Here is a 144,179-nt window from a genome sequence, read left to right on the forward strand (position 1 = left end):
TTTAATGTTAATGCCTCTGCCTCTTTACTAAAACTTGACAGTCTAAGTGGCAATACAGAACACAACGTTGTGATGAGATTAAAAATTCAACTAGTGGGCCCGGGTGCAGAGCATCTGTGCCTCTAGTTGGGCCCAGACATCCCCGCCTCATGCCAGCATGCCCGGCTTTCTGGCTGGCCGTCCAGCCACTCCCCCCTGCCACCATCCCCCTGGGCCAGGCCATTCCGCCACCACCAGCCAGGCTAGGCTGGCCCGCCACTGCTTCCTTCATGCGGCCGGGCCAGGGCCCACCACCACCACCATCTCACCCCAGCAGGTGGGCCAGGGCCAGGCCGTCCCACCACCGCCTCCTCCTTTCCCACCTCCTCCTTCTTCGCCCGCTGTCCACCCAACTCTTACAGCTGGCAGGGCTCCGCCCGCTGGCCCTCTGCCTCCGTCTCCCGGCCCCCACCATTATTTATCTCCGCTTCAATGCTGGGACTCTCGTGCACTCTAGAGCATCTGTGATTGCTCCTCTCACCCCCTGCCACAGCCCCCCCTCACCTCAGAGATCTCCCCACCCTCAACTGAGCTGCACTCCTACTGCTCCTCTTCCATCCCATTGCTTTCATCCCCCTCACCCCTCTTGGTCGTGGCTGCAGCATTGCTGCCACCTATTGGCCAAGCTGCAGCCCCAGAGACCTCCCCACCCTCACCCGAGCCCTGCTCCTGCTCCTCCCCACAGGAACAGCAGCAGTAGTTGATCGGGTCATTCCTCGCTGCTGCCACCACCATGGCTGCTTGTTCCCCTGAACAGTTGCATTCCAACTGACCTTAACCATCACAGGCTCCTCCTCCTTATCTGCATGTGGAATCCCCACTGCCCAATCAGGTGCTTCAGCAGTGGTGTGGCTTGCCACATCACCATGCATCCCGCTGGTCCATCTACAGGAATTAATAATACAGATAGATATTCTGAAGGCCAGGCAGCTTTCCCTAATACGGTCAGCTGAGTGAGCACAGGAAAAGGGCAGTGAGTCAAGATGGCAGAAAGAAGGATCCGATGAATTTTGGAAGGGTCTGAGTTCAACAGGAGTGTTTCTACAAAGGGCCATTAGCGCAAATCTCCTTCGGAAGAGAGAGTGTGCGTCCACACACTGACCAGACTTACCTCAAAGTTCATTCAATATCATTGGAAACAGCTCACGCATAAATCGGGTGTTGTCTTATGAATTCTCAATGTATTTCCGGGTTTTTTAAATCCTGGTTTTAAAGTCCTGTACTACCATATTTACCAAAACAGATGACTCTGGATGCAAGATGATGTCTTAAAAGACCAGGAGGCTATTCACACGATGGAGAAAAATTAAGCTAAGGGAGCCCAGCCCGGTTTTCCTCCATCATGAGAATCACCAGGAAGAGGGCTTGTGGGTGAGCCTGGTGGTTCAACGGCGGCTAGCCTGCCAAAGTAGCCTCCCTTTAAAGGAGGTTAGTGGAGCGAGCACTCCACTAATCCCATTTTTAAAAAATCGTGAGTTGTTGTGCAGGGCATCCTGGGATTTCCGGGGGCCGGGTGGCCCCCAATCCCTGCTGCCCCAACCAGCTCCATGACGGAGCCAGTAAGCATGTGGGCGGACAATCCAGCCGCCCAAGAACAGCTCGGCAGTCATCTGCGGGAGAAGTAAGTTAACCCCATCACTCTACAGACCCGTTCATGAGAAGAGCTTGAGAGGTTAAATACAGGTTATACTTGTACATACTCAAATGAAAGAGAACTCTGAATCTAAGACAGGGCTGCTCAACTTCGGGCCTCCTGCAGATGTTGGCCTACAACTCCCATAATCCCTAGCTATTGGTTACTGTGTCTGGGGATCATGGGAGTTGTAGTCCAAAAACAGCTGGGGGGCCTAAGTTGAGCAGGCCTGATCAAAGGCAACCCCTCCCTCCATAATTAACAGGCAGAAACTAGGGGGAAACCCCGACTTAGATTTGGTATGTCAAGCTTTGAAGACATTGAGGCGATTTTCACAATCAGTGAGACTCACCTGAATGGGGTTTGCAGGGAGACCGGGTTTAGCCCGCTCTCCCCGCAGACGATCATTCCTGCAGCCCTGGGCTGCAGCCCATGACTGCCGGCTCTGTCACAGAGCTGGCAGGGGCTGTAGGGATCAGGGGCCACGTGAGCATGCAGGGCATTCTGGAGAGATCCCCAGGGCCGGGAGGCTTGTTTCAGCCTCCCGGCAGAGGTTTCCTCATGTGTTGCTATGGCACGAAGTCGCAGGGCGGCAAGACATGATCAAATGGATGGGGTTAGCAGACCACTAACCTCATCTAAGGGGAGGGGGGATTAGGAGGGTTTAGCCACTGAGGGCGGCTCTGCCATGGAGGACGTGCCGCGGCGCCGCGGCAACCCTCACTTCCGGCTACCATGCGACTTTCCCCCACATACAGAGTGGCTGCATTCTGCCACTCTGTATGCGGGGGAAGTCGCATGGAAGCCGGAAGTGAGGGTTGCATCACTTCCGGCTTCCATGCGACTTCCCCCGCATACAGAGTGGCAGAATGCAGCCACTCTGTATGTGGGGGAAAGTCGCATGGTAGCCGGAAGTGAGGGTTGCCGCGGCGCGTCCTCCATGGCAGAGCCGCTCTCAGTGGCTGCTGGGAGGCGGCGGCGGCTCCTGGGGGAGCCGCCGGGCGGAGAGGCGCCGAAGTGGAGGCCGGCTTCTTCTTCAACTTCATTATTGGCACTGGGCAGCAGTAATTTATTTTCAAAACTGTGAGTCAAAGCTGGCGGCATTGCAGAGGGACAAGGGGCAGCAGGGAAGTATCCTGCTGCCCCAATTATTACATTAAATACGCGCGCTGGACGGGGGCAAGTGGCGGGGGGGTAAGTAAATCTTCCCCGCCCTTAAAGGAACCCCCCCACCCGGACCCGGACCAGCCAGATCCGAACCGGTCTGGAAAGTCCGGAGGCCTTTACAATGGCTTCCAGACCGGTTCGGACACACCCCTAGAATATAGGGACATAGGAAGCTGCCATATACTGAGTCAGACTATTGGTCTATATAGCTCAGTATTGTTATTTTCACAGACTGGCAGCAGCTTCTCCAAAGTTGCAGGCAGGAATCTCTCTCAGCCCTATCTTGGAGATGGTGCCAGGGAGGGAACTTGGAACTTTCTGCTCTTCCCAGAGCGGATCCATCCCCCGAGGGGAATATCTTCCAGTGCTCACACTTCTAGTCTCCCATTCATATGCAACCAGGGTAGATCCTGCTTAGCTAAGGGGACAAGTCATGCTTGCTAACACAAGACCAGCAGTCCTCTTTACTGGTGCTCCGGGGGGCAGGGTGTGCACAGTGGTGCTTCCCTTTGCCCAGCCCCCAAAGCTGATTGGAGAGCTGTGACCAGGTGTGGAAGCACCAGAGCAAAACCATCGCTTGTCTGGGTGGGAGATCCGCCAGCCCTAGGAGGGTTCCATGATCGTCTGTGGGGAGAGCATTTCCAGCCCATTCTCTCCACAGAACCCCTTATTGACTATTTCATTTATATGCCATTTCTCTGGTGCAGCACAGCAATCCACTGCCTTGTGGTAGTGAGCATGAATTGTCCCCTTTGCTAAGCACGGTAGGCCTTAGTTTGCATTTAGATGGGTGACTGCATGTGTGCACTCTCTGCTGTAAGCTATTCCCCCTAGAGGATGGGGCTATATGTCGCAAATCTGTCAGTCTAGCCAGATGAAGTGCAACAGAGGCAGAAGTAGAACAGCAAAATTTAACAGGAATAAATTCTCCAAACCAGGTTCAGTCCGAGTCAATCCAATTAATCCAAGAGAGTCCAAAACAAAATCCACAGGCAAGGTCAACACAGTCCAGGGTCCAAAAACGGTCAAGGTAATACATGAACACAGCCGATTAGCTCACAGGAAACTGTTGTTGCTATCAGCAGGGTAGCTATATTACAGGAGTCTTAAATACCCCCAGTGCTGTTAATTAAGAGTTGCTGAGTCAGCAGCTTTGCCTGTTGTTCTATGCATGTGGCTCCTTAACTCTTGCTGTCTCTTGCAGCAACACCTCTCCACAGCTGAGACCAGTTGCGCCTCCTCCACAAGAGCTGTCTCACCTGGCTCTAACTCATCTTCGACTGCCTGTGCATCAGACCCACTCTCCTTTGCAACTTCGGGTCCTTGCCCACCCTCCTCTGCTGTCAGCTCTGTCTCCGCCACCAACTCCTCCTCAGAGTCTTCCAGCATGCCCATGACACTATAGCTCAGTGGTAGAGCATCTGCTTTCATGCAGGAGGTCCCAGGTTCACTGCCTGGCAGCATCTCCAGTTAGGGATGGGAAACCTTGGAGAGCCACTGCCTGAAACCTTGGAGGATGGCTGCCAGTCAGCAGAGACAGTACTGAGCTAGATGGACCAACGGTCTGACTTAGTATAAGGCAGCTTCCTCTGTAAGAATGTTCAAATGAGTATGCTTATACTGAATCAGACTGACCTGTCCCATGGACAAAATCCCATCAGGTCTGGCCCAGTGTCTGGCACTCCTCCCCCTCCTCCTCCTCCTCCTCCTCCTCTGTCTGATCCTGCCCAGCTTGTTTAAAGTTCTGTCATATCAGGGAGTACAGCGAGTTTATGCAATAAAGGACATTTAAGGGGTGAAGAACACTATCATCTCCCTTTTAACCCCATCCCGATAATGTGGGGGTTTTAAATACAACTCTTTTATTCGACTCAAAAAGCAACACGGCCATCCAACTCTTGATCCTGAATTGCCTTTTCAACAACGCAAATCATTTTTGTCCCTTCTCATACCAGAAGTTATATTTAGGTACAGCTGGCAAGCGTTCAGTGTATGACGAATGGGTTGCTGGTTCTTTTGCTTGAGTGCTCATTGACTATTTCGCATGAGGAGCTGAGTCCCCCTCCTTGTGCGGAGGAAGAGTAGATGGACAAGATTACACAGAAATGCCTAGACCAGCACAGCCTCGATGATCGCTGCAATTTGATGGGCCAACGACAAAAACACTGTCCATTTGTCATGTGGTGTTAGTCAATATTGCAAATCAATAGGGAAGTAAATGGCATCTTGGGGGTCTAGTAGAATTAAGCAGAAAGTTTAAAGTGACTTTAAAATGATGTGGCAGACAAAACCAAACCATCTCCCATGTTATAACTGGATGGAATTGTTGAAGATGGAGATCCAGTCCATTGAACTTTTGCACCAACTATCCTAATGACCCCCAGGTCACCGTACCTGTCTCTGCTTGCCTCTACTCTATGACCCCTACTTTGACTCCTCAGGTACTTCCTGTATTTATTTATATATTCAATTTTTATACTGCCCTTCCAAAATTGGCTCAGGGCTCAGTAAGTTGGCTCAGTAAGTGGCTCAGTAATTGGCTCAGTAAGTCAGTCCTCTTCCTTTCCTCTTAGAGAGAAGATGGAATTGTCTCTTTCCCCCCCCCAATTCATTGAGCCCTTTCTCACGTACAGTGAGAAGGGCTTGAGGGCAGGCGGCGGGGAAGGCGGGTTAAGCCTACCTTCCTCACAGACAATCGATATGGCGTTGCTGGGCGTGTTCCCCGCGCACCCAGACGATTCCCCGCTGGCTCAGGCAGCAGGGAGGGCCAGGGGCCGAGATTAGTTGTCCCAACAGAGTGCCCATAATGCACTGCACGAGTGCACCATGAGGATCCCCCCTCCCCGAGCTCTCCGCTGTCTCCCAGCTGCAGCTGCAAGCAGCCACAGCTGACACACAAACACAAAAATGAGGTTAAGAGAGCGCTTGCATTTTAAAGGGGGGCTCTACAAGCAGGTTTGCCACTGTGGTGCCACTGGGATCGGATGCAATCCCAGAGGTTCACAGGCCTGTGCAAAACCAGAGTGGGCGTCAGTGTCTCCTCTAACAGGGATTCCCAGATGTCATTGACTATAACTCCCAGAATCCCCAGCTGTGATGGCTTTTGCTTGGGGATTGTGGGAGTTGTAATCAACAACTTTGGAGAATCCCTGTTAGAGAGGACACTGGTGGGCTTCCTTAGCCTGGTTTGCACGTGTGTGTGTGAATAGCCTCACTATGTAACCTTCAGATAGAATTCGGTCTTTCCTATCCAATGTTCTTCACCAATAAACCAATTTAGTTTAGACTCTGATCTCCATCCGTGTTCCTGAAATAGCTGCCACAACTAAACTCTGCACTCTGTAACTAGAGTGGTAGTGACTAAATCATCACATTTGCTAAATCATCACAAACCCCAACAGGAACTGGTGACCAAAAAAAAAAGCGCATCAGAAACAGCACATCAGAAAGGAGATCAAGAACTAAGTTTTATACATCCAGAAGATATGAATGTGCTCCAATGGATCAATGAATATGTTCCAGTCAATATGCTCCAGTCTTAAAATGCTGGGAATATGGTCCATCTGCATTTCCAGTTGCTAAGTTGCTGTGTTTTCAGTGGCCCAGTAAATCATTGCCACTGTTTTCCCTTGGTGGAGATGATGAGCACTCCAGTTTTGGAAATGCAAAGTTACTAAAGGAGCTGCCATTCTTCAGATTTCAGATTTTTTTCCCCTTGGTCTCTAAAAACCTATGAGGGATGTAGTCCCTAATTCCCTTGTTACCACATTTCCCCGGGCGAACTGATGAATTTTATGCCACACTTATTCTTGCAGATAAGGAATCTTTTATCTCCCATAAGGTTGCTGAATTCTGTCCGGCTGCTGTTAAGATCTGCCAGCAGTTAACCTCTGGCTTTCTTTCCTAGATGCTGCTATAAAACGGCCATTGTGTTGGTGTGTGTACTAGGGAAGCTCAAGCAGGTTTGATGTCGAACAAGTTTGACATCGAACCTGTTCGGTTCAATGGTCCAATATCAAACTGAACCCCCCTGGTTCAGTTGGGTAACTGACCAAAACCAACCCCCCATCTGTTCGGGGAAGTTCTCAATTATTAAAAAAAAATTATACTCATTCCCTCTGGGGGGCTTCTTCGAGGTTGCAGTGGGGTCTCCACAGTTCCCTCCCCCCCAGCCTCCATTATGTTAGAAATTACCCAGTCCTGGGGGTCTTTGGCCCATTCTGGGCCTGCCCTGTGTGGCGGCGGGCATTTTGGAGGCCTCAATGGGCCTCTGCGTGGTCTGAGTCACAATGCTGCAGACCCCATCCCCCCCCGCCCACCTGACTACAGCTAAACACGCCTTTTCTCCTGGCCCACCCCTGCCACCATCCCCCTCTCCCTGAATACCCCCTTAGGGCAGAGGGAGGCCTATCTGTGGGTACTTTGCAAAGTGCCAGGCAGTGCACGCTGTTGGTGCTAAATAAATGGTGGAGAGACCCCCAACCTGAAAGATCTTTGGGTCTGAGATCATTTATCCTGGTAAGGTTTCCGTCCCTCTCATATTGTTGTAAGTAAAATACAGCTCAGGAGGCAAAGTGTGTCATAGGAACATAGGAAGCTGCCTTACATTGAGTCAGACCCTTGGTCCATCTAGCTCAGTATTGTCTACCCAGACTGGCAGCAGGTTCTCCAAGGTTGCAGGCAGGAATCTCTCTCAGCCCAGTCTTGGAGATGCTGCCAGGGAGGGAACTTGGAACCTAGATGTTCTTCCCAGAGTGGCTCCATCCCCTAAGGGGAATATCTTGAAGTGCTCACATATCAAGTCTCCCTTTCATAAGCAACCAGGGTAGACCCTGCTTAGCTAAGGGGACAAGTCATGCTTGCTACAACAAGACCAGCGATCCTCCCGTGTTCTCTCCAGCTTTCCAAAACCTGTCAGGGCTATTCAATAAAAGGTCTCTGCATTACATTTCTTGTCAAGTTTGGTCTTGGTTAATGATCTGTAAACCTTCTCTGATCGATGACATGAGCACAATATGTGCCTAGAAGAAGCACAAGGAAGTGAGAGGTTGTGAAATAGACTGGTGATAGAAATCCACTGTTCTGTGTCATTTCATAGCTAGGCGTTCTAGTTTTGATTTCCCACACTGAGGAGAGAACAGAAAGAACTCATCTCACGTTCACAGCAAGCTGAAGGCCTTGCTAAAACATCTGTGACAAACTGAGTTGGTTTATTATTTCGAAGAACTTTTGGACAATAAATGGAGCTAATTATTTTGGCTTCTGTTGATGGGGGAAGCTGTCCTTTTGCATTAGCAGGTCTTGGCTACATCCCGTGCAGAAGATTTAATGCAGGTGTCCTTCAGGTGACATAATCCGACCTTATGCGGTTGTTTATGTCTGTTTTATATATGTAAGATATACAACCAAGAGGCATTTATAGACAAGGGACTCATCAGAGCTGGTATGGACAGAACTAAAAAGGATTGATCCATATTTTTTTCTTCCCTATAAAGTCCCCACTTCATCTGTAGATTGCCAGAGAGGAATAATGGGATGTCGGGATTGTGGGATTGCTTTTGAAGAATAGAATTGCAGCTCCGGCTTCTGCTGACCATTTACCTCTTGCACAATGATACATTCTGAGGTCATTCACACAGTTAAAAACTATGTTCTACCCTGGTTTGGGAGCTGTGTATGCTCCCAATTTTCGGTTGTGTGGGCGCAAGGTAGGAGGAAAACCTGGTTATGTCTTTGCACAGCCCGAGATGGCAGGTAAGCCCAGGGACGATCTTGAACTTTGCCCAACAGCAGCAAGGAATAAAAACAAAACCAGAGAAGGATCTACAAAATTCCTACTGTGGCTGGAGATGCTGGCTTCCTGACATCTCCATTTGACAGCTGCCAAAGTGCTTGTAGCTTGCCAAAACCATAGCTGCTTCTGATGGTCCCAGAAGACCAAGAAGATGATGTACCACCATACCAACTGCAAGATATACGCTGCCGGGGCAATTTTGAAAGACTGGCAGAGCTATTAATGGATTGTTGACACTCCTCCTTGGCACTAATCTGAATGTGATTTGGTTGAGGAGAATGGAAGGTAACCTACCTAAGAGTGGCTTTTGATGGTCCACCAGGGTGTGATATTTGCTTCCTCTCCCTCCGCTGGTTTGGAACACCTGAAGCAGAGATGCCTCCAAAATTCTGTTCATGCAAATATCTCCTTAGATGATGTGATTTTGGGAAGTATCCGGGTTAATTTGCTCCTGAGTAGTCCTGTGTAACTCCTGATTAGTGATATTGTCTAGTTCTGTATGCTGCTGCTTAGTGCATGTTTGCTACCCTAAAATCCTTGAAGAGAGATTGCATAGATAAATAACAACTAATAAATCAAAGAATAATTTAGGGGTCCCTTGAAGGTCATCTAGTCCAGCCCTCTGCTCGATGCAGGAAATTCAGACCTAGAGCATATCTGGCATCTGTCCTCTCCTTAAATGCATGTATCCTATTGCCTGTTCCTGCTTTTCATTGGCCTTAAATAGCTGGTGTTGGCAGTAAGTACATTTCAGTGAAATGCAAAACTCCCTTTGGGAATGATTGACAAAGGAGTTTGCCCAGTCAGCCATTTGGCCAATAATATGTGCTTTACAGGATCAAAGAGGATGCATTTCAGCTCTGCTCTTGAGGCAGGAACTAATCAGTGCTGGCAAAAGTCAATGAGAGAAGTCTTTTGAAATGCTGCCCCTCCATCAGAGAACATCCTGGCAAGGGTCTTAGTTGATATGCTGGCAAAATCCAACAATGTCTCTGGGTAAGAAGCATAGGTATTCATATCCCTTCCTTGTTAATTCTATACTCAAAGAATGATGGCCAATGGACTGAGAGGCAATGTCGTGTAGTAGTTAGAGTAGTGGTTCCCAACCTGTGGTTCAAGGTCCACTGGTGTTACACTTTAAATACCAGTTGCAGGGGAGTAGCATTAGGAGACAGGGCATGCCCTCAGCTCTTGACTGTGGGCTTCCCAGAGGCATCTGGTGGGCCACCATGTAAAACAGGATGCTGGACTAGCTAGGCCATGGGCCTGATACAACAGGGCTGTTCTTATGTTCTTAGCATCCCCGACTAAAAGTGTTCTGTGTCAGAATGCTTTGTAATGAAAGTCCCAATCCAGCTGCAATCACAGATCACAACTGTTGGCCTCAGGCGGATATCATCACTTGCACCCAACTAGCTAGAACATAAGAACAGCCCTGCTGGATCAGGCCCAAGTCCTATCTAGTCCAGCAACCTGTTTCACACAGTAGCCCACCAGATGCCTCTGGGAAGCCCAGAAATCACAAGGAAATTTCGCAAGGAGATTCTGCCTTGAAAAACACTGTAGAAGCGCACAGGAAAATTACAATTTGCAGGTGCAACCTTGGATGGATGGATAAGAACGCCTTTGAATCTACTAAAAAGTCATCTCCAATTAATTTCTCTTTGAGTGCTTCTAAAACTTTCAGATGAAGGGCATCATCTCCCCAAGATTCCTCCAGCTGTGACATAAACTTGGACCATTTCTGGACCAAAAATTATGCTTCTTCGCTGCAAATCAAAATTTCCATATGCAGAAGTACCTTGTTTAGTCTATGGATTTGGTTATTTGATAAACCTTCTGGGATGTCTATAATTCGAGCACAGCCCTCTCTAGCTTAAATGATCCTTGATCTAAGCCCAAAGTTGGCTGATTCTTCTCCCCAGTGGTGAAGTAAAGTTTCTGCAGAGAAAGAGAGAAAATCTTGGTGTTGTTGCTGAAATATCTTTATTAGAAGTATATATTTTAAAAAAAACACAACTATATGCACAAAAACATATAAATACAGATGTATAAACACCTTGCAGGGAAATAATCATTGAACTTTATATTAGTGGATTTAATAAACACAAGAGATAACCCAAATCAACTATATACACTATATACATATAAAAACAGGCCTCCAAAATGGTGGTCAAAATGTCAAAACCTTGTGATTCAAAACTGGTTTGTTTCATTCTGAGCTGGAAACAGGCTCTTTATTTGAAGGGCATTCTGTTTTGAGTTCAAAACACGTGAGATGGCCCATTTCGAGTCATATGTTTCGCCATCAAAATGTTCTGCACATCCCTAGTGCATATCCATTTATGCCCACTGATATCATTTTAGACTTTCATGTTTTGCTTTTATATTCTACAAGAATATGTATGAACTAGTATTTTTAAGCCCGTTATAATAACGGGCGCTAGCTTCCCCCCCCCCCTTTAAGCGTTCTTCCTTTCTATTGCTTTTTTTTTTGTCCCTGTATCTTTTCCTTTCTCTCCTTTCCTTCCTTTTCTTGTTCTCCTTTTCCTTCTATCTTTTTTTTGTTTGTTTTTTTTGAACAATTACAGTCATCTTCACAAATAGTAAATAATTAAGCAGAGCATTAATAAAATATATATGGAATATAACGTATTCCACATGCCATTAGAGTAGATAACCTTGCTATTTCTTCCTCAGCACGCTTGAGGCAAAGAGGGACAAACAGAAATGATTACACAAAAGTCAATGGATCCTTACACTGGGGTGAGACAGAAATCAAGTCGTCAATGTAGTCATTATCACAGGGAAAGAATCAAGCAGTGTTTAATTTCTAAAATGAGACACACAAACTTGTTTGCAAGCTCTGTCCCCCAACCCCAGATCCAATATCCTTTCTTTCCAAGCTTGAGGCCAACTTCACACTAAGCCTTAAAGGTCTAAGTCTTAAAAAAAATCTTGGCAACCATACTGGTACACACCTTTTTGGAAAAGAGTCTGGTTTTAGGGAAGTGAGATAGCAAGCAATAGTGCGAGCAGCAATACATTTCTTGTTCTGCCTGTCCTTCGCCCCGGCCGTGTCCGTCGGGTGAAGGACTGCTCAATTTCAGCTTTAAACGACTTAAATGCAGAGAAACAGAGGAGGTCGCAAGCAGAGCTCCTCTCTCTTGCAGAGCCTCTGGCCGTACTGTCAGTTTGGACGCAAAGGACGCCTATTTACGGCCATAGTGTCAGTTTGGGCAGAGCCGTTCCAAAGAGAGGAGCTCTGCCTGCAAGCTCCTCTGTTTCTCTGCAGTTTTGATGTTTTGCGCCCGACGGACATGGTCGGGGTAAGGAGGGCTCGGCAGTTGGGAGGGAGGGAGGGAGGGCGGGGGGGCGGGCAACGGCATTGTTGGGGGGGAAATGGCTGCCCGTGGGGCCGTGCAAGGACCACCTGATATTGGTCCGGAATGGCCGTGGGTGGGTCTGGGGCAGTGATGGAGGGCGGGCGGGCAGACAGTGATCTGGCCGTAATGGCTGCGGCGGCAGGAGGTCGAGTGTTTGGTGGCTGGGGCAGTGATGGTGGGTGGGTGGGCAGACAGCGATCCGGCCGCATGTCGGGCCGGGGATAGGGGCGAAATGGCCGCTGGTGGGCCCAGAACGGTGTTGGAGGGCGGGCGGGCGACGGCAGGAGGTCGAGTGTGTGGTGGCTTTGGAACACTGGCGTTGGGGGTCCGGACTCCCTTGGGCTGTTCTGGGCCTGCGCTTCGCGCAGGCCCAGAACAGCCCAGAGAGGCAGGGACGCAGATCCCCAACGTTCCAAAGCCACAGCCACTCACTTAGCCTTTTATTATATAGGATGAACTTGGATAGTTTAATCTGGATACAATTTATAAATGTGGCCACCAGGAGATGTCTTCAGCCAGCTCCCCCTTCGTTGGCTTCAAGCTAGGAGTTGTTGGTGTACAGCTCCCTTTTTTACTCCCCTTTGGGCTCACATAATTTGCCTTGGTAATGGGCGGGGGGGGCAACCTCACAGAGAGGTGGGTATTTGTCTTGTACCCACCCCACCCCAGCCCTGGGACTGAGTTTGGCACAGTTTGTCTTATCTTGGTTTGTCTTGGCAGGTTTGTTTTGGCACTGGGGTGGTGGGGGTGGTTATTCTTCACCCAGACATCCCACACATTAATCTCTCTGATGGCTCATGGCTGATGCCCGAGACCGCCACGTTGCTGGGGGCCATGTTGGAGATGTGGAGGGAAGGCTCTGGACAATGCAGAGTACCAAGAGCCAAGGACAGATGGTTATGTGGGTTTCACTTGGCTCCCACTGGAAGTGGCTGGTGGACTGCTGTGGCCAATGGACTGGTTTGCACTGCCCAGACGTTATCCCAGTAGCATAGTTGTGGCTGTTTGGAAAGGCATCCTAGGAAAGGATGGAGGACCGGAACAGGAAGGGATGGGAGACTGGTGGTGGCCTTGGCATTGGTATGGTCATGGGTGATGCCTGAGAGCTTGTTGGAAGGCACACTGTCACCAATGGGGCTGGCCTGGCCAGAGAACTGGGTGGTGGTGCCGTTCCCATGCCTTGGGCTTGTCGAATGGCCATGTCCCTCATTGGCCACTTTGCCGTGCGGCTCACTGGTGGCATGGCATGAGAGGGAGACATTGGAGCTGTGTCTTGTCGGTGCCTTGGTCATGAGCAACCTTTGCTTGGTCTCGGCACACATCCTCCATCTTCTTGCCTGTGATTTCAAGAAGGCCGGCTTGAGCAGCCCCTGAGCCACTCCATTCTCCTACCACTTACCTCCTCAGCTGAGTCTTAACCTTTCCCAAAAGGACTGGAAAAGCATCTCCCCCCGCCAGATGTTTGTGGTGCTGTGAGATGATGGGCTTTCCAGCAGGCGCTTTGGAAGCATTTTCAGAATTTTCTGTCTCTGGAGGGAAAGAGATTTCTTCTGCTTCCCCACAGAGGCCTTCTTCTCCTCATCAGCGGCCATCTGTCATGGCTCAGACTTCTGACTCAGAAGAGTCAGAGCAGGACGACTTACCAGCTAGTGAGGGCTTAGAGGCACAGCTGCAGGATTTGGCAGAGAAACCAGACTCTGGAGCTGAGGATTCACAACAGCTGCCAGACATGATCTCTGATGGGGAAGAGCCTGGGATTTCACCTGTCTTGAGACGATGTCTCAAGAGGCAGGCTCAGTGGGAGTCACACAGGTGTAGGAGATCCCAAGAAAGAAAGCCAAAGTTCTGACCCAGGGAAGCCTGATTGGCTGCTGGTTCTCTTGAGCCATATATATTCAACAGTCTTTCATTGCTCTGATGCTGTTTGCAACTTCATTGGCTGCAGATAGTGTGCTCTTGAATTTCAACCATTTCTGTGTCCCAGTTTGTCTTGTCTGTACTTTCTTGCATCATTCCTTGTTCTGTGTTCTTTGCTTGTTTCATTCCTTGTTTGTCTTTTCCTTCCACTTATTACTCAGTTAGTGTTAGAGGTGGGTACCTAGTTTCAGTTCAGGGGACTTAATCCATTGACTTTGTGAGCCTTTTATTTTGTGAGCCTTTTATTTTCCTTCATTTGGTTTCACTGCTGTTTTCTGGTTACTCTCAGGGGGAGTGCTAAAGGGAGCTGTAAAATCTTGTTTGGTTAGCCGAGCTAACAGATTCATGACACCATCTCCAGAGGTTGATCCAAGGAGTTCCCTCCAGCCTCCAAAGACTCTTTTCCTGGGGGGGGGGGAGGATATATCCTTTTACTTCTGCTTCCAATGTTTTGAAGCAGGAGTATGAAGGAATCAAACGGGGTTGCCCCTTTTGCAAACCCAGTGGCAAGAGGCTGCCTCCTTTGGAAACTGTTGCATGTGCTGGCTGGGGAGGAGGTGGTGGTGGATGGTCCTTCAGCATCCCTACATTAGAGAGATAGAGAGCGAGAGAGCGCAATGACTAGTGAATTAGAAGTCCCTTGATTGCACAAAGACTGAGCAAGCTCAAACTTTAATCAGGATGATATGTCCTGATGCGGGGATGGCATTTAACCATGGATGATTGCTGGAAATGAAAGAATACCCAAAGACTGCTATTGGGAGAATTTCTATGGAGCCTAGATCTGTACCTGGAACTGTTCTTTGTGGGGTGTTTTCCCTAATCCCAAGGCAGAGATGCTCAGGAAGTGGCATTCCCCCAAGCCCAAGGCAGGCTTTCATGGCTGAGTCCTCTCAGTGAAAGGTTCTAGATGGGCTGGATAAGGCCGTTTGTGGGATGATACTTCCCCTTCAATGGTGAACACCCACCTTTGATGTTTTCAGATGGTAGGATTTCCATTCTGGATCCCAGATGTATGGAGACCACAGTAAGGATGTCTTTCAGCTGGGGAGCCATGCCAGTGCTGGTGCCCTTGCCTTGTGGAGGCAGAGCTTCATTCTGCTGGAAGTCTAGAGGCCGATGGCTTGGCCTGTGTGGCTGCCTATCAGAGGGAACCACCACTGAAAGAGGAGGGAGGAGGAGGACCAAGACTCAGATCAGGATCTGATCCAGAGACAGCCTTGCCATGTGATAAGGGGAGGTGGTTGATTGGGGCCCCCAGGGATGGCAGTGGAGAGGGAAAGGGGCAGGTCCAGGTCTGACCTCTTAGGGGGCTCAATCAGGCTTGAGGGGAGGGGGAGCAGGAATTCTCCTAAGCGAGTTCCCAAAAATTCTACCAGGAGTGAGCAGCTCCTCCACACAGCAGTGCATTCTGGGATGCATCTCATGAAGCATGCTCCATTCCCATGGCATTTCCCAATCTCCTTCTCAAAGAGCCCCTGGAGAGAGTCCGATGCACCTCAGGGTTCTCAAGGACACAGGTAGTCTTAGGCAGAAGGATGCCCATTTTCCCCAAACCACTTTTTGAGGCACAGTGGATGTTGCTTGTCCTGGCACTCCTTGGATGAGCTGGTGTGGCTGGATGGAGCAGGTGCGTTGCTGCATTCTGCCTCCACCCAGTTGACAAGGAGGAGCACCTTCTTCCTTGGCATTGCTGGTAGTGGCAGGACAGCCCTGCCCCCCTGCAGCTGAGGTCTTTCTTTTTCTGCTGGGGATCTGGGGGCTCAAGATCCCTGCCTGTTGACCTTCCACACAGCCTGGAATTCTGGCAGGATTTCAACTTGCCTTGCAGGCTTCAGCCGGACAATTTGAAAGTTTGGCACTCCGTGGATGTGTGCATGCTCATAGATTTAGCCCATGGGGCTGGTAGTTGGCAGGCTGGAAGCAAGAGGTCCAAATAGAGGCCCTGAGAGATGGTGGGGGAAGGTGACCACTGCACCGGTCATCTGAAGCTCCTGCTGGGGCTTGCCCACCTTTATTTGCAAATAGAAATAGTAAGCTTTGTAACTGATGACATGTAATTAATAATATGAAACTCATTATAAGAGCTGTGACAAGATTATCATCAATGATTTAGTTGAAAACCAGGGGCATAACTATAATAGGGCAAGGGGAGACACTTGTCTGGGGGCCCACTGCCTTGGCCAGAGGCAAGTCACATAACCAGCTCCTCCAGCTGCGCACCCGCCCGGGCTTCCTTCAGTTGTATTCATCCTCCGAAATTGATGTGAGTGTTAAGACCTGGAGCTACCAGAACAGCATGTCTTTCTCTAGGACCATTGAATGACTTGCATCATCCACAATTTACAAGACCTTTTTAAAAATAATTTAGGATGATGTTCTATTGTGACACATAAGTTTACTATGCTTTTTGTTACCACTGTTCAGCCTCATTTAAGATTTCTTTACTTCATGAGCTGAGCTTCGGGGGGGGTACATTTTAAAATCTTGTCTCTGGGCCCACTCCAACCTTGCTACACCCCTGTTGAAAACCTCAGGCCAAATAAATTTTGGAACCCCACTAGCTCCTCCTCTGCCTTCCAGATCGCTGTCAAAGATCAGGTCAGTTTTCAGAAATTCAGAGTGTTAACTGCTAAAAAACTGGGAGGAGATGTCTTGAACATCTCTTTTCCAAACCAGTAATAGTAGTTGTGGGGAGTGTTTCCTCTCCTGCCACTTGCCTCTTCAGCCACAATAAAGGAACCCTTCCATTTCCATGATGAGGCTTAGCATGATAGACTTTTTAAAATGAAGTGAATATCAGAGAACGGAGGTTGAGAAAAGGCCCGCCACATCAAATCATGCTTAATGAGGATGAAGGACGCTGGTGTCCAGCCCGTTCCTCAAGTGCACTCCAGCTCACTCTCCATCACTCCTCATGTCGGCCCCGCTGTGCGGAAGAAAACCCTCTAGACTCCGTGTGGAAGACCAGTGCAAGTGGTGGTGTGAGTACCAAATCCACAAGATGGTTTATTTCCCCTCTCCATTCCATTGTCTTCTGCTAACGTCAGTGAGAAAATCGGTATTGCACTCCTCATTTACACTGATTCTCATTCGTTAGAGGGACTAGCTGGCAGAATAATTCCCATACTTTCCACATAAAACAGTGGTTTCATTATTTCAGGGCACCTTGGGATACACTGAGTGGAAGGGACATCGTTTGTTTGTTTGTTTGTTTGTTTGTTTGTTTGTTTAACATATTTTTATACCTCCCAAAACTGACCTCTCGGGGCGGTTTACAACAAAAACAAAAGTTAAAACATTAGTTAAAACAAATAAATGACAAATTAAAACATTGCTTAAAATAAATAACAACAAAAAGTTAAAACGTTATAAGAATTTAAAACCTTAAAGCAATATTTTAAAATGAAGTTTTTATCTAGCTATCTTTCCATTTATGGATTTCTTTGCATTTTTACCCCATTTTTCCTCCCAGGAGCCCAGAGTGGTAGACACAGTTATGTTTATCCTCACAACCACACACCCTGTGAGGTCGGTTAGGCTGAGAGAGAAGTGACTGGTCCAGAATCAGCTCGTGAGCTTCATGGCCAACCAAGGATTTGAACCCATATCTCCCCGGTTGATGGCCAACACTCTAACCACTATACTAAGCCCCTCTCTTTCCTCTCTCCCTCCCACAATATAGAATGATGGGGCTTGTAGTGCAACAACATTTGGGGCTCCAGAAGTTACGAACCACTTCAGCCCTTGTGGTTAGGGATGATGGGATTTGTAGTGGAAAAGAATAGGGGGGACTCAAAGTTTGGGAATGCCTGTTCTAGCAGGTCCTGAGCAACTGGATGTCAAGCTGAGATTCATGTGATGATCCAACTCATGCATTTCCTCATGCTGATGCAAACAATTGATAAATGTTCTGCTCCGTGGCCGTCTGGCAATGAAAAGGCAAAGTAAGTGATCCTTCACAAGTTTAATGCTGGTTGCGAATCTCTTCTCCCACCGCCCCCTTTTGGAGGAAATTAGATGTGGACTAATTGAAAATAAGCAAATCACTTTCAAAGGGGTTTTATTTAACAGACCGAGCATGAATCATGCATTGGGCTTCACATGACAAAACTATAGATGGGGCAAGGGGAAATTTAAGCAGCCATAAAAGAGGAAATGAAGAGACACAATTAATGAATGCCTGTAATAAAAAGGGGAAAATGTAACGATGGTCAAAGGTGTAGTTTAAAAAACAACTTGGAAAATCTCACAACTTAGGTGAATTTATGTTTTTTCACTTACAACACTCAGTGTATGTCCACAGATTATGCTTGGGCTCCTGTGCAGTTATGCCGAAGCGTGCATGAATTTTTCATTCAAAGCATTTAATTTTTAAAAACAGATTATTAATTTTAGGTGAGAATGAATATATATTTCTAAAAATAACACAGTTATTTGCAATTCCCTGATATTAAAAAACCTTGAGTGTTAATCTGTTACTGCAACACTCACCACTAAGAATGTTGTGGCACCCTGAAGGCTAGCAGATTTATTGTGACTTACATTTTGTTTCATGACCCCTGCTAAGTGGGCAAAGAGGCCCCTTTTAATGTGATGATTCTCTTTATTTAGCAGGGGGAGAGTAACTGGCCCTATCCACCCCCAGCACAGTACCTCCAGTGACTGTTGCTGGTGTCTTTTTAGATTGTGAGCCCTTTGGGGACAGGGAGCCATCTTATTTATTTGTTATTTCTCTGTGTAAACTGCCATGAGCCATTTTTGGAAGGATGGTATAGAAATCGAATAGATGATGATGATGATGATGATGATGATGACGATGATGCGTAGAGCTGGGATTTCACAATAAATTGTGGTGCTGAAGGCAAGCCTCTAAGTGCCACTTTCCCTCACAATCCTGGTGGCCATCCCCCTTTCAAAACTGATAGGAACACAGGAAGCTTCCATATACTGAGTCAGACCATTGGTTTATCTAGCTCTGTATTGTCTTCACAGACTGGCAGCAGCTTCTCCGAGGTTGCAGGCAGGAATCTCTCTCAGCCCTATCTTGGAGATGCTGCCAGGGAGGGAACTTGGAGCTTTCTGCTCTTACCAGAGCAGCTCCATCCTTAGGAGAATATCTTCCAGTGCTCACACATCAAGTCTCCCATTCATATGCAACCAGGGTGGACCATGCTTAGCAAAGGGGACAATTCATGCTTGCTACCACAAGACCAGAAACCTAATGGCGCAGTGAGGAAGTAACTTGCCTAGGGAGCAAGAGGTTGCTGGTTCGAATCCCCGCTGGTATATTTCCCTGACTATGGGAAACACCTATATTGGGCAGCAGCGATATAGGAAAGTGCTGAAAGGCATCATCTCATATTGCGTGGGAGATGGCAAAGGTAAACCCCTCCTGCATTCTACCAAAGACAACCACAGGGCTCTATAGTCGCCAAGAGTCAACACAGACTCGACAGCCCAACTTTAGTTTTACCACAAGACCAGCACTCCTCACCTAGACCAGTTCTCCTCCCCCAAGATCGGGCTATCAGATTCCTCCAATGTCAGATGGGTCCCAAAGAGACTTCTTCCTCCCTCCCTTCCTATTCCCAAAGGGACCCTGGTCCCTCCCTTCCTCTTTATCCCAAAGGGACCCTGATTCCTCCCTCCCTTCCCACTCCCAAAAAGATCGGTCCCAAAGAGATTGGTTCCTCCCTCCCTTCCTACTGCAGATCAGTCCCAAAGAGCTGTCATATAGGTCACAAAGAGACTGATTCCTCCCTGTCAGATCGGTCCCAAAGAGCTGCTCTGAGGGCAGCAGCTGCTGGCGCCCCAAAACTCTGCCCCCTGAGGCAACCACCTCACCTTGCCTTATGAAAAGACTGCCCCTAGTTTAGAGTTGTATTGGATATAAAATGAGCATTTTGAAATTTGATTGGAAGGAAACCGGAAGCCAGTGTGCATCTTTAAATCTTGGGGGTGGGGGGAAGGAGGGAATAAATCTTGAAAAACAGGATGAACCTCTGGAATCTGCCTCTCTGCCTGCAGTCAGCTCTGTTTGGCTTCTGAACAACTTCCTCTGTGTATAGACCCTTTTGTTCGAGGGGCAGCATATGGGAGTCTCCCTGGAACATTACTTCTGGCATCTGCACTGGATGCCACATTCTGCTTCTTCTCTATGTGCCTAACAGGGATTTTGTACAAGCAGGATCTCTTCTAGGAGGCCATTCTCACAAGCAGCTATGGCACATTAACGTAGTAGCAAATGTAGCATTTGCTATGGGCCGAGTGTTTTCGAGGGCCCCGCACACCCAGCTTCCAACTGGGAATTAAAGTTAAAACTTTACCTGTTTTATTTGGTCCATATTAGATAAAATATCCCTTTTCTGCTAAATGTGCCTTTTAAGAGAAGGCCCAGCACAGCATTTGTCCAGTGGCTGTTGCTGGTGCCTACCACATTGTTCTTTCTAGAGGGTGGGCCCTTTGGAGGCAGAGAAGCATCAATCCACTCTTTATTTTTCTATGTCAACCACTTTGAGAATTTTGTTTGAAAAATGGTGTATAAATGTTCACTGTTGTTGTAGTAAGTGTGAGTGTGTGGCTTGGTCTCCTATACTCCAAAATATAGCAAATGACAAAATTGATTTACTTCACTATGCAAGTAAATAATCTATGTTTTAATAATTATGTGCATTTTTAAAAAAATTTAGGGCCCCTTTATAACATAGGCCACAGTCCCCACTCTAGCTTAATCCGGCCCTGACAAGCAGCAGAAACTGAGCGAAGGGAGCCCAGCCCAGTTTCTGCTGCTCGCATTGAGCAACGGGGGCCACACAGCTCCTGGCGGCCACTCAGCGGCAAGTCCACCTAAATACCCTCCCTCTTAAATGAGGTTAACGGAGTGAGCTCTCTGTTAACCCAATTTTTGGGGTCATGTGTCCACTGCAGCTGCTCGCAGCCAGGGCAGACACACTCGGGGAGGGGGATCCCAGGACTGCACCGCGCACGTGTGGTGTATTACAGGGTCTACGGGGGCATTGCGTGGCAGTGCTTCCCTTCACCTGACTCCTGAAGCTACCAGGTGAGCCGCAGCCGGACACGGGAATGTGATTCACCTGCCCGAGGAGGTGTGAGTGCTTGTTTGCATGGAGAGCGGGTCAAGTCTGCATTCAGGCTGCATTCTCTGTAACCAGAGTTGAGGGAGGAAGCTCCTCCCTCTCTCCAGCTGTGATTGGTTGTTGAGGCTGTTCTTCATGCCAGAAGGAAGCCCACACAGCCAATTCCTCCTCCACTCTGCAGTCTCCCAGACTGCAGTTCAGTTCCTGTCCATTTCATCAAAACAGTAAGCATGGGAGGGGGTGGAACCGCAGGTCCATTGGGCCCTTGGTTCTGTGTTACGTGCAAATGGGTTACGTGATTCTTCTTACTGTCTCAGCCCCTTGCTCTTTTCAGTGGTCCATTAAACCTAGGGGAGATGCTGTCTCCTTTTTAAGAGTCGTCAGCAAACTCTAAGGAATGTAGAAATGGCATCACATACTGTTTAGTGGTGTTCTAGTGGAAGATAACATAACTCAATTCTAGCAGTAGCCCTATTCAGACATACTCACACATGTCTGTACACTGGTACATATGTTTGTGTGAATGTCTGTACAGGCATTCATTTTAAAAGTGAACCTGGGTACAGGTTTGTATATGCCTCAGATGCATGGTACAGATAGGAAAGGTACTCTTGTCCATGTGTTGAATGTAATGAGTGAACTGGATGTGTGTACACTACACACAGATTGTAGGTGTGTTGAACATAATGAGGCTGTTCTCACAAGCAGCCCAGACCGGGCTTGGCTGCCCATATTCATTCATTCATTCATTCATCCGATTTCCATACTGCCCTTCCAAAAATGGCTCAGGGTTTTTCCCACAGAGAAATAACAAACAAATAAACAAACAAAGATGGAACCCTGCAGTGCATTGTGGGATTTCCGAGGGCCAGGACAATGTGTCCCAGCCCCCACACCTCTGCACTCCCTGGGGCAGCAGAGGACCATCTGGACGTGTGATGCCCATATAAATCAGTGATGTATGTACATATAAATGTATGTTCATGTGTACATAGAGGCTGTGCCATCAATTTGGTGTCAACTCCTGACGACCACAGAGCCATGTGGTTTTCTTGGTAGAATACAGGAGTGGTTTACCATTGCCTTTATACATCAGCAATCTGTGTACGTTGGCTGGAAAATTAAAATTATTAAGGAGGCAAATTACTCAAAGTAGTCCCATTGAAGTTAAAAAGTTCACCACTGTATACAGGTATTCCATCTATCTTCACTCCCCTCCCTTGCACCTGAAATCACTTCCAAAGCATCATTTCTGTAGCAATTGTCTGCTTAACTGGGACACTCTTCCGTTTTTACTGATGCTCAGTTGTGCTCTTCTTCCTTTGTTATTTCCATTAAAACAGCCTTTAGCAGGTCTGAGAATGCTGAGATTCCTGCAACTCTTAGGCGGAGGGATCATTTGCAGGTGGGGTCGGTCGGGATTGGAACGGACTATCTTTCTCTGTCCTCCCAGGTGAATTCTATGGCTAAAGGGCTGAAATATATATCCGAAAAATCCATTTCGATTTCCATCTTTTAAATAAGTAATAAACTTCTATTCCCCTGGGCACATTGCTTCCATGCAGGGCAGGGATTACATGCATCACATCCAAAGCTGGGATGGAAATAAACTTTTAAATGGGATATGCTAAGAATAAAGGGATGAGAACAATGGGGAGGGGGAACGGGTCTTTACAGTATCCACAGTATCTTCTGTGGATTGGCACTACTCTTGCTGTGTGAGTGGACCATGCCGTTAGATCTGGTGAATATTCATCTTCCCCAAATTCTATTTAAGACCATTATTTCTCCTGAATGCTGCTTCTTCCTCATAGGAACATAGGAAGCTGCCATATACTGAGTCAGAACATGGGTCCATCTAGCTCAGTGTTGTCTACCCAGACTGGCAGCGGCTTCTCCAAGGTTGCAGGCAGGAATCTCTCTCAGCCCTATCTTGGAGATGCTGCCAGGGAGGGAACTTGGAACCTTCTGCTCTTCCCAGAGCGGCTCCATCTCCTGAGGGGAATATCTCATGGTGCTCACACATCAAGTCTCCCATTCATATGCAACCAGAGCATACCCTGCTTAGCTAAGGGGACAAGTCATGCTTGCCACCACAAGACAACCAATCCAGAATGGGATAATGTCATACCTAATCAGAGATGGCTGTGTTGTGGCATCACTAATGACAGGTAAGGGCAATGAATGAGATACTACATGTGTGAGCACTGCAAGATACCCCTTAGGAGATGGGGTTGCTCTAGGAAGAACATCTGCAGGCTTGCGTGCAGAAGGTCCCAAGTTCCCTCCCTGGCTGCATCTCCAAGATAGGGCTGAGAGAGATTCCTGCCTGCAACCAGTCTGGGTAGACAATACTGAGCTAGATGGACCAATGGTTACCAACTCGGTAAAAGCTTGCTATGTTCCTGTGATGTAGCAATGCTATATTGATTTAGAGTTTATCCTGCATTTCATGGTGCAGCAGATAGACCAAATCCTCCCAGTGCAGCTGCATGGAAATGAATTAATTAAACCCCTCCAAATAATGCCTCTGCCTCTCTTAGAGGTGATCCTTCTATGTATTCCACGTGGCCTGTGCTCTGGCTCATTAACATTGCAGCTCAGCTTCCCACTCCGCTCTGTTCTACAGGGCACGGCTGATGTTGGCAGAAAAAACCTAGCGAATCGTACAGGCGCCCCAAAGATCGGGTGATCACCAGATGATGCAGGCTGAGTGCAGGGGGGGGGGGAGCTTGGCTGCAGTTTGTCTGAGGACAGAGTTGTGCCGCAGAGGACTCCGATCCGAGGAAACGGCAGGGTTCCAGCACCCTCCAGGCTTGACGGTGGGCTTGCCGTCCTCTCAGTGGAGAGCAGAAAACTTTCAGCAGCTTCTAGCCTGCAGATTCACAGCCTCTTATTCATGTGTCCTGAAACACAGTTCATGATCGTACTGTGGAAACATCTCAAAGCTCTGATGGACCAGAACTCTGGTTTGCAAAGTATGAGCTGACTGGTATAAGTATAAGGACATGTAAATGGTTACTCAAAGGGACATAGTCCTGTAGCCATCAGCCCTCCTTGCATTTGTCTTGATTTGAGGATGTTGTAGGGATGTGTGAATCGATTAGAATTCAAATCAATTCAGCTCAAATCTAGGCAATTGGAGTGAGTAGAATTCAAATCGAATCACCTCTAAAATGGTAATTTGATTAGAATTTGAAGCAGCCAGGTTCAAATTCAAATTGATTTGAATCAATTTGACAGCCATTTGGCACATTTTTAAACCATTCAGGCACCCTGGCTGGTTAAAAAAGGCACCAAAACAAGATCGGATCGATTCAAAATCGAATTGATCCTGTTTCGAACCTCTTAGATTCAGATTCAAATCGAATCTCAAAATTCTGTTTGTGAACATCCCTAAGATGTAGCAGAACTGGAAGAACCACTCTTTCAAGTTTGTTTTACTATTGCAGAAGACAGATTCATGCCCCAGATTCATCTGCCCTGTAAGATTTTGACTGGTCCTTTGTGTGCTCAGATTTACAGTTGTTAGATCCCCATAGTAAGTAGGTAAGTAAGTAAATTTATTACAGTCCTTAGACCAGCTTAATTAGGCCCCCATATGTTCTTGCTGTCCAATAAAATCATGGGTTCCCCAGAAAGGTCTAGTCAAAGCAGAGGTGCAGCATGGTTGGAGTGGGCCCTAGAACAAAAAGTGAAGGTGGGCCCTAAGAACTTAGGAAACCTAGGAAGATGGATCATTGGTACATCTAGCTCAGTATTGTCTATGCAGACTGGCAGCAGCATCTTCAAGGTTACAGGCTGGAGTCTCTCTCAACCCTATCTTGGAGATGCTGCCAGGGAGGGAACCCTAACCAGCCATAACTCAGTGAAAGAGCAACTGCTTGCTTGCATGCTAATTGAGCAAAGTGGCACCTTTTAAACATGGCGGTTCTCTTTATTGAGCAGGGGGAGAGCAACTGGACCTATCCATCCCCAACACAGCATCCCTCCAGTGGCTGTTGCTGGGGCTGTCCGATGTTTCTTTTTTAGATTGTAAGCCCTTTGGGGACAGGGAGCCATCTTCCTTCCTTCCTTCCTTCCTTCCTTTGTAAACCGCTTTGGGAACTTTTGTTGAAAAGCGATTGATGAATATTCATCATATTCATCATAGTTATGCAGAACATCCTGGGTTCACATCTTGGCAAGTAGGGCTGGGAGAGAATCCTGCCTGTAAAATTAGAGAGCAGCTGCCAGTCTGTGCAGACAGGACTGAGCTAGATGGACCAAGGGTCTGACTCAGTATATGGCAGCTTCCGATGTTCCTATGAACTGCAGAAGATTCATTAAGCCCAGATGTAGCCAACATGGTCCATTAGGACCTTCAAAGGGGTTGCATCCTGATCCCATTGAACTTGCACCACCAATCAGTTTTGACTCTAAAGTAATTTTAGGGGAGTCCTCTGGCAAAACCAAGATATATCACGCCAACTGAAGATCATGGTGGTGTGCTATTTGGGGGTTTCATCTTTCCCGTTGTGTGAAATAGATGATCAAAGGGTTCTTTGAAAGAGAGAAAGACAAGTCCCATGATGGAAGGGTCTCATCTTTTCACTGATAGATACTATAGATGTATTGATCAATATCCCAGCCTTTGCTTTTCTCCCCTTAGACCCTTGGAAGGTTGAGGTCATGCATTACATGGAATTATTTATGGATCCCATGTCAGTGATGGGCCGTTCTTCTGAAGATTGCTCTAAAAGCAATGGGGAGGTTCCAGCCCCGGCTGTCTGACATGATGCTATACCTCACCCGCTTTCCTTTGAGTGTATTAGCATCCAGAGGGAGATCAGAGACACCAATCCGGCAACTCTGTGCATGTCGGCAATAAGTCAGTAATTAACTATGAATGCTCTTTATCTGCGAATAGTAAGCAGCTGGTGAAAGGAGACTGATGAGTGGAGGAAACAAATAGGTGGAAACATTGGGCAAGATACAGAAGAACATAGGAAGCTGCCATATACTGAGTCAGACCATGGGTCCATCTAGCTCAGCATTGTCTGCCCAGACTGGTAGCAGCTTCTCCAAAGTTGCAGGCAGGAATCTCTCTCAGCCCGATCTTAGAGATGCTGTCAGGGAGGGAACTTGGAACCTAGATGCTCTTCCCAGAGCGGCCCCATCCCCTAAGGGGAATATCTATCTTAGAGCAGAATATCTATCTGCTCTAAGGCATACCCATGGCTAATCCCGTGTGTTGCAGCTCTCGCAAGAGTTCGCAAGCAGAAGCACTATGGTGATTGGGCAGAGGGATTCCATATGCAGATTGGGAGGAGGAGCCTGTGGCACCCTGGTGATTAGGCAGTGGGGATTCCATATGCAGAAAGGGAGGAGGATCCTTTGATGGTTAAGGGCAGTTGGAATGCAACTGTTCCTGGCTGGAAGATGTTCTTGTTTGTAGAGAGAAGAATCTCTCTCAATATAAAAGGACTAGTATGTGTAAGCCCGTTGTAATAACGGGCTCTAGTGGGGGGGGTTGCCCGCTGCCGCCTCACCCGCTGATCCTGCTCCTCCTGGCCATTTTGCCGTCGCGGCGGCCGCCGCCATCGGGGCCAGTTGCCCCGCCGCGGCCACCCCCACCTCGGCCCGCACTCCTTGGCCCGCCACCTTTGGCCGAGGCCGCGGCTCTGCCGCCGCCTCAGCCGCACTCTCCGCCCGCCACTTCTGCTCCTCCTGGTCTCACTGTGGCGGCGGCGGCCGCCATCGGGGCCAGTTGCTCCGCCGCGGCCACCGCCACCTCGGCCCGCACTCCTCTTCTCCGGCGGCCTGGTCCAACATGGCCGCCCGTCTCTGGGCGGCCGTATCTTTTTGGGCCGATCTGCGCATGCGCTCCGCGCATGCCCAGAACGGCCCAAAAAGACACGGGCACACGGGATCACGGTCTAGGCTTTTATTATATAGGATAGTGGGCAGGGGTTTGCGAAGAGAGGTGTCATGAGGGAGGGAAGTAAGATGCCACTGTGCAAATCAGATGAGGAAATGAGATGAACAAGATATGTTAACTTGAGGTGGGGGGAGAAAAGGGGGAGGGGAGGGGAAGAATGAAAGAAGGAAGGGCAAGGGATGGGCCCGAGCCTGTCAGCGGTCTGAGGGGAATGAGTGGCCATGATGACACCTATTGGCAGCAAGGAAGGGCCCAGTCAACCCAGCTTGTAATGAGTCAGACCCTTGGTCCATCTAGATCAGTATTGTCTACCCAGACTGGCGGAGGGTCTCCAAGGTTTCAGGCAGGAGTCTCTCCCAGCTGCCTGGGATAGGCTTGGGGGCATTATTCTTCAGTGGTCCTGTTCATTCCTACCTGAATGACCATATCCAGCAGCTGGTTGGGGGAGGGCATTACTTCACCCCATAGGAATTATTTCCTGGTGTGCCATAACCACAAGGCTCTATTTTATCTTGTTTAAACATCTGTGTGAATCCACTGGCTGGGGATTTGACTTGGGGTGTTAGTACTTTGACAACACCCAGTTTTGTTCCTGCTTTTCATCAAATTCAGATGTAGCTCTGAAAGTGCTCAACCCTTGTCTGAGATCAGTAATGAACTGGTTGAAAACCAATAATATGAAGCTGAATCCAGAAGCCAAATGCAGAAAAGCGCTGATTCTACTACAAGGCCATATTTTTACAAAACCCTTAAATATTATAGATAATGGCCTCCTTCACACAATCATTCTAATCTAGATTTAATGTGGGTTACCAGTACATTAGTATTGTGTGATTGTGTCACACAACATTAGTGTGATTGTGTGAATCCACGCCAAGGTGATTTTATGGCCCAAGACTTTTATGCCTTGGCATGGGTTCACACAAACATGCTAATATAGGTAACCCACATTAATACTAGATTCAAATGGTTATGTGAAGCAGGCTGGTGTCTGAAACATGCAAAATATTTCAGTAACAAAATGTGTGGACATTGCTTCTGATTCTGTAACCAGTGTATTCTGCACATTTCAGACACTATCTAAAATATTTCAGGGATTAGGGATGTGCACAAATTTTGTGAGCCGATTTGAAATCAAATCAGTTCGAAACAAGGTGGATTCAACTTGGATTCAAAACAATTCAACCCTGTTTGGGTGCCTTCTTTAGCCTATCAGCGTGCCCGAATGGTTTTAAAAGCGCCAAAACTATTGTTGAATCAATTTGAATTTGAATTGGGTCAATTCGATTTGGATTTGAATCGAATTACCATTTCTAGGGGTGATCTGATTTGAATTTGAATTGCTCAGATTGCTCAGATTTGAGTTGAATTGATTCGCACATCTCTAGTAAAAATATAACATTATAGTAGGAGGCGTTCTCTTGCTAGTGGGTATATCTAATATCAGCTAGACAATTTGCTTATGGCTACAGTCATTGAAAAAGTGATAACATACCTGACTCCAATACCCTCGGAATCTCCCTACTGTAACGGATCCTACATGGGGATTAGTTTGAAAACTGTTAGGAAACTACAGTTATTGCAGCTAGATTTCTGACCGAGGAGCAGGCATATAGAATATATCTTGTCAATCCGGTAATATGAGACGACAAAATAAAAACTCCTTCCTTAGCCTCAGTATTCCTGAACATATAATTTCGGCAGCGATGCATTCTTGGAAGAAGTGGTCTTTACCGATCGATTAGTTCTGGTGCCAGACTGTCTGAGGCTTTTGTGTGTCTAGGTTATAGCTGTCAGGGTTAATGTATGTGCCTGAAAGAGGAAATGCACTGAGATTCATAATTAGTTAAGGATAAGTGAAGTTTGTCAGGGAAGAGGCAACTTGTTACTGTAATGTATTAGTGGGTGGAATTCCTTCCCCCCGCCTTTTGCAGGCAGAATTGGAAGCAGCCTCTTGCTCCCTCTTGTGGTCATGCTACAAGATGCAGGAAAAGGTGGGATGTGGTCAAAGCACCTTCTCAAACCAGCCTAAAACATTCCTCAGAGTATTTCAGCCTAGAGTGGAACTTGGAATCCAAACATTTCATGGTGTTTAGGCCTTGTGTTTTCAAGAGGAAAGTGGCAGTGGGGGTCCAAAGCCAGATCAGGAGAGCTGGTCTTTTGGTAGCAAGCATGACTTGTCCCCATAGCTAAGCAGGATCTGCCCTGGTTGCATATGAATGGGAGACTTGATGTATGAGCACTGCAAGATATTCCCCTCAGGGGATGAAGCCGCTCTGGGAAGAGCAGAAGGTTTCAAGTTCCCTCCCTGGCTTCTCCAAGATAGGGCTGAGAGAGATTCCTGCCTGCAACCTTGAAGAAGCCACTGCCAGTCTGTGAAGACAATACTGAGCTAGATAGACCAATGGTGAAGACAATAGACCAAGCTAGATAGACCAATCAATACTGAGCTAGATAGACCAATGACTCAGTATATGGCAGTTTCCTATGTTCCTATGACCGTGGTTTGGGAGAAGGGAGATTTCCCCGATCCCCCTCCCTTGCAACCCAAATCAAAATTGCCCCGGAGGTTTGTCTAGAGAAGCACGAAGGGGGTCACTTTCAGTGGCATGACAGCACATAAGGGAAAAGGTTAAAACCTCTACAAATAATGTAGTCCCAGTAACTGGCCTGTTTCACACAATTGTTTCAGTCTAGGTTGAATGTGGGTTACCAGCATTGGCTTGAATGTGTGAACCCACCCCAAGGTGGTTTCTGGCCTGAAATGAATCTGAGATTCCTCCCTTGGCATGGGTTCACACAGCTTTCGGAGAGGAGAGAGCTGGCCTTGTGGTAGCAAGCATAAATTGTCCCCTTTGCTAAGCAGGGTCCATCCTGGTTTGCTTTTGAATGGGAGACAAGAAGTGTGAGCCTTGTAAGATATTCCCTTCAGGGGATGGGGCTGCTCTGGGAAGAGCAGAAGGTTCCAAGTTCTCTCCCTGGCAGCATCTCCAAGATAGGACAAGATTTTTGATAGGATAAGATTTTTTTTATTGAACCAACAGCTGAGAGAGACTCCTGCCTGTAACCTTGGAGAAGATGCTGCCAGTTTGGATAGACAATATTGAGCTAGATGGATCAATGATCTGACTCAGTATATGGCAGCCTCTTATGTTCTTAATCATGTGAATGTCAGTAACCCACATTTAACCTGGATTCATATGATTGTGTGAAGAAGCCCATTATGTTCTTATAGTTAATGTCTGGAATTCTCTGCCATATAATGTCTGGAATTCTCTGTGGGTTTGGTGATGACCACCAGCTTGGATGGCTTTAGAAAGGGCTTAACTGACTGCACGGAGGACAGGGCTATCAATGGCCACTTACTAGTCTCAATTACCATAGGCTACCTCCAGACTCAGAGGCAGGATGCCTCTGAAGATCGGTTGCAGGGGAGCAACAGCAGGAGAGAGGGCATGCCTTCATCTCCTGGTTGTGCGGCTTCCCAAGGTATCTGGTGCATCACTGTGTGAAACAGGGTACAGGGCTAGATAGGTCTTGGGTCTGATCCTTCAGGGCTGTTCTTATGTCCTTATATTCAGATGGTCTGCCCTTGAGGCTGTTTTTTGAAAAAGAAAAATAGAAGCAACCAGACTCTTTGAGCATAATGTGGGGACAGGAAGCCATTTTACTAACTTACTTACTTACCTACTTACTTATATTTATGTAAACCACTTTGGGACTTTTTGTTGAAAAGCAGTATATAAATATTGGTTGTATTCGTCATGTTGTTGTTTGAGCTCACCAGATTTTGGCCCCCAATTATTTGCATTATATAAATGAAAGCACAAGAGAAGTCAAACTGCATGATGCCTGAGCCACTTGCATTTGGGTGATAGCTAGCAGTTTTGAGTCCTCATCACTGGGCTCCAGACGTCTTTTATTTAAAGCTGAGTGTTAGGCTTGTGAATGCCTGTTACCCAAATGTGGATTAACAAAGGAGCTGGTCTTGTGGTAGCAAGCATGAACTGTCCCCTTTGCTAAGCAGGGTCCACCCTGGTTTGCATTTGAATGGGAGAATAACATGTGAGCTCTGTAAGATATTCCCCTTAGGAGGTGGGCCGCTCTGGGAAGATCACCTGCATGCTTGCATGTAACAGAGTACAAGTTCCCTCCCTGGCAGCATCTCCAAGACAGGGCTGAGAGAGAATCCTGCCTGCAACCTTGGAGAAGCCGCTGCCAGTCTTTGTAGATGATACTGAGCTAGATGGACCTATGGTCTGACTCAGTATATGGCAGCTTCCTATGTTCCCAACAGATTTCTCACACACAAGCCTTCCCAACATGTGTCTCCTCAAATTGTCTGTTTTGATGGAATGCTCAACATTTTTTAGCTCTTGAGTGATGGAGAAGTCACAGTAAATGGACTGCAGTCCTGTCATCTCCCTGGACTATTGAATTTAGGTTCCTTGGGTGGACGTTGGGGAACTGAGCAGTTGTTTTTTTTAAATGGTGGGGATTGTGGCATGAAACTGTACAAAACTTGCACAACATTCCAGATGATGTTTGGGGTGCTTATTTATTTATTTATTTTACATATTTTTATACCGCCCAAAACTTACATCTCTGGGCAGTTTACAAGAAGATAAAAACAACATTAAAACATTAGTTAAAAAGAAAAACAAGAAATTTAAAACACAATAATTTTAAAATAAAATAAAATAAATATTCTAAAACAACATTAAAAAAATAAATAGTATCAGTTAAAAGCCTGGGTAAACAGATGTGTCTTTAAAGACTTTTTAAAAATTGTCAGAGATGGGGAGGCTCTTATTTCACTAGGGAGTGCATTCCAAAGCCTCGGGGCAGCAACGGAGAAGGCTTGTCCCTAAGTAGCCACCAGACGAGCCGGTGGCAAATGTATATGACATTTGGCAGGGCTAGGAGGAAAAGGAACTCACTCATTCTGGTTTCTAGGCCTCAGCTTGTGCAGACCTGGCGAAGGCAGTGGAACAGTGTGGCATTTGCCCCAGAGGAAAATGTAACTTTGGGAAAAGAATACTGGCATGCGGTTTCAGCCTTTTAACAGCAGAGGTCGGGTTTGCATCACAAATATAAAGCCCTGTGCCTGGATTTCTCTGGGGCAAACAACTAGGTTGAGCAAACACAGAGGACATCATTTCTCAATGTGTGGGATGTGTGCTCTAGGAGTACACAAGACACAGGCAGGGGCACGGGATGTGGGGGGGCAGAAGCCCAAAACGAAGGATGGAGAGGACTCTGTCTGCTTGCCTGGATTGCTGGCCTTTGTTACTCATTATTGCCTAGAATTAGTCTTCCCTTCCCTCCCACCTTTCTCCCTCGCTCCCACCCTCCTTTTTTGCTCTACCTGTCTCTCCCTTCCCTCTTCTCCCATTGGGGTGTGCACGGAACCGGCTGGTCCGGTCCGGTCCAAGTCTGAACTGGACCTGAACCAGACCAGGCCAGTTTGGTCCAGCACCCCCTTGAACCGCCCCCCTGGTCTGGTCTGGGGGCGGGGTTTGCAATTTAAATATATATATTTTTACATTTTTACACTTACCCCCTCCAGGGGAGTTGTTCGAGGCGGCGGGGGTGTTGTCCGCTGAGGTTTCCCCTCCCCCACTGGCCTCCATTATGCCATAATTGCACCGTTCAGCCACGTTTGGCTGCTCATCAGCAGATGTGCTCTAACACCTGGAACTTGGGGACCAAGTCCGGTCTTCCAAGGTCAAGGGGAGGCCTCCAAATGTCCGGGACCAGGGGCCTATGGAGGCCACATCGTGCCAAACCTCCATTTTAAAAAAAAGTCATTCCCGCAGCCAAGGGATAGCTGCCGGGGGCGCGGAGCAGTCCTTCTCCCCTCTCCCAACCTCCCCGGGTGGCGGCGGGGGCTGGAGCAATGCTGGGCCCATCCATCACGGGCTTGTGGCGATCTCTCAAATGTGCAGTCGCGCCTCACTTGGCCCGTCTGCTGGCCCAAACAGACGGGCCCAGCATCGCTCAAGCCACCGCCAGGGGAAGCGAGTTGAGGGGAGAAGGACTGCTCCCTTCCCCCCTGTAGCCTCCTCTCGGCCATGGTAATGATTGTTTTAAACGGAGGTTTTTGGGGGGGTCTCGCACTGGGGGGACCCTCATGGCTGGATGGTCCGGGCATCCAAATTACCTAGTTGCACCCCTGCTCGTGGGACTTCCCCCCCTTGGCGCAGTGGCTATTTTGGAGTCTGTCGCGCTTCCGCAATTGGCATCCTGGGTCATCCATATGGCATAAGGGAGGCCACTAGGGCAAGGGGGAACCTGCATGGAAACCCCCCCCACACACACACACACACACGCCACCTCAAACAACTCCCCTGGAGGGCGTAAGTGTAATTAAAAACATTAATTTAAAAAAAATGTGACACCCCTCCCCCTGGGAAGGTTCGCTGTTGAACCTGTTTGCACATCCCTGTCTCCCGTCTCTCTCCCATCCCCTTCCTCCTCTCAAAATGATGGCCAAAAAATTGGCCTAAGAACAGCCTTGCTGGATCACTTTTTATAACCCAGGAATGGCACTTGAATCAGGCCTCCTAGCCTTGAGCAACATTTATTTTATTATTATTATTATTTTATTACTATTTTTATTTTATTTATCATATTTATATACCAGCCCGTACAAGATCTCTGGGTGGTTTGCAAATTAAAACACAACAACCCTTAAAACTTTAAATCATAGAAAACAAATTAAAATCTACTTCTCCTTGTCATCTTCATCATCAGGGTTATGCTTACCCCCTCCAGGGGAGTTGTTCGAAGTGGGGTGTGGGGGGGGTTCTGTACAGGTTTGGGTGCACCTTTGGGTGCCCAGAATGTGTGGGCACCTTTGGGTGCCCGGAATGTTTAAGGACTGGCTGTAAGGATTCTGTGCATGCCTACTTAGAAGCAACCACTGTTTATTTGAATCAGATCTCCTCTCAAATAAGTTTGTAAAGAATTGCAGTCTTAATTAAAAACCTGTGCATTTTGTTTTTTGTTCTGTTGCTGCTGTTAATATGTCAAGGAGAATAGTCAAGCAAAGATATTTTCCCCAACTACTATTGGTACATATCCAGAGCAAATACAAGTCAACTGGAAAATGCATCTGTTAATTTGCATAATATGAAAATTATTTGCAAGCCAATTTAAATAATATGCAAATAAGGGTACCCAGATTTGGAGAGCCGGAATATGGCAACTCCTCCTGTATGCTACCAAAAGAAAACGACAGGGCTCTCTGGGAGCCAGGAGTCGAAATCGACTTGACGGCACACTTTACCTTTAGGAATGGATTAGGGTTATTGTGCTTAATAGATGGGAATTCAGTCCGGGCAGGGGGGCTCTTTAAATGATTGGGTGAGATCCGATTCATAATTCCAGGAATGATTTTGTCTGCCAGATTTTGGAAAACTGTGAAAATATCCCAAAGTTTGCATTAAACTAGCATGTTGTGAGGCTCCCAATATTTTGAAGTCCATTTGCATCATAGGTGTGGATGTGTTTAACATCTCCAAGAAAAACATCCTGGCTATATTTTCAGCCATGATTTTGCCTGCCAGATTTCAGAAAATGGCAAATGTGCCCACAACTTTGTACATCAAGTTCAGCATGTTGCAGCATTCTTACAGTTTTGAAAGTACACTTCGCTCAATAGATGTAAAAGGTATTAACAACATCAGGTTTTTAAAAAACAATCTCCTTTTTATCCACATCTCTTGTATATTGCCAGTTGCGGGTGTTTTTTCCAGGCTGATTTCTGAAAACTACAAACCAGCTTTGTGCACCAAGATCAGCATCTTGTGAGGCTGATATTGTGTGTGTCTGTGTGTGTGTGTGTGTGTGTGTGTGTGTGTGTCTGTGTCTGTGTCTGTGTCTGTGTCTGTGTGTCTGTGTGTGTCTGTGGTTGGGTGGGTTAAAATTGGTGGCTATGTTTAATGGAGGAAAGTTCAGTATAATGCGGGGAAAATGCCTGAAATGTCTAGGGAGGATCTGCACCCAACTCCTCCTATAATTTCTTCCAGATTTTTGGAATTGCTAAATTACCCCAGCTTTGTGCACAAAAATCAACATGCTAGAAAGCTCCCCCAAATTTTTGAACCTGCACTTCCCTTGTAGGCGAGGTTGTGCTTAACAACACTGAAAAATCTCCCATCTATTTTCCATTTTCAGTTATAATTTTCCCCCCAGTCAGGTTACTGAAAATTGCAAAGACACCCCTAACCTTTGGTACCAAGATCAGCACGTTGCAAGGACGATGATAGGGTGGGATATGGGTCAGAATATTCAGTGGAGGGTTGTTCAGTAAAATGAGAGGGGCATTCCTCAAATTCTTAGAGAAGAATTTACGGACAGGCTGGGTTGACTCATATTTATTGTGGGGCTCTGTAGTTCCTCTCAGTGGCCAAGGGTATACGCAAGCATCTGTAGTTTCACAGTGAAGATACTTTTTTTCCCCAGGAAAAGGCTTGTCTTTATATAAGAACATTTTAAATACAGATATCTTTGTAAATATACACTCTCCATAGACAAGAAAACAACATTTTAAAATTCCATTCCTCAGTCGCAAACGTGCTTATATGAAAATAACATCTTAAAAAACATAACAATTAGCACGGAAAAGAAAGAATCAATAGAAAGACTATTGTTCCAGTGAAAGGACATAATCCAGTGGGAAGTTCTCCTATGAATGGGTGCTCCACCAGAGAGATTGCAGAAAATACTACCCCTTCCATTGACGGAAGCATGGGCAGGGCACAGGTTGCACTTATTTCATGGCATCATTTTCCTCTTTGACAGGAAGAAGGGGAAAGGAATCAGAAAGGTGGCATGGGTATCTTCCATGCATGTTTATGTTTCAAAGGTCAATACACTCATCTCCATTTAAACAGAGACTTGGACAAGGTAGGCAAGGCTGGACCGACCTTCCCCCAGACGATGGACTCTGTTTTCTTCCCCTCACTGCCACACGATCCACACTGCTCCCGGCAGCACAGGTCATTGGAGACTGGGGAAATGAGTCCTGACCACCAGGAATTTCATAGTACCCAATGCAATTAGGTGGTACATTGGCTATTTCCCTGTTAATTGTGTGCTTGGGCTGCATGCCTGGGGGTGGAGGGCACGCTCATGCCCTCTTCCCCCAGTAAAAGGCCAGGCTTCAAACTGGAGCTTGTGGCTGAGGCAGCGCCAGGTTCAGGCTCGATCCCAGCACTGCACATGAGCAACCCAACCCCAGGATGGGCCGCCCTAGTCTGGGTTGGGCTGCTCATGAGAATAGCCTTACTGTCGACTTGACCTGAGTCGACTTCATGCTGAGACTATTGTGCAATATGCGGTAGTACAGATTGGCCTTTTGCCTCACTTGGACTTCAATGGCAGATTCAGAATTGAAGGCCACTGTTCATAATTTGTACAGAAATGAAACATAAAGCATGAGAGAGCCTAAAGCAGGCCTGCTCAACTTAGGCCCCCCAGCTGTTTTTGGACTACAACTTCCATAAGCCCCAGCCACAGGGGCCAATAGCCAAGGATTATGGGAGTTGTAGGCCAACATCTGCAGGAGGGCCGAAGTTGAGCAGGCCTGACCTAAAGGAAGAGAGCTGGCCTGGTGGTAGCCAGCATGACTTGTCCCCTTAGCTAAGCAGGGTCTGCCCTGGTTGCATATGAATGGGAGACTTGATATGTGAGCACTATAAGATATTCCCCTTAAGGGATGGAGCCGCTCTGGGAAGAGCATCTGAGGCTCCAAACTCCCTCCCTGGCAGCATCTCCAAGATAGGGCTGAGAGAGATTCCTGCCTGCAACCTTGGAGAACGTGTTGCCAGGCTGTGAAGACCATGCTGAGCTAGATGTACCTATGGTCTGATTCAGTATATGGCAGCATCCTTTGTTCCATGGGGGATGGGATTTGCCAAGCCAGCAATAGAATGTGCTATCAATTGCTGATTCCATGCCCTGCATGACATCCCATGTATTTTATTTAATTGATGACACTTATACCCCCATCTCCCTCCAATGAGCTCAGAGCGGCTCGCATATGGTTCTCAGGCAATGCCCAGCATGTCAAGGAATATGGCTCGCTAGCTCAGCCTTCCAGCCAGTAGGGCTAACCAAGAACTGCCACGTTGCTAAGCCCAAATCTTCAGTTTAGGCAGGCAGTTCTTCAAAACCCAGGAGAGAAATGTAAATATGATGGCCATGACAGAAATGGTTGGCAGTGGCTTCTATTTTTTATAAAGTAGGAAATCCTGTGGCATGTAGAACAATTCCATGTATCATTTATTTACAAAGGGCAGCTTTGCTTGACTGCCATCAAGTGTGCTGCCTGGTGAAATGTCGGGGAAATGTTGGGAAACAGGAGCACGTGCTCAAGATGGGCCAATCATGTAAACCTGCCCACGTCCGGTTCCCAAGCCATCTGCCCAACATTCTATCAACTTTTCCCACCCACTTGTAACCAAGTGTGGTGAAATGAGGGTGACTCTATGCTTTCCTGGTGTCTACTCTCAGTCGAGAGATTGCTCTGATTCCAAATCTAGGAGCACACCACTCCTTCAAGGTAGGCTGCCATCAGTTGGAGACTGATCGAAAGCACCAAGATTTGAAGTTAAGTGGAGAAAATCAGTGGAATGTTAGGTGGGTGGCTCTGATCTGGGCAGGTTCTCACCTGCTGGAGGCATGCATTCCTAGTTCCTGACATTTCTCTGGACAGCAGATTTGCCGGCAGTCATGTGAAACCACCCTGAGAAAATCATGAAAGCTGTGCTGAAAGTTCTCATTTAGAGACCTTCTGGCTCTCAAGTTTTGGCAGGACCATTTGTGCTCAGTCCAAAAAAGTGGTAAACCATAACGAGAGGCTATTTTTCTGACTTGGTGGGCCAATTTCTGTTTGTGTTTGTGTAGCTGCCTTATCAAATCGTACAAAGGACATCTGATTCTAACGCCCCCGTCCTAATTGCTGCACTAACACACACCCATTGTTCCCTGCAATTCTGCCCTGAACCATCTTAATGAATTGCAATTCCATGGACATATCAGGTGTATAATGAAGGTTTGTTTGGGTTTGGTTTTTTTTTAACCAGGAAAGAGATATGAACATTTGGATAGTAGTGTTTTAAAGTTTACATTTACATTCTAACATAAATAGGCTGACTATTAAAAAATTAGCCTCAGTCGACTCAAGGGCTAACGAGGTTGCCCACTACCCTTTAGGGTTGCCAACTGACCAGACCCTGCCCTACTCCTGTGCCTTTGGGAGAAGCTTGATCTGTAAAAAATCAGTGGGGAAGTCAGCATGGAGACAAGCATCATCACTTGTAAATTTATCACTTGCAAATGATCAGGGTATGGCTAAAGGTATAGGAGCAGCAGGCTGGTAAAAGAAAGAAGTTGGCCATCCTATTACCATTGCACATTGTGGCAGTTCCTTGGCAGCTAGTGAGGCCCAAAAGGCCAATGTCCAAGCTTTGCTTCTGTGGTTCCTGAGAAAGCGGTGGCTTGGACGTATGTGCGGGGAGAACTCAACAGGACTGAGTTTCCACCTCGTTCAAGCAACCAATGTGGTTTTATAACATTGGGCAAGGCTCAGTCTGTGCAAGGCTTACTACACAGAAACAAGATGATCAGTTCAGCAGTCAGGGAGGATTCTGTTCGGCTCTGAACATCCTTCTGAAATGTCCGCTCTTGGCCATGGATGGCAGTGATGGAAGAGACAGGCTTTCATGGCCCATTAGAACAAAGTCCTCATTGCTTCCAGGTGTTTAACATTACCGGGCTTGTTCACAGTGGCAGAACTTTTCCAGTGGACCGGAACCTCCCAAGTCATGATTCTATCACTATGGAGCAGATTGAAGAAGTACCCTTCAAGTTCTTCTGCAGAGTCAGGACTGGATGTACCATCACAATCGCTTTTGCAGAGTAATCATTCGTCCCTTAGAATCCAAGGGAAAGGCTGCTTGAAATCTGGGACGGTATCAGGTCTGGTCCTTTGTTTGTTTCATATTCTGGGGTTACTTGGGGGTTTAAGTGCCTAGGGCAAAAAAGCAAAGAAACGCAGGGATCAGATAACGGAAAGCAAAGGATCGCCAAAAGCAAGATTCAGATCACCAGCTGATTTTGTGGTAGCAAGCACAAGATGCTAAGTAGGGTCTACCTTGGTTTACATTTGGATGGGTGAGAGACACATGTGTGTCAACACATATGAGTGCTGTCAGGTATCCCCCCCAGGGGATGGTGCTGTGGGCAGGGGCAGGGCACCTGCTTTGCATGCAGAAGGTCCCATTTTCCCAGGCAGCATCTCCAGGTAGAGCTGGGAAAGATTCCTGCCTGAAACCTTGGAGAGCTGCTGCCATTCAGTGTAGACAATACTGAGCTAGAGCGACCAAGCGTCTGACTCAGTAGAAGCAACTTCCTGTATTACTATCACCAAGGACCCAAGCTGTATATGAGGAAGAAGATCAGTGATCATCTTTCCTTGATGTTCTAGGAATGAGAGGAGCCTCCTTCAGCAGGAAGAGCTCTTTGCCAAAAGGGAAGCAATCAGAAATCAGAAATCCTGGAGCCTTGCCAGGGGGTGGACAAAACGACCCCTGCTGCAACATTTATCCCAAGCATTGTTTCCTGCTGTACAAGTAGTGGGGGCAGCTCACCCCCACCCCCATTTACGAGCATCCCCTTACACCAAGATTTCTTAACAAAAAATGAGAATAGAAAAAGAGACAGGAAGAAAGGCAGGAAAAGCAGGAGAGAGAAAGAAAAGGCTCTAATATCCTTTTTACAACGAAGGTGAATATTTATATACCACTTTTCAACAGAAGCTCCCAAAGTGGTTTACATAGCTGGCTAGATAGAGAGATAGATACAGTAGATAGAAAAATGGTTCCCTGTCTCCAAAGGGCTCACAATCTCAAAAAGAAACACAAGGCAGGCACCAGCAACAGCCACTGGAGGGATGCTGTGCTGGGGCTGGATAGGGCCAGTTGCTCTCCCCCTGCTCAATGAAGAGAATCACCACTTTTAAAAAGGTGCCTCTTTGCTCAGTTAGCAGGGGAAACGCTTTTTGTAAAAGGTTATGTAGCTTGAAAGGAAACAGTATTCATCTTGCTAATTGAGCAAAGAGGCAGCTTTTAAAAGTGGTGATTCTCTTTATTTAGCAGCGGGAGAGCAACTGTCCCTATCCAGCCCCAGCACAGCATCCCTCCAGTGGCTGTTGCTGGTGTCTGCCTTGTGTTTCTTTTAGATTGTGAGTCTTCTGGGGACAGGCGACTCTCTCTCACTCTCTCTCTCTCTCTCTCTCTCTCTCTCTCTCTCTCTCTCTCTCTCTATATATATATATATATATAAAATCTGTGTAAACCGCTTTGGAAATTCTAGTTGAAAAGCGGTTTATAAATATTCGTTGTATTGTATTGTATTGTATTTTTCCCCATTTATTTTTATCCTATATTTCTTTGTAACAACCTACTTTCATATTCAGTTCCATAGGCCCAGCTGCATAAATGCTTGGCTTTGCTGTAGTTTTTTAGTTAGCACTGCTCCAAAAGTCTCCCCTTTTATGCAGAGGCACTTTTACCCCTGTACTTTGGGGCCCAAGTCCAGGGCCTCCATACCCATTGGGGGGCCCCAGATTGTCTTTAGTCTGTCCTGGCTGATGCAGCAATGGCAACTGGGCACTCCGGTCAACCAAGTGTGATTGTGACCTGCATCAGGTGCTTTAAAGACAGAGGAAGGAGTGGGGAAAGAAATATGTGGGATGCAATTCCAGAGAAAAAGGAAGTGTGTTATGTCACGTATTGAAACGTTAGGTCCAGGTGCACCTCTGTTTCCATTATGAAGTGTGTTCAAAAGGTTGCAATTCCAGAGAAAAAGGAAGTGTGTTAAGTTGGGTTAGAAACATTGAAATGTTTCTGCTCATGCATCTTTGCATCAATATAGCTGTTTTATATTCTTACATTCTTATGAGCTCAGTTGCTGTTTCTGCCCTGGAATTTTGCTGCCTTGTTCATAGGCAGCAACATGTGGGGGAAGGTGGGTGATTTTTCTGGGCGGGAAAGAAGGGCCTTGCTGGTGGTGGCACCTCCTCTTGGTAGCTGGCCCACAACAGTTGCCACCCAACAGTGCTACATGAAGATGATGTAGAGGGGAATTGTGGAGAGAGAGAAAGGTGGCCACTAACTGGCAAGAGAAAGGCCAGGGCTATAAATCAGCACCACAAGGGAATAGGCAGCACAATAATATGAGTTGGGGAGAGTGGTCTCCCCATCTCCCCCACACAACACACTCCTTCCTCTGTCCCGGCCAACTTAAAACTGAAAGTTCTTGGAGAATGTCCAACTCAGGCCTAACCAGGTTGAGTTGGAAGTGCTCAAGCTCAGCTTCTGTTGCTGATGTCTATGCCTTAAGATTATTTACCATGCAGAGACCTTACCGGATGTGGGGGCGGAGGTGCCTTTTTCTGCTTGAAGTGAGGGGAAGGAACTGGCTTCAAGGCTGCTGCCTGTAATAGAAGAACCACATTTCCCTGATCAAAATCATCATCATAATCACCACCACTATTATCATCATCATCATCAGCTTTATGTGTTAGCCATCCCATAACAAATTGTTCACTGGGCAGCTCACAACACAGCATTAAAACACAAATCACAACAGACCAACAGGAGAGAAAAATAGAATACAAAGCAATTTTAAATCTTTTTTTTTTAATTCAAATTTAAAAATCAAAATTTAAAAGGCCTGAGTGAACAAAAAGGTCTTTACTTCATGTCTAAGAGAATGAGCATAGCATAGTGGTTAGAGTATTGGACTAGGACCGGGAAGACCCGAGTTTGAATCCCCATTCAACCATGAAACTCACTGGGAGACTCTGGGCCAGTCATGTATCTCTCAGCCTAACCTACTTCACAGGGTTGCTGTGAGGATAAAAATAACCATGTACACCGCTCTGAGCTCCTCAGAGGAAGAGTGGGATATAAGTGTAAAACAAATAAAATAAAATAAAGAAAGTGAAAAAGCCAGGCAAAACCTCACCAGGGAGGCTATTCCATAAATGAGGTGCCACCACCGAAAAGGCCCTCTCCCTTGTAGCCACCTGCCTCATCTCGTTTGGCAGCGGCACTCAGAACAGGGCCTCCAAAGAAGATCTTAAGGTCTGAGTTGAGACATCAGGAGCAAGGTGCTTTCTCAGGAAACCCTATCCCAAGTTATTTAGGGCTTTAAAGGTTAAAACTAGCTCTCTGAATTGGGCCCAGAAATGGACTGGGAGCCAGTCTCAGGTTCTGTCATTCAGTGGTCCCCTCCAGAGAAAGGCGACCATGGATTGCATCTCATTATACTGACCACCTGTTCTAAACAAAAGCTCTGATGTGGAACCAGCAAGCTAGCTATGGCTGCACTCCTAGGCCCGCCTACGAGGGAGTAAGTCCCGTTGAGAGTCAGTCCCGCTGAATGGCCCATCGCTTCTGAAAGAATGGGAGCACAGAGTAGACAGCACACAACTTCCAGATTTGATCGCATTCATCTAGAAAGGAGAAAAACCTCCCAGAAGAACAAATGTCTAAAAGCTCACTTACTTGGTTGCCCGGCACAGGAGATAAAGCCGCCTTGGCTGTCGGAACTGGAGGTGGGGGAATATTTGGCTTGGGGATGGGCTGGAGGAAAAGAAAACAGGGGAAAAGCTTGCCTAGCTGCATCTGTATAGAATGGTCAAATCGGGGTCATTTTGGCACCCTGACTGCCAAAACCGTGAGGCTCCCCGAAACCTACTTCTGGGGGCCTCCTGCTGCACCGGACCTCTTCCACTTTTAAAAAAATTTCAGCCGCCACATGGCCAAGGGGTAGCTACAGGAGGGTCAACTGAGCAGTCCTTCACCCCTCCCCAGCACTGGCAGCCAGAGCGATGCTGGGCCTGTCCGTTAGACCCAGCACCTCTTGTTAACTGTGAGGTGCAACTGCGCAGGTGCGCCTCGCAGTTAGCAAGAAACCCTGTGTCAGTCAATCAGTCTTTATTGTTACAGTCACTGACCAGAACCAGAAATCAGCAAATAAAAATTTAAAATAAGTTAAGACACAATGTATCAATAACAATAAAATAGATATTATAAATTAGATTAAAACAATAAAATTCCCTTATTAATCATCCGCCGACGAGTATTAATGGCAGCAGCACAGTATCTAGCAACTCTAGATGTAACAGCAGACTCCGCGTCGGAGAGCAACAAAGAGCAATAATATTGATCCTGTCGACCTGGAAATTTACATAATAGAGGTGTGATAAAAAGTTCACGAATATCCTTATAAAACAAGCAAAATAGTAAAACGTGTTCAGTGGTTTCAACCTGGTCCAGCCCACAAGGGCAAAGCCTCTCTGAAAATGGAACTCCTTTATAGCGACCTTCAAGTACTGCTGAAGGTAAACTGTGACAGCGAGCTAAAGTAAAAGCTTTTCTATACCTCGGGATTTCTAGCCTAATGAAATAACTCATTGCAGAAACTATATATCTACGCTCCTCTGCAATATAAAAGTTAGACACCTTACTGAGATCATTTTGCCGCTCAGAATCTAAAACTCGCTGTCTAATCAGTGACTTTGGATGGTCACTGGACAAGATTGTAGCAGAGAGGCCGAATGTAGCTATTTTAGCCTCAGTATTCTGAGACCATCTAGATCGATGGTCATCTTGTAAAATCAAAGGGGCTAGGCCAACTGGCTGGTAAATTAATCTAAGCCAGTAGCATAATATGGTAATCCAAACATTTGCTTCAACCTTAATCAGGCCTGCCTCCAGATGGATGACAGTATTGGAAACAGATCTTGGAACACAAAGTGCAGTTCTCAAAAATTTTGACTGCACACGTTCTAGGGTCTCCATATTTGGAAAAAGGCCCAGCTGTGCTGAACGGACAGGCACAGCATCACTCGGGCTGCCGCTGATGGGGGGGGAAGGATTGCTTGGCCGACCCCACCCCCAGCAGCCACCCCTCAGCTGCACGGTGGCTGAAATTAAAAACAAGAGAGGTTGGGTGGGGCAGACGTGGGGTGGCTGCAGGAGCCCCCCCAGCCATTTGGAGGGGCCCACTGGACCTTGGAGGCCATGGACTGGGTCCCCAAAGTGCAGGGGTTAGAGCACCTCTGGGTCAAATTAAGACTTAACATCGTCATTTTGAAAACGTTACATTTGAAGGGAAATTTGGGATTCGTCCAAAGAGTGAAACATTTGCGAATTTTCAAGGAAAGATGCTCAACACCTGAGTGAAATTTCTCAGGGAATTTCTGCAGAGCCCTTACAAAATATGCTTCAGTATCAAGCAGCAGGCCACTGAGGAAGCCACACTTTGCCAAGGAGATCAAGTCTGAGGCAAGAAGTCAAGGTGCTTTCAGTTCTTCACTCATGCCCAAAGACTGACTTGGGTCTGAAACCATTTGCTGTGCTCCTTGTCTTGCTGTGCTCCTGGTCAGGGGTGTGTGTGATATGGTCCAATCCCTCCCACATCTTATTTCTATGAGCCTTCAAACTGCCGCCACCCCCATCCACCCGTAAGCCTCCTTTCCTCTCCTCCCCACCCACCCATTAGCTGCCTGTGCTCAAATACAAGCTGGAGAAGAACCCAGGAGGTTTTAATGTTCCTCTTGCATTTGAGGGTGAGATTACAAACTTCTGGATTTCGTTATCTGAATCTGGGGTTTTTACACTAGTAGCTTCTCTTGTGCTTCTCAGCGCACAAAGGCTGAATGTGTGAAATAATCGGTTGCCCAGGAAACAAGAAACTTGAAGTTCCCGCAAATCTCCAGCCATTGTGACTGGAGATGATGAAAGTTATGGTCTGGGGGACCAAGCCTGGAAACCCCTGGACTAAAAGGACCTTTTGCCCAGCCCAAAGGACTCCTCTGCTGTCCTTTGCTCGGGCTCTGATTCTTAACAACCTTATTTATAGCACCAAACAACAAATTGTTCTCTGGGTGGATCACAGGACAATAATAAACCTACAATTAAAAGTGCATTAAAATCCTACCGTTCTGGCATTTTGATAAAAGGCCGGCGTGTGGCTAGATTCATCTGGGATATTCTAAGGGAAAATAAGAAGCAACATTGGATTTGTGTTACTGGGAATGGAAACATTGGGGTAGTTTCCTGCAGAGAAGGTGAAAGGAGGACGTTTTTGATTTTGTCTTGTTTTTTTCACGTGACTGAAGCCTTAATTTTTGTAATAGGGGAATTTTAAATGCAGTTTCATTAGCAGCTACAGGAGAACCTCCATATTCACATTCTCCACTTCTGTTCCAGGTTCCGTTCTCCGCTGCTACCCCAGATATGGAAACCACAGGTACATAAGCATCGGAGCAATAGGATTGCAGGGGTTAGGTTCCAGGAGGTTGGGAAAAATGTTCCAAAAAATGGAAAAATTGTCCTTAAAATATGAGGAGGGGAGTGGCCTACCATGATCCATGGGTCCCCAGCAGCACAGCAACGCCCCCCAATAGCAAAAAATAGGCTGGAATAATGGCCAAAAAATGTGGGGGGTTTGCCTTTTTTTTCTGCAAAAGGAGCCATTTTGAGGCTCCCAATCTCAAAATGGCAGCAAGAAATGACCTCAGAGGTCATTTCTGGCCACCCAGACCCACGGATACATGAAAATTATACCCTTAGTTGCCAATTTTGTTCTTGTATACCAAGGACGGGTGCCAATTCCCTGACCACGGATACGCGGAACCACGGGTATGAAGTCCGTGATTAACAAGGTTCTCCGGCATATACTTTGCTGTCAGAATGATCACCCTATATTTTATCTGTTTTCTTAGATGTTACTGTTGTTATGAATATTGTCTTAGGCGATAAAGGAGCAGATGCCCCCTAATTGGGGGTCCTTGGGCAAAGACCTGTGTTGGGGACCCCAGTGGTGCACAGGCTTCAACAGCCATGGTGTGCATTGCCCCTTCCCCCTTGATGGGAAAGTACTGGGTATTATTGGGGGACCAGCAGGCATGCCAGATGTACCTACAAGTTCCCCACACTCCCCTCCATGGTGTCCAGTGCCTGATCTGGCCAATCCCGGATGCCAGCTCTAGTGAGAGATATTCAATTCCATTCTACTTACAACACGAGTGGGTGGCTTGCTTGTTTGGGGTGGGGGTGCAGGGAGGAGAGATCTCTTTGTGTTGACCTGAGAAGAGGAAACAATGATAAAATTATTTAAAGATGTTTTTTTAAAGCAACAGCAACGCTTGCCCACTGTACTTCGCAGAGACTGAGAAAACACATGATCCAAATGTCCCCCGCATTTCTGCCACCCCATTTCCAGGTGGATTTTGGCAACTGGAGAGGGGACATAAGATATTCTGCTAAAGATCTGGGTAAGTATTCCTCTGTGCTTACGGGTGGCTGGTGGAAACCATTCTTCTACACTAGCTAGCATGATGGTCTAGAATGTTGGACTAGGACTGGGGAGAATTGAGCCATGGAACTAACTGGGTGATTCTAGGGTCAATTCTCTCTCAGCTTAACCTACCTCACAGGGTTGTTGTGAGGATAAACATAATCATGCACATTGCTCTTGGCTACTTGGAGGAAGAATGGGATATAAATATAATAAATAATTTTTTTAAAAAAAATCACTTTTTCCTCTCCTGTTGCATGTAGCAATGGAGGCAGAGGTAGTTTTTCTTGGTGGGCAGTCCCCAATGGCCAACAAGGTTCCTATTCCAGAATACACCAGAAAAGATGTAATATCATGATATAGCATCATTCTGTGAGTGCAACTGGTGGGGGGAGGGGGGAGTGTGGCCACCATTTCCCCCATATTCTAGGCAGTGGGGAGGGAATCATGGCAGCCAATGAGAAGCAGCCACCAAGAAAAGCTCTACCAAGGCTTCTATCATCATTACTACCAAAGAGATAGCACATAAATTTAAAATTTATGTGCAGATTTAAAATGGGGGAAAGGACATCTGCCAGCCTGCCAGCAAGGACCACAGTGGTATGCTGCTTCGTGAGTGTGGGAATGAGGTGTGCCTTCATTTAGAAAAAAAATTGTGCTTCCCCCAAGTATCAAAACTTTGAGGTACACTGTTCTAAAATCATCCAGAAGAGGGCACTGAAAATGGAGTTCTGCATAGACTATGAGGCTGTTCTCACGCACAGCCTAGTCCAGGCTAGGGAAGCCCAGCCTGAGTTAGGCTGCACATGAGAATTGCCAAGATCGGGCCTGATGGGGCTTAGCCCGAGATGGGCACCTAGAGCACTCATCTCCTGGGGAAATCCCCCAATGCACCATGCTCACCATGCATTGTGGGATACCCAAAGTCTAGGACATGTCATCCCAACCTCTGGAGCTCCGTGCTGCCTGGTGCCACAGAAGATCATCAGGGAGCACAATTTGTGCTCCCAGCAACATTCCATGGCTCATCTGGGTGGAAGGTAAGATTTGTGCAGCCCTCTCCCCACACCCGCCCGGTTGTGTGAATGGCCCCTATGGGTTTGAACCCAGAGTGTCTACTGAGATTGAATACTGAGTAATGTCTCAGACTAATTGACCTTCTTGCAGATGTGTCAGGATTGTGATAGCCAGTGCTTTGCCATTCAAACAGTGTCTGGTTTCTCACCTCTGGAGGACCAGGCACAGGATCCATATGTGGTCTTCTCTTCTGTTCTTGCCCAGAGAAAGCAGGATTGGGAGCTCCAGCTACAGACTTGCGAGCGCTGCCAGAAAACCATTATAAACATTCAAAATCAGTTTCGATAAATATTCTTTACCAAAAATGTTCAGCAACTGGAATGGTCAAAGTCTGTGCCAAGCTCCTCCCCCTTCACTTAATCCCGACGCAGATGCCAATCCTGCCATGGAGTTCATAACTGATCTGGCAGTCAGACACTTTGAGAAAGTGTTGCTGAGAATTATTGACTTAAAGGCTTCACCTTGGGCTTAATTTCTTTAAAAGCTGGTAACGGAACATGACAGTGATTCCAATCGCTATGATGGCAGCAACCACCAGCACAGCAACGATGATGATGATATCTGCAAAATAGAAGAAAGGGAGATCAAGAATTCCGGGCTCATTCAAGAGGAGCCATATGGAAAACGAAAGACAATGCCTGGAAACTAGGCTGCTTCGTTCCTCTGTATTCCTTGTGTGTGGTACAGTGTGATTTGGTGGAGAGCTAGTCTTGTGGGGTCAAGAATGAATTGTCTCCTTTGCTAAGCAGAATCTGCCTTGGTTTACATTTGGATAGGAGACTACAAGGCTGTTCACATGCGCGGCCAAGAGCAAGCTAAGGTACCCAATCAATCAATTTTATTACAGCCATAGGCCATACAGAAAACATACAAGAAAGGTTAAAACAAGATTAAGAACACAATGTGCCAGCAGTAATATAATACGTAATAAACAGGATAAAACAGTAAGCTACTATAAATTAGACCGTAGACAAGATCTTAATCTGATAGCGACATAAAAGAATTTCGCCACCCCCTTAGTAACCTCATTATTTTGATCTGCAAGACAGAAATTCAAATAAAAGGGGTTGGCTCTTCCTGGTGGCTAAGGTACCCAAGCCCGCTCTTGACTGCGCATGTGTATCACCGGGAGGCAAGCAGTGGCAAACAAGTTTAGTGAGCCCACCGCTTAGTCAGGGTTAAGGGTTTGAGAGCACCTTTAACCTGGGCTGAGTTCTCAGGCATTGATGCCACGCATGGGGGAATCCCCACAATGCACTTATGTGGTGCATTATGGGAGATTGGGGGCTGAGATAATGCATCCCAGCCCCCAAACCTCCATGCTGCTGGGGAAAGCTGGTGTCTGTGTGAGCATGCAATCTGCACACCCAGCATGGACCCAAGGATCGTCTGCGGGAGAGGTAAGTGTTAGGAGCCTTCCTCCCCGCATCCTCAAGCCCTTCTCACTGATTGTGAGGAAGTGCTCTACATGTGAGCACTGTGTGATATTCCCCGTAGGCCAAGCCTGCTCAACTCCCCCCCCCAGTTGTTTTTGGACTACAACTCCTAATCCTCAGCGAATAGCCAATAGCCAGGGATTGTGACAGTTGTAGGCCAGCATCTGCCAGAAGGCCGAAGTTGAGCAGCCTTGCCTTAGGGGGATGGGGCCGTAGCTCAGTGGAAGAGCGTCTTCAGTGGAAGAGCATCTTCTATAGGCTGAAGGCTCCAGGTTCCATCACGGGCATCTCCAGGTATTGCTGGGAGAGACCCATGCCTGAAAGTTGGGAAAGCCACTGACAGTCAGTGTAGACAATACTGAGCTAGATGGACCAATGGTCTAGCTCAGTATAAGACAACTTCCAATATTCCTATGACCCTGAGGTAAATTACATACATGTTACATAGCTGAAAAGGGGAAATGGTCCGGAGACTGAATCCGGACAAGACGGAGGTAATGTCGGTCAATAGGAGATCCAGTTGGGATGAGGTGATTCTACCTGTTCTAGATAGGGTTGCACTTCCCTTGAAGGAGCAAGTACGCAGCTTGGGGGTACTGCTGGACCCGGCTCTGCTTTTGGAAGCTCAGGTGGAGGCGGTGGCCAGGGGTGCCTTTGCACGGCTTTGGCTAGTGCGCCAGTTGCGTCCCTTTCTTGAGAAGGCAGATCTGGCCACAGTTACCCATGCCTTGGTCACGTCACAGCTGGATTACTGTAACACGCTCTACGTGGGGCTGCCCTTGAAGAATATCCGGAAACTGAAGCTTGTACAAAATGCAGCGGCTAGGGTTCTGTCTGGAGCTGCCTTGTGTGATTATATCACACCTATATTGAAAGAGCTGCACTGGTTACCAGTGTATTTCCAGGTCCAATTCAAGGTGCTGGTGACCTTTAAAGCCCTGAATGGTTTGGGCCCAGGGTACCTGAGGGACCGCCTGCTCCCAAGGGTTGCTGCCCGCTTGACGAGTTCATCTGAGGGGGCTCTGCTCCGGGTGTTGATGTTACGGGCATATGTATGTACCCCAACCTTAGACTTAAAGGTACCAACTCAGAAGTATGTGGAATTCAGGCCTATGTCTGATTTTATTTTATATTAAGAGTTCAACTAATGCTTGGGCTCAGGGTGAATTGACATACTAGATCTCAACTGCTCTGTGAAGGAGGAGGCAATCCAGCATTGTATTGTGAAATGGGTAGTCAAAGCCAGGCCGAACTATCCAAATGCTAAAATGTGACTCACTACCAGATAATGTCTGCGGAAGAGGCCAGAGGCTGATCTCCCCTCTCCTGTTGCAAGAAGTCAGCGTTAATCCTTGTCAATGATTAACTCAATTGCTCTCTATAGAGATTCAACATAGGTAGATGCATACAAAGAAAACACCTATAGACTATAATTCTTACTTTACTAACACTTTAACACCTTTTGGGGTCAGACTGACAAATCGAGGAAGATACCATTTGTAGCTCAGAGATGCAGATTTGCTTTGGGCAATGCCCCCCCCCTTCCTAAGGGCACAGTTTACAGAAGATGGGATTCAGATCTCTCTGGACTGGCCAATATCCTGAATAATTAAAAGACATTATCCGTAAGGTAGCAGCAAGTTGTCACCTTTTGGGGCCCAGGAAAAGATGAGATTTGAATAGATCAAAGGAAAATACAACTATAAAGAATGAGGCTACTGGACAGAGAGTTAGCATCTTGTGCCTACATGCAAGATCTGCTCACAAGCAATCCCAGAGTTTGCTGCTAAGCCACGGGGCAACAAGCAGGAACTCTGTCCATGGACAGGAGCTGTCTGTGATTTCTACTGCGCAGTGAGAAGTCAAGACTTCCCCAGCCATGGTGCTCTGACTCTCAGCCATGATCTGAACAAACCGCAAAAGCTCCTTTCTCCAACCAAAGGCCTTCAGCTGAAGAGATCCACCGCTCTCAAGTCTCTCTGATCCTGGTAATATGCTGCCCTTACAAGCCCTGAATCCCGTCCTCCCTTCCCCTTCTTCTGCTCCCTTCCCCTCGTCCCTCTACTAATTCCTGATCCCCCCCCAAACCATGCCAGTCCTCAGCCTTCCTTACCCCCCCCCCCTTTCTGTCTATATCTGAATTATATTAGGCTTTAGGAAGATTTAATACACACACATATGTTAGTCAGGAACACTGGGTGAATATTGGTGCTGGCTAGGGTTGAAATAAATACTGTTGGTAATGTTGATAGGATGTTCTGCTTAAATACTGTTAGTAATACTGATAGGATGTTCTGCTTCCTGCTCAGCTTGATTGATGTTGTTATTCTTTTATACTCAATAAAGCCCATTGAATCCTTTTAGGATTGATTGGATCTCCTTTCTTCCTTGCATCCAGATCCTACATGGTCACTATATAAAAGAACTTGGTCACTTGGTGACACTATGGGACAGGCCTAATTTTATATGCTAGCTAATGAGCATATTTAGTATATAAACCAGGCCTGGACCGTAACATCAACAATGAGGGAGATTCGGTTGAATCTAGATATAATGTGGGTTACCAACATTGTGTGAATCCATGCCATCGCCAAGGTGAGTTTATGGCCCAAGACTTTTATGCCTTGACATGGGTTCACACAAACATGCTAATGTTGGTAACCCACATTAAATCTAGATTCAAATGATTATGTGAAGCAGGCCAGTGTCTGAAACATGCAAAATATTTCAGTAACAAAATGTGTGGACATCGCTTCTGACTCTGTAACCAGTGTATTTTGCACATTTCAGACACTAGCTAAAATATTTCAGGGATTAGGGATGTGCCCAAATCAAATTTTGTGTGTTTATCCGTGTACAGTTTTTATGTTTGTAGTTTATATATTTTGAATCAGATTTGTTGTCATACTTTCAGCTTAATACTTTCAACTGTCATTTTAATTATGTTTTTTTTTTTTTTTTTGCAAACCACCTTGGGATTGTTTTTAATGAAAGGCGGTATATACATTTAACAGTAAATAAATGGTAACTCACATCTATAGGCTGTGGGATCATCACAGTTTGGTGGTGCCCATCCTTCTTCACACTGGCATTGCAGTTCATGGTCACACACCTGCAAAAGCACCAATATAGCATTACTATACTTTTGAGTGAACAATGCATTCCAAACATTGCGATCCTATCAAGGCACTAAGGTTGCAACACGGGTCAGCATAGCAAAAATATCTTTTCCAGAAGCAACAGAAAGAGGAGGTGGTGTGGGGAAAGCACAATAGTAATAGGAGCAGAAGAGCCAGAAGCCCCATCAGAGAAGTGTAGTGGTCCATTGAGATAAAGATTTGGAGAAGACTTCTCAATTACTTTTCAGGGAAAGGTTTTTAAAGCATCACTATTTCTAATAAATACATGCAGGTAGCCACCTAGTGGCACAGTGGGAAACTGACTTGATTAGCAAGCCAGAGGTTGCTGGTTCGAATCCCCGCTGGTATATTTCCCAGACTGTGGGAAACACCTATATCAGGCAGCAGCAATATAGGAAAGATGCTGAAAGGCATCATCTCATACTGTGTGGGAGGCGGCAATGGTCAACCCCTGCTGTATTCTACCAAAAGACAACCACAGGGTTCTGTGGTCGCCAGGAGTCGACACCAGCTCAATGGCACACTGTACCTTTACTTCTAATGATGAATGAAGCCCACCCAAAATCAAACAATGGACATTAATATCCCCTTGACTGTCATGAATAATAATAAATCCGTAAATCTCACCGCATGTCCTTTGCATTGAGCAGAACAGTTAGTTGACCTGTAGGCTCTCTCAATCTCCACACATTGCCCTCCGCTGCAGACCTGGAAGCCATCAAGAGAATATTGTGATCTTTAACATGATTGTGCTTTGATGTTCTCCCCTCGGCAGTACTTTTTGGCAGGTATAATAAAACACCTCAAGCCAATAGGATCTGTCCTTGCGGTGAAGGAATGCTTGAGATGATACAACTTGTTTTTTTGTACTGCTCCTTCTATAAAGACTCACGTGCCAGCTTGACTACACCCTTACTATTGAATAGGCCAGGTAGGGATGGGTTTTACTACACACGTTTTCTCCTCTCTGTGTAGATAATATTGCCGGAAAGGTAGCCAACTTTTGCTCCACAGCCATGAAAATCAGACAACAAAGGACTGCCAACAAGATGTAATTTGATCTTGCTACCATTATTAGACTTAATTTGAATTGCTGTACCTATTGCATTGCATTGTATTATGTTGTTGGGTGAGGGGTGTTTGGCTTTGACTTTTGTGTTTCTGATCACTGATTGTAAATAAAGCTCTTCTTCTAACATGACTGTGCATCATTCTCTTTGACAGGATGCTAAATGAACTGCCAAGTAAGCTAGTTGGTGATGGTGTCATGGCCAGATACTCTGCAGTATCCCTGACTGCAGAGCCTCCTGTCCATTTCATCTGAATGCAGAAAGAAGAGCAGGGTGGGGAGCAGAACCACAGGTCCATTGGACCTGTGGTTCCGTGTTATGTCTGAACTTGGCCATTGTGTTTTGAGAGCAATCATCCCAATGACTGCATGCACTCCAGTTATTGCATATAGAGTGAGACAGAGATGTTCCTTCACTAACCATATTTTCTCCACATTTTGTTCCATTGTAAATCATTCCACCATCCTCCTGGCCATCGTTTGAAAAACTGCCTCTACATGTATCAAAAGTCACTAGGTTTCCAGTCGAAGGCATTCGGGATCCACCAGCACAATATAACTTGCCACACTTTAGATCTCTGGAAAGGAAAGAACTCGATCATCTCTAATCTAAACAAACAGAAGGTTGGTTCTCACAGTCCTAATCAGGGTAGAAGGAGGAGCTGGACAGAGTAGGAGAGCCAGGTGCACACCTGACTAGTGGGCATGTAAGCCCAAATAACAAGATATGAGGCAGGGAGAGTGATCATGTTGGAGGCAGGAGCTTGGTAGGGCGGGCGTGGTCAACCCACATGCTCTCCCCAGCATTTTATTGAGGGTGGATGAAAAGTCATCCTACCCAACTCTCAGCTCCTACCCGATCCCTCTCCTCTGCCTTGTTTGTGTTTACACACCTTGTTGTTTGTATTTATATGACTGTCAATTGGGATCAGGTCTGGCTCTCCTATCCTGTGTAGGATAGCGAGAACAAGCTTAGGAACTCATAAGACCGTTATGGGTTTCACTTTCAATCACTGGGAACCATCTCACACACATCATATTAACTATCATCCAGAATCCAGCAAGAACTTCTGTGGCTTACTTTTGTCCACATGGGATGAAGGTCCCATTACTCTTCTTGCAGTGTCCATAGTAAACCCCATTCTTGTTTATATCAAAACAAGAATCTTTAGCCACTTTGGCATCTGTGAAAAAAGGAAGATAGAAACATGCATACGTAAAATGAAAATAGTATGCCAAGAGCAGCCATTTAAGGTATCCTGTAGCCGCTTGAAAACTACTTGCAAACTCTTTCAAGAGCTGCCACACATGGGATTAGTGGAGGGTACACCTTAGAGAGAGAGAGAGATAAAGAAAGATGGCATGAATTGAGCACAGAGCACCAGGTTACCAGGGGCCCTGAAACAGCACCCTGCTCTGGGCCCTCCATCTCTTCCAGCTTATTGGTCATTGTGAGTCCTCCCACTTTCCTCCTCAGCAAATGAAGGGGTTCTTTGGCAGCAGCTCCTCCCCCTCCCACCCTCAGAAGGTAGGAGAGCACGGAACTGCTAGTGAACTCCACCTTCATTTCCTGATGGGCACAAAGTATGGGAAGAAGAGATGCCATCTGGACCCTTGGTGGCAGCAGGACCCCCTTGCTCTGTTAAGGCAGCATCAGACGTCTGCATGACTCAAGCACATGAAGCAGTCCCTTCCAGCTCTACAGGTGTGTAACTTTAGAATCCCACTACCTGGTCCAAAGAGAGACGTGCATTGGGCCTCCAAGGAAGGACACTTGCCCATGTAGCAGTAACCCTGGTTGTTATTGCATGGGTATCCGTTCACGCGGAAGCGATCGGCTGGACACTGGTGCGAGAGGCCTGTGCAGAGTTCTGGCAGGTCACAGCCGTGCTTAGGAGGTCGGCATACTGCTCCTGCTCTCCTAAGCTGTTGGGCAGAGTGAAAAGGCTTCAATTCTCTCATTGTTTATCACATTCAGTTGCAGAAAGGTGGTGATGGTTCCAATCCACTGAAAAGACTCCTCTTGCTCTGACATGTAGACTACCAGCTAAGAAAAGGCCCTTCCCCACTGACCCATCAGTCTCCAGTAACTGGGTAATCCCAACCTTACCAATCTTGAATAAACCAAGACTGGTTGTGTGGTCCGAATTTTCTTTATTCTAACATGTTTCCTTGCAATAAACTGTGATCTGTAACCAAGATTCAAAGAGGTCATTCACATGACTGGGCTGGCAGTGGAGGGAGGCCTTGTGATACTCATATTCTTTCCAGACAACCAATTTCTTCTCTGGGGAGCTCAAAGCATGTTCCCAGATGATCAGTGCTGTGTCCCAGGCTGTGTCCCAGAGCCCACAATGCACCATGCGACACGTGTGATGCACTGGGGGATTTGCCCAGGAGATGGCCGCTGTAGGCGCACTTGTCTCTATGTGTGGCAGGACTGAAAGCAGTCCATGCTCATACATGAGCAGCAAGCCCGGGCTAAGAGAGTGCTCGCTCCTTTAGCCTTGGCTAACAGCCAGGCTAAAAAGCCAGGCTAGGCAACACTGACCCACCAAGATCGAGCCCAATCCCACGGTTCTCACCTGCAGCCTAACCCAGTCTGGGCGTCCTTAGCCTGGGTTAGGCTGCGCATGAGAATGGCCTCAAAGTAAATTACAGATCATTGTTTATTTTTATTATTTATTGTTTTACATTGAATTCTAGATGTATTTTAAAGGTCTGTTTTTAAACTTTTGCAGGCATCGCGAAGGAGAGCATATGCTCTTTAGGTTCAGGGACATCACATGGGGCGAGGCTTGAATCACAGTTTTGGGTGAGATCTAAACCAGCCCTCATAAATAGGGGCCAAATATGAAGAGTGATTTACAAGGGACGGGGACCAAAAAACATGATCTGTTCCTAATAAATAGGGGTGCTTGGAACACATATGACATATGGGTGTTGGAAATACAGGAATGTTCCTCTTTGCATCTGTAAAGTGTTTGAGGGTATGGAGCAGGTCTGCTCAACTCAGTGCCCCCCCCCCCAGCTGTTTATGAACTACAACTCCCATATTCCCCAGTCACAATGGACAATAGCCAGGGATTATGGGAATTGTAGGCCAACATCTGCAGGAGGGCCAAAGTTGAGCAGCCCTTATATGGAGGCTCTTAATCCCTTTCAGCCTGAATGTCCGGGTTAACAGTAAGGTGATGACAGATCCCACCACAGGATGCAAAGCCTCACCTGGCAGTTCTCACAGCACTGCCCAAACCCGCATTTAGCACCTGGCTTCAGCTTGCACGTTGCAGCTTGACAGCATTTGTCCGTACATTCCTGAAAAGCAAGAACAGCTCTGTATTATCAGTGCAGCATTACAGGCCTTTCTGCCTGTTCTCTTCCACTTAGTAATGGACATGCAGAGAAAGGACGCACTGGTACAGCAAGAGAACAGCCTGATTGAACTTTCCAACTAACAGCAGCAGGGACACATAAGTTTCCAACATACTCCCCTTCTCCAGCAAGTCCTTTGGGCCACCCTAAAATATGCCCCTGAGGATCGTGTGGCCCTCAGGAACATATTTTTGGGTGTCACACAGGATTTCCTGGGGGCAAGTATGGATGGCAAAAGTTCTCCTTCCCCAGTTCATTGGTGCATATATTTGTTTGTTTGTTTGTTTGTTTTTATGTGCCACCTGATAATATGAGTATCTCTACACATAGGCTGGATGAGGGAGAATAAACTGAAGCTGAATCCAGATAAGACAGGGGGACTTATTGTGTGGGTTCAGAACTCTAGAGACAATTTTGATTTGCCTGTTCTAGATGGGGTCACACTTCCCCAAAAGGAACAGATTCGCAGTCTGGGAGTACTTTTGGATTCACACCTCTCCCTAGTTTCTCAGGTTGAGGCGGTGGCCAGGGATGCTTTCTATCAGCTCTGGCTGATATGCCAGCTGTGCCCATTTCTTGAGATCAACAACCTCAAAACAGTGGTACATCTGTTGGTAACCTCCAGACTTGACTTTTGTAATGCGCTCTATATGGGGCTGCCTTTGTACATAGTCTAGAAACTTCAGTTGGTTCAGAATGCGGCAGCCAGGTTGGTCTCTGGGTTATCTCGGGGAGACCATGTTACTCCTTTACTGATGGAGTTACACTGGCTGCCAATAGCTTTCCAGACAAAATATAAAGTGCTAGTTATAACTTACAAAGCACTAAATGGCTTAGGCCCTGGGTATTTTAGAGAGCATCTTCTTCATTACAAGCCTTACCGCCCATTGAGATCATCTCCAGTTACCACCAACTCGTTTGGTGGCTACACAGAGATGGGCCTTCTCGGTCACTGCCCCAAGATTGTGGAATGCGCTCCCTGTTCTATAAGAACTTGCACTAAAAATAGTTTTAAAATTTTTAAGTCTGCTGACTGATGTATCAGAAGCTCAGCTTTGGCCAATCAATCTAACATTCACTAAACACTGCAGCCATATGAAACCGTTATCTCTCGGAATTAAGATTTCGAGACATGGATGTTATAATGTTGTAATCAAGTTTGCAAATGTGAATTAGGATGCAGCAATGCAAATGCACATTTGCATTAATCTAAGATTATACATGTTTATGCCATTCAATAATCAAAATAGCGTATTTACCCATATAGGAGATGACCCCTTAAAAAACAGGTCACACCTGTATTTACCCAAAAGGAACAACACTCAGAATTTAAGAGAACCCCCAATTTCTAACATCAAAGAACTTGGAGGCAAAACTAGTCTTGGATTCAGGGAAATACAGTATAACTTAAAAAGCTAGAAGAACAGTAAGACTGCACCTCTTGGTAGTGCCTTTTAATAGCATGGTTAATGAGATACCTCAGGAGGGCCACAGTCACACTCTTCTCCCTCCTCCACAAAGTCATTCCCGCAGACTGGGGTTGCAACAATGTCTTTCGTCAGTGGCATGTTAGTTATGCATGCCGGAGTGCGGTCCAGAATGTATTTCTGAAAATCCTGGAGGCTGCAGGAGCTGAATTCCCGGGGAGGGTTATAGCTGTGAAAGCAAACCAATATGCAGTCAATTACACCAGCCATGCAAAGAAGCCAAGATGCACGAAATGGAACTTGCAAGGAAATGAATGTGTCAGGACTGAATCAATCTAATTCATGCCATCCGAATTGTGTTAAGGAAAGCTAGCTTGAAGCCCTGCAGGATTTGTTCCCCTTGTTTTGGCTAAACCTTTCTGGAGTCTCTCTTTCTGTCTCTCTCTCACACCCTTCGCATCCCATTCCCAACCAGGTCCCCAATACCATACCATACATGAGATTAAAGAGACCCTGGATGCTGCTATTTTTATTTTTCCCATGAGAATAGTATGTTGGGTGCAGGGATGTCATTAAGGAGTGGCACATGGAACATGGGGCCCCAGTGAATTGCCCAGGGCCCCAAATCCCATCGGATCTCATCTTCCTCCTCCACAGCACCTTCCAGAAAGGAAGTGCAGCAGTGGAAACACTGGAATAGAGCATGGGAGAGAGTTCCTGGCCTCACCTACTTCTCTTCTGCTTCCACCTTCAGAGGCGCTGTACTATACTGTAATTAAAAAATCTATGTAATGATTCTTGGGGGTTATGATTGAATTTAATTATCAGAAGTGGGGCTGTGAGCCTGAGCCCAGGATCTTCTAAGCACCTAGGAACTCCCTGGTTGAATGAGGGGCAGAATCCAGAGTGACAGCACATCCTGCTGACCAACTCCCATGAAAGCTGCACACATTACATGTAAAGCAAAATCCAAAATGGCAACACGTTGGTTTCTCTAGTTTCAGCCCAAAGATTCAGAGCCTATCAATAGGAATCCATGGGCAGCCTGTGAGTTAACAGTTGATGTCTACAAGGCTCATCAATGTGATAGCACATTGATAGCATTTAGTACTAAAATGGGGTAGGTTTTTTTTTAAAAAAGGAAAGGGAAGCATCAATTCTACACTCATCAGACTAGGGCTGCATTCACATAATAAAGGACCAGAGTTGGAGGGAACCACGGTTTTCCTTACCGTTATGTCCAAACCCAGCCAACTCTGGTCTCATCCGTAGTGCAATCCAAGGTCACACTGATGAGGCTCCAGTTTGAACCCTCGAATTGCAGTGAGGTTTAGCAGCTTCAAGCCTCCTCCCGGCACTGGAAGCTGCATTCTGACAAACTGGAGTTGAGGGAGGAAGCTCCTCCCTCACTCCCTGATTGGCTGTGTGGGCTATCCTTCAAGCACAAAGAAAGCCCACACAGCCAGCTCCCCTGACTGACTGACTGCAGAGAGGATGGTCTCTTGAACGTCTGACTGTGAACAGAAGTGCAGGGGGAGGGGGCATGGAACCATGGGCCCAATGGGTCCAATTCCATGCAAATTCAGCCTAGGGGTCTTAAACCATGGCCCTGAAGCTATTGTTGGACAACAATTCCCATCGTCCCCAGTCACAATGTCCAGTAGCCAGAGATGATGGGAGCTATAGGCCAACATCTGCAGGAAGGAAAGCCACATTTTGAGATCCTTGATATAAGAACATAAGAACAGCCCTGCTGGATCAAGCCAAAGCCTATCTAGTCTGGCATCCTGTTTCACACAGTGGCCCACCAGATATAGACTATAGAATCAGGGTAATGCTGATGGTTATCTAAGGACTATTTTAAAGCAACTACAAAGATAATTTTGCACTGAGAAAAAGTTTCAAGCTTTTGCTCTTAAACCACTTCATTGGGCAAAGCATGATTCCAGGCAATCAAAGCAGAATGAAGTAAGTTGAAGAAGGGTCCAAGGAATACTTAAAATAGATACAGGGAGAAAATTGGTAACTACAAAAGCTCAACCAAGTGAATGAATTTCATAATGAAAAATAAAATGACAGTAATGAAGTGAACAATGTCCACCAAGCCAGATAGTGAGACTTAAGCAAGAACTGAAAAGAACCCACAGAATGTCAACAATTTGCAGAAGTGGGTTTCTCAAAAGATCAGAAAAGTTGCACCAGAAACCTCGGCCCTTGCTTGTTGACATTCTCAAGCAAAACCTGCTACTTGAAATACCAAAGAAACAATTTCAGGACACTAAACGGTGCATGACACACAACTGCAATTTAATTGTGTCAGGAAAGGTAACATAGCATTCGCAAAAACCAGGCTTTCTGGCCTCATCAGCATTGCATAAAACGTGACGCAAGGAATGCTAGGGTCTTTGCAGAAGAGTACACACATTTATCAACAGGTTCTGTGTTCCAAGAAGACAAAGTCTGGCGCAAAGAGCCTTACTCAATGAGTCTGTGCACACAAGCAGCCCAACCCAGGCTAGGGGGTTGTGTGCAGTGCTGGGATCAAGGCCAATCCTGGTGCGTCCTCCACCGCAAACCTGACTTTTAACCCCGGCCCTTAACTGGGCTTACAAGGTACGAGTGCACCCTCAACCCCAGGGCCAGGGTCATGTGTGTGCTCGGGCTGCATGTAACCCGAGCGCACACAGAGTCAAGCACCTAGAGTGCCCAACTCACAGCGGATTCCCCCAATGCACTGTATTCACTGTGCAGTGCATTATGGGATACCTGGAGCCGGGACTCATTTTCCCAGTCTCCAGCGACCTACACTACTGGAAAGATCATGGATCGTGTAGGCCAGGGCTGCTCACTGTGCAGTGCATTATGGGATACCTGGAGGCTAGGACTCGTTTTCCCAGCCTCCAGTGGCCTACGCTACCGGAAGGAGCATGGATCGTGTAGGCCAGGGCTGCTCTTGCAGATGCTGGCCTACAACTCCCATAATCCCTGGTTATTGTGGCTGGGGATTGGTGTAGGCTCATGACGGTGTACCGAAGAGGAGAATATAGACCATCTGGGGTAAGGTAGGTCCAACCCTCCTTTCTCCCCTGCCCACCTTTCCCAACACTGCCATGGTCATGTGAACAACCTTAATATCTGTGAAGGGTTTTTGTGAGGTCTGACTCAGTATATGGCAGCTTCCTATGTTCCTATGCCCCTTCACCCTTCATTAATACTGATCTTCTGTTTCTAATCACAGCTTCCTACGCTGCAATGCACTTTTTTTGTTAAAGGGAAATGTTCAGCTATCTCCTTCATAATATAGCCCAGAAACTTAAGGAATTAGAACTCAAATTAAGAGAAGTCCAGCACCCTCCACAGACATGTTGTAAAAGGGAAGACATACTCATGTACACTGTCCAAAGAAGATCCGGAAATCCCACCTCCCAGTGCCTCACCCACTTCCCCTCACATGCTGCTCACGGTTACAGAGTCTCTCCAAAGAGGTGGATGCCGTGAACATAATGAAATACACTTTTATAATTGGCAGCCTGGGGCGCTCCAGGGTGCCAATCACGGAAGCACCTGCCATGACACTTATTGCATTGATTTCTTCAGTTGAATGTCATAACCATGAGCAGAGCAGAAAGGGGAGTGAGTGGTGCACCAAGGATGGGACTTCTAGACCCACTCAGGACAGCATACATTTGAAGAGGCTGTTTTATGACAGCCATTCGCTACCGAATTCAATTTAAAGTCCTGGTTCTTACCTTCAAAGCCTTGTGGGGCTTGGCACTTGTAAAATATCTATTTTAGTTTGCAATTTTTAATATAATTTTTGATTGTAATTTTAAATGTTACTTTATTTACATGTCATTGTACACCTCCCAGAGTCTTTGGAGTGGGCAGTATATTAAATGCTTCTAATAATAATAATGAAAAATAAATATCATGCATCTTCTGCAAAGCCACTGTGGTCGCAGCGAAAAACCAGCTGGAAGACCATTTCCCTAAGTGAGGCTATTCTCTTGTCTGTACGGACAGGTGGTTGGGTGGGGAAACAGATTACTCCTACCTTCCCCCCAGACCATCCTTAAGAGTCTCATGGGCATATTGTCACATGCCCACATAATCTGTGCTGCTTCATGCAGCATGGATTAGCGGAGGCCAGAAGTTGTTTCCCCAGCCCCCAGGAGTCCCACTCGTCGTGTGTCCCGCACAACGAGCATGGTGCCTTAGGGGATTCCCCTGGGAGTAAGGCTCTAGGTGCCCAAGCATTTCCACAACCCCATTAGGACTTTCAGGTTACAGTCCAAAACAGCTTTTCCCCTTTACCAACATTGACTTGCTTATTATTTTTTATGTCACTCTGCCTCCAAGCGGTTCAGGGGCATACAGGTTTCTCCTTCTTTTAATTCTCACAACAGTCCTGTGAGGTAGGTTAGGCTATGAGGCCATGGCTACCCAGGTCTCCCTCATCCCCATCATGAATGAAAATCCCAACCTGCACCTCTTCAGTCCTCATCCTCATGCCAGCCACTCCTCTGCCTCCACCCCATCCCTCTCCTCCCAGGTGCCATCAATCACTTCCCCACCTGCTAAAATAAATTGCACTTTAATTTTACCCCCAAGCAGAGTGGAGAAGAGGACATGTGACAGGAAGGAGCCCAGTAGGAGGCACAGTGTCAACAACCTCTCCCACTGCATCACCGCAATTAAAGGTAACAGTAAATACAATTAACAGTGAGATTGCAATCTTAGCAAATGTAAGAATAGTTTCTGTTTCGCTTATGTCAAGTTACCTGGCAGTATATTAACATATTTTATATCTAACTTGGCCATTAAATTGGTTTTCTAGAAATACCATAACAGGGACTAGTTTCTGCAAGCATCAAGTTAAGCATGTAATTGGGCCTCAGGATAAGCAGAACACTCTGCTGCAGCTTACAGAGGAGCTGCATAGTTAATTCCAAATTTCTTAAAATCAGTAACCCTGAAAAGCAATCACAGGATTTGGCAACTCTTTCAGCATGTACAGTAGCCTCACCTGAGATGTGCTGCCATGATGCAAGATTTGACACTGCATGTACACCCCTCAGTATCATGATTCATGCCAAAGTTATGACCCATTTCATGGGCCATAGTAGCACCAATTGCAATTGCGTTGGTGTTGTGATCCTGCAGAAAGGAAACCAGTGGATTGGTTGTCAATTTAGCTAGGAAACAGAAAGTGATGGTCCCATTAAACAGCTGACATTTCTCAGAAAACATTCATAGAGTCATAAGAACATAGGAACCTGCCTTATATTGAGTCAGACCATTTGTCCATCTAGCTCAGTATTGTCTACACAGACTGGCAGTGGCATCTCCAAGGCTGCAGGCAGGAATCTCTCTCAGCCCTATCTTGGAGATGCCAGGGAGGAAACTTGGAACCTTCTACATGCAAGCATGCAGACGCTCTTCCCAGAGCGGCCCCATCCCCTAAGAGGAATATCTTACTGTACTTACATGTAGTCTCCCATTCACATGCAAACCAGGGTGGACCCTGCTTAGCAAAGGGGAGAATTCATGCTTGCTACCACAAGACCACCTCTCCTGTCCAGCTCTCTTATCTGTATGCAACAGCATCATCTTTATTTCATAGAACTTTTTCCCCACTGACCTTCCATGAGGAAACTCATTAGAGCAGTGTTTCTCAACATTTTTGGAGTCATGCTTTCTTTGTGCACAGTTTCCCGGACTAGCAGTTAGTAAAAGGGTCTCCCGCACCCCCAGACTCCCCCCAAAACAAATTCAGAACTCATTTCTAGGCAGGCAGCCCTCACTGCTGGGATAACACTCATTTAGTTTCCTTGAAATGAACGTTATCCCAGCAGTGAGGGCTGCCTGCCTAGAAATGAGATCTGGAGAGCTCCTAGCAACAGTGGCACTCACCGGCTCAAAATTGTGTTTTGGGGGGATTAATTCCTCATGGACCAGCACGGACCGGCACTCAACTCCTCATGGACCGGCTCTGGTCCATGGACCAGTGGCTGAGAAACACTGCATTACAGCATACAAAGGACTCCTAACAAGAAACTGACCAAGCCCAGCTTGACTTAATTGCTGCATCAGGGCTTTTTCCAAAGGAAAATTTAGATCTGCACAATGATATGTGCAGAGTGAAATTTGCTCACTTAGCATGTGCCACTACAACACACACCTACACATTTTCCTTGTCGGTGAACAGAGTCACATCCCATGACTTTGTTGACCAGAGTCACATCCCATGACAGTAAGAAGTGGCAAAAAAATCCTCAGAACGGGGAATCTGACAGCACTCTTGCAGAATAGTGGGTGATATACATTGAGTAGCAGTGGAGTCTGTGGAAAGCATCTTTGGCAGGGGAAAGAGAAATGGGTACATTTGATGAGGTTCCAGGTTCTAGAGAAGCCTAGTCTACTCACTTGATTTTCCTCATTATCATTAGTCACTTTTTATGTCCTCTAACATCATGCCACTTTTGCAAGACTTCAGTTTTTGAACTGCACGAATGTATTTTTAGAACTGCACATTTGCTCAAAGAACCGCAAGGTTTGTGCCTGGTTGCACATTTTTAGAAGGCCTGTGCTGCATCATGGGCCTTCAGATCATGTTCTGGGATCTTGGCCAGCACAATTCTTAACTAGCACCACTTCCCTAGAGCACCTTGGCTATTATAATGTTGTGAGGAGATTAAGAATTAGCTGTGGGATGCTCACTTCTACCTGTCATCTACATACAAAAACAACAGCTCCCAGGTTCCATGAGAGAAGGGAGCCATGGCAGTCTAATCTGTTTAGCTTCACAAGAGAATACTTCTAAGCCTTCTTTGTCTCTGTCTCAGACCTCTTTCCTCTTAATGCTACCAAATACTCAATTCCAAAATCACAGCCAACCTGAACAACTCCCAAGGAGTGGGCATGGTTGCACATAGTTCCAACGTATGCCAATCCTGCTGTCGTTCCAGTGAAATCAATACCCCTGTAAGAAAGATGGGAGAAAAACCAAGTGTGGGTTTTCTTGCAAAAAAATAAATAAAAATCTATGATATCTGTGATTGCTATAGACAAACAGAGCCACTAACTCTACTTGGTGGTCTATATATATTGCAGTTGTGATGTCTCTCAGAATCAAGCTACCCACATGCAAACTTTATGGTAAATCAGGGAACCCTCCTCAGTGATAACTGCAGGGAGCAAATGAGAAATGGTGCAGACTTGTGGGGTGTCTGGGTTTAATTTGATTGGTGATGTGGTTTTGCCTGCTACCTGCAGGAGCTGGGATGAGAGGCAGAAAGTGGAGGTATAGAAGCAGCAGCTCTCTTTTAGTGTGGATGTAAGGGCGAAGCACCCTGCCCACCCTCCCACTGGGTTTACCTGAAAGCAGCCTAGACTATGGCTGGTCACCCTTAATGGGATCCAAGAGGGAATTTTCTCTTCCTGTTCTGATTGGCCACTGAGCAGGAGTGTTTCTGCTTTCTTCAGGTGGTCTGCTCTGTGCAACCCAGAACTGGTCTCCTGAGGGCTGCTCAACCCTCGGGGACCTACTTTTGGGTCACATCAGGGGGAGTGGGGGATAACTGAAAATCACCCCCTCCCCAGCATGAGCACGTCAGAAGTGGGGGCTGCTAGCAGTGTGTGCCTGGGTTTCTTCACCAAACATATGCACCATACTGTACGTCATTTCTACAAACGTCATTTCTAATGCAATGTGTTTGAGATGTATGTGCTTGGGGAAAGAGGATGCATGCAGTAATACCATAAGGAAAAGGACATTTCTGATATCTGAGCATATCTGACCATGTTCAGAGTGCTTTCTCTTCACTGCTGGGCAACTGCAACCTGTCACAGACTTTGAAGCAGGGTTTTCTGTCAGGAGAGACAGAAGGGCTCCCTCCCTGCTGGCTTAATCCCCCACCCTTCTTTGTCTAGAAATTAAGCACTGCATTTCCATAGGATCATAGGAAGCTGCCTTCTACTGAGTCAGGCCTTTGGTCCATCTAGCTCAGTATTGTCTACACAGACTCGGCTTCTCCAAGCTTGCAGGCAGAAGTCTCTCTCAGCCCTATCTGGAGATGCCAGGGAGGGAACGTGGAACATTCTGCATGCAAGTGCTCTTTCCAGAGCAGCCCCATCCCCTAAGGGGGATATCTTACAGTGTTCACCCATGTAGACTCCCATTCAAATGCAAATCAGGGTGGACCCTGCTTAGCAAAGGGGACACTTTATGCTAGCTACCACAAGACCAGCTCTCCTCCTTCTGCCAAACTTTATCCCAGTGCTGCTCACCTGGATGCACCTGTTCCCTTTCACTGCTGCAATACATACGTGAGTAACTGGGCATTATCATTCTTTTTCCGCTTCAGCAGGTCAGCCTGCCTCCACTTTGAGAACCGATCTAAGGTGACGCCTGCCGCTTCGTTCACTTCAATCTTATCCCCATCTGACCAAACTTCGAGGCCGATCAATGCTATGTGAATGTTTATAGGTTTGTAAACCTGCAGGGAAGGCAAACTGTCATCAGACAACCCAAAAGAGCTTGAGAAACATTCCCAGCAAACACTCACAGTTGATAATGGACTTTTCACCTTAAGCGCAAATAAATCCGCACTAGGGGTGTGCTCAAACTGTTTGATCCCGAACTGTTTTGCCTCAGAACAGGCCGGTTCGACAACTCAATCACGAATCAGACTGGAGGCAGTCCAGTCCACGATCGAACCAAACCGAGCCTGGTCAGTGGTGGGCCGGTTTGGGATCGTGGGGCTATGCTTGTAAAAGGGAATCTGGTGATGAATCCTTGCAACATCTTCTATAGGGCGGTTGTGGGGAGGCAAGAGGGCACTTTTAAAAGTAGATTACAGTTCTTACTGACCCAGCTGCTGCCGCCACCACTCCAAACACATGATGCTCCCTCCAGCAATTTGCTTGCAAGGTGGCATGGTTCCGGCTTCTGTGGATGTGGTCCTGTCTGGTCAAATGGACAAGACCTGCCTGTCGATTGAACCAAACCGGTTCACGGAGCAGTGGTTCGGTTCGTATTTGGTCTGAATTCAAACCGAACCACAAATTTTGATTCGTGCATACCCCTAATCGGCACACTTTTTAAAATACGGATGTTGGAACCAAACGATACATGACATGAGAGATCTGTAAAGAATCTTCCAAGGTATTTCTTTATTTAAAAATAGACATGGAGAAAGGAATTGTGTTGGGACTAATCTATTCCTCCAATCTCATTGACCTCCAAAGCTACTACTGGTTGTGGAGTAGATGATATAAGACTATATAAATGTGAAACGGGCAAAAAGTATAGGGCTTCCAGTAGACTACACAGCGCTACATATTAGCTCAGCATAAGGCAACTTCTTTTATTCAGTACTGCAGTATAAAGTTTATGTAAGAGTGGAAAGCAATATCTGCTTTTCTTTTTTGTAAACCTGGAATGTTGAACCCTTCATTGATTTACTTTTAATAGAGAATGTTCGTTATTAAAGATTTGGCCTTTGGGTAACTTGGTCAGTGTAATTTCATCTGGCTCTTGGCAGCTCTTCCAAATTTTAATCGAATTATAGGTTTGTTTGGCTTTTTAAAGCGGCACATCTGCCTGCCAACTGAACAAAGGCTCGACTTTCATAATGGTGATTCTCTTCTCTTTAGCAGGGAGAGAGCAACTGACCCTGTTAATAAACCGTAGCACAACATCCCTCCAGTGTCTACTGCTGGTGTGAGGAACGAGAGCTGGTCTTGTGGCAGCAAGCATGAATTGTCCCCTCTGCTAAGCAGGGTCTGTCCTGATTTGTATTTGAAAGGGAGACTACATGTGTGAGCACGGTAAGATATTCCCCTCAGGGGATGGAGCCACTCTGGGAAGAGCAGAAGGTTCCAAGTTCCCCAGAGGCGTAACTAGGGAAAACGGTGCCCAGGGCAAGCACTGAAATGGCGCCCCCCTGCGCCCCCCGCCCCCCCCAACATACTAAATTATACGTAGGTTTTTCCTCACAAGCGCCCGCCGCCGCCGCCAAGCCAGGCCACTGACTGGCTGCCAGGCGCCAGCAAAGCAATGGGGGGGCGCAGGGGGCACGGAAGGGACCGCTCGTGGGGGAGGGGGCACCGACGCGCTCCCTTGACTGCTGCAGCGCAGCTGCACTGAGCAGGAAACATTTGTATTTTTAAAAAAAAAAATTAAAAAAAAATTTTAGTCATGGTGGCGCCCCCCACGTGACCAGAAAAGATGGCGCCCGGGGCACGTGCCCCCCTGTCCCCCGTATAGTTACGCCTCTGAAGTTCCCTCCCTGGCAACATTTCCAAGATAGGGCTGAGAGAGATTCCTGCCTGAAACCTTGGAGAAGCCGCTGCCAGTCTGTGAAGACAATACTGAGCTATATGGACCAAAGGACTGACTCAGTATATGGCAGCTTGCTATGTTCCTATGTTCCTACCTTGCCTTTCTCTTTAGTTTGCAAGTGCTTTGTGGAGAGGGACCTATCATCTTCTTACTCTTTTACTTTGTAAACTGGTTTGAGGACTTTTTCATTGAAAAGTGGTATATCAACAATAGTAACAATAACAGTAATGTTGTTATTGTCTACAGTTTTACTCAAAAGAGAAATGAGATCAGGTTGTAAGGACCAGAGACCATCCACACTGTAATAATTCACGTTTCTTTGAGATATTTCATAGAATGTGCAAAATGTGTATTTGAACACTTGCAATCAATGCTCTGTCAGATCCTAGATGCTCCAAAACTGGTCTGACTAATCTCCAAAACTGGTCTGACTAATCACTGTAGATGGTGGATTCGGAGCACTCACTCAGGGATCCCTTTATGTTACAAAATAAATGTATGATCCCTGGATCACTTTCTAGAAAAGTTTTCAACAGTGTGGCCCCTGAGGATACAAAGAGCCCTTTCCCACAGTTGAGTGAAAGGGCTTGAGGGCAGGTGGTGGGGCAGACAGCAGAAGCTCACATTCCCCACAGATGACCCACGTGGAGATGCTGGGTGAGCGAATTGTGCAGCTGGCGCTGAACACAAAGTCAATTTAATGAGATTAAGGGAATGTTAAGGAAGCTTGTTTAAGAGCCCGGCTTCTGAGCTGGGTTTGCCACCAACTTGGCTTCTCTGGGAGCTGCATGGCTCCAGGCAGTTCCCATAGGCTGCCAAGGCCAGTCTGAGCTGCCCTAGCTTGGTCTTGGCTGCTCATAAGAGCAGCCTCAAACTTTACTAACAACATGAGAAAGAAATATTTTACTTGTTTGTTTGTTTAATTTATGTATCACCTGACTCCAAAGGCTCCAGGCGGCAAATTACTCAAAAGAATCCCATTGAAGTTAGAAGTATGATGTTTAACTTGTACAAAAGCAGGCACAAGTTCCAAATCACTAGTTTTTATATGGAGTCATTTCTTTGTCGTTCCATCACAGTAAAACCTTGTGTTCTTTTCTCCCCAGAATCTTTGGCGCAATATCTTACCACATTGATGAAATTGACGATTTCAAATACTCTTGACCTTACACCAGTCATATTGCGACTGTACTTCCGAAACTGCAAAAAAAAATAATTTTTTTAAAAGCCTGACTGCATTAAGCATGACTAGGAAACAGTGGAGAGAGGGAAACAGTCTATGGTGGGAAGGGAAGCCAACTAACAGAAACAATTCGGCAATGTGAAAAAACCAATGGACCATCAGGAGAGAAGCTTAATATGCCTAAGAAATCAGGTCAGATTTGTCATATTGGATTCTAATCAGCTCATGGTCTGATCAATATACCTTTTATAAATAGGATTGTAATGCAATTATGAAAGCTTTGTCATCAGTCCCACCAATATCAGCTGCAGCATCCCAACATCATAGGATTCTGGAGATGGGAGGAACCTTGTAGGTCTCCTGGTCCAACTCCCTGCTCAGTACAGGATGTATTGTTGTCCTAAATTTATCCCATCTCTGCATCCCAGGACAACTGAACATATGTGAAACGGATATAAATGTAGCGTGTTAACAAGTTCTGTATCCCATGAACATGCAGGCAAAAGATGGCAAGATAAGGTGAATTCCTTATTCAGTTCCTAGTCTTCAGTTAATAACTTAACTAGATATCACGGACTGCTTCATATGGAAACTTATTGTGCCAGCTGATCCTCCTTATCATGCAAAACCCCCGAGTGACTCAAGGAGTACAGTAAAAAATGCATAGTGAACTTAGATTTTCGCCTAAACAACTTGTTTATATTTTTGCAAAGAAGCATTTCTTCTAAGAGTGTGGCTATATATGGAAGTGGAATAGCACTGGGCATAAAGAAGGAAGTAACTAACGCTTGAACTGACCTCAGTATAAGAGCAATTTCCTTTAAACTTATTTGCACATATTTTGGCTGTGCAGAGAGAGCTTTGATTCATAGCGTGTTTTTGAGATTATGAAACCATCTTGTGTCTTTTTTAAAAATGCCCACTCACAGCCTCTGGAATTATTTTGAGGGTGAATTTGCTTTGGCAAAAGTCATGCTTGAGGTCTGTGTCCTGATGGTCCCATAGGCAAGGACTAAAAATCTCCTCTACCCATTGTGTGTGTGTACAGATTGTGGAGTTGAGCAATGCATTTAAAAAATCTTCCATGATTCTGTTGATTTTTTAATTGAATTTTGCACAGAGCATTGTAAGTGTGCACTTTGGTGCAACTTTCACATTCTTCAGTTCATCTAAACTCCCTCCCCACTGCATGGGCACATTGATAAAACACTGCACAAATAGAATCTTGAGGTCATTGTATAGTTGTACAGTTAACTGCTTCACTGCCTCCTACACACTCCTCCTCCTCCCCTCTTTCCAGTTTATTCTCCGCCGTTGGGCTTCCGCTCAACATGCATAAGGCTGAGGCTGTCTGGAATGGTAACGTGTGCAGCTTGATGTCAGCATAAAGCCTCCGCTTGCTTTTCCTGCCCTGCTGACTTTGTGGTTAGACTGACACCACTCATCTTAACTGTCAAGGAGAGGGGAAGAAAGACGGGAGCAAAAAAGAACCCTGTGACAAACGCAGACCTCCATCACCTTGAAGAGAGAGCATCACTCCGCAACATCTAACAGACCCTCCCTTCACCAATTCCCTTATCTTATCTGACACAGTAGATTAGAATTAAAATTAGAATACTCTTTGAACTACGGACAGGTGTGAGACCCAGAGTCCTGGGCCCAGCTCACCCCCTCCCTTATGGCTTTAAAGCTAGAGGGGGAAAGCCTGGCTAGTGTTCAACCCTTTCCCATCTGCAAATGGGTGTTCAGTGGGACAAGCTGTAGAGATTAACGCTCCCTCAGCCAAAGACCTGCCTACTGATAGGCTAAGGTAAAACTCAGTGCTAGTCAGTCAGTAAATGCTCTTTGTATTTTCTTTTGAATTCCTGTGTGCCTTTCTTTACTTCCATTTTCAACCTACCTTACCCCAAATCCATATTCTGTGTGCAACCCTTGTTTCTTAATAAAGTTCATATACTTAGTAGTGGCTTCAGTCTGATTTAACAGGTTCTGGAGGCTTACTTGCAAAACTCTTCCCCATGTGCCTCATAAGGTCATTCGCTACTGTTGAGTTGTTTTCAGAATAAAATCTTGTTTTCTAGAGCTGGGTTGTGTGGACTGTGGCTGTGCAGTGCCTATAAGTCCCCAGCCAGACAGTTCTAGCTGGTTGAAGCCATCTAAGCCTGGTCAGTGGCTTTAGATCCATCTTCAACAGGTGGCAGCCTACCTTGAAGGAGTGGCGTGCTCCTAGATGTGGGATCAGAGCAATCTCTCTAATGCGGGTAGATCCCTGGAAAGCATAGAGTCACCCCCACTTCATCACAAGCCCCAAATAACAAAAGAGTTGCAGAGGGAGCTAACAATCACTCTCCGCTGTTGGCTGCTGGCAGTGAGAATGTGCATGCACATCTGTGTTTGTCTGCCACATTCTGTAAACAGCCCTGCCTGGTCAGAGCCCCCAACCCCAGCAAGGCTGTGTCTGGGTGGGTAAAGGGCACATGTGGGGTTTGGGGGATTGCCCCGAATTGCCACCCCCTCAGGATGGCCCTGCGCGTACCCCTGTGCAGTGGTACCACAAATAATTTGATACACAATTTTGCAATATAATAAGTTCAAGTTTTGCTTTTTTGAAGTGTTTTATCAATGCATGCAAGTGTACATGTGCATCAGTGATACACCATAGATAAATAAGCTTGACACAATCGTGTCACATGTACACATTGATAAAACTGTAAAAATAGACAGGCAAAGATCAGATTAACTTACAATGATCCAAGGTCATCTACAGGGGGATAGAAAGGGGTTGGTTTCTTCCTCTCGTTTTTTGACCAATTAATCAAGCCAATCCAAGATTCAAAAAATTGAACTGGTCCTCCCAATTCAATATAATGGGAGGACCAATTCAATATAATGGTCATTCCATTATATTGCATTGAAGAATTTGGACACAGCAGGAGCAGAAACGAAGGGTGCAAAGCCAATTCTCCACGGAGAATCTAGGGGTTGGTTTCTTTCCCTCAGTTTCTGTCCCTACAGTATTTGGGCTCCAATTCAGATGCTGCAATGGCAAAGACATAGGGTTGGGCAGGTCAACCTATAGAAGGCCTAGAGAGATCTCTATCCTTATAAATGTGAGTCAGCGAAGAATTCAGGGGCCTCTAAAGGTTGCTTCTTCTTTGAGGAAAGCTTTAATAAGTTCTCGAAGCTTATTTCTGAATCTGGCTTGGGGAAACTTCCCCAGTATCACTAGTAGGGATGTGCAGAACTGGTTCAAATAGAACTGGCCTGGTTTGACCAGTTTGGACTCAAGCTGGACTGAGTCCCTACAAAGCGGTGCTAGTCCAAGTTCAAGTTGAACCAGCCCCAGTTCTAATGGAACCGGTTTAGCGGTTCGAGGGGACATGCTTGTAAAGGGGCTTCCAGTCAGGATTCCCCTTTACAAGCATGCCAAATTGAACTGGTTCGGCCCAGTCCAACCGACCCAAGTGCAGGTTCAACTCGAATTGAACAGACCAGTTCAAATTCAGCTCGAATTCGAACTGAACCACTAGAATCAGTTCCGTGCACACCCCTAATCACTAGAAATGTCCTGTAATTCTGATGGCTTTTAAAAATAACAGGAAAATGCATAGAAGTTAGGTCTATCTTCAATGGCTATTACCCCCGGTAACTAAATTGAGCCTCCTTAAATGGGAGTAGTATATCTTTGAATGCCAGCTGTTGGACAAAAACAAGGGATTACCTTCAGCCATATGCCCTGCTTCTCAACTTTCCAGAAACCTCTACTGAGTGCTGTTGGAAGCAGTATGCTAGGCTAGATGGAACTTAAGACTGCACTAGCAGAATAAGGATCTAGTAGCTTCTTAATAAAGTACAGTAAAAATAAAGCTGTAAATCATTTAAAAGGAAAAGCATTCATCTGTAGACTTACCACTGTGTTGTCTACAGCTACGTAAAGTTCAACATACTTTTTGGCCTTCAGGTATGCCTGTTTCTAAAACAACAAAATAATGCATAGCTTGTTCAAACATTTGTTGACAGGAATCTGGATCATAAGATATTCTAAAGGCTGTGCTTTTTCCACTTAGTCAAAGCATGTGTATAATAGGACATTGCTTAGGCTACAGCTTGCTAAAGGTTCTGAATTTAAAGAACATATAAGATTTCATTTCTTAGCAGTGAAAAAATAGTAGTTTTAGTTTTTATTTTGCATCTGCTATGGAGATTTTGCACGGGAAGTAGTTTTGTTGAGTCACTTCCTCCATATACAAAACTGCATCATGCTTGTGGATTCCAAATTGTGCCCAACTTCAAAACACTGAAATGCAAATTCTGGAGATCTGAACTTCCCCTGCATATTTGGGGGATAACCATATATATTCCCAAGTGGGGATTTTCACTCATTTTAAACCAGCAGAGTTTATTCACACAAACCACAAGGGCAGGCTCAATGATCAAGTGGGATTTTGGAATACCTACCCTGTAGGTATTCTTTTTTAGAGCAGGATATAATGATCCTGCCCTTGTGGTGAAGGCACAATTGAATCAATACAACATGTTGTGCAATATTGCCCTTTCTACAAGGATTCCTGGGATAGATTTATAACACCTTTATTAATGGATTCCCTGGGTAGATTTTTTTAAAATGGGGGGGTAAACATAACACATAACATACAGTTGTTTATAACAGAACAACAAGCATTATGAGCAATTCTCTGGGTAGAGGTGATGAATTCGACAGTTCATTACTCTTAACAGATAAGAAGGCAGGCAATTATGTAGCAAACTTTTGTGCGACAGCAGTTAAAACCTGGCAACGGCTAACTGGCCAGAGCAATTTACGTCTTAGTTAAGATCAGTGTTGAATTAAGATTAGAGCTGCCAAAGCATTCTATATGTGTTAACCAGTCGTTTTAGTTTTAATTTGCGTTTTCTATCTGAGCATTGTAACTGTTTAAATATTTGATCCTTGATGCTTAAAAAAGATATGATGATAACCTAAAAGATCTCTGAAACAAGGGTGCTTTAGGGTGGGGAACCAGAATGTTTTCTGAAAAATAAAACCTTAAATCTACTTTTTTTGAGGCTGCTTCCACTGTTGCTTCTGTGTTATCCCTTTTAATTCTTCCTCCTGGCACATGTGAACCCAGTCAGTGAGGAACCACATAGTAAATGCCGTGACCCTATGCAGCCAATCAGATTTGGCTACGAGATGACATTCCTGGTGAATGACCAAGGATGGGGATTTCCCTCCCCTACTGGACGAATGGCCAGCCCTCATAGCTCAGTTACAGCCAGGGCAGGGCCAGAAGGGATCAAGAAAGCAGCTGCTGGTAGGGGTGCACACAATACCACCTGGCCCAGTTCCGTTTGAGTTTGAACCGAACTCAAACCGCACTGGGCCAGTTTGGTTTTGGCCCATTCTGAACCACCACCCACCCCTGGTTTGGTTTGGTTTGGTGGGGTTTGATGAACATTTAAAAAAAAAAATCTTTTTTAACTTACCCCCTCTGGGGTGCTTCTTCAAGGTGACAGGGGGGATCCACAGAGATCCCCCCCACCGCCAACCTTCCTTTTCCTAAAAATCACCCGGTTCGGGCATCTTCTGCCCTTTCCAGGCCTATTCCCTGGTGCGGTGGCCATTTTGGAGGCCGCCGCACCAGCTCAGTGGGACCCAGTTTGCACACTGAACACACCAATATTCACACCGAACACACCAGTTTGCACACCAAACACACCAGTTTGCACACCCCCAGCTGCTAGTACCAAAGCAGTTATGACTCATTTTTCACTCCTCCAGTTCCTCCATGCTACTGGCTCATGGGAACATAGCAGAGAGCTGGCTTTGTGGTAGTGAGCATGAATTGTCCCCTTTGCTAAGCAAGGTCCACCTGGGTTTGCATTTGGATGGGAGACTATTTGAGCACTGCAAGATATTCCCCTTAGTGGAGGGGCCATAGCTCTGTGGGAGAGCATCTGCTTTGCATGCAGAAGGTCCCAGGTTCACTCCCTGGCAGCTCGGAAAGGCTCCTACCTGTGATCCGGTCAGCCACTGCCAGTCTATGTTGAGAATATTGAACAAGATGGACCAATGGTCTGACTCAGTATGAGTGTTCTTGTGTTTCTGTGTTCCTATGGCAGGAAGGACTTCTGACATTTGGCCCTCATAGGATGTCATTGTTGTCATTGTGCTTGCATGTGAAGAGGACCAATCAACTGACATCCAAGCATTGTGGCTTCTCTTGGTTGCCTCCTGAGAGACTGCTTGTGTTAGTGCTTGTGTTAGATGTTGTAGAAGCAATGTTCTGCCTAAAATGTTATTTCTATTTCAGACTATTCCTATAATCAACACTTTAACTTGTTTTAAGCAACGACAGAAGGATATAACTAAGTTTGTTTGGCAAGGGAAAAGACCAAGAATTAATTTTAAGAATTTAACAGATGCAAAGGAAAGAGGTGGTCTTACTTTACTTAACCTTTACTTAAGGTTGTATTTTGATGCTGTTTGTTTGACATGGCTAAAAGAATGGATAACATTAAGAAACCCTAGAATACTTGATTTGGAAGGATTTGATAGAAGGTTTGGATGGCATTCATATCTGTGGTATGAAAAAAGTAAAATACATAAAGATTTTTTGAACCACTAAGTGAGAAGGAGTTTAATGAGGGTGTGGCTAAAATATAAAAATTGGTTGGAACCTAAAACTCCACTATGGGTATCCCCGATTGAAGCTTTATCTCGTAAAGAAGTAAATATGCAAATACATTGGGGTACCTATAGGGATTTGTTACATTTTCAGGGAAAGGATTGTAAGTTAAAAAGTTTAACTGAAATACAAAATTTGGTTAGAGATTCGTTTCAGTATCATCAGTTAAATGAGATATACAAGAAAGTTTTTAAAGTTGGATTTGAGGATCAGATTTCGAGCTTTGAGAAGGAATTATGTGAAAATGATGAAAAATTAGTTTCTAAAATGTATAAACTGTTACTTCTGGAGGAGACAAGAGAGGAAGTGGTTAAAATGACCATGATAAAGTGGGCTCAAGATGTGGGTCGTAACATAGAAATGGCAGCCTGGGAAAAACTATGGAAAACTGATTTGAAATTTACTGCGTGTTATGCTTTAAAAGAAAATTATTACAAAATGATGTATAGATGGTATCTGACACCAAAAAAATTGGCATTAATGTATAAAAATGTTTCAAACAAATGTTGGAAGTGTGGACATTCTGAAAGAACTTTTTTTCATATGTGATGGACCTGTGGGAAGGCTAAAGCCTATTGGGATATGATATATAATCAGTTAAAGAAAATATTTAAAATGACATTTCCTAAGAAGCCAGAATCCTTACTGCTGGGAATAACACAAGTAGAGTTTTCTACAACGAATTTAACATTTTTTATGTACGCTTCTACGGCGGCCAGAATAATATATGCACAGAAATGGAAGAGTAATGAACTGCCTTCAAAAGAAGACTGGCTGATAAAAATGTTGGAATACGCGGAGATGGCAGAACTTACAACACTAATAAGAGACCAAAATTTGGAATGTTTTAAAGAAGATTGGAAACCATTCTTGTTGTATCTAAAGAACTATTTTCCTACTATGGACTTTACAGCAGGGTTTGAAATTTAGTAAAAAAACTGCAGGTTGGGTAGATTAGCTGTGTTTGTAAAGGTTTAAATTTATGCTTTGAACTATTATTATAGCAAGGGTAAACTTTATAGTTGATGATTCACGAAGATATGTGTGTGGGAAGTCCACTTTTGTGTATTTGTAATGAATGACAATATTACTATTGTTGAAATCAATAAAAATTGAATTTGGGAAAAAAAGATGTTGTAGAAGCAATGCTGCTGATCAAAGTTGCTCAAAAATTATGTACCTCGAAATAAAAGCACTCCCATTTGCAAGCCTGGACAGCACTTAATACTTTGCATAATTTTGACATCCTACGAAAATAATGTGTTGGAGGCCAACTCTGCAAAACTGCTATTGAAAGGTTCACGTAATGTGTACAGGCATGTATTTGATATCTATATTTGCATGTGCTAAACTCAAATCATGGGCTGGATTCAAAGAATGATGAGTGGTGGAAAAATACTAACAACTGCTAGTGCTATTCTTATGCAAGAGATTGCATAAGAGTTTATAATCGGGCTACAATAGGTAGGTTCTGTATCCATTTGCACAATTCTGCATGTGCTCTTCCATCAGCTCTTCTGCAAGGTGAACAGCACCATCTCTAGGTCAAGTTCACTTTCTTTTTTCACTGTTCCTGTGTAAGATTCTAGTGGTAACTGGAATGCAGCACTTCCGTGAGTGGAAGACACCTTCTGCTTGTGGAAGGGTAGCTTTGGAGCCATCCCACTGAGTGAGTTTTACGTTCCAAATGCAAATGAAATATGAAATGTTCAGCAAGGAGAACCCAAATGGTAACTATTGCAGGATCCATACCTAACCTAACGTCTCACCCACACTCCTCTCTCAGAAAATGGTGGCACCAACAGAAAAAAATTGAAGGGGGCACAGAAGGAACGAAGTGTATTTCTGAGTGGGTGAGCTGTGTCCCACATGTTACTATATTTATCTAAACCCAAGACTTCCAAGTTCTTTGATGCTATTTATAGGGGGGAGGGGTTTGTCATAAATTCAAAGTTCTCTTTCTTTTGGATAAATATAGGTACAACCTGTATTTAACCTGTATTTTTAAGGGAATCATCTTAAATTCAGAGTTGTCTTCCATTTGGGTAAATACAGTAGATTTCAGAAACAGAAATGGGGGGACAGGTGGGAGAGTAATTGCTTGACTGGGGCAGGGGGGGCTTGCCCGCTTCTGGAGCCACCTTGCTCTTAGATAAAAAAAATACCTGAGTAAAGCATTTTTAGTGGATCAATCATCTGCTTTTTAACTGACTACTTACTCAATTAGTTTACATTTCAATAAACTTGCAATTGTTTCACTTGGTGAATGAATGAACCAAACCATTCTCCACATTTGAGGATGAAACTTACTTCTGCACTTGTGCTCATCCTGGACAATTTTTTGATGGGGTCTCCGGATTCCCAAGTGGTATTAGTTACTCCGCATATCTTGGGACCCTCATCTTGGGACCCAAGATCTTCATATTTGAAGACTGCATGTTCCTCACTGTCTGAGAGTTTCAAGGGTTCAATAAGATATCTCTCACCATCACTCATGAAGTACCCTCTGTTAAAAAAAAAAGTTAAGTTGAATTTTATTGGTCCAGCCATGACCTTGATCTTGATCTCCCTGTGTAAAACTTGGATTGGCATTTTGGAGCATTTTGGGTGGCGTGGAAGATAAGCAAAATGCAAAGTGAATTTCACTTGGGGAAATTCTCCCCAAAGAGAAATATCTGCACATTTTAAAGGGCAGCCAAATAAGCAAGGTTCTGCATGTCCTCAAGACTGGGACGGAAATTTCAATCATATCAGGGTTCTTTCCAAATCAAAACATGTGACAGGTTTTTTTTAAGGGAAGCTAAATGTGTTTTTATGCAACGTGTTAAATTTCTATACTGAATCAAACCATTGGTCCATCTAGTTCAGTACTGTCTACACCAGTGGTTCCCAACCTGGGTTCCTCCAGATGTTGCTGAACTACAACTCCCAGCATCCCCAGCCACAATGGGGCTGGGGATGCTGGGAGTTGTAGTTCAGCAACATCTGGAGGAACCCAGGTTGGGAACCACTGGTCTACGCTGACTGGAGGTTTCAGGCAGGAGTCTTTCTCAGCCCTACCAGGAGATGCTGCCTTTGATTAGCCGTAAATTGGTTTTTGCTGTTGTTCTGCTGTTTTCAATTATTTGAAATTTTTTACAACTGCTTTAATTTGGATTTAATTCTGTTTTTATAGTTTATTTTGTAAACCGCCACGAGACATTGGCATATGGTGGTATCGAAAGGTAATAAATAAATAAATAAATTATGAGAGAGTGGGCATTGGACCAGAAAATCCTTTGATTTAATTCAAAAGAGTTATTCTTATGTAGAATGGCTTCACTGTCCTCATCCAGAATAGATATTACCATCTGGGTGGGTGGTTATGGGATGGTGGAAAGGAAGGTAGTAGACATGTTTGTACTAAAAAAGAAAAATACATTTGAAAAATCTTTTTCCCCATGCGAAATAAGGGCAAAACAGGGGCCAGGTAGCTGAAAACAGGGACAGCTGCAACATCTGCAATAGCAGAAGACATCATACATCCTTATTAGCATGACTGGGTCTATTCATTTTGTGTCAAGGATGACTTTTTCTTCTTCATACTAATACTGGTTTCCTGAGATTCACAGTTTGCTTTATTGGTTTGTTTTGTTTTGTTTTATTTAGAATGGGTTTCTAACCATTGTGGTTGTGGAGATATGCCTGAAAAAACATTGGACAATTTTGAGGAAAGGCCTCCATGCCCAGGGGTGGAATGCGCATCTTCCTTGCCTGGGAACCTGTCCCACCCTTATGGCTTCTAGCCATGTTCCCAATCTCTACACACCTTCCTTCTGAACTTCCCCATACCAATCCACCTACACATAAAGGTGCCAAGTTGACAGCTTTTTCATTACCCCCACAGGGCTGATCCAAATGCCATGGACAAATCAGAGTGAGCACATCTTTTTTTTACATTCAGAATTGAAATTAGAACCAATATTGGGCCAGATTCACTGAACTCATCTCCCGCAACTTCTAGGTCAGTCCTATGATCTGGGACAGTGTCAAGGCAAGGCTTTAGGTGGCTAGGATATTATTTACACGTGTGCAGGAATATCAAGTGCATATTCTTCAAGCATTCCTGCATGGTAGGGACACTGTTCTGTTGACCAGGAAAAGCAAAAGGCATTTTATACTATGACTGGCCACTCCAAAGGCCACAGAGGCAGATGTTGTAGATCAGGCATTCTCAACATTGCGTCCCCAGATGTTATAGGCCTTCAACTCCCATAATCCCCAACCAAAGTTCACTGGGGCTGGGGATTATGGGTGTTGAAGTCCAAGAACACCTGAGGACCCAACATTGAGAATCCCTGTTGTAGATCACGATTCCCTCCTCTTCATACAAAGAGATCTGGGAGCAGAGTAGAAATATATATAGGGAAGTGGGAAGGGAGTGTGGAGGACTGTGGGTTAGTAGGTGTAGGCATGAGTAAAATATCCCAGGCTGACCCCAGCTTAACATGGAAATGACCCAAGATCTCCCCCCACCAAAAAAAAAAAAATCCATTCTGAACCTGAAAATATCTCTAAATCTGAAGTCTGGGAAAATGGCCGAAATCCATTCTCATCCCCTTACATTTCTCCTGCTTAATGTAATTAAGCTGCAGTTCCTCCATTACATTCCAGAGGAAAACACTGGACTGCTGAAGGGACAAAAAACAAAACAAAAACACAACCCAAAGGCAGGGATGGGTCAGATCCTACCCAGTTCCAAACCAAGGGCATGTTGGAGTAAAAATATATCAGAGTGGCTCAGGTTAAACGAAGCCATTTCTCAGTATTGGCAGGGTGGATGGGAATAGTTTGCCTTAATAAGAGTTTGCCTTAATCCAATAGAAGGCCATTGTCTGTCTTACCTCAAGCCATGGCATGCACTGATGCTTGCAGAAGAGCTATTATCATTTTGGATGTAACCTTCATAATAGCAGTGGTCCTGTATGGAGACAGAGGTGTACAATATAATTGGACTGCAGGTTGAGAAGTACCATGCAATTCTATACCACGACAACAATTCAGTGACACTGGAAGAGAGGATCAAGTCCAGCCCAGAGTATTTTCGTGTCTGAAGTAAAAAGATCTAAATGTATTTAGTATTTCTTTTGTGTTTTGCTAGTCGAATAACCGTAACAATAAAGATTTAATTTGAATTTAGTATTTCTTTTCTCTTAGAGTGCTGTAACTACCAGCATCAAATTGAATCTACATATATATGCTGATAGCAATCTTATCCCATCTTAACAATATTTGGATCAACATGATTACATAGATGAAGATCATGTGGATTTCTTAAAGGAGGAATTGCTGACCTCTATAATGGTTAAAATAGAGAAGAAACATTGTACATTTCTTGCATAACGCACAGAAAGACAGGAAACTTTTTGTCCCATGGAAATTCCAATCATGCAGTAAGTGCTAATTCACAGACAGTGCCAGTTAGAGCTCTTTGCTTACCATGTTTTATCCAGCTTAATTTTTAGTCAGGTTATTTCTCAGTGCATTTTGCTTTATCCTTTTGGTGAGAAATGTCATCAATAAATTGCCCTGTGTACTTTATGCAGTGCTTAAGAAAACACATCCAAGGCCTTCTTTGCACATGGCCTGCATATGCAACATGCACAAGCAACGTATATCAAATGTATATGTGGTGTGCATGTTCAGGTTGCAGAGGATCTCCCCATGTGAGCCCTGGTTGACCCCTGGTCTGCCCTGGTTGCATTTGAATGGGAGACCACATGTGATCACTAAGATATTTCCCTCAAGGAATGGAGCTGCTCTGGGAAGAGGATCTGGGTTCCAAGTTCCCTCCTTGGCAGCATTTCCAAGATAGGGCTGAGAGAGATTCCTGCCTGCAACCTTAGAGAAGCTGCTGCCAATCTGTTCAGACAATCCTGAGCTAGATAGACCAATGGTCTGACTCAGTATATGGCAGCTTCCTATGTTCCTAAGTTCAAGTATTATTGGAGAGTCCCTCCATTGATTGATTGATTAAGTGTCGTCAAGTCGGTGTTGACTCTTAGCAACCACATAGTACTCTTGTACACTATGTGGTCATAGAGTACTATTTTTAGAGCACGCTTGGATTGTTTTAGAGAAACTAATTGTGAAAATCCCTATTAGGACATTGAAGAGGGGCTCAGAACAGAGAGCTCCTTTGCCATGCTGGGAAATTAGGAACTGCTGCGGTCAGATCTTAATTAGAGAAAAGGAACTTGACACAGGGACCGCCTTTGTTCTTATAAGAGAGCAACTGATTTTCACGGTCCAAGGAAGCCATCTAGAATAATCTGCAAAACATCTGCTGCAGGGGATGCATGCTGGGGCCCAGCATTATGAAATGAATATCTTGTTTGGTAAAGCCACATGACTGAAGCCTCAGTATTTAGGCTCACATAGCTCCACACACTGTCCTCTAGGAATTCTAGCAGCAAGTCAAGGGTGATGCTTTTCAGCTCCGGAGCAGGACTAACAGTGATTTTGACAAGAACGTTTTGTCCCAGATAGACCGACAGGGCTGGCCCATCTGTACAGGTGACCTGGTCACCTAGAATACCAAGTTGTAATGGCTGCTGTCACCCACACTGGTTCCCTTCACTGACGAGGCAGTGTGGCAGTGGAGGTGGAGGCAGAGGGTTCTGGGAAAGGAGGAGGAGGGGGCATTTGGCTGGGCCCAGGCTGGGCCATGGTGAACATGTGCCCCAGATAAGGCAATGGCAGCCCTGTGTGCCTGTGTGTGCCAGCTGACTGTTTTCTCCCCTCTGGCACTCACACACAAGTAAGCCATGCACCCAGTGGTAGCAGTGTGCATGAACAGTTTGGTGCTGAACCGGTTCGCCTTGAACCGGACCAGTTTGGAGGTTTGAGGACAGACCGAACCAGGGGCGGTTTGGTCCATGATCAAACCGAACCAAGCCCGGTTCGGGCAGACCAGTTCGATGCCAAACAGGCAGCAGTGAGAGTGGTATTAAAAGGGTCTGCTTATCCCCAAGCGCACTGCCCGTGCCACCGCTTGCCCCACCCCCCACCCCGGCACAACCCATAGCTAAAGTGGGTCTGCTCGTCCCTCCTTTACCAAGCCACCTGCTCGTTCTGACTCTGCTAGTTGTTATAGCTTGTTTATCTGCAATATTGTTCAGTCCTGTGATTGCAGAAGTTCTGTGAAAGAATGACTGTTAACCAGTTTCCCGCTACAGTTTTTGCAGCAGATGGCAAAGCAGAACTCTGCTAAGGCTCCCTTGTTTAAAGATTGCTACCGATAGGCTTTAATAAAGGAAGTGGGTTTCCCCCCAGACACTTACATGGTTTTCTCTTTAATGTTCTATGTACAGTATGATCTAAGATGCAAGCTACATACTCCAGCAACAACATCTAAAGTACATTGTTGATATCTGTTGGTTTATACTAGAGCTGCACAACTTTGGCCCTCTTGACTATTGGTTACTGTGGCTGTGGGTGATTGATTGATTGATTGATTGTATTTGTAAGCCACCTAACCTAAATCTCAAGGCAGTGTACACAACTTAAAACAATACATAACACTCAAAAACAATTTTAAAATCATAAATTTAAAAAATAGTTTTCACACACACACACCATTTTAGCAAAAGGCCTGAGAAAACAGTTGTGTGTCCAGTGCTTTTTTGAAGACAGCCAGAGATGGAGAAGCAGAATAGAATAGAATAGAATAGAATAGAATAGAATAGAATCAATTTTTGATTGTGTGAATGACCTCAATGTCTTTTTGGCTAAATGACAACATCGAGCTATTCTCCCTGTCAAAAAGCCTTCTGGTTTGAGAAGCCAGGTCTTGGACAACCTACAATACTCCATACATGGACACACCCCTTTGATGAAGATGCTCAAAACATTACCGTCATCTGAGGGCTTGTTGTGATTTCTCTGCCTTCGTGGGAGTATTGGGTCTCGGTGTATTCATTGGAAAAAAGATCCCTGGAAAGAAAGCAATTGGTTTGTTATTCAAGCTGGAAATGGAGCTGTGCCAAAGATAATTGCATAACAAGATGACAGCCATATTTTCCCAATGACGTTCTGTCTGAGTATTTTTAGCAACAGAGTAAGGACATCAAAGGAGAGTGAGGGGCATTTTAGCTCTTGAAGGTAAACACTGAGCAAAAGGAGAGAGAAAAAACCAAGTTAATGAAGCTATTCCCACGATTGCCCAAAAGTGGGCTAAGGGAGCCCAGCCCGCTTTGGGGGGATCATGGGCTGCAACGGGAGCTGTGCGGCTCCTGGCAGCTAGCCATGCTAAATCCCCCTCCCCTTAAACAAGGTTAATGGAGTGATAGCTCCGTTTTTGTGCTCGTGTGTCACTGTGGTGTGTGGTGACACACAAGTCAACCCCTGACCAGGAGAATGCAAGCATGTTGTGAACCGCCCTGAGCCGTATCGGAAGGGCGGTATATAAATCTAATAAATAAATTAATAATAATAAATAAGCAGCCTCCTGGGCTCGGGGGTCTCTCCAGGATGCCCCGCATGCTCACATGGGGCATCCTGGAAATCTGGAGGCTGCATGGCTCCCGATCGCCACAGCCCCCACCGTCTCCACGACGGAGCTGGCGGTCTTGTGAGCGGCCGATCCAGCCACACAGCTATGAGCAGCTGCTTGTCTGTGGAGAGAGCTAAGCCCGCTCTCCCAGAGTGGCTCTTCTCCTTCTCCAGAACATAGGAAGCTGCCATATACTCAGTCAGACCATTGGTCTATCTTCTCCAAGGTTGCAGGCAGGAGTCTCAGCTTTCTCTTGGAGAAGCCGCCAGGGAGGGAACTTGGAACCTTGTGCTCTTCCCAGAGCAACTCCATCTCCTGCGGGGAATATCTTACAGGGCTGCTCACACTTCTAGTCTCCCATTCATAAGCAACCAGGGCAGATCTTGCTTAGCTAAGGGGACAAGTCATGCTTGCTACCACAGGACCAGCTCTCCTCCTATTATGTTCCATTAGGTGTGAATGCAGCCAGTGAGTCAGTCAATTGGTCTATCTAACTCACTATTACACTGTCTGGCAGTGCCTTTCCAGGGTTTCAGGTGTGTTCTTTCCCAGCCCTACCTGGAAATGTCATGGGTTGAACCAGGAACCTTCTAAAGGCAGAGCAGATGCTTTACCACTGAGTTCATATTTGCTCCAATTTGCCCTAATGGAAACTCAGACAGATTTCTGCAGGTCGTACCTGCATTCAGATGTCTGTATATACATACATGGTTACATGGGAATGATTGTAACTGCCTTCATTCTAAAATAGAACCTAGATACAGACTCCTTGAAATGCAGGTTGCAGACTGGAAGTATTCTGCTGTACTACTTGTGTTCATCATAACTTGTGAGTAACTTCAATTCTTCAATTCAGATCTGTACTGGAGTGCACTCTGTACACACATTGCACAGGAGTTAAACATAACATGTGAATAGTCTTTGGAGGATTCTCCTTTAGCAGCAGCAAAGCAAATTAAGTTCAGTGGCTAGATGGAGAAATCAGGCAATGCCTAACTTGTCCTTTTAAATTCAGTGGGACTACTTTGAGCACTTTTCCTCATCATGTCTGCCAGTGATGGGTGGCTTATCTGAACCCATGAAATCATTTCAAGCCGTGCCTTCTGTCCAGTACTGAAAGGGAGCTATGTGGGGGAAATGTAAATCTTGGCCAGCCCAGTAAGTAAAGATGCAAAAACCTGTTGGGCTGGTTAGTTATTACCCAGATATTGGCCAAGTGGCTATTCTATTTAGGATTATCTTTGCTTTTATCCTGGCTTTCAGTTCATGCTGGCCACTGCTAACCCGCAAGAAAATAATAATTGTATCCTAATAAAGGATTAATTGGGGAAAGTCTGGCATCATTGTTGGTAATTTCCCCCTCATGCCTTGTCCATATAATGTGGCAATTTTGCTACAAGGTAAAAAGGCCTCTTGGAAAGGGCATGCCATGCAGACAATATGGAGAACTTGGTTAGAGTGTTGTGTTGGAGAGCCATGATAGTACATGAACCAGCTGGGGTGAACATCTGATCATCAGGCCTGCATGGCCAAATTTGAAATGGCATTTTAAAAGCTTTAAAAAGTTTTAAACTTAAAAACACAAGAATGGTTGTTTGTTTGTTGTTGTTATAATTAATTAATTAATTAATTAATTATATTTTTGCACCACCCCAAACTTCCATCTCTGGGCAGTTTACAGCAAAATAAAACAAATTAGAACAGAAATTAACATCTCAAAACAATTTAAAACAACAAGTCTAGTTTAAAAGCTTGGATGAATAAATGTGCCTTTCAAGATTTAACAGTGGGGGGAGTCAGAGATGGGGAGATGATCAGAGATGGGGAGGCTCTTATTTCAGCAGAGAGCACATTCCAGAGTCTCGGGGTGGCAACAGAAAAGGTCCATCCCTGCGTAGCTACCAGATGAGCTGGTGGCAACTGCAGATGAACTTTTCTGGATGATCTAAATGGCTGATGGGATGCATAGTGGAGAAGACCAGGGGGTGAGCCAGTGGCCTTGACTCTGTTGGCCTATCTCCCCTGCCAGACTGTGGGTGAGTTTGATAACAACTCCCCCCTGCCCGCCTTCTTGCTGGCTGGAAAAAAAGCCTCAACATCGGCTTGTCTCAGTATTGCAGCCTGGCTGGAGTTTCTGTTCCCTCTCTTTTGAGTGCTGATAACTAACATCTGCCAGCATTCATGGTACCAGCTTGCCCCAGGTATCTCTTGTGAGAGAAGTGGCACAGGGGCTATTTAAGGAAAAGCTGTGCCAGCTGGCACAGCTGGAAGCCGGTTGGCCTGTAGGCATCCCCCAAAGCCAGCCGCCAAAGGAAGCTAGCCTTTGGGGCTGGGCTTTTGGGGTGGGACTGAGGTCTGGGGGTTAGAAGTTGCTGGACTTTTATTTTTATTGGGTTGTGCCGGGCCTTTTTGCAGGTATGTGTTTGGGCTCTCAGGTTGGTTTCACAGCCACTATCCATCCCTGCAGGGTGGTGTACACTGTTTCCTCTAAGGCGTGAACATGTGTGCGCTCACAAGTTTTTTTTATGTCCGCTCAGTTAGTTTTAGATCCTGCTCAGGTCAAATCAGGAAGGCCCCATTCTGAATGCACGTGCGCACATGCTGTCTTGATACTGCCTCCCAGGACAAAACTCATTCCGCACAGAGATGAGAAAAATTAAAGGGACCACTGGGGGTGTACCTATTAGGATGGTCCATCCCAAAAGGACCCTGCTGGACCCAGTAGGATTCCAAAAAGTCTTGGAGGGTTTCAAACTTGATGCAGCCAGTGATTCTGTCAATGCCCTAGTGGGAACCTGGAGTAGGGAACTCACCAGGGCAGTAGACATGATTGCTCCTAAGCGTCCCTTCCAACCTGCTTCTAAAATGGCCCCCTGGTATCCTGAGGAGTTGCAGGGGCTGAAGCAGCTGGGTAGGTGAGTGGAATGCAAGTGGAAGAGAACTCGGCTCGAATCTGACAGGATGCAGCATAGGACCCATTGGAAGGCTAATGTGGTAACGGTGTGTGCAGCAAAAAAAAGAATGTGGTCTGCGCACATTGCATCCGCAGGTTCGTATTCAGCAGAGCTATCCCGGGTTGTGAGGAGTTTAATTTCTGCTCCTTCTGCTTTAAACCATTCCCCGGAAACGTTCTGCTGTGACGCTTTTAATGGGTTCTTTGCAGAGAAAATCTCCTGTATTTGGGCCAACTTGGACTCCACTACTTTTGTGAGGTCTATGAAGGGGTTCCCTCTTGCAGTATTAGATTGGATCCATTTCAGTCTGTGACTCCCGAGGATGTGGACAAGGTGCTTGGGGCGGTGCAGCCTACCACTTGTTCTCTGGATCCGTGCTTGACTTGGCTGCTTCTATCTAGCAGGGAGGCCTAGTTAATATCTAGCAGGCCTAGTTAATATAATAAATGCATTGCTGAGGGAGGGTAGAGTGCCTCCTTGTTTGATGGAGGCAATGGTTAGACCGCTTCTTAAGAATCCTTCCCTGGACCCCCTAGTGATGGATAGTTATAGGTCAATTCCAATCTCCCCTTGGTTGGGCAAGGTGATTGAGAGGGTGGTGCTAACCAGCTCTGGGCGGTTTTGGAGCACATGGACAAATAAATGAGGTTAACGGAGTGCTTGCTCCGTTAACCTTGTTTAAGGGTTAGGGGGATTTAGGCAGGCTAACCGCCTTGGAACAACTGGACTGGCCCGTGAGCCCAGTGGTTCCGACGAGCACCAGAAAGCAGGCTAGGCTACCTTAGCCTTAGCTCCCTTATCCTGCTTTCTGGTGATCCTCAGAATAGCCTCAGTTTATCCCTCATTTTATTCCTATAAAATGTCACAGATGTCACAGCAATGGGAATGGAAATTTTCTGGAATGGGGTAGAGGCTTCAGATGGGCACCTTTCCATGCAAAAACCTCACAGAAGGAAATGGTTAAACCTCTCTCCCCTTCACCGTGGCCTGCAATGGGGAGGAGCTGCAAGGCGTGGGGATTCGCCCACGCATTTAAAAACATCTAAGCTCCAAGAACCTCTGTACAGGTAAGGGATCATTAATCTGTGTTCAGTGATCCTGAACCTGCAGTATTGCTTAAGCATAAAGAATCACATCACCCCTTTGTAAGCATCTGAACCATCAGCTGGCCAGTGACCCACCAATGGACGATGGTCTACCTTCTGTCCATATCTGGGTAGAAAAAAGCAATGTGTGGGCAGGATGTTACCTCTAACTGGGCAAAGAGTCACCTTTCAAATTGGTGATTATCTTGATATTAAGTCAGGGAGAGCATTTCTCCCTGTTCTGCCCCGGCACAGCATCCCTCCAGTGGCTGTTGCTGATATCTACTGTGTGTTTCTTTAAAAACTGTGAGCTCTTTGAGGACAGGAAACCATCTTATTATTACCACTCTTTGTCTGTGTGGACCGCCTGGCAAAGCTTTTATTGAAAAGAGTTATGTAAATAATAGTAGTACTGCATAATAGTAGCATTACAATAGTACCTAAGAGCATAAGAAAAGCCCTGCTGGATCTGGCCATGGCCCATCTAGTCCAAGCCTGCCTTAAGCAGTGGCCAACCATTGGCACTCAGGAAGCCTGCAAATGGGGGCAAGAGGGAAACCACCCCCTCCCTTGGTGCTCTCTAGCACCTGGCGTAGTACTAATAATTGTAGATGATATCTACAATTTCCATTATACAACTCCAACTTCCAAAATTCCAGTTTCCAAAAAGCCCTACCCCAGGGATTCTCAATGTTGGGTCCCCAGATGTTTTTGGACTTTATAATCCCCAACCCAAGGCCACTGGGGCTGGGGGTTATGGGAGGGGGTCCAATAACATCTGGGGATGCAACGTTGAGAATCCCTGCCCTACCCCCTTCCTTCCTTCCTTCCTCCCGTCCTTCCTTCCACTGGCCGCATTTACATGTAACGCAGAACTGTGGGTCCCATTGCTCTTCCATCCTAATTGAGACATTCAGGAGATCAGTCTCTCTGCAGTCAGTGAGACTGCAGAGAGGCAGAGGAGCTGGCTGTGTGGGCTTCCTTCTTTACTGAAGAATAGCCCGCGCAGCCAATCACACCGGAGTTGAGGGAAGAGCTCCCTCCCTCAACTCTGGTTCCAGAGAAAGTAGCCAGCAGTTCTAAATTTTGACATACTGCAGACTGCCTGGAACCTCGGGTTGCCACGATGAAACTCACTTCAACCCAAGGGTTCTGAATGGAGTTCCAATTCTGAACCCCCAGTTTTGTCGCCGTGCCAGACTCCAGTTCTCTGCATTCAGACATAACGTATGCAGAACCACAGGCCTATTTGACTGTGCTTCCACATGATGTGTGAATACAGCTGCTCTCTCTTCTGCCTACCAGGTGCCCTCAAGTCAGCTAACCATAACACTAAAATCACAACACACAGCTAACAACAACAACAAAATCACATCTCTACAGCAATCCAATTTACAAACAACAACAAAGTCAATTAGCCCTATTCAGAGATTATGTTGTACAAGTGTACAGATGTCTGCACGCTCAGATATGTTTTTATGTGAATGACGGTACCTGTGTTCATTTTAGAGGTGAGCCTGGGTACAGGTCCCCCAAATGCATGGTACACATAGGAAGTGTACTGCCGTACCTGTGTTTGGTATAACATGTGAACAACTGTACTTATTGGTTTTTGAATAACTTTTGTAGTTATTCAAAATACTGGCGTGAAAGCAAACCCCACCAGAAAAATGCCCCCCTCACACACATGCAGAATCTTGTTTAGTTCCTCTGAACTTGGGGGAGGGGGACAGCAGAAGGGGGACCTCTGAGGTGATTTAGTAGCAGGCAAGTTATGGTGTCTCGGCCTGCTCAGTTCTCTCAGGACAGTTGCTCTCACAAGCTTCCCCATGTGGTGGGGAAGTAGTCAGTTCTACTGATTCAGCAGCAGGCATGTGATGCTTTCTTCACATGCCTCCCTTCTCTCCTAATTTTCTCTCAAAGGACAGTGATAAATTAAACTGCAAAAATTATTATTATTATTATTATTAATAGGAGGAGGAGGAGGAAAAGAAAAGAGAGTGGGGCTATTGTATTTAAAGAGCCTTTGTTACAGTTCCCTTTATACCTCACACTGTAGCAGTGGTATTGACACAGGTCAAAAGAGCAACTCACTTTTTAAAAACCTATTTCTTTTTCTTTCTTTCTTTGTTTAAAACAAACAAAAGCAATAATGGAAACAATATAGCATATAACACTAGTGTATAGATTCAGCACTATTAATTACTAACACAATTCAGCACTATTAATATCAAAAAGGGAACACACAATATCAATACCATAAATATTTCACATAATAAACATCATCTTTAACTGTCCTGGCCTAGTATAAGTGGATAAATCTGAGAAAATAAAACTGAGAAAAGCGTTCCACCTTAAACTAACTTATTTTACACTCAGAAATGGAAATTGATCACCCTGAAAGATGCTTTAATTTGTAATGATCATTTGTTCTGTATTAAGGTGTGCTTCTTTTTTAACCACCCCCCTTTTCCTGGTGGTCTTCTTTATTTCCAATTAGTGACCATTTTAAATTTTGCTAAATATTAATAATAACACCGTTAATTCATTCTGCAAATCTGAAGCTTTAAATTCTCTTCAGTCATTAACTAGAACTATATCCAGTGTAACATCACTTCATTCAAATATATATATATATATATATATATATATATATATATATATATATATATATATAACCACAATTTATCCAACATAGGGATGTCTTCAAAAGGTCTCTGTGGGACAGTAATAATACCTTTCTGTACTATTGTGACCTTACTGTAGAAGAACACTGTTTTTAAGAGATTCACGCATATATCTAGTCCTTCACACTTGATGTTCAACACACATACAGTCTGTGTACAATGTATGTACATAAAAAACCTTATTTTCCAACAGTCCTCTGGAAACATTGCTACATTGCAACATAATTCCATGGAACTTATGGGAAATGAAAATGGCGACGTGAAGCCACCTTGAAGAGAGGTGCTGAAACCCACTCCTGCGCCAAAGAAAAAAATCCCTCTGAAAAAAGTAACCTTCTGGGAAGTCAATTTCAGGACAAATTTTGTCCACTGCTTGGACAAAATTTCTCCCAGTATCTCCAGCCAAAGGTCATGATGCTGGGATCTTGGATGCCCTGTTACAGGGAACACTCACTGCTCCCCACCCCCTGACTCTTATCAATCAAGGATGCAAGAGGAGTCCAGCAGACACAAAGTACAATGACGTCATATCACATATTATTTATACTCATTGTTAAAGGAAAGCAAGTAAAAACAAAAATGGATGGGCTTCATCTCAGTGTCTCTCACAATGTCTAATTTATCTCTGACTGATGCTTCCCAATGACCACATAACAACTGAGGCAAGGGGAAATTAACACATGAATGAGCTGAACCATTTTCTATATATCTTGATAGCAAACATGACAGAACCAGTGGTCTGACTTACTGGTTTTTTTCTAGATGAAGAACCACCTTCTTTCCATTCACTTTGATTTCATACTGTACAGCATCTTCATATTTGGCCTATATTGAAAGTGTAAGAGGGTGGATGAGTCATTATTGATTGCATATGCGGGGAGGAGGGGGGAAGCCCACCAGCAAAAAAAAGTATAAAACTAATAAAACAGAAACCCAAACAAGTTTCAGTTAAAATCAAAATTTCAAATTACGTTCAAATGTTAAAAGTTAAAACCCACCAGATATAGTTACAACTAAAATGTTAAAACACCCCTTTAAATAGATGGGTCTTCAAGAATTTCTTAAAGACCCTGAGAGAGCGAGAGAGAGAGCATGGCGGAGGTCTTCTGGGAGGGTGTTCCAAAGTTAAGGGGCCACCGCAGAAAAGACCCTGAGGCTATTCTCGCGATCGGCCAAAATCGGGCTAAGGGAGCCTAGCCTGATTTTGGCAGAATGTGAGAACCACCAGGATTGCAGGTGAGCCCGGTTTCTCCAAAGTGAGTAACCCACTAACTTACCCCTCCCCTTAGACAAGGTCAGCGGAGCAAGTGCTCCACTGACCCTGTCTTTTTGATCATGTATTGCTGCGGCGCGGCTCCGCACCGTGGTAACACATGGGGATTCCCCTGCCGGGAGGCTGAAACAAACCTCCCGGCCATGGGAGTCTCTCTGGGATGCCCCACACGCTCACTTGGGGCATCCTTGAACTTCCAGGGGCTGTTTGGCCCCCAATCCCCGCTGCCCCCACCAGCTCCATGACAGAACTGGCAGTCGTGTGGGTGGCCGATCCAGCCGCCTAGGGCTGCAGCCTAGATCTATTCAAGACTGGAGTTGGAACCTGAGCAGCTTTGGGAACAATATGAAATTAATCCTTTCAAGCTGGCACCTGAACCCTGCACCTAATTTCACACTCAGGAAACAACTACATCACAGAGAGTTTGGCAAAGAACCTCTGTTTATAGGTACACAGTCCTCTTGGTGGTGGCCCAAAGGCCTGATGGGAAATATTTGGAAGTCAGTGATTTATAAAAATCAGGCCCTATGTGCACCTTGACGCTGCAAGAGAGGAAAAAGTAGCCCGTCTTACCTTTCGATGGGGGTTCTGGCTTCCTCCCACATCTCTTTTGTGCAGTGAATGAATTTTCCGCAGATACACCACTTCATAATCCTTTGCCTGAGGCAGAGCATTTGTTGAGCTCTCTTCATGAGGAGAAGGGGGGGGGAAGAGTATTATTTGCTTTGATATGTAGCTCCACATTTTCCAGACACTACCATGCCTAATTTAATTGCCAATCAATTGGCAATCCAGCATGACTTCTATGTTCTACTGAAATGAAGTATGCATAATTACACATTGACGTTCACCCAAGACTTGTGCAAATTTTGCTTGCTGAAAATGCTGATTTAATGGTTTTTCATATCTGCGGGCTACTGGCTGCTAACACCCACCCTTGATGGAGACTGGAGGATACAGATTGGCAGTTTGAATGAAGCCTGTAAAAGGGGGGGGGGTTGTACATTTCAAGCCTATGGTGGTTTACTCAGAAGTAAACAGTGACAGTTAAGTGGTTGGAGCCAATCCTCTATAATAAGATCCCTCGGTATGAGTCCGTATCTTAAAAGGCTGGTGTCTGCGTCCATGTCTCCCTTGGCTGTTCTGGGCATGCGCTTTGCTCATGCCCAGAACAGGCCGAGGGAGACACGACCGCCAGCACCAGGCGGCCCTGTTGGCCGGTTGTTCTCCCAGCTGCAGAAAGGCTGCCGGGAAGGGAAAGACGGCGGGGGCGGGCAGCACTCTGGGCGGCGGGGGCAGCACTCTCCGCCCGTCCAGGAGGGCAGAAGCGGTGATAGCACACCCGGCCCAGCCGCAGGGAGGCAATGGCGGCACCGGCGGCGACCATGGCACCAGGTGGCCATGTTGGGTCCCGGTCCGGACCTCCATTCCTGGAAGCGGTGGCGACTGGGGCCAATGCTGGCGACAGGGCCCGATGGCGGCAGCCGCGGCGGGGCAACGGGCAAGTGATGGCGACAGCGAGTGGGGCCCATGGCAGCGGCAGCCGCGGCGGGCCGACAGTTGGTGATTGCAGGGCCGGCCCAGCAGCGGACGGCCAGCCCACAGTGGACCCCAATACCAGGGGCAGAAGGTGGGAATGCGGGGAGCGGGGGCAGTCTGGCAGCCGGCCACAACGACGGACAAGCAGCAGCAGCGGCCACGGCAGGCCACATGGCGTGGCAGGCCCACCACGGCTGGCATCGGACCCAGTCGCCGCTGCCTCCTGCTGCTGCTTCGCCGCCACTTCCAAACAGAGGAGGAGCAGCAGGCCATAAGAAAAAAAAATTAGAAATGCAGAGGGGGGGAAGGGCAAGGGGAGGGGGAGGGGGCAGAAGGGGTGGGGGAAGGGCAAGAGGGAGGGGGAAGGGCAAGAGGGAGGGGGAAGGGGCCAGCCCGGGCGAGGGAATAGGAGAAACGGCAGTGGCGGGACCGGCCCAAAAGCCCAAAACAAAAGTTTGCACTAAGCACAAAGATCTCACAACCATGTCTGCACAACCCTACTAGCGCCCGTTATTTTAACAGGCTTAAAAATGCTAGTTATTATATGTGCCACAATAGAACATCATCCTAAATTATTTTTTAAAGGTTTTGTATTGTGGATGATGCAAGTCATTTAATGGTACTAGAGAAAGACATGCTGTTCCGGTAGCTCCAGGTCTTAACAATCACATCAGTTTCAGAGAATGAATACAACTGAAGGAAGCCCGGACGGGTGCGCGGCTGGTGACTTGCCTCTGGGAGGCCCCCCAAGGCAGTGGGCCCCCAGACAACTGTCTCCCCTTGACCTATTATAGTTACCCCCTGAAAAAGCCCTCCCTTGATTCCACCAAATTTGATAACTATCGGCCTGTTTCTAACCTTCCCTTTTAAAAGCAAGGTGATAGAGCATGTGATGTCTATGCAGCTGCCAAGGATCTTGGATGATACATATTATCTAGACCCCTTTCAATCTGGCTTTCACCCTGGGTTTGAGACTGAAACTGCCTTGGTCACCCTGTTGGATGAACTATGCCGGGAACTAGACAGGGGATTGTGTCCCTGTTGGTTCTGCTGGACCCCTCAGTGGCGTTCGAAACCATCGACCCGGTATCTTTCTGGACCACCTCTCAGGTACAGAAATTGGGGGTAGAGCATTGGAGTGGTTCTGGTCCTTTCTTGGGGGAAGTGTCATGTCTCAGATGTCTGACTCAGAAGAGTCAGAGCAGGACAACTTACCAGCTAGTGAGGGCTTAGAGGCACAGCCACAGCATTTGGCAGAGAAACCAGACTCTGGAGCTGAGGATTCGCAACAGCTGCCAGACATGATCTCTGATGGGGAAGAGCCTGGGATTTCACCTGTCTTGAGACGACATCTCAAGAGGCAGGCTCAGTGGGAGTCATGCAGGTGTAGGAGATCCCAAGAAAGAAAGCCAAAGTTCTGACTCAGGGAAGCCTGATTGGCTGCTGGTTCTCTTGAGCCATATATATTCAACAGTCTCTCATTGCTCTGATGCTGTTTGCAACTTTGTTGGCTGCAGATAGTGTGCTCCTGAATTTCAACCATTTCTGTGTCCCAGTTCGCCTTGTCTGTACTTTCTTGCATTGTTCCCTTAATTCCTTGTTCTGTGTTCTTCACTTGTTTCATTCCTTGTTTGTCTTTTCCTTCCACTTATTACTCAGTTAGTGTTGGGGGGGGGTACCTAGTTTCAGTTCAGGGGACTTAATCCATTGACTATGTTCTTTGTGAGCCTTTTATTTTCCTTCATTTGGTTTTGTTACTGCTTTCTGTTTACTCTCAGGGGGAGTGCTGAAGGGGGTTGTAAAATCCTGTTGGGTTAGCTGAGCTAACAGATTCACGACAGGAAGGTTCCAGAAGGTGGTGATGGGGAACAACTGCTCAATTCCTTGGCCTCGGGCCTATGGGGTCCCACAAGGTTCAGTATGGTCCCTCATGCTGTTTAACATCTACATGAAACTGCTGGGAGAGGTCATCAGGAGGTTTGGGCTGAAGTGTCAGCAAGGCACAGATATCACTCAGCTCTACCTTTCCCTGACATCAGATCCTAGGGAAGCAGTGGATGTCCTTAACCAGGGGCTGGAGGTGGTGATGGGCTGGAGGCAGGCTAGCAAACTGAGGTTGAATCCAGACAAGACAGAGGTGCTGTTGGTCAGTATGAAAGCCAATTGGGATAGGGTGATTCAACCAGCTCTTGGTGAGTTTGTACTCCCCTTGAAAGAGCAAGTATGCAGCTAGGGGGGTGTTGCTGGACCTGGCTCTGCTTTTGGATGCTCAGGTAGAGGCGGTAGCCAGGAGTGCCTTTGCACAACTTCGGCTAGTGTGCCAGCTGTGGCCCTTTCTCGAGAAGGCAGATCTGGCCACGGTTACCCATGCCTTAGTCACAATGAGGCTGGATTACTGCAATGCGCTCTATGTGAGACTGCCCTTGAAAAATATTCGGAAGCTTCAGTCAGTGCAGAATGCAACTGCCAGGGTTCTCTCTGGAACTGCTCGCTCAGAGCATATTACAGCTATTCTGAAAGAGCTGCCCCGGTTGCCAATTTGTTTCCAGATCCAATTCAGGGTGCTGGTTATTACCTTTAAAGCCCTTAGTGGCTTGGGCCCTGGGTAAATATCTGAAGGACTACCTGCTTCCAAGGGTTTCTGCCCACCCCAAAAAATCTTCAGGGGGGGGGGGCTTTGCTCCATGTGCCAACATTGAGAGAGGCTAGATTGTTGTGCACATGAAGCTTACCTCTATGGAAGGCAGAGCCGAAAACATAGCAGAGAAGGTTGGCTCTTGATCTCAGCTCCACTATGCGACATTTTATTTTAAAGTTGGGCTATAAATTAATAAAATCACTGTATGCCTACATAATTGTCAGTAGGGATATGAGAATTGATTTGGGTACAAAACGGTTTGTACCCAAATCTACCTCTTTGGGGCAATTTTTGGACAAAACAAATCGCCCCTGTGCTAGCTGGCCAGTGTCGGGTCCAAAACAAATTGCCCAGATTTTGGACCTCAAAAATTTGTAGATTCAGACCTCCATTTTGTGGTGATCTCTCTTGATGTCTCCATTTTGCATCAGGAATGTTTTAAAATATAATCCCGCCCTCCCAAGCTTCAGATTGGTGACTTAGAGTGTGCAACAATTGGTTGGCGATTCTCCCCTGGTTCCAGATTGGCTCATTTCCATTCAAATCTTGTGTTGACAGGGGTGACTGGCCCCGTAATGGCTAGGGGAAGGGTCAAAGAAGGGACAAGGGTGGGGGTTGTTCAAAGGAGGGATTTTCAAACGTACTCAAGAAGGCAGCCACCCACCACTCTGCCTTTCTGCCTTGTGGGAGAAGAGAGAGAAAGAGAGAGAGAGCCAGAGGAGCTTTGCTTTGCCTTGCCTGTGTGCTGCCTGGAGGGGATTCTCTGCTTTTTGTTCCTGCTTTCCTGACTGAGGAAAAGAGAAGAGAATTTTTTTTCTACCCCTTTCCTGCTGCTGAGAAAATCACTGCCTGCGCCTGCTGTCTGTGCAAATCGATTTGGGTACAAAACGATTTGTACCTGAATCTACCTGTTTTGGGAGATTTGTGGACAAAACAAATCGCCCCTGTGCTAGCTGGCCAGATTCAGACCCAAAACAAATTGGGGGTTATTCAATTTGGGTACAAATCGAATCAAAAAAGTCTATTTGTGCACATCCCTAATTGTCAGCACCTGATCTATTTCTCAATTCCTGCACGGCCCATTAAGTGTAAATTTGAAGTCTTCTTGGCAGAGGATGGCTCACTTTTATGACCTGCAGCAAAGTGCCTTTTACAATGTGTTCACAAAATAAACGTTGAGCAATGCAAGTATCTTTTGCAATTGTTATATCTAAACATTATGTTGCTTTTCTTGGCAGTCCCCTGGTTTAAAAGCACAACATCCTCCCTCCAGCTTTTTCTGCAAACGGACCCTGTGGAAAAGAAATCCAAAGGAATAATCTAGGAACATAGGAGCCTTATAATGAGTCAGACCCTTGGTCCATCTAGCTCAATATTGTCTATAGCCAGGGATTCTCCATGCTGGGTCCTCAGGTGTTCTTGGACTTCAACTCCCATAATCCCCAGCTGCAGTGGCCTTTGGTTGGGGATTATGGGAGTTGAAGTCCAATAACATCTGGGGACCCAGCACTGAGAATCATTGGTATAGAGGTACCTTCTTAGGAGAATGATAGTCACCTGAGGGGAATCAGTGCTCGCAGGTAGCCACCCATCCAAATGCAAACTAGGGTGGTATGAGTGTGGATTCTATGATAGCATATTAGAGTGGATTCATGGTGTCTCATTGAAAATCTCATTTGCTATCATAGAATCCTATACCTCAGAAACAAGAGAACCCTGTACCCCATGGGTTAGAAACCCATGGGGGTGGTTGGCACCCTATGTGCACTACACCACCACTCGCTCTGGGCCACCCCAGCACCCCCCAGGTGCACTTATGGGGCTGCTGAAAGCTCCATTATAACTTATTATGAGGAAAAACCTTAAAGATGCGTAAACTTCAACAATTAACCAAAAATCAGCCCGCTGCCCAAATCCTTTGAAAAAATTCAGGTAGCTTCCTTGCCCCTACCCAGCACTACCACCAACCCCACACTGCTCTAGGCCACCCCTTTGCCCCTGACGTGAAGCTATACATTTGCTGACACCTCCTTGCTTCTTTATGGAGAAAAACCTTAGATGCGTAAACTTCAAAAATCCCTTAATAATCACCCCTTTGCCCAATTCCTTTCAAATAATTCTGATAGCTTCCTTGCCCACCCTAGGAACTACCACCCACCATAGTTCCCCGTGGTTGGGGATTATGGGAGTTGAAGTCCAATAACATCTGGTGACCCAACGTTGAGAATCGCTGGTCTACACTGACTGGCAGCAGCTCTCCAAGGTTTCTGGCAGGAGGCTCTACCAGTCCTACCTGGAAGTGCCAGAGATTGAACCTGGGACCTTCGGCATGCAAAGCAGATGCTCTGCCACTGATCTACATTTTTACTACAGAATACTGTGTAAGAATAACTTTCAGCCGCTTGGAGTGATGTGCTGATATACATAGCTCTCATGCACCAGTGCCGTGAGAGAACAGCCTAACAGAACTTCCCAACTAACTGCACCGATGAAAGAGGGAAGGGCAATCTTTAATACCACCCCCTTTCCCAGGAGGCCCTCTGTGCCACCCAGCAATATATCCCGGTGGGTTGTGGGATTTGTAGCCAACAACATCTGGGAATCCCCCTTGTAGTGCACACTGCATGCAGAGGTGCACCTAGGTAATTTTGGAGCCTGAACCTAAAGGCCATTTGAGCCCCACCCCACCCCGCTGCAAGTTAAGTATGATTCCCCCTGCACACATGTGCATGCATGCATGCACACACACAAATACACACACACACACACACACACACACACACACACACACACAGGCTATTTCCACAATCAATGGAAAGAGGGCTAAGGCGAGCCCGGTGCTCCCAAAGAAGCTAGCCCACCTAAAACACCCTCCCCTTACATGAGGTTAACGGAGCAAGCACTCAGTTAACCTCATCTTGTTGCTTGTGTGTCACTGCGGTGCACGGTGACACATGAGTGGACCCCCGACACACAAATAGAACTATTTGCAAGCAGCCTCCCAGCCTCAGGGGTCTTTAAAGGATGCCCCGCGCACTTGTGCAGGGCATCCTGGAACTTCCAGGGGCCGGCCAACCTCCGGTCCCCACCACCCCTGCCGGCTTCATGACAGAGTCAGCAGTCATGTGGGCGGCTGATCCGGCTGCCCAGGGCTCTGGGTAGGATCGTCTGCACTCCCCGCAGACTCAGACGGATTGTGGGAAGAGCTTCACAGTATTTTTATTTTTAACCTGTGGGTTCTTGAGGGCACAAACAGCGACTGAACTCACAAGACTGTAAGGATATAAAACAGCTATATTTATGCAAAGATGCATTAGCAGAAACATTTCTATGTTTCTAACCCAACTTAACACACTTCCTTTTTCTCTGGAATTGCAACCTTTTGAACACACTTCTTCATAATGGAGAACAGAGGTGCACCTAGGTAATGTTGGAGCCTGGACCTAACATTTCAATACACAACTTACAACAACAACAACTATTTATATACCGCTTTTCAACAACAAAAAGTTTCCAAAGCAGTGCATAGAGAAATAATAAATAAATAAGATGGATTCTTGTCCCCGAAGGGCTCACAATCTAAAAAGAAACATAAGATAGACACCAGCAACAGTCACTGGAGGGATGCTGTGCTGGGGGTGGATAGGGCCAGTTACTCTCCCCCTGCTAAGTAAAGAGAATCACCATGTTAAAAGGTGCCTCTTTGCCAAGTTAGCAGGAGCTAACACACTTCCTTTTTCTCTGGAACTGCAACCTTTTTTCACTGAAATTGCATTTCATATATTTCTTTCCCCACTCCCCCCCCCTCTGTCTCTAAAGCACCCGATGCAGGTCACAATCACACTTGGTTGCCCAGTGTGGTTGCCTGGCATGTCTGGTTGCCATTGCTGCACAACCCCAAACAGACTAAAGATGATTTTGGGGGACCCCAAGAGGTATGGAGGCCATGGATCTTGGCCCCAAAGTCCAGGGGTAAGTGCATCTTTGACTGCATGGTAGTAGTTGGAGAATTCCTCAGCCAGACTGATCTTCCACCTCTCACAGCTTCCTTGGCAGCATTTAAAACACTTATGAACATTCTATGACATCACAGAAGTCACTATGCTCATGGCAACAGCACCCACACTCACACACTAAATAAATAAATAAATAAATAAATAAATAAATAATTGGCACTGAGCATTTGGCATACAGCGAATGTTGCCTTACTGCTCCACTTTCCCATAACACTTTTACAGACAACTTTCTTATTTCCCTGGGGATCTTAGTAGAGGTAAAGGTTACTAGTTTAGGGGAAAGGCAATCTCTCGCCCTCAGTTTTGGTTGAAGATGGGCTTGGCAGAGAATAGGCTGAGTGAGGGTTGAGTTATGGGTGAATAAGGGATGGTTAATAAATGAGTTAAGCTCATTTGGATGAGTTGGTTGCAGATGGAATTATGAATCATCCTCCCTTTATAGAACGTTATTATGTGCACATAATAGTTCAGTCCAGTCTCTCAGCAACTCTGTTCTGACACTGAAAGTATGTTGGATCCAAGACCTCTAGTGGGTGCATGTGAGATTTATGTTCCCTGTGTCTAAAATGCAGACTATGGCCACATTCGTGAAATGGGGTTTAACGCTAAATTGTAGTTTAAGGGGCCAGAGGTTGCCAAACCTGCATGTCCGAATGCAGGAAACTCCAGTTCCACATGGAGAGTGACCCGAGGTTTTGCTCTCCAAACTCCAATTTGAATCCTCGGGTTGTAGCATTTCACTGCTCCAACCCAAGATTTTGGGTCCCCAGAGTGACGTGCAAATGCAGAACGGGAGCCTGCATTTGCTGTAACCGGAGATCCTCCCTCTCTCTGGCCGTGATTGGTTGCATGGGCTGTCCTTCATGCAAGAAGGAAGCCTGCACAGCCAGTTGCCCCTCCTCTTTGCAGTCTCCCTGACAGCACAGAGCCTGCTCTCTGTTCCATCTGAATCGGGACAGGAGAGAGGGCACGGAGTGGAACCTACTGTACCCTCTAAGGCGTGCACACGTGTGCACGCTCACAAGTTTTCTGATGTCTGCTCAGTTAATTTTAGATGCTGCTCAGATTGAATTAGGAAAGCCCCACTCTGAATGTATGTGCGCACACAGTCCCTTGATACTGCTGCCCAGAACAAAACTCATTCCGCATAGAGATGAAAAAAATTAGAGGGACCACTGGTGGAACTGCAGGGCCATTGGACCATGGTTCTGCATCATGTGCTAATGCGGCCTATATGTTACATTCCGGGCCACCCCAAGGTTAAATGTATTAACTTCATTTAATGTGTAATGTTATGCTGGTCTCTGACCGTAATAAAGCTTGATTGATTGACTTTGGCACCATGCCCTCACAGCCGAGAACTGGGGAGCCACAGAGCTCGAGCCACAGAGACTGCTCAATTGCAAGTTTGGATGACCAGTACAGATAACCAGCAAATGTCTAAAGTAAAGGTAAATTTGTGCCATCGAGTCGGTGTTGACTCCTGGCAACCACAGAGCCCTGTGCCCTCCTCTGTTCTACCAAAGACAACCACAGAGCCCTGTGGTTGTCTTTCGTAGAATACAGGAGGAATTTACCATTGCCACCTCCCGCTCAGTATGAGATGATACCTTTCAGCATCTTCCTGTATTGCTGCTGCCTGATATAGGTGTTTCCCATAGTATGGGAAACATACCAGCGGGTATTCGAACCGAGGTTGCTAGGCAAGTCATTTCCTCGCTGCGCCATTAGGTGGCTCAGGAAATGATTAGCCCACACTTATCTTATTAGCCCACACTTATCAGGAGTTCCCAGTCTATTATAGAGGCAAAATTCTAACACTTCAGAGATGAAAAGATGCTACTGTTAATATGAAAATCCAGTCTGAGACCATTTCTTTTTGGAACTGAATGCTGAGAGTAGGAATGTGCACAAGGCATTTTGTGCACATCTTGAGGGGTAGAGAGCAACACTACACCTATTTACAACAAATATTTATATACCGCTTTTCAACCAAAGTTCCTAAAGTGGTTTACATAGATATATATAAATAAATAAATAACATGGCTGCCTGTCCCCGAAGGGCTCACAATCTAAAGAAAAAAAATTAAGATATACACCACCACCAGCCACTGGAGGGATGCTGTGATGGGGGTGGATAGGGCCAGTTTCTCTCCCCTTGCTAATAAAGAGCTTCACCACTTTTAAAAGCAGCCTCTTTGCTCAGTTGGCAGGGGATATGGGCAAGGCTACATACTTGCTGCCAAATTTTATCTGGAATGAGAAGTGGTGGCGTTTCTATGTCCATTTGAGCAATTCTAAATGTCCTAGATTGATTGATTGTTTTAACATATTTATATACTGCCCAAAATGCAAGTCTCTGGGCAATTTACAATAATATAATTAAAAACAACACTACACTCTGTAGACAACACTACAGAGAAAAAAAGTGGTGCAACTGGGCAATTTTGAATACAGTTTTGTCCTTAGCAAAAGTGAAGACACAATAAGTGCTAATGGAATTCCATCCTCAGAGAAATCTGCTCAATAAATCTGTTCAGGATATTTAGAAGGATAGTAAAGAGAAGACCTTCTTTTTCAGGAAACTTTTAGACTATAGGTGCCTGTTAGATGTGGTTCTTGTCAGACAACAATTTTTTTTGGGGGGGGGTTGTTTGTTTTTGTAAAATTAATTACAAACATTATGCATCTATCACATCTTTGGTTTTCACATGTATTGGAACATCATTGTCTGTTTATGATTTATGCTGGGAGCTTTTTATAATTGGAAGAAGAATTAAAAAGAAGAAGATTGTGAGCTGTTCTAGGACAGGGAACCATTTTCTCATACCTCTGCTATGCGAATTGCTCTGAGAACATTTTTGGAGAGAGAGAGAGAGAGAGAGAGAGAGAGAGAGAGAGAGAGAGAGAGAATGTCCAAATGTGCATGAATTCACATATAAAATGTTGGTTGCTCCTGACCCACAGATACTCAGATTCATTCTTTGATCTTTGTTTCTGTCAGTCTTTGCCCCTTGGTTGCTGGGCATGCAAATAGGTCTGGAAGGGAAGGTGGGGATTGGTACAATTGCTGCTGATATCATAAACAGAGGTGCACCTAGGTAATTTGGGACCCTGGCCCTGGACCTAAAGGTCTTTGGAGGGGTCACACACACACACAAACAGTATTTTTAACACATTTTTAACATGACCACACCACCCGAAACAGACTAAAAAGGATTTGGGTGCCTCTGGGGGTGTGAAGGCCCTAGACTTCAGCCCGGAAGTCCAGGGGTAAGAGCACTTCTGGTCATAACCACAATAGAGTCTCTCTAAAGCAGAGGAAAGTGGCAATATTCCCTCATGCAGATCCTAAAAGGAACAGACATTTGAAGGCTGTCTCCCAGTGAAATTGGAGTTGTTTTTGTAAGCACTCTCTATTATCTTTGACTCTCCATTTAAAATGGTACCTTTCCTGTCTCTGCTGCAAAAACCACTTGAGGAGGAACTTATGGACAGATGAATCACGGTGTGAGGTTTTTACTATATCAGCACGCATTCCTGAGGTTGCCACCACTTGGGGAAAGGGGAAGGTGAAACCGTATCAAGTATTTCTCTGTAAAGTTGCACCATTTATGTAATTTAATGCACTTACAGCAGTCAGGTTGTCAGTCGAAATCAGATTTCAAACCCCTATCACCAGATTTTCTGGGGGATGGGGATTGCTTGCATTCCAAATTCAGCATGAAGATTGGGACTTTTCTTTTCTGCATAGTTCATGCATGAACTTGCCTGACAGGTAAACAGTTCATCCATTAATGTCTTACTCCGGGAACCACCTGAATATTTCCAGCAACCTAGACATAACACCAGCCTGAGGCTATGAAACGCTAGTAGTGAGTAATTTGTTGCCATTTCCTTTCACTGCAGAAGGATCGGCTGTGAACTTACACTGCGGCTTGAATAATAGGAAGCTAATTAGGGGGCTGAAGCAGCCCCATGACTGCTCAGCACATAGGTATGCAGCATAACAATGGCACCACAACACACTCCCATTACTCACTGTGTGTGTAGATCGTAATCTGTAACCTGCAGGAATAGGTCAAGATATACCTGCTGCCTGTTGCCTGGTGGAGTCAATCTTCTTGTCAAGTTTCATGCTAATCGTGAACCCTTTTGCAAGGCAAGCGAGACTATGACAGCATTATCAACTTAAATTGATCTTAAAGCCTTTCTTGGCTACTCCCAAGGAGCTGTGCAAATTGAAGTTTTGGAAAGAACTGGGAAAAGGTGCAGAAGAGGGCAACCAAGATGATCAAGGGCCTGGAGCACCTTCCTTATGAGGCAAAGCAACAGTATCTGGGGCTCTAAGGGGAGACATGATCGAGGTGTATAAAATTATGGATGGAGTGGAGAGGGTGGACAGAGAGATCTTTTTCTCCCTCTCTCGCAGCACTAGAATCAGGGGTCTCACCCCATGAAACTGAAGGCCGGGAAATTTAGGACCGACAAGAGGAAGTACATTTTCACACAGCACATAATTAATCTATGGAATTCTTTGCCATGGATTGTGGTGATGGCCACCAGCTTAAATGGCTTTAAAAGGTGCTTAGACAGATTCATGGTGGACAGGTCTATCAATGGTTACTAGTCTGGTGGCTGTGGGACACCTCCAGCCTCAGAGACATGATGCCTCTCAATACTAGTTGCAGGGGAGCAACAGCAGGAGAGAGGGCATGCATCAGCGGCCCCACCGGCCGCTGAGGTCACTTGAGGAGGTCCGTCTCCAGTTGCCACCAACTCGTTTGGTGGCTACACAGAGATGGGCCTTCTCGGCTGCTGCCCCGAGATTGTGGAATGCGCTCCCTGCTGAGATACGATCCTCCCCATCTCTGGCAATTTTCAGAAAACACCTGAAAACACATCTCTTCAACCAGGCTTTCTCAGCTTTTTAAAACTTGTTTTTAAATTGTTCTGATTATTTAATTGTTGTTTTATGATGTTTTTAATTGTTAATCATTTTTTTATGTTTTATAATTTTTGTTTAATTATTAATTGATTTTAATGGTGTTTTAATGTAAACCGCCCTGAGCCTTTTGGAAGGGCAGTATAAAAGTTTTAATAATAAATAATAAAAATAAGCTACCTCTTGCCTGTGGGCTCCACAGAGGCATCTGGTGGGCCACTTTGGGAAACAGAATGCTGGACTAGATGAGCTGCTTTGGGCCTGATCCAGCAGGGCTGTTCTTATGTTCTTATGTTCTAAGGATGCTGAGAAATCTAATAGAGCTCCCTGGGCCTCTCAAAGGAACATAGGAAGCTGCCTTCTACCAAATCAAACCATTGGTTCTTCTAGCTCATTAGTGTCTACTCTGACTGGAAGCAGCTCTCCAAGGTTTCAGGCAGGAGTCTATCCTACCGGGAGATGCTTCCAGGGACTGAACCTGGGACCTTCTGCGTGCAAAGCAGATTCTCTACTACTGCATCACAGCCCCATCCTCAAATTACACCACCTCTAACCAAAAAAATTTGACCTCCATGTTTTTGGTATAACTGTAACAGTTTTGCAGTGGTCAATTAACAATCCCTGGGTTCAGTGGCAGCCTATTCATTCATTCATTCATTCATTCATGCACATTCAATTTCTATACCACCCTACCAAAAATGGCTCAGGGCGGTTTACACAAAGAAATAACATATAAATAAGATGGCTCCCTGTCCCCAAAGGGCTCATAAACTAAAAAGAAACATATGATAGACACCAGCAACAGACCCCAGGTGTGCTGGGGGTGGAAAGTGCCAGTTACTCTCCCCCTGCTAAATAAAGAGAATCAACACGTTAAAAGGTGCCTCTTTGCCAAGTTAGCAGGGCTCATGTAGCTGAGCAGCGGTTCTTAAATCTGGCTTCCTAGATGCTGTTGGACCAGAACTCTCATAATCCCTTTGGCCATTGTGGGGATGGTGGGATTTGTATTCCGACAACATATGGGCACTCAAATTCGATAACCCGTATCTCACTACATTCTTTCCAGAGGGATTTTCTAATCCAACGGGCCATTCCAAACACATTCCAAGCATACCCTCCATACCCTTCTTACTTAGGAACATAGAAAGCTGCCGTATACTGAGTCAGACCATTGGTCCATCTAGCTCACTATTGTCCACACAAACTGGCAGCAACTTCTCCAAGATTGCAGGCAGGAGTCTCTCTCAGCCCTGACTTGGAAATGCCAGGGAGGGAATTTGGAACCTTCTGCACGCAAGCATGCAGACTCTCTTCCCAGAGTGTCCCCATCCCCTAAGCGGAAAATCTTACAGTGCTCACGTATGTAGTCTCCCATTCAAATGCACACCAGGGCAGACCCTGCTTAGCAAAGGGGACTATTCATGCTTGCTACTATAAGACCAGCTCTCCTGTCTGGTTCTTCCCAGACACTGTGCTCCATAAAGGAGTTGGATAATTGTACAGTAGGAGGAAGCATTTGTAAGTGGCCTCACCTATGCTCCAGTGCCAGATTCCACTTGGGCTTTATTCCAAGTCAGGTTGTATGAGTGAGTGGGTGTGTTATGGATCTTTCTCAGTGTGGGTGTGCAGAACCTATTTTGGGAATGCTGTTGCTGAAGGTACATTATTCAACAGCAACCTGAAGAACAGAACATGCCAGCCACTAATACAGTCCTTGATTTCCAGAGTAGAAGGTGTGGGCTGCTTTTCTCAGGTGATTCGTGGACGTTAAAAGAGCTGGCATCCTCCTGCATCTCTGAAATGTACATGCCCGCTGTGTGCCAACGCTTTAGCTGCTGCAGGGCACCGAGAGCAGCAGAACCCGACAGCGAAATACAGGGAGTTGCCACCACTTAGTGATTCCATCTCCCCATAACATGGAACATAACACCATGTGTGATGTGAATTCATTGCACACGTGCTTCACACAACTGGCTGTCATGGGGTCACGGAAACACACCATCACATGTGATGTTATGCTATGCCTTGTCGAGATGAGGGGAGAAAGAAACGTAAAAAGGCATCTTCCTAGCCATACCTGGGTTCAGCAGCTCAGAGAAGTTGCTGTTGAATGAACCAAAGGCCACTAGCATAACTGTAATTGGGGGTGGTGGGGCTGTCCTAAGCAGTCCCCAGCAGTGTTCCCTCTAACAGGGATTCTCAGATGTTGACTACAACTCCCATAATTCCCAAGAAAAAGTCATTGCAGCTAGGAATTCTGGGAGTTGTAGTCAACCAATGGATCATAGAAAAAACTGATCCAGAATTTTCACTCAAGGCACAAATGATCAGGCTCAACAATCATACTTTGGACACATTATGGAAAAACCCAGCTCCCTTGAGAAGTCCGTAATGCTGGGGAAAGTTGAAGGAAAGAGAAGAAGAGGACAGCCAGCAGCCAGGTGGATGGACTCGATTACGACAGCAATGAATGCACCACTGAGAGACCTTCCCAGAGTGGTTCCATCCCCTAAGGGGAATATCTTATAGTGCCCACACATGTAGCCTCCCACTCAAATGCAAACGAGGGTGGAACCTGCTTAGCAAACGGGACAAGACATGCTTGCTACCACAAGACCAGCTTTGTATGTTGGCCACAATCTTTTTAAAACAACAAACTCTGCTTTTTCAGGGGGGGGGTTGCGGGGGGGGAGTTGATCTTCTCATTATACATTATGGCTTATTTTCCAGTTTCATTGATCCAATTCCACTGCTTTGAGAAATCAGCAAGTAATTCTGGACAGAATAGGCGAGATATAATTTGGGGGGTGGTAATGTTATATCTCATTGAATTTACTAGGAATTCCTCCCCAGGGTTGCATTTGGGACCAGTTTCTTCAGAGTAGAAATGAGCATTTTTATTCAATCTCAAAGTTCCATGATATTTACTCACCAGGATGCATGTTTATGATCTCAGCCTTAATTGTTAAGCTTGGTTAAACATTGGTTATAATAAACAAATTGCACACCTCTCTGGTTTGTCTTCCCTTGTTCTGCTATTGAAAGAAACACAAACTTTGAACAATGGTTTTCAACAGCCTGCATTTTAAGGAAGTTGAGCCAGCGTGGTGTAAGGGTGAGAGTGTTGGACTAGGACTGAGAAGACCCGAGTTCAAATCCTGCTTCAGCCATGAAACCCACTGGGTAGCTATGGGCAAATTACTTCTCTCCCAGCCTAACCTACTTCACAGGGTTGTTGTGAGGTTAAATATAACCAAGCATACTACTCTGGTCTCCTTGGAGAAAGAGCAGGATATAAATGTAAAAATAATGAAAATAAAATAGATAAAGTTTGTGAGATCATATATGTAAACCACTGAGGTGGGGAGTCTAAAATGCAAATTACTAGATTTTTTTGTAGTAAACTAAAATCCTTCCCTTTTGTTCTGTGGACCACTGCTTACAGCAGTGGTATTTCTGCAAGCACTGCATAATCCGAGATGGATGCGCAAGCAGCGACATTTCGGTCGGGTTTGGTTTTGTTAAATGGTAACCATCTTTCACGAAGCAAGGTCTTTGCACGAAACTGTGGGGATTATCCCTACATGGCTTCCTGCATTGCTTTATTCTAATTGAGGAAGGAAATACACAGAGTCCCTTTGCAAGAGATGCAATGCAGGTGGCAGAACAGCATGAGCTTGTTCATGCAAATTGATGGGTAGATTGTGCCCTTAAACCGAATCCCTAAGGTTGCAAATCCTAACTACATTTTTCCTGGGTGCAGGTCCCAATGAATTCATTCATTCATTCATTCATTCGATTTATATACTGCCCTTCCTAGAGTGGCTCAGGGCGGTTTACATACAAATCAAGAACACATAACAATTCAAACAAAAAAACACAATTTAAAAGCAGATTAAAATTAAAATTAAAGCTAGCTATCATTAAAAGCCAGGCTAAAAAGAAGGGTCTAAGGCTATTTTATATTTTTAGGTGCCCTACTTTTAAAGATAGTTGTATACTTACCCTTGTTTTATCTCTTCTCTATTAATCTCCCTACAGCTTCTAGGATTACCCTGCTGTATCTTATTTTATTAATCATTCCACAGCTTTTAGAGTTGTATTTCACTAATCATAATATAATCATAATCACAATCATAATAATCATAATCATAATTTTATAGGCTAATTATAGCTATGGATTCACAGCATTTTAGGTGTATCTATCTGGTTTATAATAATTTTAATGATTTTTTTATTTCATTGTATCTGTACTATATCCTGTGCTGGTCTTTGACCGTAATAAAGATGATTGATTGGGTCTAAGGCTCTCCTGAAGGCCTCCAAGGAAGATAATCCCCTCATATCCATGAAGATCTTTTTCCACCACTTAGGGGTGACTGAGAAAGTGCGATCCTAGGTCACCACCAGATGAAACGGTGGCACCCAAAGACGGACCCATCCTGATGTTCTTAATGGTCAGTTATTTATTTAGATGATCTAAATTATTTATTTAGAGATCTATAATTGTATATTATATTAATTTAGAGATCTATCACCTTTATTTAATCGCATTTATATTTTTATTTATTTAACAAATTGCTACAGCACCCGAAACTCACGTCTCTGGGCAGTATACCACCCCACATAAAAATGTTGGGCGGTTTACAAATTAACATAAAACAATTAAAGCCTTAAAATAACCATGTACTCCTCCTCAGAGGAAGAGCGGGATATACATGTAAGAAAATAAATAAATAAATAAATAAATAAATAAGCAAATAAGCAAATAAGCAAATAAATGAATAAGCAAATTAAAATAACCAACAACAAAACCTTATAAACTAAAAGCCTGATAAAATTGATGCATTTTCAAGAGTCACTTAAAAACAGCCAGAGATGGGGTGGTCCCAGTTCCATTTTGAAGAGGTTCCAGTGCCCTTGGGCAACCCTAGAGAAGGCTACACATGGAATTTAATTCTGAGGAGAATGTAATGCATCTGTAGATGAACTGTATTGCGTTGAATTGTAAATGCACCTCCTCAGAATCTGTTCTCCGTTGCCCTGATCCAGCAAGTGGCTATAAGTGCGTGGAAGCAAGAATACACTTGCATAGTCCTACCTGGGAGAGGAACTGTGTGCATAAGTTGAGGTGAGATGTGTGTGTTTTTAAGTCAGATCCCTGCTAATCTGCTTTTTAAAGGAGGTGGGGGCTAGTTGTGTTCCCTCACCTGCTTCCCTGCCAAAGAGGTAATCAGTGGGCTTTCAGCATCTTTTGCTTATCTGTAAGTTCACTATGTTGTTTTAAAGCCTTACTTTTACAGAACTGTGTTTGGGACTGGGGTATTGTTGTTTTTTGAAATATTAAGCTCATATATGCACATACAGTATGCTCATTTATGCACATACTGTATGCTTCCAAACTGAACGGATCTAAGTTTTAAAGAAACGTGGTTAAGAAGATTACAGACATATTTCCTCAATGAAAAAAGACTCCCTTCAGTCAGGGCTTTAAAAATCAAACGTACATCAGACACAAAATATGCAGTTCAAAGGCATTTGGGCAGTTCAAAAAAATTGTCATGCAAAATTTGCATTATGTTAGATGATGTAAAAAGTGACTGACAGCCATGAGAAAAGTCAAGGGAGTTGTCCAGGCTTCTCTATAACCCAGACCCTGATCAAATGCATCCATTTCTCCTCCCCTTGTCAAAGACGTGAACCTCAGACTCCACTTCAACTCCCCACATAATCTTCACCAATGAATATCACACTGCTCTGCAATAGTGCTGTCCAATTCCCAGCTCTGAGAATATTCTCCCACTCAGTGCAGGCTTCTAAATGTTATGGCATGTGACACTGGGCAACCAAGTATGTGTCCACAGACAAGGAAAATGGATAAGTGTTTGTTGTAGTGGTGACATTGTGCACATGGATTACACTCACACGCCATTGTGCAGTTCTGCATGTCCCTTTAAAAATCCCTGCCTTCAATGGAAAGCCAGTAGGGATATGCGGAAGATTTCGACATTGAAACGTTTCGACTAAAAACGGACCGTTTTGAGTGTTTTGAGCTTGAAAAAACATCCTCTAAATAAAGGACTTGTTTTGAGCTAGGAATGAAACAACACCATTTTGAATGAAACGTTTTGACATTTCGAGCACCATTTTGGAGTATTGTTTTTCCTTGCTGATTGGTTTTCTTTCATGGCTTCCATTTGGCTTGCAATCTCCTTGCTTCTTGTTTGGCTTGTTATCATACAAATCAAGTGTTGTCATGGGCAAATGTGCCCCCATTGGCTGGGAGGAAGGAGGGGGGAGGGGGAACAAAAAAGGAGGGTATTTCAAAATGAATTCAAAGGGATTGGGAGGCAGAGAGAGCCCTTATAATGTGCCTCTCTTGAACAGGATACATCAGGAGAGGAGGAAGGAAGGTTTGATTCTGCAGTTTTCTTTTCTCAAAACTGAGTATAATATGCTGTGCTATTGCTGATATAACTACCTGGTTTTACTGGATCTCACATTAACAAAGGCAGAACTTGGGTGCCTGCCTTCCTTGAGTTATAGTTTTCTTTGTGGCAAGAAATGGACAGTGGCAGCTGTCTCTCTCTCTGTGTGTGTGTGTGTGTGTGTGTGTGTGTGTGATTTCTTTGTGTTTGCTGTGATGAGCTCCATGTCTGGCCTTGAGACTAACTTGTATGTCTGCTCTGCAATCTGCATTGCAAGGTGTACTCAGTCAAAACGTGGCTGAGTTCAGCTATGCTTGCTGCTAAGTAAGGGTGCTGCTGTGGCAACTCTTGCATTTCTAGGAAGCAAGAAGTCCTAATTGTGTTTTAGAAAGCAACTTGTGCCAGTGTTGTTACTGCAGCGCAGGCACTGTAGCTGGAAGTGGATTCTGGATCAATTATTCTTTTTTGGCCATTTTTGGACTGTGTTTGAAATGTGTGTTCTGTGTTGGAGGGAGACAGATTCCTTTTTACTGTGTCCTTCTGCAGCATTTTTCTTTTTCAAGGCAAGGTTGCAATGCAAATTTGCATTTGCAATGCAAAACTTGTGTGTGTACTCAAGTGCACAGGGAACAATGGGGAAACTCAAAACTTGAAACACTCAATTGTTTCCATTGTTGGTAGGGTATGATGAGTGCTACATGCTACCCAAAAGTAATGGGTAATTTTGATACAAATTATTAAGCTTTTCCCAAAATCCCTATAGGATCCTTGCCCACTTGTCCATTTCTTTTGTGGGTTGGGTGGTAGGTAGCATCCATCATGCCCTATCACACAACCTACTTTGGTGCCCCTAGAAGCTACCCATGGGGAACAATGGGGTGTTTCAAGTTTTCCATTGTTCCCTATGGCTGAAACACTCACAATGTTTTGAGTTTGTTCCTTCGAAACTACTGGTTTGATTTCTGTTTCATCGAAACATTTCAGCCCTTTTGCATTTTGTTTTGAACTCAAAATCTGTTTTGAGTACATCCATAAAGACCAGTGGAGCGTAGGGGTTAGAGTGCTGGACTAGGACCTGGGTTCAAATCTCTCCTCAGCCAGCTCTGAAGCTTATTGTGGGGCTTTGGGCCAATCACTAAGATTGGCCCAATCTTAGTTTAGACTGGCTCAGTCTAATCTATCTCACAGGGTTGTTGTGATAGTTAAATGGGGACAGTGTCATAGATATTTATTTGACTTACCTAAAGAAAAAGTAGGATAAAAATACCAAATAGTCTACCAAATAGTTAATGAAAAATCACATATGTTTTCTCCTGGCAGATGTCTGAACATTTTGCACGGCAAAAAAGTAAACAGTGGTATAATTTCTAGAAGAGCAGTCAAAGAGCTTTCATATTCAGTATGAATAGTAATTCTCAAGCCACATCAGTATTTATACCAGCTGATTCCCATGATATTTATTTGCTCCATTCTCTCCATCTTAAAATGGAATGTCAATTGAAATAGTGCTTCTTCATAACCCAGCCCTGATCCCCAACTGTTCACATTGTAGCCAAGATATTTTAATGCTTTCATTTCACTTGACATTCCAAGGCTTCCAGTGCCAGATTTAACATGTTCCAAAAGGTAAAATATTAGGAAAGGCATTGGTTAAGTCATATGAATGAGAACCTCTGAACTGGCTCTTGAAACTGACATTCTTATGTACCTGTTAATCATTAAAAGTCTCACAAGAGCTATAGGAAGGGCTCAGGTGCTGCACACACAGGTACTGAGTGAGGTCATCCAAGAAACAAAAGACCCTTACCTTGATGCAGGACAAAGGCTACGCTCACAGTAACAAAGAGTGCTCTGATCATTTTGGGTGGGGGGGCTGGCCGAGGGGCTCTTGATGCGAGGACGTGAGTGCCAGCCGTCTTCACTCCGTCTGCGAGAAGTAAAGAATGAGGCCGTCGACTTTATTCTTGCTCCTGCATGAGGAAGTGTTTACCAAAAGTATTGCACAACTTCCAAGTTGCAACACTGCCACAACAGGTAGAACTTTGCGTTGCCGGTTGTCACATGCACGGTGACCGATGGGACGGCTCCTTACAAGGCAGAAGCCCACAAGAATGAGTTAATTCTGTGTCAAGTTCTTCTCTGGGGTAAATAAAAGCTGACTCTTTTTTCTTTCTTTTTCTAACACAGTAGTTCAGACCTATAGACTGGGGGCCGAGTAGGACAGGCCTGCCTCCCCTAAAATGTTCTTTCCCCCCTTAACTTTTTACAAAGAGTGGCTCAAGAGGTGGGTGAAGGGGGCAAGCACCCACGCCCAGACAAATACTTTGCCCCCACCTGCCCCCATTCCTGTTTTAGAAATCTCTGTACGGCTGCAATTAAGATCTGCACAAGATGTGTTAGAAATGGCTAATTTAGGCCTTTATGTTGTTTCATCTTATCTTATTTTAAAGGTAAAGTGTGTCCTCGAGTTGGGGTCAACTCCAGGCGACCACAGAGCCCTGTAATAGCTTCTATATGTATCAATATTTACTCGTAACATGTGTGTTTTTAATCTGGGTCTGAGCTGAAATCTGTTTATCTGATCAAAGATTGTAATAACCTGAACTGAACTGAGTAAAAATCTAATATGTGAGACACAGCTCATAAGAACATAAGAACAGCCCTGCTGGATCAGGCCCAAGGCCCATCTAGTCCAGCATCCTGTTTCGCACAGTGGCCCACCAGATGCCACTGGAAGCCACAGGCAGGAGTTGAGGGCGTGCCCACTCTCCTGCTGTTACTCCGCTGCAAAAATGCACTTTGCCCAACCCAAAAATGCACTTTGGAAATGCACTTTAAAGCTCATCCACCCAAAAATGCACTTTGCCCCTTCTGTGTCGCCCCCTGCTTTTTTTTTTTTTTTTTTTTTAGGTCACCACTGCAAACAAATAATTTTTAAATAAATAACTGAATGTTGCTTGTACTTTGGACCAATGGGAGCTGGATAAACTGTCCACCTACTTTTAGGGTGCCCCCCTAAACCTTTAGGCCAACTATGGACCTGTGGCGGTTTAAAGAGCTACCCTGTAAAGAAAGAAGGGGAAAGGATAGGAGGTTTATTTCTGCAATGTTCTAAGAGCATCACACACATTCAAGAAAGTTCGGCAGGTTTCAGGAAGTTTTCAACAATAGACGGATTAGGAGTTGGCAGGATCATTAGTTATTCTGCAGAAACCCACAAGGCATTTTAACGACTAACAGGTTTATTGCGGCATCAACTTTCCTAGGTCTCTACCTCAGTGTTCTTTATTGTAAGGTCCAGAGATCAGTCGTGACCCCCCATCAGCCCCCTGACAAATTATTTATGGGGCCTGTGTGAAGCTTCTGCCAAAGCTTTAAAGGAAACTGAGCTCTCTTGAGCTTCTGCACCACCTTGGAAGATGTACACCAGGCCTGCTCAACGTTGGCTCCCCAGCTGTTTTTGGACTACAGTTCCCATAATCCCCAGCCACCGTGGCCAATAGCCAGGGATTATGGGAGTTGTAGGCCAACATCTGTAGAAAGGCTGAAGATGAGCATCCCTGGTGTACATGGAAATGCTTGACTCTGAGTCTGAGTTCTAGAGAGGGCACCATCTCTCTTAAAGGGCCCTTCCAGCCCTGAGAAAAGTACAGTACTGTGGGGAAGGCAGCACAGTGGGAAATTGTTCTTTCCTTGAAAGTTTTTTGCCAAAGTTGCCCCGGTTTGGAAAAATAGTGACATTCACTGGCTTGCTTCATTGGCTGCTTTTGAAGAAATGGGCTCTGTCTGGCCGTTGAATGTTTATGCCCAAGACTGCTATTTTTGCAGCAATAAACTTAACCCAGCTTTCCACAGTTAATTGGTCATGTTTTCAGTGTGAGTTTCAGTTTCTGTTGATGTCAGTTTAATAGTTTTGAGGGCAGGGGAAGTGATAGAAGTGGCCACACAGTGAAGCATGAATCATTGCCACTGTGGTAAGATGGCAAACACACACTCCTTCGTTATCTGGAGTAGCAAAACTGTGGGTGATTGAAGCAGGTCCAGAAGAGAGGCAGACACAGAAGAATGCACCGTATCCACATCCTAACAAGGCAAGGTGAACATCTAGGAGGAATGACAACAAGAAAAGGTTTCTGGTTTCTGCTGCTTTTTAAATATTAGACCTGCAGGCTTAAATTACTTTAAGATTCTAGAGCAGAGTGCTTTTTGCATCTACAGACCCCCAGATCATCAAATATTACCCATGGGCATCCATCACTTTTAGGGAATCGAAACCTTGAGTCCAGATGTTGCAGGACAACAATCCCCATCGCCCCCAACCACAATGGTTTTTGGCCACTGTGTCTGGGGTTGATGGGAATTGTAGTTTGGATAACTTCATGGAGGAGAGGTCTATCAATGGCTACTAGTCTGAGGGCTAGAGGCCACCTCCAGCCTCAGAGGCAGGATGCCTCTGAATACCAGTTGCAGGGGAGTAACAGCAGGAGAGGGGGCATGCCTTCAACTCCTGCCTGTAGGAGTTGTAGTGGCATCTAGTGGTCCACTGTGTGAAACAGGATGTTGGACTAGATGGCCCTCATCCAGCAGGCCTTATGTTCTTAACAACTTTTGAGGACCAGAGGTTGAAAACTTCTGTGTTATATATTTCCATAAGACCCCAGGAAAAAATAGAGAGAGAAAAGAAGCACTGTATTGGCTTATAAATGATGTTTTTGGGGGGAGCTACCTTTAATTATATATTTAATTTTCCACACACCACCTAGGTCTACCCTGTCCCCCTCCGCCAGGGAGTCCATGGACCCCAGGGTAAGGACCTCTAGGATGTTAGTTTAGTATAGAATGAAGAAAAAAATATTAACAATGATTAATATTTGTTGGTGGATTTTGGTAGCAATTCTAAGCACATTATCTTGGAAGTAAATTTCATTGAATTCAGTGAAATGTCCTTCACGCATAAGATCACACTGTGCATTTATTACATTAGACTTTCTTCAATATCTGAAAAATAATACACCCTCATGGAGGTTTTGGCAATATGCAAATTTATTCCAATAATAATTGACTAATCCATTACAAGGCTTATGATTAATCATTACAAGGCTTATACTGATAGCCTAATCTCTACAATTTAGAGCTTGTTTACTTTTATCATAGTTGCACAATTTTCATATTTATTTATTTATCGTTGAATGTATATACCGCCTTTCATTAAAACAATCTCAAAGTGGTTTACAAAACATTCTAAACCATATAAGACTATCAAACAGTTACACAATATGCCACCAAAAAGGGAAAGGGAGGAAATTACACTTGAGCTAAAATGAAATATCAACAATTCTGAACATTCTCCTAATATTCCTAAACTACTAAAGTTGTTGCTTTGCAGTTCATTGACTTGGAATTCAAGTTCATTGGATTTTTTTTTTTTTAACTTTTCTGCTAGATGAGAAACAAGAGTTGCTGGTGAAACAGAGGAATTGCTTGCTGCTTGTTCCATTCTGCCAAAATAAACTCTATGTAACATGAAACTGAAATTCCAACATCCAAAAATTGGAATGCAGATAAAAATTATCTTTAAAATTTGCATGCAAATCTTATGTTACTGATTGTGTGTGTGTGGGTTTTTTTCCCAGGAACAGCTATCACTAGAAAAAGCAAATATTTAGCTCCTTTGGGCTTTTCAAAAACATATTTTGAAAAACAGCCCCTGGACAAATATTCTCTCCAATAGTGAAAGCCGCATAGCAAGCTTTTGCATATCTGCATATTTGTATGAGTTGCTTTCCAGATTGCACTATTGATTATAAGTGATAAAACACAATTTAAAATACGATCTATAAAAACCATTAACAATGTTACATACATTTTGAGTCAACATTATGACACTATTTCAGGCATGATGTAGGAGACTGTGCTTGTATTTTCCAGTTTTAAAAAATCTGGGGATTTCTGAACTGGAGAAGGCAGTGATTAATGCTTACTCTGCCATATTCCTGATCAATGTCCCTCACTGCCCTTGAAGTTGCTATCAGTTCCCCCCCTCTGGGGAAAAATATTAATAGCTGCATTGTGCTTTTCTTTTTCTTCCCAAGCAGGGCTAATAGCAACTTTTGGAAGCAATTACAAATGGGGAAAAGATGCAGGGGAAGCAATTAAGAATGAGAAAAAGGTGCAGGGGAGGCCATCAAGAGTGGAGGGGGGAGGTGCAGGGGAGACAATTAGAAATGTAGAAAAGGTTCATGAAGGCAATTCGAATGGGGAAATGGTGGAGGGGAAGACTAGGGTAAAGCTGCAGGAAAAGCATTTAAGAATGGAGAAAATGTGCAGGGGAGGCAATGAAGAATGGGGGAAAGGTACAGAGAAAATATGCAGCTCCTTCCCAGGGCCACAGCCCAGATCTAATTCAGCTCTACCCCAGAGACTTTAAAAAAAAAGGAGGAGGTTGAAATATCCTATCATGGATCTACTATGTTGTGGCTGTAAGATATCCATGACCACATCTCAGTCATTATATTTGAAGATTAAACCATCTGGTCCACTGAAATTGGAAGGATAAAATCTGCTCATCCTTCCTAGTTAGTTCATTCTTTCAGTTTCCTGCCCATCTTGTTCTTTGGGTTCAGAGCGGGTAAGATCATTTAAAAATAAAAGGCGACATGACAAACCCAGCAAAATGACCTAAGCCCTTTGAAAAGTACTGCATGTGAACAGATTAAAGTTACATCCCATTGCCCTACGATTCTTAGCCTCAGCTATTAAAAGCTATTCAAACAAGAACAAGCACTTCCAGAAAGCACTTGAAGCTCCGACTGAAGCACCTCTAGAGGAAGACAGATCCACAGTGTTCTGGCTTATAGCTTGCTGCAAATTCTGCAAGTCAACTGCATTTTTTGGACTCCAATTCTCAGTGAAGTTTGTGATGAGCTCTAGATTAGATTAGATGAGATGAGATGCCATTTTGGACAGTTGTACAACTTTTCATGCAGGGATGAGGACAATTAGTCTGCAGACAACATCGCATTTACCTTTTCCCCATTTACCAGACCAAAAAAAAGGATCTCAAAGCTGCTCACGGTAATTGAGATGTCATAAAGCACAATGCTGCTGGTGGGTGTTTTACAGACATGATGAGAAGAGAAAGATCCTGCTCTCAGGTCTGCACAGTAAAAGATAAGACTGCCAAGGGAAAAGGGGGTGGTGGGGAAAGAATAGATGGGGTTCAGGATGTTCCAGTGCAGGAATGGAGGGGTGGGCTCAGGGCTGGCTTGGTTCTTCACTGCTTGCTTGCTATCTGCAGTGAGCTAGGGAGAAAGAGGGAAGCAGACCAAAGGAGAAGTTGCAAGAGGCCTGCAATCCTGATTTAGTGATATCCTGAAGCCGGCATCAAAGTAGCACATTCATGAGATAGGTACATCGGAACATAGGAAGCTGCCTTCTACTGAGTCAAACCATTGTTCCATCTAGCTCAGTATTGTCCCCAAAGACTGGCAGCATCTCCAAGGTTGCAGGCAGGAGTCTCTCTCAGCCCTGTCTTGGAGATGCCGCCATGGAGGGAACTTGGAACCTTCTGCATGCAAGTAGGCAGATGCTCTTCCCAGAGTGGCCCCATCCCCTAAGGGGAATAGCTTACAGTGCTCGCACAGGTAGTCTCCCATTCAAATGCAAACCAGGGTGGACCCTGCTTAGCAAAGGTGTCTATTCGTGCTTGCTACCACAAGACCAGCTCGCCTTTCTACCTAGCTGGGGCTTAGCATCATGCTGCCTGCCTCCTACCTGGTTTCGCACTTGCAAAGTAAAATAAAGTTGTGCCATTGAGTCAGTGTCGACTCCTAGAGCGTACACGACTCCTGAAACTGTCCTATCCAGTACACAGCAGTGTGAACAAGCCTACGGAATGATTTGTACCTGGTTGGAACAATTATTGGTTGTACACGCCAAGAAACAGGGGCCTCGTTTCCCATCGGAGCTGCTGTTACTGACGTCTCCTTTTTGGGTTCTTTTTCACTCGTAAGCCCCTTTTGTCCTTCCTTTCCTATGCAAAACAGCCCAAAGACAGAATGATGACGCTACCTCATCTGACTGCAAAGCTAAATGGCCCTGTGCAATGTGTCTTCTAGCAGGAAGAATGTGGCAGCAGTTGTCTTGTTAATGGGCAGTACCCGGAAAATGTACCGAAGATTGTGGTCACAAACATTGTGTCAGCCTTTCTACTGAAGCATTTCCCCACATTGCCTCTCATATGGTTCCTGTTTTTTTCACCTTCTACCCACAGTCCCTTTATTTGGTAGTACTATGGGGCAAGGTTTTCTTCCTTTCCTTTCACCCCACCCCACCCCACCCCACCCACTTCACTTTCATAGTGTGCATTTAACCATCACCCTTCTATTAAAAGCCATTAACTAGCACATTAAAATGAGAAATATAAATCAAACATTCTCATCAACGCCAGGTCAGACCCTTGGTCCGTGCGTAGACCAGGGATTCTCAGCATTGGGTCCTCAGATGTTATTGGACTTCAGCTCCCATAATCCCCAGCCCCAGTGGCCTTTGGCTGGGGATTATGGGAGTTGAAGTCCAATAACATCTGGGGACCCAACGCTGAGAATCCCTGGTGTACACTGACTGGCAGCAGCCGCTCTCCAAGGTTTCCGGCAGGAATCTTTCCCAACCTGACTTGGAGATGCTGCCAAGGATTGAAACAGGTACCTTCTGCACGCAAAGCAGACTCTCCACTGCTTTGGCCCCAACTCCTAGTTGGGTACTCTGCCACTGAGCCGCAGTCCCACCACCGGTGATATTATTATTATTATTATTATTATTATTATTATTATTATTATTATTATTAATTCAATTTCTATACCGCCCTTCCAAAAATGGCTCAGGGCAGTTTACAAAGAAAAATAACAAACAAATAAGATGGCTCCCTGTCCCCAAAGGGCTCACAATCTAAAAAAGAAACATAAGACACACACCAGCAACAGTCACTGGAGGTACTATGCTGGGAGTGGATAGGGCCAGTTACTCTCCCCCTGCTAAATAAAGAGAATCACCACGGTAAAAGGTGCCTCTTTGCCCAGTTAACAGGGGGCATTATGAAGCTGATCTCTATTGAGTGAGACCATTTGTCTGCCTAGTACAGGATCATCTACAGGTAGGCAACCTTTAGCACTCCAGACTAGGAGTGTGCACAAAACCAGTTAGCCCAGTTCGGTTCAAGTCTGGACTGAACTTGAACCGGACTGGGCATGTTCGGTTTTGTGCACCACCGAACAGCCCCCCAGTTCAGCTCGATTTTGAGCCAGTCCAGGGTTCAATAAAAAAAATTCTAAAAAATAATCCAAATCCTGAACCAACTCTGAAGGTCGAGCCGAACTGGGCCCGGTCCAGCTCAAGGTCAAGCCGAACCAGTTCAATGGTGAACCGACTCAAATTTGAGCCGGTTTGCACATCCCTACTCCAGATGTTGTTAAACTACAACTCCCATCACCTCCACCTAAATTGTATGGTAGTTCAGCAACAGCTAGAGCGCCGAGGGTTGCCTACCCCTGGTGTTCACTGACTGGCAGCGGCTCTCCAGAGTTTCAGACATGGATCTTTCCCAGCCCTACTCAGATATGCCAGAGCTTCACTCTGCAGTGCCTTTGCCTTACCACTGACCTATCATCGCATTGTGCCTTGGGCTGAAAGGCAGGGTACAAATAAAACAAACATATTTAAAATTAATGTATTGGGTATCTTAGAGAGCGCCTTCTTCTACATGATCCCCACCGCACCTTAAGGTCATCTGACCAGTTACCACCGGTTTGTCTGGTGGCGACTCAGAGGCTGGCCTTCTCTGTAGCTGCTCCTGAGCTGTGGAATGCACTCCCAGCAGAAATCCGCAATCTGAATTCTTTGTTGACCTTTAGGAGAGCCCTTAAAACCTATCTGTTTGGCCTGGCCTTCCAGGGTTTTTAATTAGTTTTAATTGTTTTTATGCTGTAATCTGTTTTCAGGGTGTTTTTTAATTGTTGTGATTGTTTAATTGTTTTTTATGATGTTTTAATTGTTAATTGATGTTTATATTATTTATATTTCTGTTCTAACTGTTATTGGTTTTAATGGTTTTGATTTAATTGTAAACCGTCCTGAGCCACTTTGGAAGGGTGGTATAAAAATCAAATCAATCAATCAATAAATAACAACACTGTCATTGGGGAAAGGTTTCATATGGGCATCGTGAGCATCTCGGATTCTATAAATGGAACCCATTCCACAAAGGAGATCCACAGGATTTGCCATAGCTTTGGCTACTTTAATGGGAAGAATGGCCTTTTCCATGGGAAGAACCTAAGAAGAGCCCAGCTGGAGCAGCTTAAAGGTCTAGCATTCCCCGGCAAGTTGTGTATTCATAGAAAATGAAGCCTTCAAGGTTCCAAAGGTCACACCTGCTCCAATATTATTACTGGTGCCACACTGGCTGTAATGTAACCGCTCCATTTGCAGCCAGCCCTTTGCTGGTTCAAGAACTCCTTTTCTTGGCTCAGCCCTCCAACTGTTGTTGAACTACAACTCCCATCATCCCCAGACACAATTGTGCCTGGGGGTGATGAGAGTTGTAGTTCAACATCAGCCGGAGGCCTGAGATTGCCCACCTATGCCAGTGGAACTTGTGGTCTACCTCACAGGATGATCTGCAAGGGGTCTGGTGGGTAGATACTCATCCTGGTGGAGTAGATGTGTGGGCTGATTGGTGTCCCCCAATTTGATGGTGCCCAAAGCCCCATCACTAGTTTCGCCTGGACACTCAAGCCCTTCCCATCTGCTCTGCACACAGAAAGTCTTCTGGTCCATCTTACTTTCCAATTCCACCCTACCATTTTATTTGCAGGTATACTTTGAAAATATATCAATTGCTTCCTCCAATGAGCTATAGGGATGTGCAAACAGGTTCGATGTCGAACATGTTCGATGTTGAAGTGGTTCGGTTTGACAGTTCAGGGTTGAACCGAACCACCCCCTGTTTGGTCCAACCCTGGACTGAAATCCCACCCTCCCGACCCGTTCAGGGGTTCGAGATACACACACACACACATACTTACAAACTTACCCCCTCTGGGGTTGTTCTGCGCGGTGGCAGGGGGTCCACAGGGTCCACGGAGGTTACCCCTTCCCCCGCCAAACTCCTTTTTGTTCAAAACCAGCCCGTTCGGCTGTTCTTCGGCCTGTTCAGGCCTTTCCCCCTGGTGTGGTGGCCATTTTGGAGGCCACCGTGCCTGCACAATTGGCCTCTGCCTGGCCTGGACATAAGCTGAATGCCCCCGGAGGGGGTAAGTTTTTAAAAAATAACTTTTTTAAAAAGTTTGCAAACCCTGCAAACCCTGCCAGGGAAGGAACTTGGAACCTCAGACCCATCCCCAAAGAAAAATAACTTACGGTGCTTACACACGTAGTCTTCCACTCAAATGCAAACCAGGGTGGACCCTGCTTAGCAAATGGGACAAGTCATGCTTCCTACCACAAGACCACTTCTCCTCCCATAAATCCATAAACTCCTTAAACTCCCATAGAGATTTAAAAAAAATTAGATATGGGCCCCATTTTATTTATTTTCAGTCCTATTTGAACTCAGCATTTTAAGCCCCCAAATATTGCCATAATGTGACGTCCCTCACATAACTCTAAACTCATTAAAAACATCGGTGCATTTGAATCAGTGGAGGCATTACCAGTCTAGTGTGCATGCTGGCCTCATAATTCTTTCTTGTAATTTAGAACAACACCGAAATGTACTTTCAGAAGTTAAATGAATAACAACAAAAATATCAACTTGAAAGACAGTTCGGCACACTGATAAAAACCAAAGAAAACCGCAAAGGAACATGTTGGAACCAAGAACTTTGATAGTCTGGAATGTGACTTAGATATCATCCTTTCGTTGTGGGGTGGGGGAGAATTAGCAAAGCTGAACCAAATAATCCTTTGAAAACTCTCAAAGAATATTTGCGTTCTCCTTTCATCAAACTAGCTTGAGCATTTGGATTCTCCTAGTTTTAGCTTTCTTTGGATCCTATTTCATTTCTGGAGACTTTCCCCTGGTTATGTCATGTGATTTGACGACACTGGGGCTGGTCCAAATCCATTCGAAAACCGCTGGTGGGTTGGAGATCTTTTATCAAAATCAAATGCAGATTCTTGCCGCTGTTGACAAACAAGATACAGTGGCGGATTACCGGCGAGGCAGAGAAGACATCTGCCTACGGCGGCAAAATTTGAGGAGCAGCTCCTCAGATTTTTCCACCCCTCTCTGTGGATGGTGGAAGTGGCTGCAATGAGGGTGGGAGTGGGGGCAAGGAGAGGAGAGTTCACCCTAACAAATCTTTTACCTTTTACCAAGGGAGGGAGTGTGGGATGCGGTGTGACGCTGGTGGCGGAGGCTGCAGGGAGGGGGGCGAGGAGCAGAGAGTTCCCCTTCTGTTGGGATGGGAGGTCGCGAGATCCTTCCAGCTGCCCTCCGTCTTCCCGGCTGACTGCACAGGCCTTCCAAGTCCCACCTTTCTGCTTCCTCCACATGGAGGAAGGCCAGAAAGGGGCTGTTCGGCAGAGAAGTGAGAGGCCCGTGCAGTCAGTGCCAAGATGACAACAGGCATCTCGGCTCCACACCTCTATATAACAGAATACGCTCCCATAGAACTTGATCGATAGAGTCTGGTAAAAGAGCATGCTAGCATATTTATAAGACTATGGTGTTTATCATTGATTTCTTTAGATTTGATTTATATACTGCCCCTTCAAAAATGGCTCAGAGCGGTTTACGACAAACAAAAACAGTTAAAAGTTAAAATCAAAACTAAATCAAACAATTGAAATCACTTAAACGTTAAAAACATTAACATTAAAATCATTTAAAACCAGCATTAAAGAGTTAAACCATACATCTAATTAAAAGCCTGGGTAAATAAATGCATCTTCAGTTCCTTTTTAAAAATTGCCAGAGATGCGAGGCTCTTATTTATTCATTTATTCATTCATTCATTCAATTTCTATACTGCCCTTCCAAAAATGGCTCAGGGCGGTCACCAGGGAGCATATTCCAAAGTCCAGGGACAGCAATGGAGAAGGCCCGTTCCTGAGTAGCCACCAAACGAGTTGGCAGCAACTGCAGGCGAACCTCTCTAGATGATCTCAACAGGTGGTGGGGCTCATGGTGATGAAGACGTTCTTTTAAATGGTATTATTAATGATAATAAAATAATTTTTTAAAACTCTTTGGTTTAAGATGAGAGTTAAGCCCTTACAATTCTCACTTGTGCTCTAAGAAGTGTGGAAATCATAACAGACATTGCACTTAATTCCTGGGCAATCAAGATTTTATATAGCCTTGTGTTATATTCCTGGGCAATCAAGACTTTATATAGCCTTCACTAAGCTGCCACCTTTTGCTGCAACCACGTAGAAATTTAAGCCGCAATCACTTGTTAGGAATGCACCTGATGAGTTTCTGCCCAATGCAACTCTACAAAGCACAGGGCAGTGATGACCTTTAATGACCTAAACACCTTGAGGCCAAGGTCCCTGAAGGGCTGTCTTCTTCTACATGAATCTGATTCATACTTGAGAAAGCAGAGTGAACATTTCTGCCTGCTGTCCCTCCCTCATTAGCCAATCATAGGGGCTGCTGTGCATCTTCATCACTTCCCTCCTTTGTCCTCCTGGCCCTGACCCTCTGTCTCTCCCCACTGCCCAAAACACAAGAACCTGAGAAAGCATCAGGTATAGCCATTTCCTATGCAATTCCCCAAAGGGAAAAGCCAAGATATTTTTACCTGGCTCACCTGTCAACGTGTCTCCAGTTTGATGGGTTCAGGTTGCTTTCCACCCACTCGAAGTACATAGTGAACATTTTTATCTGGTCATCTCACTTCTGCACACTTGATATCAAAACACAAACCAAGAGGGCAGCCTGCCAGCACAGAGCCGATGGCGAGTATGTGATAAGTTGAGGATACACTTTTTTTCCAAATCTGATGCTTCTAATAGACTCTCTGTTGAAAGGGAAATAGGTCGTGATGGGCACACCCACACAAGTTCACTCGGCTATTAGTTCAGAGTTCTGTTGTCCACTGATCTTTGGCTATGATTTCAAAATCACAGGAACATAGGAAGCTGCCTTCTACTGGTCCATCTAGCTCAGTATTGTCTGCACAAACTGACAGTGGCCTCTCCAAATTTGCAGGGAGGAGTCTCCTATCTTGGAGATGCCAGAGAGGGAACGTGGAACCTTCTGCATGCCGATGCTCTTCCATTGAGCTACAGCCCCATCCCCTAAAGCACTAGCACTAGCAATAGCACTTACATTTATATACCGCTCTATAGCCGGAGCTCTCTAAGCGGTTTACAATGATTTTAGCATATTGCCCCCCAACATTCTGGGTACTCATTTTACCGACCTCGGAAGGATGGAAGGCTGAGTCAACCTTGAGCCCCTGGTCAGGATCGAACTTGTAACCTTCTGGTTACAGGGCGGCAGTTTTACCACTGCGCCACCAGGGGATGTCTTCACACATGTAGTCTCCCATTCAAATGCAAACCAGGGCAGACCCTGCTTAACAAAGGGAACAATTCATGCTCACTACCCCAAGACCAGAAGCCACCTAATGGCGCAGCCGGGAAATGACTTGCATAGCGAGCAAACGGTTGCTGGTTCAAATCTCTGCTGGTATGTTTCCCAAACTATGGGAAACACCTATATCAGGCAGTAGCGATACAGGAAGATACTGAAAGGCATCATCATCTCACACTGTGTGGGAGGAGTCAATGGTCAACCCCTCCTGTATTCTACCAAAGACAACCACATGGCTCTGTGGTCACCAAGAGTCGACACCAACTCGAGGGCACAGCTTTACCAACTTTACCCCAAGACCAGCTCTCCTCCAAATATATATTGGTAGCTTAACTAATTTACTTACAAGATGCTAGGCGCGTTCTCATGATTATGAATAGGAGAAGCATCCTTCCTACTCAAGTTCAGGAGCTGTGTGTACTCCCATTTTCTGCTTGTATGTGTGCTAAAAATAAGGTCAGAGAGGTCATCTGAGTTCATGTGCTGAGCAGCAGCTGGATAGGAGGGCTTTTCCTCCTACTTCGTTAAAGACCTGGGTATGACTGTGGGGCAGGAGGAAGCTGTCCAGCCCAGCTGCTGCTTCACACACAATCACTGCTGGAACCTCTGGCTTTGTTCTTTAACTCACACACGAGCAGAAAGCAGGAGCATGTACAGCTCCCAAACTAGGGTAGGAGGCATCTCTTAACACAGTCTTGTAGCAAGGTTAAGAACATAAGAACAGCCCTGCTGGATCAGGCCCAAGGCCCATGTAGTCCAGCATAGGGGCTGTGCATGGAACCTGCTGGTCCAGTTCAGTTTGAGTCCGAACTGGACCTGGACTGGACCGGGCCAGTTTGGTCTGGCACCCCCTTGAAACCCCACCCCCAGTTCAGTCCAGTCCAGGGGTCACAAGCCTTTTAAATTTATTTTTTAATTTTTTAAACTTACCCCCTCCAGCGGGGTTCTCCAAGATGGCAGGGGGTCTGCGGAGGTTCCACCGTCCCCCGCCAGCCTCCCATCCATCCAAAACCGGCCCCTTCAGCTGTTCTTTGGCCATTGCACAGGAACAGTGGCCTTCAACATGTCCATCACGCGGGGGGTGGCTGGGAGGCCTGAACAGACCGAAGTACTGCTGAATGGGCTGGTTTGGGATGGATGGGAGGCGGGTGGCTGGAGGGGAACCTCCGCAGACCCCGCTGCCACCTCAGAGAACGCCTCCTCCCCGCAGGGGTAAGTTTAAAAAAAAGGTTTGAAAACTCATGAATCCCCCTAATGGACCAGTGGGGTTCAGTCTGGGGTCGGAACAAGTAGGGGGTGGTTTGGTTCGACCCCAAACCGTTGAACCAAACTGGTTCAACATCAAACATGTTTGACATCGAACCTGTTCAACTTTGAACCTATTTGCACAGTCCAGCTTCCTGCTTCACACATTGGCCCACCAGATGCCTCTGAGAAGCCCACAGGCAAGAGCTGAGGGCATGCCTTCCCTCCTGCTGTTTCTCCCTGCAACTGGTACTCAGAGGCATCCTACCTTTGAGGCTGGAGGTGGCCTGTAGCCCTCAAACCAGTAGCCACTGATAGACCTGTCCTCCATGAATTTCTCTAAACTCCTCTTAAAGTCATCCAGGCTGTTGGCTGTCACCACATCTTGTGGCAGAGAATTACACAGGTTGATTGCTCCAGTTGGAAAGAAAAATAGGAGAAGGGAGTCTTGATCTGAGTTAAGGCTTCTGGAAGCTCCCCACTCCAGCCAGTATCTTCAGAGCTCCTAGCACAAAATGGCAGCTTGGGAAGGTGTCTAGGCAGTCACAGAAAGGCAGCTTGTACAAAGATCTACATCTTTGTAGGGATTTCAACATCAAAGCCCTTAAATTCCAGGAGAACTTTGCTGCAGGACAGAAAGGAGACAAGATGGTCTGCTTTGCAGGGGAAGAAAATGGAGAGCAATGGATGGGAGAGAAAATAAAAGCAGATCTGAACACACAAAGCAAAGAGAGAGATTAAAAATGGTGTGACCGAGCCCCCACTCGGCCGAGCCCCCACTCAGTCAATGAGATCTGCAGTATCAGTCAGAAGAGAGGGAGAAGTAAGCCCCAGCACCATGGAGAGCTAATTCTTAATAATTAAATTGATTAATTGTGGTTGGCGATTGTGGGCGCTATTGTCCAAGAAGATCTGGGGACCCAAGGCTGAGAACCCCTGCCTAACCTGTTTAATAATCAGGACTATATGGCGCTTCCATGCTTTGAAGCAGTATACCTCTGAAAATCAGTTGCTGCAGGGCAGCAGCAAGAGAGGCCTATTCCCTCCAAGCCCAGCTTGTGGGCTCCTCTAAGGCATCTGGCTGGGCACCATGGGAAAGAGGATGCAGGATTAGATGGACTTTTGGCCTGATGCTGCAGGGTTCTTCTTCAGTTCTTCTAACCAGCTGTCAAGATAGGAAGCACTGCGGAATGTGAGAACAACCAGATCCTCTGAGAGATTAAACATTCTATTAAATCAACTCAAATATGTTCAAAGTGGGGGAGATCATGGTCAGTTTATGCGCCCACTTGCGTCAAAAGGCAGGACAGGCAATTGCAAAGAGGTGCCTATGAGATCAGAAGTGGTGGTCAGTTGTCTTGTAGTAGTGAGCATGAAATGTCCCCTTTGGTTTGCATTTGCATGGAAGATGACATGTGAGCGGAAGATCACATGATGTGAGCAGAATAGCATCTCCTTTGCCTGCCTGGAGGTGGTAATGGGCTGGATGAAGGAGAACAAACAGGCTTAATCCAAGCAAGATGGAGATATTCATTGTGGGGAGTCAGGACTTGTGTCTTAAGCTGGAAGAGACTCCTGCCTGAAGCCTTGGCAAACAGCCACCAGTCAGTGCAGACAATTCTGGGCTAGATGGTCTGACTCAGTAGAAGGCAGCTTCCTGTGTTCCTATGTGTGTCGCATAATTTATTCACCATTATACGACAAATACGAATATGTTGAATATTGTATGGATAGATCTATAACTTTATAGATCTTCTTCTTAAATAGCTGTGGATAACCTTTGAAAGAACTCTGCATTTCCCCCAGAAATGTTTTGAAAAGCACTGCCCTAAAAGAAGTTAGACCCTTCTGCGAATGACCTAGGCACATCCATGGGCCGAGGCTGGCTGCCAAATCAGGAATCTGTGCAAGGATCAAAGAGACCACGGGGAAGTGCCTGGGTCACCATGCATACCTAGACGACAGTTATGGAGCAGGAACACACTGGTTGCTCCATCAAAGTCTTCACAAAACATAAGCAGATGCAAGATGGCCGATGGTCAACCGCAATGAGAGGGGATTTCATCACCCAGGGCAGACAATAACCAGGCTAAGAGATTTAGAACTCTGTCGAAAAAGCTCATGCAATAGTACCTGGAATGCTATATTGTGGTCCTCTGAAGACATTCACACACTTCATGGGCAGAGTTTCTACCATCTGTGCTGGAACATTTCCTGGCCAATGGGAGCCTTGGATACATTGACCCTGTTCTTGCCATCCAGAGCCCTGCCAAATCCTTACCAAAACCACCACTACAACAACCTTTAGTATTCCCTGCTGAAAGAGCAAAGAAGCACCTTTTAAAAGTGGCGATTCTGTTATTTAGCAGGGGGAGAGCAACTGGTCCTATCCATCCCCAGCACAACATCCCCTCAGTGACTGGCTGTTGCTGGTTTATAACTTATGAGTTAATTTTTATTTATTTTTTAGATTGTGAGCCCTTTGGGGACAGGGAGCCATTTCATTCATTCATTCAATCATTCATTTATATCTATGTATCTTTAGGAACTTTTCTTGAATATCCATATTCAATACGGTATATCTGTATTGTTATTCCGTTGTCGCCATCTTTATCACTGCAGGATTCCAGGGGTCCCACCAAGTATTGCAGGGTCTGAGGTGAGGAACAAAAATGCTGCTTTGCAGTGGGGTTGATGCCGCTTTCAAAACCCATCCTTCAAAACCCACCCTTCAAGCAAGGGGTGCAGGGAGGAGGGAGGTTCGCCAGCATCTCCATCTTCTCTCCTTGAGCTGCTTGCAAGTTTTGCAAGGCATGGGAGGAGAGGTGCTCCTTGCAGAGTTTTCAAGGGTCAGGTTGATCCCAAAGAGCCACTCCAATGGCAAGGGGGGGCATCTTACTGCCCTGTTGGCAGAAGCATAGCAAGGGTGGAGTGGGCCCTGGGACAAAAATGTAGATGAGCCCTTCTGGTGTTCGCTCTAACAAGAATTCCCGGATGTCATTGACTACAACTCCCAGAAACCCCAAGCTATTGCAGCTGGGGATTCTGGGAGTTGCAGTCAACAACATCTGGGAATCCCTGTTAGGGGGAATACAGGGCCCCTCCCCTCCCCTCCAATACCCTGCCTTCTTCTTCAAAGGGATGCAAAGAGCATGCTGTCACGCAGCTGTGTGCCCCCCTCGCTCAGGGGCCCAGAGACATTTGTGTGCCTGGAGGTGGTAATGGGCTGGATGGAGGAGAACAAACAGGCTTAATCCAAGCAAGATGGAGGTATTCATTGTGGGAAGTCAGAAATTAAGTGGCTTAAGCTGGAAGAGATTCCTGCCTGAAGCCTTGGCGAACAGCCGCCAGTCAGTGTAGACAATACTGAGCTAGATGGACCAATGGTCTGACTCAGTAGAAGGCAGCTTCCTGTTTTCTTATGTGTGTTGCATACTTTATTCACCATTATACAATGAATACAAATACATTGAACATCATCCCCCCTCGTGATTCTACTTGCTGGCGCCCTAATCATCTGCTGCCTGAGGTGATGGCCTCACCTTGCCTCATGATAAGGCCGCCCCTGCACTTTTCTGTTACTAAAACCAGGGCCCCTCACAGCAGACAAATATAAGATGACAGCAAAAACAGTACAGGTGCAATCTCGAAAACATATATGAACACATGCAGCTGCTGTATACTGTTAATGTATTGTCAGTGCTGGGTTTGCACAGCATAAGGCCCAGGGGCTGGATCTGTGTCCTTTTTGCTGGCCAGCAGAAATATCCTGCAGCAACAGCAGGAGCATAGGGACATGGGAAGCTGCCAGGAATGCTTTAAATCCTCCAGAAAGCAATAGGCTTTAAGTTAGTTGCAACTCGCTTGTTCTCTTGATTTCAGCCTGCAGCTGAGTTTAGTTCATTTGGGCTCCATGTGTGTGTGAATCCTAGTCATTCACCAGAGTGAATAAGAAGAGCTTTGATAGATTATGAATACTGTGCTGCATAAGCCTCAGAATCACTGACCCTTTGCAACTATGGCGTGTGTCCCACCCAGTGTCGAGGGCAACAGAAGCAAGCAAAGACAGGAGAGAAATGAATAAGCTTGTTCCTGGAACATGGTTTCCAAAGATTCCTCATATTACAGTCATAAATCTGCCTGGCGTAGTTCTCATTTTATCTGCCTCTTTCAGTTCGGGATCAGATCTTGGCCTCGGACCAAGCAAAACAATTATGAAATGGTTATCAAACTCCTAACCTCACAGATGTCAGTTATTAATAGTATTTTGTTTGCTGAGGGTGCAGAACTTCTAGCAAAATGGGGATTTTCTTACAGAGTAGAGAACATCACCTTCTTTTAGTAGTTCCAGCCACCCCATTGCACTCCAGGAAACCCACCAAAAATGTTGCCAAAAGAATGCAAGTACCAAAAGAGTTGGATAAGGGAAAGGAATATAGGAGGCTGCCTTCTACCAAGTCAGACCACTGGTCCTTCTAGATCTGTATTTGTCTTCACTGACTGGCAGGAAACTTTTTCCAAGGTTTCAGGCAAGAAACTTTCCCAGGAGGTTATTCACACATGGCTTTATGCCCTGGAGTATCTGAAGAGCAAATCTGCTTCATAGCAGATTCGCAAGATGTTTAATTCAGGGCATTAAACGGACAGTTCACAAAGTTTCAGCTCCTCTCCACAATCCCTGGCAGATCTTTTTCCTATGCATTCGCACCAGCTGGTTCCGGGATTTTCCTCCAACCAATCTTCACAGAGGAGGAGGTGAGAGACCTTTTGTTTTGTTTTGTTCTTTAGTTTGACAGCCTTGCAGAAGAACAGCATGACGGGTCGCCAAGGGATCAAACAGCAGAACACTTAATCCAAGCCTGCCGAATCTGACCCAAATCTTTGCTGGTTTTTAGAATGAACTTGCCTTTGTGAGTGAATGCCTTCATCACCTCATGTCCCCCTGCCCCAGCCCAGAGGCAGGGAAGTCTAAAGTAGAAATCATCGCATTCACTATCATGAAGAAAAATGCAGGCGAATCAGCTCAAAAACAAAAAGTGGGGGCTCAGGTTACAGCAGGCTGTAGTCTCCATTATGCATATCTAAAGCCTATGTTAAGACCCACATTTTGCAGCCTGTGCTTGCATTCAGGAATTTCTCAGGAATTTCTCCCTCCACCTCCAGTGTTCCCTCTAAGAGGGATCCCCAGATGTTGTTGACTACAATTCCCATAATCCCCAAGCAAAAGCTACTGCAGCTGGAGATTCTGGGAGTTGTAGTCAACAACATCTGGGAATCTCTGTTACAGGGAACACTATCCCCCTCCCCTGGACTCCCTCCACAGAATTTCACCAATCTGCTAAAAACCCTCCCCCCTTCCGCACTCTTGCAATTGCAAATACTCAGAGCAGACCATACCCAACAGCTGTCAAACTCCCCTTCACTGAGTTTTGAAAAATGCCGAGTTTTGAAAAACAAAAACAAACCTTGAACAAAATGAAAACCAATCTGATAGGCAATTAAATAGAAATGGGATTTAATCAAATAATATACTAAATGTAATGTAAAATATAACAAAAACCAGTATATGTGCAAAAAAAAACATGACTGAAACATACTATACAAAAAAACAGCCAGTTAGACATCTACAAACAGCATATATGAATATTTGAATACAATACACATAAACAGATAGTAAATGGTAAACTCCCATTAGGAGCCCAGAGTCTAGTGGAAGCAAAAAAACCTCACAACCAAAAGTTGGTATCAATGTTTGGCTCCAAAATAGCGCACGTCCCCAATAGCAGCTCTTGTTGTTCTCCCGGTGTAAGTACATGCATCCAGTATGTTCATAAAACCATAGGAACAGAAAAGCAAAAGCAGAACATTCTACTGTGTCTGATGGTCAGGAGCGATGATAGGGGATGTAATCAGTTATACTCAAGGTACTCAAGGTCTCAGAAGTGGGAAACAATACATGCTGTATAGTCTGCTGTATGACGACTGAAGAGACTAGAAAAGGCACTACAGTTGCCCCAGGATAAATAGCTGTTTCACTGGATGCTTCTTCAGGAGCCCATTTCATCATTCTCAATTGATATGCAGACCAAAAACATAGTAACACTCAATTATGTTCCTCCAAGCAAGTAGAAGCCTTAATTTGGCCAAGCTCTCATTGAGATGCATTTTGCATCAGAGAAAATCCCCCTTCACACACACCCCTTTTCCTGAGTTAAAAATCGACTCAGAGAAGCTTGTAAAAATAAAAGAACTAAATAAAAAGTTTTATTCAATTCCTACAGACTGCTTCCGTCTGAGGCTTTCTCAGCTTTTAAATACAGTTAAGAATACTTAGTAGGATTGCAATAATTAGGTTGTCTTAATGCACGTTAAAATGTGTATAGAGTCTTTTGCAATGCCCTAGGTACGATAGGCATAGGCCAGTGTTTCTTGTTTTAATTATGTTACAGGTAAACAATAATAGAACAGTGTCAGGGATATACAAAGCACACACCAAAGAAACAGAAATTCTATCACAAAGTCTGACTAAACAAACTTTCTGTACTAATTCTGTCACCAAGTTTTGTTATATTGCATGCAAGTTGCATATCACCATTTTATGATGTCTTTTTCTTTTCTCTTTCTGTTCTGGTCGTTGATCGAAATAAAAGCTGACTGACTGAAACAAAATTTCCCCTAAACGTTCCTTTTCCTTGAATTCACCAAACTCTGGTTGAGAATCAAGCCCCTGCAGTTCTATGTAATTTCTTGGTACCATTTTCATTCACGTGGAGGTTGAAAGGTGCTTCCCATGCATGGGCATTTTTTGCACTGGCTATGAGTACATTGATGTGGCTTCAGATCTGCCATCTCAGCACCATTTTCTTTCTCCTTTGACCCCACAACCTTCCACCCCATTTCCCTGTACTACCTTCTAATCCTATGCACGGTAGCAACCAATATGATTTTGTCAGTGACATCATGAGTCATGATATCTCTTTGTATGTATTCACTTATTAAAATGCTAGGATTAAAAAAAAGACCCTTCCATTTAAGAGAAGAGTAAAAAAGAGAAGCTTATTAATTCACCCAGACACCAAAAGATATGAAATTGTAAGCTAAGGTGTCCCCCTTAAGTTTTGTACCACAAAAGCCGTAAAGATAACAGTGCTTATAAATCCAGGAAAGGTGCTTATAAATAATAATAATAAATAATTATTAATGAGAATAACAACCACCAATCCCTGTTTCTTTCCAGTTTCTGAAATGCTTCCTTTTTCACTCCCTTCTGAAATCTTATGCTGTCTTCCAATCACAAGAAATCTCAGTCCTGCACAAAGAGCGAAAGCATGTAAATGAGCACAGACTTACCTCGATTGCCCTTAATCAATGCTGTCGAAAGTACCTTGAAAATTTTCTCTTTAATTAGTCACCTGCTCTTTGGTGCATCATAGAGAACACTGCTCTAGAACAATCATACCTGAACATTGTGTTTATTTACCTCCCACGCTCCCCCCTCCATGGAAAGTGTCCTCTGAGAAAACTTCTAAATTGTTAAGACTGGCAGCTCACAATCAGTGGAGCCAACCAAAACACAGTATTGGATAAAGACAACATTGCTCTAAGCTCAATGTCTCTTCTGCCTTCAAGTTCAGAAGAAATTCCGAGAAATGCTTACATCCATGACAATCACTTATAAACCCTGCCATAGATTTATTTGCAGTGTCATGCAATTCCTAGTTTTTGACAAGGAGATTACAAGTCCGAGCCATATAATGTTTCTTTTTTCCATTGCACCATTCAAAGATAACCATGAATGAAAAACCTTTAAAGGTATATGGGTGAGAGTTCAAAACCCAAAGCTTGATGCATGAAAGTCTAAGAAAGTTGTTGAAAAGTGGGATATTTATTTATTTATTTATTTATTTAGAGATATGTTAAATCTCTAAATAAATAAATAAATATCCCACTTTTCAACAACTTTCTTAGACTTTCATTCATCAAGCTTTGGGTTTTGAACTCTCACCCATATACCTTAATATATTAATATTGCCCAGTCCACAGAGACAGGATGGTGTACAAACAAGAACAGCATCCGAGATTTAAAATAAAATTAAAAATTAAAAAAATTAAAGGGCAAATGCCTGGAGGAAAAGAAGTGTCTTCAATAAGGTTTCAAAGTCTGAAAGGGAGGAGGCAGATTGAATTGGGGAGAGGAGTTCCAGAGGAGGGGGGCAGCAACAGAGAAAGCCCTTCCATGGGCCCTAGTACTATGGGCCTCTCTAAGACCAGAGACCGATAGAAGGGCAACCTGAGAAGATCTCACAGGACAGGACAGGACCGGCTGGGAGAGGTGGTCCTGAAGGTAAGCCCGTGCTAAGCCCTGAAGGGTTTTAAAGGTGAGAACCAGCACTTTGAATTGTGTAGCAACCACAATAGAGGTGTCACACTATCATACCTCCTAGCGCCCATAAGCAGGTTGGCCGCCGCATTCTGCACCAACTGAAGCTTCCGGGTGGTCTTCAAAGGCAACCCCAGGTAGAGTGCATGACAGTAATCCAGATGAGAGATGATGAGGGCATGAGTTACTGCTGCCAGGGCCTGTCGGTCAAGATAGGGCCGCAACTGGCGGACCAGCCGAAGCTGGGCAAAGGCACCTCGGCCTCCACCTGCTGCTCGAGCAGGAGCCGTGAGTCCAAGAGGACCCCCAAGTAACAGACCACCTCCTTGTATACTGTCTAAAACTTACATCGCTGGGCAGTTCACAAATAATAAATAAATAAATAAATAAGAATAATTTGTAATTATTAATTATTATTAATTATTATTAATTATGTCCAATACTTAAATTGCTGGGCAGTTTACAAATAAAGAAATAAATAAATAAATAAATAAATAAATAAATAAGAATAATTAATTATTATTAATAATATGGAACATAACATGCACCCATCATTTCTGAAATTTAATTCATGTGCACTTCCCCGGGGCTTGTATAGAAACAGGACCTTCAGGGCTTAATCCCAGACTCGGCTTTTGGTGCCTAGTTTCATCCTCAGAACATGAGAAGTCAGAATAAAGGGGGAAATGCACTTGGGCATATGCAGAGTGATTTCCATTGTTCAATGAATAAGCAATGTCAACATGCATAGGAACATAGGCAGCTGCTTATACTAAGTTTGATCATTGAACCAGCCAGCTCCATATTGTCTCGTCAGTACTGGACAATACTGTACTGGATAGTACTTTCCAGTCAGTACTGACTGGAAGCAGATCTCCAAGGTTTCAGGCAGGGGTTTTTCTCAGCCCTACCTGGAGATATTGCCAGGGATCTTCTACAAATACTCTATTATTGAGCTATAGCCGCAACCCAGAGGAAATGCCACCCAAAATCTACTTGGGAATTTCTAAAAATTGTCACAGTGATATGTATTTTAGAGCTTTTGACAACTGACTGATGATTGGAGCCAAATTTTGGAGCAAACGTTTTGCAAAGTCTTCTTTTATCCAACAATTACATTGCCTTGTCCTGTTGTGAAAACCAGCCTGACCACGATCTTCCCTGTTGCCTTACATAACATTAAATCTTCAGTTTCACTGCCACAAACTCGCTTTTAATCTAAACGCCAGCTTGGGAAGAGCCAAGAGTTCCAAGAAAAGGACAATCCTAATCCTAGAATAATGGCTGGGATAATCCACCATGGCAAATCCCATCTGTGTCAAATATCTGTAATGAATAGCCGTATGGAGTGGTATATAAACTTTCCCATGATGCAGAGGAAGTTTTTAAACTTTTTAAACTTTCCCATGATGCTCTCCTGATAGCAGGAGTGTGAGATTTCTTCAAAAAGAACTCCATAGCAGCTGCTGTTGCAAAGAAGACCATATAGAGAACTGAGAGCTCAGGCAGAGAAGCAGAAAGTTTAGGGACATAGGAAGCTCCCTTTTTCCAAGCCAGACCATTGGTCCATCTAGCTCCGTATTGTCTACACTCACTGGCAGTTAGGGGCATGCACATAACTGGTTGACCTAGTTTGGTTCAAGTCTGGACCGGACTAGAACTGGACCAGGCAAGTTCAATTTTACATACACACCCCGAAACCCCCTCCCAGCTAAGTTCGTGTTCAGGGGTTCTAACTGTGGGGCAGAGATTTTTTTAAAAGCTTCCTCAGCCTGCTGCACCAGTTGACCAGCCACCTGTGAACCCGACCATGCCATTGGCCCCGGGTGAGCCAGCAGCACCTACACCTCCCAGCGGCACCGGCCAGTGGCCTTCTGTTCCCTGGCCGAAGCCCGCCATGGGGGGCTGGGGACCAGCCCCGTACTGGTCCCCCTATACACATGCATGGGGTATGGGTTTTCCTTTAGCTTTTCCTGGGGTCACTGTCAGTCTGCAGGGCGCGGCAGAGCAGGTTTGGATGGGCAGTAGGCCTCCCGGTGGTCCATTGCCCCCTTCTGGGGGCGTTCTCACTCTGGTACCAGATGCCGGGGGCCGGCCGGGTTATTACCCTATGGGAATTCTGCCCTTGGCACAGCATGCCCCCTACGGGCGTATGGGGCTCCCGCTAGGGGATCACCTGCTCCCTACTACCAGGGAAAAGATTCTTAAAGGGGAGTATGTGGATATCTTTAGTTTACTCTTTAGGGAGCCGGAAGTTAAGCACACAGAGGGGGTGTCTTGTAAGGAACATGAAGCCACAAAACGGAAACTGGTCGAGAAGACCTAGAATAATTGGTTATCTGGCTTCACCATTTATATGGGAGTGATAGTTCAGGCGCAGCCGGCACGCGGTCCGGTGCTCCTGAAGTATATGGACAATATTCACAGAGCTGTTTCTGATTTCGCAGGATCCTCCTGGATCTGTTACGACGAGAGTTTCCGCATGAGGGCAGCCTTGGACCCCACGTTGCCGTGGGATGCCCCCCTGCAGGAATTATGGCTGGTGATTATGTCCCCGGCCCGTCCGGTTGATGGGGATCGATCGGATAGTGGGCATTTGTTGTCCAGGCCATCGGGAGTTTCGCCCGTGTCAGGGGCAGGCCAGCAGTGGGTTCAACCCCACCTGGTCTGCTGGGAGTACAACACTAACGGCAAGTGTTCCCAGTCCCCCTGCCATTTTAAACACGCCTGCAGTGTCTGTGGGGCGAAGCAACCCAGTGCCGCTTGCCCTAGGGCCAAGTTCGGTAGTCCCGGGTCTAAGTTCCGGCCCAGAAGTAACAAGAAGGGTGGCCCTCCCCCACCCCCTGCGGGTAAGGGGCCCCAGCCCCATCAGGCTTGAGGTTTTGGAGCAGCTCCTACTGGACTATCCTGACCAGTCTGCAGCTGCTTATTTGTTTAGCGGCCTCAGAGATGGGTTTAGGATTCCTTCTTCCTCCCGATGTGGGCGTGGTAGTCCCCGCAATCTCAAATCCATGGTGGGAAAAGAGGAGGTGGTGCTTAAGAAAATTAATAAGGAGGTGGCTGCGGGAAGGGTGCTGGGCCCATTTGACGGCCCCCCCTTTCCCGGTTTTCAGGTCTCGCCGCTGGGGGTGGTCCCTAAGAAGGTTCCAGGTGAATTTCGGCTGATTCACCACCTTTCTCACCCCAAGGGGTCGTCTGTCAATGACGGCATCCCTGATAGCCTGTGTTCCATGCGTTACACTTCTTTTGATGAGGCGGTCCGGGTGGTTAGGATTAGGGGACCTGGTGCCCTTTTGGCCAAATGCGATATTGAGTCCGCCTTCCACCTGCTGCCCGTTCACCCTGATGATTTCGAGCTGCTGGGCTTCGCCTTTGATGTTCAGTTTTACTTTGACCGGGCCCTACCAATGGGTTGCTCGATTTCCTGCGCAGCCTTCGAGGCGTTCAGTTCCTTCCTGGAATGGGCGGTCAGGTGGCGGGCGGGCCTTCTATCCACGGCACATTTTTTAGATGATTTTCTTTTTGTTGGTAGGGGTAATTCCAGGGAATGCTGTCATTTGCTGCGCTCCTTTATGGAGCTGGCGGATGAGCTTGGGGTGCCTCTGGAGAAGGATAAGACAGAAGGGCCTGTACGCAGCTCTCCTTTTTGGGAATTGAGCTGGATACGATTGCAGGTTGCTCCAGGTTACTGCAGGCGAAGCTTGCAGTACTCTTGGAACTGGTTAGGGCGTTGGGGCGGGCCCGTAAGGCTACCCTTAGGGAGCTCCAGGTGGTGGCGGGACACCTCAACTTCGCTTGCAAGGTCATGGCCCCTGGTCGGGCTTTTCTGTGAAGGTTATGTGACCTGACAGTGGGACTCCGTGCCCCCCATCACAGGGTTAGGATTACGGAAGGTGTCCGGGCTGACCTGGCACTTTGGGAGTCTTTTTTGCTTGGTTTTAATGGGGTTGCTTTCTGGAGGAGCGAGCAGCTTCTGGAAGCTGCTCTGCAGGTCCATTCAGATGCCACAGGTGGTACGGGGTTTGGGGTCTATTTTAGGGGCTGCTGGTGTGCTGCCCATTGGCCCTTGGAATGGGTAGAACAGGGGATCGTTCGGGACTTAACTTTTTTAGAGCTTTTCCCGATTGTTGTGGCGGTTCACATTTGGGCTGATGAGTTTGCCAACTCATCAGTTAGGTTCTGGTGTGACAACCAGGCGGTGGTCCAGGTTGTCAACACGCAGACTTCCCATTCTCAGAGGGTTATGGGACTGGTGAGAGCCTTAGTCCTGCAGTGCCTACGGGCTAACATCCTCTTCCGGTCCCACCACATCCCTGGTATCCGGAATGACATAGCTGACGCTCTGTCTCGTTTCCAGGTAAACAGGTTCAGAGAGTTAGTGCCTGAGGCTGCGCTGCACCCGGATCCCATGCCAGCCTTTCTGTGGCAGCTTGGCAGGTGGAAGCACAGCAGGCCATAGCGGCATCTCTGGCGCCCAGCACCAGAGCGAGCTACGTAGCTAAGCTTGAGGCTTTTCCCCTTTTTCGAAGGGCTGAAGATTTGGCGGAGGTTTGGCCTGTTCCCGTGGGACAGTTGCAACAGTTCTTGGTCACCTTATGTAGAGCGGGGCGTGCCGTGTCCACTTTGGGGGGCTATCTGGCCGCCTTGGCCTTTGAAGCCCAGGTTAAGGGGGTTGGCAACTCTTCCTCCGACCCTCACGTGAGGCGCATGCTGGAGGGGGGGGCTAGAGGTGACCCTGGAATTGGGGACTCTAGACGCCTGTTTACATTGGACATGGTGGCTGCTACGCTGGGTCGCTTGGCAGTGTGCTGTGCGAATTCCTGGGAGGTTTCCCTGTTTCAAGCAGCGGTATTGGTTGCCTTCTTTGGCGCCTTCCGTCCTGGGGAGCTACTGCCACGCAGTAGGGGCTCTCCCAGGGACCATTGCTTGCAATTCTCCGACCTGTCCTTCTTCGAAGGGGAGGCTCGGTTGTTCCTCCGCTGCTCCAAGACGGATCAGCGGGGTAGGGGTCAGGTTGTTAGCTTAGCAGCTGCTAGGGACCCATTACTGTGTCCGGCGGTATGTGGGGCTGGGGCCCGCCTCTGGGGGGTGTTTGTTCATTCACGAGGATCAGACTCCTCTCACCCAGTACCAATTCCTAGCAGTGGTAAGGAAGGCTCTGGGGGCCGCTGGGGTCCCTCTTGAGGGGCTTACCTTGCACTCTTTCCGTATCGGGGCAGCTACCGCTGCCACCCACTTAGGCCTGCAAGAGGCTGAGGTGCGGAGGATAGGACGGTGGAAGTCCGTGGCGGTCAGGCGCTATGTGCGCTGACAGCGGGCACTATCAGCCGCTATTGATTTGTTGTTTTTTCTTGGCAGGTGCTGGTGGAGCAGCGGCTCCAGTCCGGGTCCTGATGTGTGGCCATTCGTTGGTCTTCTGGGCCTTCAAGCGGGCCAGCACCTCCTGCTGGGGCTCGCAGTTGGGGTTTGGAAGAAGGGCTTCAGTGTATTGGTTGGGAATGCGGGGCATGCTTTGGAACCAGTTGCTTCCCACGGTTAGGGAGCATCTAGTTAGCTTTCCCGCGCCCGAAGTTCTAGTATTGCATTTGGGGGAGAACGACTTGGGCTGGCGGACTGGCCTGGCTATTGTTCAGCAAGCCTCCTCGGATTTGGCTGTATTGCACAAATGGATGCCTGGGGTGCGTATACTCTGGGTCAATTGGCTTCAACGTAGAGTTTAGCGAGGTGCCCATTCTGGGTTGGGTTTGGAGAAAGCTCGGCGTAAAGCTTCGGCCGCAATCGGTAAGCTAGTGGTAGCGGCTGGAGGGGCCATTGTGCAGCAGCCTGATTTAGCTGCGCGCTTCCCCGAGTTATATCGCCCAGATGGCGTTCATCTTTCAGAGTATGGCTGTGATTTGTATTTGCGCAACATCCAGCGGGGGCTTGCTGAATTTTTAGGCAGGTATGGGGCAGGAAGGTCAAGCAATGGCTAACCTCCCTGGGTGGCAGTAACAGTGTGGGCTGAGGGGTAAGTGAGGTATAGATTATCGGTGAGCACCCTTGGATATTTAAAGGTCAATCGCTCCTTTGTGGCCTGTGCGGCACGGGGAGAAATTGATTGCCATGAAACCTGCTTCAGGACTTCACCAACGTTTGGGCTGTGCGGTCCGGGGGGGGGTGAAGACGTAGAGCTGTCCAGATCCCCTCTTCTAAAGGGGGTGGTTGGCTTTGAAGGAATTGGGCGGGATGTACCTGCCTCTTTCCTGAGCCAGGGTGTGTCGCCCTGTTAGGTGATGGGTAGGACATTAGCATCCTAGCCCATGCCTAGGGGCCCGCACTGTTTTCTGACGGTGATTAATCACCTGGTGTTCAGTCTGCCATGCCTGTTGTTCTGTTAATAAAGCGTGGCCCTTTTTCAGCCATAAAAATGTCTCTGTGTCTTCTTGGGCTGGGGTCTGGGAACAAGGTGCCATTGCTGGCCTCTCCAGGTAGGCCTAAGAGAGACTCCTGCCTGAACCTTGGAGAGATGCTGCCAGTCAGTGCTGACAATACTAACCAGGATAGATCAAGGGTCTGAATCCGTATAAGGCAGCTTCCTGTGTTCCTAATCCTTGTTTGTCTGACCTAAGAAATGAGAGAAGGCCATTTCTCCTCTGGCTCACATAGTTTATTGGATCCAGAGAGGGGTGATCTTTGCAACCAGTTTCTATTTGCAATCCGTTTCGGTGACAGCATTTTACAAGGCATAATCAGTGACTTCCTCTTTGCTTTTGACATCACCACCAAGGGAGGGGCATAAAAATAGTCTTCCTAGACAGATAATCTGAGGTGCCTTATTCACCCTTACAAAATCACAGCCTCCATGCAAGAGCTGACATGTAAATCCGTGGAAATCTGCAAAATTAGAGTCTACAGACAGGATGTGGTGATTAACACTTTAAAACAAGAAGGCAACTCACAAAGACAGAAGAATTCAAATGACTATTGCTCTGCATTGACCAAATGCATTTTCTCTCTCCGAGTCCTTCTTTTCTAACTTTAAGAAAGGACGGCCCCGTGCTAGACAAAAGTCGGGGCACAATCTATTGAATGACTTTCTCCCCTGTTTTTTATAAAATACAAATATGACAAATATTTATATACCGCTTTTCAAAAAAAAAGTTTCCAAAGCGGTTTACAGAGATATAACTAGATATAAAAAGATGGCTCCCTGTCCCCAAAGGGCTCACAAATCTAAAAGAAAAAGAAAAACAAGACAGCGACCAGCAACAGCCACCGGAAGGATGCTAGGCTGGGGATGGATAGAGCCAGTTGCTCTTCCCCTGCTAAATACAAGAGAATTGCCACTTTTTAAAAGTGCCTCTTTGCTCAGGGGATAACACACACATACAATATATATATATATATATATATATATATATATATATATATATATGCATCAGTAATGCAGAAGTGGAGAGTTGCTGGTGGATTGGAGGACTGGAAATCTGCAGTAAACAGCACCTACTGGAATTAGTTTTAGAACTCTTGATAGTTAAGCAGAAACCCAAGGGGAGTGCACCCGCTGAAATTTCCTCTTCTGTATAATTCTTAAGTGTCTCATGGAGATCCTCGTGTATTTTCAAACCAGCTGCATATAGTGTGTATGTTAAAACCATCCAAAGAACTGCTTTGGTCACAGCACTTAAATATATAAACATGTAAGCCCGACTGACCTCCTCCTCTTCTTGTGTAATGATACTGGGATGGAGAAGAGTTAAAGCAGTAAAGCAAGAGGGGTCACGACTCAGAAGTGGAG

General features: G+C 45.7%; 1 protein-coding gene across 1 annotated transcript; it reads right to left on the minus strand.

Moving 5' to 3' along the window:
* Positions 1 to 35,321: 35,321 nt before the first annotated feature.
* LOC128333712 (zinc metalloproteinase-disintegrin-like NaMP) lies at positions 35,322 to 92,104 on the minus strand. Its single transcript, XM_053269566.1, has 22 exons — positions 92,085 to 92,104; positions 83,973 to 84,051; positions 80,961 to 81,037; positions 78,388 to 78,583; positions 73,302 to 73,364; positions 69,337 to 69,408; positions 66,192 to 66,361; positions 64,761 to 64,845; positions 62,890 to 63,020; positions 57,915 to 58,092; positions 56,290 to 56,379; positions 54,792 to 54,987; positions 54,143 to 54,245; positions 53,483 to 53,639; positions 52,620 to 52,700; positions 51,886 to 51,964; positions 47,878 to 47,977; positions 47,565 to 47,661; positions 46,061 to 46,126; positions 42,538 to 42,615; positions 41,394 to 41,462; positions 35,322 to 38,996 (listed from the first exon to the last, which is right to left on the minus strand). Exons 2-22 carry the CDS (start codon positions 83,976 to 83,978, stop codon positions 38,964 to 38,966), a joined length of 2,127 nt encoding a protein of 708 aa, XP_053125541.1. The 5' UTR covers positions 83,979 to 84,051; positions 92,085 to 92,104; the 3' UTR covers positions 35,322 to 38,963.
* Positions 92,105 to 144,179: the final 52,075 nt, after the last annotated feature.

The sequence above is a fragment of the Hemicordylus capensis genome, chromosome 8 (genome assembly GCF_027244095.1).
Source record: "Hemicordylus capensis ecotype Gifberg chromosome 8, rHemCap1.1.pri, whole genome shotgun sequence".
Lineage (NCBI taxonomy): Eukaryota > Metazoa > Chordata > Lepidosauria > Squamata > Cordylidae > Hemicordylus > Hemicordylus capensis.

Excerpts from the sequence above, each read along its gene's own strand:
- LOC128333712 (XM_053269566.1), bottom strand. Across the intron at positions 47,978-51,885 it reads TGATCCCACAGCCTATAGAT|ATATCATCATCATCGTTGCT; the intron begins GTGAGTTACCAT and ends TCTATTTTGCAG. Across the intron at positions 46,127-47,564 it reads CTGTGCCTGGTCCTCCAGAG|GTCAACACAAAGAGATCTCT; the intron begins GTGAGAAACCAG and ends TCCTCTTCTCAG.